Source organism: Salvelinus fontinalis, chromosome 32 (genome assembly GCF_029448725.1).
Source record: "Salvelinus fontinalis isolate EN_2023a chromosome 32, ASM2944872v1, whole genome shotgun sequence".
Taxonomy (NCBI): Eukaryota; Metazoa; Chordata; class Actinopteri; order Salmoniformes; family Salmonidae; genus Salvelinus; species Salvelinus fontinalis.
The window spans coordinates 34,507,528-34,630,277 of NC_074696.1; the positions used below are offsets into that span (position 1 = coordinate 34,507,528).

Below are 122,750 nucleotides of genomic sequence, written 5' to 3' on the forward strand. Positions count from 1 at the left end.
CAGAGGGAAGTGAAAGAGTGACAGAAAGACTGAGAAGCTGTGTGTTTGAGGGACAGAAACCTACTGAAAAAAAACCCATCTTAGTTTAAAGCTAAGATGTAAAACTGCTGCATCATTATTGTCATATCAGTCTGGTGATTGATTGACAGCTCCCCTCTCTCTAACTTCCCACCTGTCTGCTAGGTGACGTTCGTCCCACCATGACGGTCCTGCCCCCCTCCAGTGTGGAGCTGCAGCAGGGGAAGGCCACTCTCATGTGTCTGGCAAACAAGGGCTTCCCCACAGACTGGAAGCTGAGCTGGAAGGTGGATGGGAGCAGTAGCAGCACCTGGGAGGTGACCGGGAGCCCTGGGGTCCTGGAGAAGGACGGCCATTACAGCTGGAGCAGCACCCTGACCCTCCCTGTCGACCAGTGGAGGAAGGTGGGCTCTGTGACCTGTGAGGCCACCCAGGGCTCCCAGACTCCACTCTCGGAGACACTGAGGAGAGACCAGTGTTCTGATTAATGAGCTCCTCCTCTGACTGCACTGTTTTTATTCTGTTCTACACTTTTTACTCTGTCCTCGCCGTCTTACTGATCCAGCACTACTAGCAGCAGAGGAGGTTGGTGGCACCTTAAATAGGGAGGACGGGCTCATAGTTATGGCTGAAATGGAATACATGGAATGGTATCGAACTCATCAAACACATGGTTTCTATGTGATCCACACCATTCCATTCACTCCATTCCAGAAATTATTATGAGCCGTCCTCCCCTCAGCAGCCTCCTGTGACTAGCACACTTCTGCTGGGCTAGACCCTGTATGGGAATCCATATCTCTCTGATTCCGATGTCATAGATCTGCTTGGCTTTCTTTATCACGTGTGTGATGCCCTTTATTGCTGTAATGCTGTTGGTTCTAACATGTTGAGATAATAAAGACATTCAGTCTTTAAAATTGTTTGCCTGGATATCATTATTTAATGAGTTTTAACATTAGACTTTGAGATCTTTGTGATTTGTTTAGTTTCATGAGGAATGGAGAGCTGTGCCAAGAAAAAGGATTTTACTATTACATTTCAGTTAAATAGCTTCGCTCAATGAATGCTTGGCTGATTGGGCCAAAGTTGGTACCAGTCAAAGGGATATCTACAGCACAGGAGGTTGGTGGCACCTTAATTTGGGAGGACTGGCTCATAGTGACGACTGGAATGGAATAAATGGAATAGTATTGAACTCATCAAACATATGGTTTCTATGTGTTTGATACCCTTCCATTCAATCCATTTCAGCCATTATTATGAGCCGTCCTCCCCTCAGCAGCCTCCTGTGATCTACAGTGATACTAATACTGAAACCATGTACAATAAACTCACTGGTCTTCATGATATTACTAGTACTGAATCCATTAGCTATAAACTCACTGGTCGTCATGATATTTCTAATACTGAATCCATTAGCTATAAACTCACTGGTCTTCATGATATTACTAGTACTGAATCCATTAGCTATAAACTCACTGGTCGTCATGATATTACTAGTACTGAATCCATTAGCTATAAACTCACTGGTCGTCATGATATTTCTAATACTGAAGCCATGTGCTCTAAAATCACTGAAACTCTCTGGGGACAGGTGAACATCTGGCTATGGTGCTGCTCTATTCTGGGAGCATGGCAGTTCCCTGCCCTTGCAAATCTGAGTTTCAACCCCACCACAGCTCACAATCTCTCAACCTCAATCTTCTGGGACTGGGGCAGCTGTGTGTTTGACTAGAGAACTGAACATGGGCTGGGGAAGCAGATATTACACTGGACTTTGCATAATGTTCAAATAGGGGACTTCAATCTTAGATCTTTCATGAACTTGTATATTTAAACCAAATGTATTTGTGACAGATATGTATAATCGTGATATCAAAGTAGTACTTCTTGAATGGAATCAATATGACTGTATTCACTCTTTTGGGGTTGGAGGGGTATAGAAGTTGAGTAGGTGATGAATAGTTGGGAAGTTGGATTTGGACAGGGTCAATATTCATGCATTTGTACTGAAATGGGTGATTTTCATAATATGAAGTTAAATCAAAACTTTCAACAAACATCTTGACATTTTCTGAATGTTGTTCAACATTTCCTGTAAAATCAATCATTTCTTACATCTCTGTTTCCTTAGTGGTCCCAGTGTGTTCACACAAATTTCAACTTTTGCAGAATACATTGAGAGATATGTACAGTAACATAGTCCATAGACAAGTCTAACCAATTCCATTGTCGTATTGTAGTGTCATATTTTGATGAAATGGTGTTTTGAATACTTTAGAATACAGGAGACTCCGTAGCTCTGCAGCTGTCTAGTCAGAGCAGTTCCTCTATAGCTGAGGGAGGTTTTTGTACGATGCTCTGACACAGTGAAACCCGTTGTACATCTGCTGACAGTAGTAATCTCCAGCATCTTCAGCCTGGACTCCACTGACAGTCAGAGTGTAGTGAGAAGCAGATACACTCCCACTGAAACTCTGTCGCCCTCCTCTGACCACAGTGTGTTATGACAGTTTGGGTGATAAAGTGGGTGTTTCACTTTATGGTGTTTTTCAATCATGTATTTGGTACAGTTTCACAAATCTAAGCATAAAAACCAAAACAGATCATCAAAATGGCTCATGTTTCAAAACTCTAAGCACATTTCCAACTGACTGAGTACAACAAACAAAGTCACATATCACTTTTTCAATTTGGATGCATATCTAATCGAATTATCTTTTCTTTTTTTTTATTTCACCTCTATTTAACCAGCTAAGCTAGTTGAGAACACGTTCTCATTTACAACTGCGACCTGGCCAAGATAAAGCAAAGCAGTGCGGCACAAACAACAACACAGAGTTACACATGGAATAAACAAGCGCACAGTCAATAACACAATAGAAAAAAAGAACGTCTATATACAGTGTGTGCAAATGGCGTGAAGAGGTAAGGCAATAAATAGGCCATAGTAGCAAAGTAATTACAATTTAGCAGATTAACACTGGAGTGATAGATGAGCAGATGATGATGTGCAAGTAGTGAAACTGGTGTGCAAAAGAGCAGAAAAGTGAATAAAAACAATATGGGGATGAGGTAGGTAGATTGGGTGGGCTATTTACAGATGGACTATGTACAGCTGCAGTGATCGGTTAGATGCTCTGATGATAGCTGATGTTTAAAGTTAGTGAGGGAAATGTAAGTCTCCAACTTCAGCGATTTTTGCAATTCGTTCCAGTCACTGGCAGAAGAGAACTGGAAGGAAAGGCAGCTAAAGTAGGTTTTGGCTTTGGGGATGACCAGTGAGATATACCTGCTGGAGCACGTGCTACGGGTGGGTGTTGTTATTGTGACCAGTGAGCTGAGATAAGGAGCTTTACCTAGCATAGACTTATAGATGACCTGGAGCCAGTGGGTCTGGCTACGAATATGTAGCGAGGGCCAGCCGATTAGAGCATACAGGTCACAATGGTGGGTGGTATAAGGGGCTTTGGTAACAAAACGGGTGGCACTGTGATAGACTGCATCCAGTTTGCTGAGTATAGTATTGTAAGCTATTTTGTAGATGACAGCGCCGAAGTCGAAGATCAGTAGGATAGTCAGTTTTACTAGGGTAAGTTTGGCGACGTGAGTGAAGGAGGTATTGTTACGAAATAGAAAGCCGATTCTAGATTTGATTTTGGATTGGAGATGTTTGATATGAGTCTGGAAGGAGAGTTTACAGTCTAGCCAGACACCTAGGTATTTGTAGTTGTCCACGTTTTCTAGGTCAGAACCGTCCAGAGTAGTGATGCTAGTCGTGCGGGCGGATGCGGGCAGCGAACAGTTTAAAAGCATGCATTTGGTTTTACTAGCTTTTAAGAGCAATTGGAGGCCATGGAAGGAGTGTTGTATGGCATTGAAGCTCGTTTGGAGGTTAGTTAACACAGTGTCCTAAGAAGGGCCAGATGTATACAGAATGATGTCGTCTGCGTAGAGGTGGATCAGGGAATCACCCGCAGAAAGAGCGACATCGTTGATATATACAGAGAAAAGAATTGGCCCGAGAATTGAACCCTGTGGTACCCCCATAGAGACTGCCAGAGGTCCGGACAACAGGCCCTCTGATTTGACACACTGAACTCTGACTGCGAAGTAGTTGGTGAACCAGGCGAGGCAGTCATTTGAGAAACCAAGGCGATTGAGTCTGTCGATAAGAATACGGTGATTGACAGAGTCGAAAGCCTTGGCCAGGTCGATGAAGACGGCTGCAGAGTACTGTCTTTTATCGATGGCGGTTATGATATCGTTTAGCACCTTGAGAATGGCTGGGGTGCACCCATGACCAGCTCGGAAATCGGATTGTACAACGGAGAAGGTACGGTGGGATTCTAAATGGTTGGTGATCTGTTTGTTAACTTCTGCTTTCGAAGTCTATAGAAAGGCAGTGCAGGATGGATATAGGTCTATAACAGTTTGGGTCTAGAGTGTCATCTCCTTTGATGAGGGGGATGACCGCGGCAGCATTCCAATCTTTAGGGATCTCGGACGATACGAAAGAGAGGTTGAACAGACTGGTAATAGCGGTTGCAACAATTGCGGCGGATAATTTTAAAAAGAGAGGGTCCAGATTGTCTAGCCCAGCTGATTTGTATCTGCTGTTCAAAATGAAATATTCACTACTTCTTATATGATTTCCTTGTAATTTGCTAACAATGCAATTAACTATCACTTAATTAATCAAACTGCTCAAAAATGATAACTACCGAACCAAAATAATGTAGTGCCTGGTTAACGTATAACTGCTAAACACTGTACATTTCTATATTTTTACCTCGTAAATGTAGAAATTTGACATCAATTTATGTCGGAAGGTAAAACCAAACTATATATGAATGTGGCTGTAAATACTACATAATTATTCTACATCAACCATTTTCATTTGCTCAAATTACGTTGGTAACCAGTGTATAATAGCAACCTTGGGGGGTTGTGGTATATGGCCAATATACCACGGCTAAGGGCTGTATCCGGGCACTCCGAGTTGCGTCGTGCTTACGAACAGCCCTTAGCCGTGGTATATTGGCCATATACCACACACCCTCGTGCCTTATTGCTTAATTATAGTGTACAATGTACTGTTGAAATACCTGGGTTATATATAACAATATATTCCAGTCATCAGCTGAATTTCATTGATACATTGCAAGCTGATGAATTTCAAGCAGAGAGACAGGCGATACTGTATCAGTAGAGAAGCTGATTTTGCACAATGTTGCATGGGGCAGAAATGGCATACAACATGACTCTGTAAAAAGACCACTATTGTGAACCACTAATCTAACTTTGGGTTGGGGAAGTCCTGTGGTTCGGGGGTGGAACGGGAACTGTTTGTCTTGTTCGGTCTCATCACTTGTTTTTCTGTCCATGTGTATCTGTTTTGTGTACCTCATTAAAAAGATACAACCATTTGATCACCAAAATATAATAAATGGTATTCAACACCGTGCTACAGTTTTAAAGTAGCCAACTGCTTTACAATACTCCTACGTACAGTATGTACTGTATAAGGATAATAAAACTATAAGACTGACATACAGTGCCTTCAGAAAGTATTCATACCCCTTGAATTATGCCACATTATGTTGTGTTACAGCCTGAATTCAAAATGCATTTAAAAATAGTTTCCTCACCGATCTACACACAATACCCCATAATGACCAAGTGAAAACATGTTTTGGAAAACTTTGGCAATGTATTGAAAATGAAATATAGAAACAGCTCATTTACATAAGTTTGCCCACCCATGAGTCAATACTTTGTAGAACCACCTTTGCCAGTGATTACAGCTGTGTGTCTTTCTGGGTAAGTCTCTAAGAGCTGTCCACACTTGGATTGTGCAACATTTCCCCATTACTCTTTTGAAAATTCTTCAAGCTCTGTCAAATTGGTTGTTGATCATTGATAAATAAAAATGTTTAGGTTTTGCCATAGATTTTTTAAGTCAAAACTGTACCTCTGCCACTCCGGAACATTTACTGTCCTCTTGGTAAGCAACTCCAGTGTAGATTTGCCTCATTTTAGGTTATAGTCCTGCTGAAAGGTGAATATGTTTCCCACTGTCTGGTGGAAAGCAGACTGAACCAGGTTTTCCTATAGGATTTTACCTGTGCTTGGCTCCATTCCATTTATTTTTTATCCTGAAAAACTCCCAGGTCCATAACGATTACAAGCATACCCATAACATGAAGCAGTTACCACTATGTTTGAAAATGTGGAGAGTGGTACTCAGTAATGTGTTGTATTGGATTTGCCCCGAACATAACACTTCGTATTCAGGACAAAGAATTAATTGCAATTTTTTTGAAGTATTATTTTTGTGCCTTGTTGCAAACAGGATGCATGTTTTGAAATATTTGTATTCTGTACAGGCTTCCTTCTTTTTACTTTGTCAATTAGATTAGTATTGTGGAGTAACTACAATGTTGTTGATCCATTCTCCGATTTCTCCTATCACAGCCATTAAACTCTGTAACTGTTTTAAAGTCCCCATTGGCCTCATGGTGAAATTCCTTCCTCTCCGGCAACTGAGTTAGGAAGGACGCTTGTATCTTTGTAGTGACTGGGTGTATTGATGCACCATCCAAAGGGTAACTAAATAAATTCAATAGCTACATTTTGTATCCTGAACTTATTTAGGATTGCCATAACAAAAGGGTTGAATACTTATTGACTCAAGACAATTCAGCTTTCCCTTTTTATTAATTTGTAAACATTTCTTAGAACATTATTTGACTTTGACATTAAGGGAGATTGTGCGTAGGCCAGTGACACAAAATCTTATTTCATCTATTTTAAATTCAGGCTGGAAAAAAACTGTGGAAAATGTCAAGGGGTGTGAACACTTTCTGAAGGCACTGTATTTCTGAACATGCTCACAACCTGCCATTGGATTCAAATGATTTAAAACATTGTGCATGTCAAGTTATGGTCAAATACTCTGTGGAAAATTATATTTACCCTCTACTATAATTTGAAATGATATTTACCATCTACTCTTCTTTCCATTCAGCACCTCAAAAAGAATAGCAAGTTAGATTTGATTTTGCTTGAATGACTCAAGAGTGAAAGGCCTGTGAAACCCCAATGAATGCACAATCAAAGTTCTGAACATAAGATAGAGGGCATTACAAGTGTTATGAATTTCGAGATTTGTACTTAGAGTTTTGAAAATATACCACTTACATCTGAAAATGTGCAAGTTCCCCAGAACCGTATAAAAAGAAAGTTACACTCTATATACCCATTAAGTTGTTGGGAGCATTTGCAGGGTGTATGAGGCATATCTATGTAGAGTGTACTACTTTCTCTCTTACTATTTATACAGTTAGTCAGCACCTCTACATTAAATGCTGGGTGTTCGTCAGCTCATGATTTATACCACCTGATCATAACCCCCAAAAAACTGTTTATACTTTCATAATATGTTTTAAACTACAGTATGTCAATCTCAAGCTTTTTTTCTCATTTTGAACCTCAAGATATGTTCCTTTGGGTGCAGATAAAGTTGTTTGTCCGTGTACCAAATGTGTTGTTACATCTAACATATGGTAAGTTCTATCTTCATTTGGTTCAGAATACATTTTTCCGCGGTTTTGGCAAGTTGGCTCACTTCTTGTTGCGGGTTAGACTGAAACTAAAATGGTTGAACCCATATTGGGCATCAGAGTGGTGTAAGGTTTGAAATGCATGCTTTAATTGATCAATTTAGGTAGAAATGTTGTTGCATAGATCTAGTGTTTTTCCATTGTGCCTCACTGCTCAAATACCTGATTTTGACATACAATGAGGCAACTTCACATGTTTGACGAAATATTCCAACACACTAAGTTGGAGCTCCTCTGAACCAAAGCAGAAGTACATGTACTGTAAGAGAAACTTATTCATGGTAACCAAATATATGTATTTATTCATGGGAAAACTGACAGAAGCAATACAATTTAGGCTTTGACCAATGGAGGTCAAGCTTGAAGGGCGTTAGATCACCGAAATAACAAATCTAGGCTAACCTATGGAAACCTAGAAGTACAGCCTATACAGTCAGCAACCCAAAACGTAGGTTTTGTTGAGGACAAAATAGCAGGTGCAATGGGACTCTAATTTGGCTGCTCTAAAAACCAAGTCAAGAACGCCTAAAAAAAGCTATTTATTTTTTTAGAGTACCCTGATTTGTTAAGGTTAGGGGGGTTGATTATGGGTAGGCTGAGGGTTAGAATTATGGGTTGGCCTTTAGTCACACCAGCAGAGCACAGCTTCAGACATCAGATATTTGTGACCTGCATCCTGCTGTCGCCCCTCGACGACGACTTGGGCTGCTCACGGATCCTCCGCGAGGCGAAGGCGTACAGGAAGGGGTCCAGGCAGCTGTTAAGAAACGTAAAGCTCCGGACGACACGCGCTGCTGTGCTTCTGTGGCTCAGCAGCGCTGCCGACGCCTCTGGCCAGGAAGTCTGCAGCACAATGCCGGCGATGTCCACCACATTGACAATGTGCACAGGAATCCAGAAGATGAAAAAGGTGACCACCACACTGGTGACCAGCCGCGTCAACTTTGCACTGCTGAACAGCGCAGTCTGGTTTACCCGCCGGTGGAGGCAGCAGTAGGACGTGACCAGCACAGAGAACGGAACCACAAACCCCCAAATGGTCTCCAATACGAGGACAGCAACTCTTTCAGCATCGGAGCCCGTGTGTCGCTGGCACTTGAGCTCGCCATCGCGCACATCGCGAGTGGCAACGGCGGGAGCAGTCAGAGCACAGGCGAGCCCCCACAGGGCCAGGAGCAGCACCGCCTCCCCCTTGCGCCCCAGCCTGTTCCACATCTGCGGGTATAGCACCTGGAGGTAGCGCTGGACACCGAGTAGAGTGACCGTTAGCACGTTAGCATACAGGCTGAGATAGAGCAGGAACGTGGCTAACTTGCATGCAGCACGGCCCAGAGTCCAGCTGTGCAGGAGAGTATAGATCCACACGGGCACCGTGGCCAGGCACAGGATGTCGGAGGAAGCCAGGTTCAGCATGAGGCACAGGGTGAAGTTGTGGCGTCGGGACGAGCGGCGCAGGATGACCACCAGGACAGCTATGTTACCAGGGAGGCCCAGCGCACAGCACAACCCCAGGACGGTACTCGAAATCAGGCGGCCCGAATCCGGGGAGGTGGAGTCCAAGATAGAGTTGCTGGAGGAGTTCATGTTCACCATTGTCCGTGAAAGAATAAGAGCTATCTTGAAGACAGTAGAATTTAGACATCTAATTCTTTAGTTTCTCGTTCTTAAAATCCTCACAAGTTTGTTATCTTCTCTTGTCATAGAGTAGTAATGAGGAAACTGATGTGGGTTAACTGCCTCTGGCCAGCTTCCTCCTGACAAAGCTGTGTGTGTGTGTGTGTGTGTGTGTGTGTGTGTGTGTGTGTGTGTGTGTGTGTGTGTGTGTGTGTGTGTGTGATAGAGATTCTGAGTCAGAGAGAGAGATATTTGTGTTTGTGGTTAACAATTAGATACTTCCAATTTTGTCATTAAGGCTTCACTCAACCTGATTCTCATAATTAGTCACATGACACTGAGAATATAGTTTTAAGCTATAGGCAAAACATATAAAGTAGATTTTAGCTGTGTCTAGGGGCAAGCCACACAGTTTTTATATATTTTTCCCCCATTAAATAAATCGTTTTTTTGATGTGATTTTATCATGTGCAAAAAGTTTTAATGATTTGAACTTTTGACAGATAAATGGATGTGTAATGCATTTAATCCATCTCTGTGTTGTTGGCTCTCTTTGAATGTATGACCAAAGTTGAATGCTTCCATTTAGTGTCAAAATAAGGCTAGAAAAACTACAATTCTTCCCTCCAACAGATTCTAGCATGAATCTACCATGACCATTATCTTAATTTGGGAAGCTATTGACAACAACTGGACATTTGTATAAAGCACATTTACTTGGAGATACAAATATACTTCCATTATCGTGTTTCTTTACCTCACATCGTGGATTATGAGCATTTAAAAAAATATATTATATTTTCTATATTATTATATATATTATTATTAATATTAGTATTATCATCAGCAGGTGAATCAAAACCAAGACTGAAGGCAATATACTGGTTCTCACAAACACGCTAGGAAAAGGCTTAGTAGAGTCTAAGCAAACAATACCTCAAAAAGTCACAAACAGAATGAACTGAACTAAATAAGGAGCTGATGAGACCAGGTGAGTAACTAACACAGGTGAAATCAATGAACAAAAATGAAAGACAGGGCTACGTTCAAGAACACAAAGAACCAGGCTACGTTCAAGAACACAACTAAACAGAACACAAGTCTGACTAAAATAATAAGTACGGAACCTTACATCAGGAATGAGTTAGTTTCATTGTCCAACTATTATCTTTTGTCAGTTAAAACCTCAACCTTTTACCAGAACCGTTTTCTGTCACCATCTCAAACAGCCAGTCCATTCATTCCAACCACAATACACAATCCTTATCAAGAGTCACGGAGTCCGAAAGCGATCAGATCCAATGTGGACTAGGTGGGTCTGTCAATACCATTCGAGGTCAATCGAGACCCATCAATTCAGATGGGATGGAGTGCATAGAATCATTATGGACTAACAGCGCGGAAGACAGGAAAGAAAATGACTCTTGCGGTTCAGCGGTTGTCAGTGAATCAAACATCACTGTCAAACATAGTCGTCCTCTTCTGAGGAGGAGAGCATCATGCCGCCGCTGTCGTCACTGTAACAGCGGGCCAGGAGGTGGAGTTGCTCCAGGGACTCCTGGAAGTCGGGCAGCTCAGGCCCCTGGGAGAGGAAGCTGGGGGCGATGCGGCGGGGGTCCAGGGCGCTTGCACCGCGCTGCAGCTCCGACGGGCCCAGGGCCGGAGACGACTGCGGGGAGAAGAGCACGGGAACGGAGGGGACCGCGCTGTGGAAGAGAGGATAGGGATAGGGAGATAAGGTTAGAGGGATGGACCTGACAATAACAAGCGAGACTGTTGGATACAAGCATAGTGAGACATGTCTTTAGATGTGACATAAGGTTAGAGAGGTGGGCTTGGCAATATTGAAAGTGACAATTAAATACAGACATAGGCATATATGTGGAAGAGAAAATTGAATAGACTTATTTACGGATAGATATCATAACTCTTCCGAGGAGGAGCGTATCGTGCCGGTGCTGTCATCGCGGTAACAGAAGGACCAGGAAGCGGAGTTGTACCAGTGACTCCTGAACGTAAGCCAGCTCAGGCCCCTGGGAGAGGAAGCTGGGGGCTCCGTGGTGGGGGTGTAGTGTGCTTCCACAAGAAAAGTGGGTGAGAGTCACAGGTGTGACTAGTTTCCTCATTAACCCAGCGAGAGCTTCCATTGGATAATAATCTCATGTGATTTGAGATGTGCCCATTTAAACCCTCCTGTTTATCTGTTCCAAACGGCCGCCCAAGGGAGGTGATGCAGTCCAGAGGTATGGAGGTTTACTGGAGCATGTGGGAAATAGAGTCTTGTGAGTTTGAGGCAAACAAGATGGACAGCTGCCTCCTGGGCTGCACCACCTCCTGTGGCTTTTTGTTTCTTTGATTGTTTGTTAGTTTTATTTTGCACTAGCAGTAACCCTGATAGATATATTGTCACGTTTTCTGATGTATATAAAAAATGCCGATACTACTGTGTACAGGTCAGAGATTCAAAGGTTTGTCATTTGGTGTGATGAGCACCATCTCATCCTTAATGTAAAGATAACGGAGGATATGGTGTTTGACCCCAAATCTGTCGGTGACCACGTGTCTGTGGTTGTCCACAATGCCAACATAGCACAGGTTAGTTCATATAAGTACCTGGGTGTACACTTGGACAAGGAGTCCAACAACGCCTCTATTTCCTACCTAGACTAAGGGATTTTGGAGTTGACCAGAAAAAAATGCTCCTATTCTACCATGCGGTCATAGAGAGAATCCTGAGATACGGCATCACAGTCTGGATTAGCAATTTATCAAACTGCCGTGATGGTCATGGGTGTGAGGTAACATCACTCCCTGCAGACTATATTTGAATAGACCGTCATCAGACAAGCTCAGAAAATTATTTCAGATCCCTCCCATGTCCTTTATTAGGGTTCCTCCTCCCCTCAGACAGACACTATAGGTTCCCTCCTCCCCTCAGACAGACGCTATAGGTTCCCTCCTCCCCTCAGACAGACGCTATAGGGTCCCTCCTCTCCTCAGACAGACGCTATAGGGTCCCTCCTCTCCTCAGACAGACGCTATAGGGTCCCTCCTCCCCTCAGGAAGACGCTCTAGGGTCCCTCCTACCCTCAGACAGACACGATAGTGTCCCTCCTCCCCTCAGACAGACTCTATAGGGTCCCTCCTCCCCTCAGACAGACTCTATCCCGTCCCTCCTCCCCTCAGACAGATGCTATAGGGTCCCTCCTCCCCTTCAGACAGACTCTATTGGGTCCCTCCTCCCCTCAGACAGACTATAGGGTCCCTCCTCCCCTCAGACAGACTCTATAGGGTCCCTCCTCCCCTCAGACAGACTCTATAGGGTCCCTCCTCTCCTCAGCCAGACTCTATAGGGTCCCTCCTCCCCTCAGACAGACTCTATTGGGTCCCTCCCCTCAGACAGGTCCCTCCTATAACGTTTGTGTTTGGTCTCTACCTTACTCTGCGTGTTCAACTCAGATCCAAAAGGACCTTTGAAACACACAAGACTGTAAGTCGCTTTACATAGATGTGTCTGCTAAATGGCATATATTATATATATATACATTTGACGTCGGAAGTTTACATACACTTAGGTTGGAGTCATTAAAACTCGTTTTTCAACCACTCCACAAATTTCTTGTTAACAAACTATAGCTTTGGCAAGTCGGTTAGGACATCTACTTTGTGCATGACACAAGTCATTTTCCAACAATTGTTTACAGACAGATTATTTCACATATAATTCACTGTATCACAATTCCACTGTGCCTTTAAACAACTTGGAAAATTACAGAAAATTATGTAATGGCTTTAGAAGCTTCTGATAGGCTAATTGACATCATTTGAGTCATTTGCAGGTGTACCTGTGGATATATTTCAAGGCCTACCTTCAAACTCAGTGCCTCTTTGCTTGACATCATGGGAAAATCAAAATAAATCAGCCAAAATTGTAGACCTCCACAAGTCTGGTTCATCCTTGGGAGCAATTTCCAAACGCCTGAAGGTACCATGTTCATCTGTACATTCAATAGCACGCAAGTATAAACACCATGGGACCATGCAGCCGTCATACCGCTCAGGAAGGAGACGCGTTCTGTCTCCTAGAGATGAACGTACTGTACTTTGGTGCGAAATGTGCAAATCAATTCCAGAACAACAGCAAGGGACCTTGTGAAGATGCTGGAGGAAACAGGTACAAAGTATCTATATTCACAGTAAAAAGCGTCCTATATCAACTTAACCTGAAAGGCCGCTCAGCAAGGAAGAAGTCACTGCTCCAAAACCGCCATAAAAAGCCACACTACGGTTTGCAACTGCACATGGGGACAAAGATAGTTGTCACGACTTCCGCCGAAGTCGGTTCCTCTCCTTGTTCGGGCGGCGCTCGGCGGTCGACATCGCCGGTTTTCTAGCTATCGCCGATCCACTTTTCATTTTCCATTGTTTTTGTCTTTGTTTCGCACACACCTGGTTTCATTTCCCAATTACTAGTCTTGTATTTAACCCTCTGTTTCCCCCATGTCTTTGTGTGTGATTGTTTATTGTTCAGGTCGGTACGTTTCCGGCTGTTTTTTTCCGGGTGCTGTTTTCACCCGTGTTTTGTGGTAACCGTTATTGTTCGCACATTGGTATGTTTACTTTGTGCTATTTATTCAGTATAGTGCATTGTTCACTCATCTCTGCTCTCCTGCGCCTGACTTCATGCACCAGCTACACCCACCGCCTGACATTAGTACTTTTTGGAGAAATGTCCTCTGGTCTGATGAAACAAAAATAGAACTGTTTGGCCATAATGACCATCGTTATGTTTGGAGGAAAAAGGGGCAGGCTTGCAAGCCAAAGATTACCATCTCAGCCGTGAAGCACGGGAGTGGCAGCATCATGTTGTGGGGGTTCTTTGCTGCAGGAGGGACGGGTGCACTTCACAAAATAGATGGCATCATGAGGGTGGGAAAATTATGTGGATATATTGAAGCAACATCTCAAGACATCAGTCAGGAAGTTGAAGCTTGGTTGCAAATGGGTCTTCCAACTGGACAATGACCCCAGGATACATCCAAAGTTGTGGCAAAATGGCTTAAGGACAACAAAGTCAAGGTACTGGATGTCACGAACTATCACAAGGATGACGCTGGAGAGACGAAGCAGGTACGGGGAGTAACATTTAATAAATCACGGACATGGAACGAGACATAAACAGCTTAGCAAACAGAAAAACAATCATTGCAGAAGCAGGGAACAGAGCTGGGGAACTGACACATATAGGGGAGGAAATTAACAGGTAATAAGAGAGTCCAGGTGAGTCCAATAACGCTGATGCGCGTGACAAGGAAAGGCAGGTGTACGTGATGGATGGCAGGAGTGAGTGATGCAAGGCATTCTGGCGCCCTCAAGCGCCAGGGGGAGGGAAGAGCAGGAGCAGACGTGACAGTACCCCCCCACTAGGGGCGCCACCCGGCGTCCCACCTGGGCAAACCGGCCGAGACATGGGCGCTGGGCAAGCCGGTTGAGGCGTGGAAGCCCGACGAACCGGCTGGAGCGTGAGAGCCTGGCGAGCCGGCTGAGGCATGGGAGCCTGACGATCCGGCTGAGTCCAGACGCCTGTCGATCCCGCTAAGGAAACCCGATGATCCGGTGGATTGTGACGTGGGATGGGAAGCCACCGAGCCAACCGAGGCAATGAAACCTCTCGAGCCAGCCAGGGCATGAAAGCTCGACGGGCTGGCTTAGGCACCCCCGGTTCCATCGGCGGCAGAATCCACCCCCGACGTCACCGACAAAACAAACAACAAACAAACAAAAAACTCCTGGACAGGCTGAGCAGACAAGAACTGACGATCCAGCTGAGGCCCGACGTGGGATGGGCGCCATCCGAGCCAACTGGGGCAAGGAAACCTCTCGAGCCTGCTAGGGCGTGGAAGCCCGACGAGCAGGCTAGGCACCCCCGGTTCCATCGGTGGTGACCCAGAGCCGATGCCACTATACCAACCAGAACGCCAGTACTCCCCGATGCTTCGTGTGATGGCTTCTGCATTCTGTCACGAACTATCACAAGGATGACGCTGGAGAGACGAAGCAGGTACGGGGAGTAACATTTAATAAATCACGGACATGGAACGAGACATAAACAGCTTAGCAAACAGAAAAACAATCATTGCAGAAGCAGGGAACAGAGCTGGGGAACTGACACATATAGGGGAGGAAATGAACAGGTAATAAGAGAGTCCAGGTGAGTCCAATAACGCTGATGCGCGTGACAAGGAAAGGCAGGTGTACGTGATGGATGGCAGGAGTGAGTGATGCAAGGCATTCTGGCGCCCTCAAGCGCCAGGGGGAGGGAAGAGCAGGAGCAGACGTGACACTGGAGTGGCCAACACAAAGCCCTGACCTCAGTCCCATAGAACATTTGTGGGCAGAACTGAAAAAGCATGTGCGAGCAAGGAGGTGTCACGATCGTCGTAATGTGGAAGAGAGGAGGACCAAGGCGCAGCGTGAAGTGAATACATACTTCTATTTATTTAAGAAGAACACTTAACCAAACTAATACAAAACAACAAAACGAACGTGACGCTATATATAATAGTGCAGACACAAGCAACTAACACATAGATAATAACCCACAACCCACAATACAAAACAGGCTACCTAAATATGGTTCCCAATCAGAGACAACGCAAAACACCTGTCTCTGATTGAGAAACATATCAGGCCAAACACATAGAAATCGACAAACCAGACATACAACATAGAATGCCCATTCAGATCACACCCTGACCAAACAAAACATAAAACATACAAAGCAAACTATGGTCAGGGCGTGACAGGAGGCCTACAAACCTGACTCAGCTACACCAGCTCTGTCAGGAGGAATGGGCCAAAATTCACTCAACTTATTGTGGGAAGCTTGTGGAAGGATTCCCGAAGCGTTTGACCCAAGTTATACAATTTAAAGGCAATGCTACCAAATACTAATTGAGTGTTTGGAAACGTCTGACCCACTGGGAATGTGAATAAAAGCTCAAATAAATAATTCTCTCTACTATTACTCTGACATTTCACATTCTTAAAATAAAGTGGTGATCCCAACTGACCGAAGACAGGGAATTTTTACTAGGATTAAATATCAGGAATTGTGAAAAACTGAGTTTAAATGTATTTGGCTAAGGTTTATGTAAACTTCAACTGTATGTATTGCTGTTCCAGTAGCAGCTGGAGGAGAGCAGCAGCAGCAGCACAGACTGAAGAGAGACGTGTTATTGACATGTTATTGCTAGTGTTTCCCAGCATCACCAGAGCGGGCCCTCCTCCACAGAGGAACACTATTGTCTCCATGACCATCACCACCAAGAGATGACGTCATTCTCTATGGACTTAACATCATCTCTGACTCAACATTCTCAGGTTCATCATTTGAACGAGAAAGAACATTTATAGTGAAGCTAAATGTTAGTTGTATTTGGTGTAAGGGGGTTCTTGCAGGTTTGCTGCAGATCAATAGATATCATGTAATACTGACTACTAATGGCCCATCGTGTTTAGATGACTGTGTGTGAGGAGGCTTGAGTTTATAATGGGAGCACTAGTTGCACTGTCTGTCTATAGTCTTTTCACTGTATATTTACTGTACAAGATGGAGACCACAGTTGTGCTGTATCATACTATAGTGGGGCAATATCTGATACAATACTCCTGTGGTCACAGTGTATAATGAATTGTAGCTTCACACTGGGCACAGACAACAGTTCAACGTCTAGTTTTGATTTAGATTTGGTTCAGTTGTCAACTAACCGTGAATTCAACGTGAAATCAACAACAAATGTTACCATGTCATTGTATTTAGGTTAAAAGTTGGGTAAAAAAAGACATAATGCCCTCACGCCGATGACTTTTTGCAAATCCAATTGGTTTTCCATGTTGATTCAACTTCATCACAAAGATTTGTTTGGTTTAATTGATGTGGAAACAGCGTTGATTCAACCAGTTTCTGCCCAGTGGGTTGAGTGTTTGTACAGTAGAACTCAGTGACGCATGTCATTGTCTTCGCCCTCAGCACCTGCAGTAAGTCCCAGCTACAGCAGTGGACTCTGACTGAGGGAGGTTTTTGTGCGGCTCTAAATCACTGTGTGAACACAGGACCACTGTGGCGACTCTGACAGTAGTAAACTCCTGTATCCTCAGCCTGGACTTTACTGATGGTCAGAGTGAAGTCAACACCATTTCCTCTCCCACTGCCACTGAACCTGGTGGAAACTCCTGTGAACCTGTCTGATGTGAGATAGATCAGGAGTTTAGGAGCTTCTCCAGACGTCTGATGGTACCAGGCCAGGTAATACTGTGAGCCAGAGTACTGAGTAACTTTACTACTGGCGCTACAGTCAATAGAGACAGTTTGACCCGGCTGGACTGATTGAGCTGCAGACTGGGTCAATACATACTGGCCCCAAGACCCTGCAGAGAGAAAGAAGGAAAATATCACATTTAGGAAGGTCAAATATTTGGAAGATTATAACCGTAATTCCTCATTTACAACATGATGCTTGCATTCTGAAAATGTTCAAAATCTCTCCCACCTTGTGCGTAACAGACCAGAGTCCAGATGAAGATGGTGATGAAAGTCATGGTTGCCGTGGGTTCTGTTCAAATGAAATACAGCTCTCACATGAAGTGTTCAACTCACAGGGCTATAAACACTGCCAGAGCACTGAAGCATGTGATGCCAATGCAAAGTGTCTCTCTATGGAAATGTTCCTCCTGGCAAATCACTGCACTGTCATTGAGAAAAGTTCTGAAATCCTCCTCCATGTGTTGTCTGAAAGTCATTACAAAAAAGTATTTTTACTGACACATTCCATCATTGATGTATCAAGCTCTTTTCATGATTACTTGTTACAATATGATTAAATATTATCAACATAGTGCACAGCAGTTTTCATACTGTTGAAGTTTATTGGGGAACGGGGAACGTGAATGTGTCCAATCTCCTGGAGTTCCAGACTGTACCAGTAGGGGGCATCAGTGGCAAAGTAAGATTCATTGATCAGGTCCATGTTGTGTTAAAATCGTTCCCCTCTGTGTCTGTCTGGAGGTTTTTGTACTGCGAGTCAATCAGACTCTATCACTGTGGTTGACTTTTGGTGGAGGGACCAAACTGAGTGTTGGTAGTAAGTATTCCATTTTCGATCTTGCCCTCTATCAAAATCCCAATTCATTTTCTTAACACTTACAACTACCTTAAATTGAAAGTGGAAATATGTATTTATTTTTGAAGAATTTGTGTTGTATTTATTAACCTTAGAAGAAAATTTAGTTAAATTAAAATACCATTTCAAGATGATATATAAAACAAGGTGCTTATAAAGTGTTTATTAGTTTCGAACAATAGTGGTATTGTTGAAATCTGAGAGTGGTTTGGATAAATGTAGGTTTACAAAGAGCGAGAGCCGTGTCTCTATAGTTTCAAAGGTTTTTGTATGGCCGTTGCATGAGTTTGTATCACTGTGGTACACTTTTGGTGGAGGCACTAGACTGGATGTTGGAAGTAAGTTCATCTACATCTAATTTCTTTTTCCCCCTTAGTTGTACTATCTATTTGCTATATTGCTATCTTATTTGACATTTTATTTGATGTTTGCTATCTTTTGCAAAGTGCTGTTATCTTACAAAGTTCTGCTGTTCATAATAATATACTTTTGGTTACACCAGGGCTCACCAACCATGTTCCTGGAGAGCTACCCTCCTGTAAGTTTTCACTCCAACCCAAGTTGTAATTAACCTGATTCAGCTTATCAACCAGGTAATTATTAGAATCAGGTGAACTATATTAGGGTTGGAGTGAAAACCTACAGGACAGTAGCTCTACCGGAACAGGGTTGGAGTGAAAACCTACAGGACAGTAGCTCTACAGGAACAGGGTTGGAGTGAAAATCTACAGGACAGTAGCTCTACAGGAACAGGGTTGGAGTGAAAACCTACAGGACAGTAGCTCTACAGGAACAGGGTTGGAGATCCATGCTCTTACACTATGCTTGCTTGTTTTGTCACATAAACTGAAGCTAGGTGAACTATTAGAATTTTAGCAACCAGGAAATGGTGGAGTGATTTCTGCATAATGCATCTTTAAATGTAATACTATTTTGCCATGGTTACGGTCAACTGGAATTTACTTCCTCAGCATTATTTTAGACATCATCATTTAAGAATTGGTCATACGTTCTGTGGAATTTTCTTTAAAATAATAATAATAATGAATAATGAAATGCAGTTTGATTCCTAGTATTTTATCCCATTACAAAAAGGGAGAGGAGTGCTGAAATATTTTCATTTTAAAAAAAGTTTAAGTTTTGAAGATAATTTAATGTATTTTCAGTAATCTCATATAGTTATAATATGCTTCAGTAGCTACTCAGAGGGAAGTGAAAGAGTGACAGAAAGACTGAGAAGCTGTGTGTTTGAGGGACAGAAACCTACTGAAAAAAAAACCATCTTATTTTAAAGCTAAGATGTAAAACTGCTGCATCATTATTGTCATATCAGTCTGGTGATTGATTGACAGCTCCCCTCTCTCTAACTTCCCACCTGTTTGCTAGGTGACGTTCGTCCCACCATGACAGTCCTGCCCCCCTCCAGTGTGGAGCTGCAGCAGGGGAAGGCCACTCTCATGTGCCTGGCAAACAAGGGCTTCCCCACAGACTGGAAGCTGAGCTGGAAGGTGGATGGGAGCAGTAGCAGCACCTGGGAGGTGACCGGGAGCCCTGGGGTCCTGGAGAAGGACGGCCACTACAGCTGGAGCAGCACCCTGACCCTCCCTGTCGACCAGTGGAGGAAGGTGGGCTCTGTGACCTGTGAGGCCACCCAGGGCTCCCAGACTCCACTCTCGGAGACACTGAGGAGAGACCAGTGTTCTGATTAATGAGCTCCTCCTCTGACTCCACTGTTTTTATTCTGTTCTACACTTTTTACTCTGTCCTCGCCGTCTTACTGATCCAGCACTACTAGCGCCACAGGAGGTTGGTGGCACCTTAAATAGGGAGGACGGGCTCATAGTTATGGCTGAAATGGAATACATGGAATGGTATCGAACTCATCAAACACATGGTTTCTATGTGATCCATACCATTCCATTCACTCCATTCCAGACATTATTATGAGCCGTCCTCCCCTCAGCAGCCTCCTGTGACTAGCACACTTCTGCTGGGCTAGACCCTGTATGGGAATCCATATCTCTCTGATTCCGATGTCATAGATCTGCTTGGCTTTCTTTATCACGTGTGTGATGCCCTTTATTGCTGTAATGCTGTTGGTTCTAACATGTTGAGATAATAAAGACATTCAGTCTTTAAAATTGTTTGCCTGGATATCATTATTTAATGAGTTTTAACATTAGACTTTGAGATCTTTGTGATTTGTTTAGTTTCATGAGGAATGGAGAGCTCTGCCAAGAAAAAGGATTTTACTATTACATTTCAGTTAAATAGCTTCGCTCAATGAATGCTTGGCTGATTGGGCCAAAGTTGGTACCAGTCAAAGGGATATCTACAGCACAGGAGGTTGGTGGCACCTTAATTTGGGAGGACTGGCTCATAGTGACGACTGGAATGGAATAAATGGAATAGTATTGAACTCACCAAACATATGGTTTCTATGTGTTTGATACCCTTCCTTTCACTCCATTTCAGCCATTATTATGAGCCGTCCTCCCCTCAGCAGCCTCCTGTGATCTACAGTGATACTAATACTGAAACCATGTACAATAAACTCACTGGTCTTCATGATATTACTAGTACTGAATCCATTAGCTATAAACTCACTGGTCTTCATGATATTACTAGTACTGAATCCATTAGCTATAAACTCACTGGTCGTCATGATATTTCTAATACTGAATCCATTAGCTATAAACTCACTGGTCTTCATGATATTACTAGTACTGAATCCATTAGCTATAAACTCACTGGTCGTCATGATATTACTAGTACTGAATCCATTAGCTATAAACTCACTGGTCGTCATGATATTTCTAATACTGAAGCCATGTGCTCTAAAATCACTGAAACTCTCTGGGGACAGGTGAACATCTGGCTATGGTGCTGCTCTATTCTGGGAGCATGGCAGTTCCCTGCCCATGCAAATCTGAGTTTCAACCCCACCACAGCTCACAATCTCTCAGCCTCAATCTTCTGGGACTGGGGCAGCTGTGTGTTTGACTAGAGAACTGAACATGGGCTGGGGAAGCAGATATTACACTGGACTTTGCATAATGTTCAAATAGGGGACTTCAATCTTAGATCTTTCATGAACTTGTATATTTAAACCAAATGTATTTGTGACAGATATGTATAATCGTGATATCAAAGTAGTACTTCTTGAATGGAATCAATATGACTGTATTCACTCTTTTGGGGTTGGAGGGGTATAGAAGTTGAGTAGGTGATGAATAGTTGGGAAGTTGGATTTGGACAGGGTCAATATTCATGCATTTGTACTGAAATGGGTGATTTTCATAATATGAAGTTAAATCAAAACTTTCAACAAACATCTTGACATTTTCTGAATGTTGTTCAACATTTCCTGTAAAATCAATCATTTCTTACATCTCTGTTTCCTTAGTGGTCCCAGTGTGTTCACACAAATTTCAACTTTTGCAGAATACATTGAGAGATATGTACAGTAACATAGTCCATAGACAAGTCTAACCAATTCCATTGTCGTATTGTAGTGTCATATTTTGATGAAATGGTGTTTTGAATACTTTAGAATACAGGAGACTCCGTAGCTCTGCAGCTGTCTAGTCAGAGCAGTTCCTCTATAGCTGAGGGAGGATTTTGTACGATGCTCTGACACAGTGAAACCCGTTGTACATCTGCTGACAGTAGTAATCTCCAGCATCTTCAGCCTGGACTCCACTGACAGTCAGAGTGTAGTGAGAAGCAGATACACTCCCACTGAAACTCTGTCGCCCTCCTCTGACCACAGTGTGTTATGACAGTTTGGGTGATAAAGTGGGTGTTTCACTTTATGGTGTTTTTCAATCATGTATTTGGTACAGTTTCACAAATCTAAGCATAAAAACCAAAACAGATCATCAAAATGGCTCATGTTTCAAAACTCTAAGCACATTTCCAACTGACTGAGTACAACAAACAAAGTCACATATCACTTTTTCAATTTGGATGCATATCTAATCGAATTATCTTTTCTTTTTTTTATTTCACCTCTATTTAACCAGCTAAGCTAGTTGAGAACACGTTCTCATTTACAACTGCGACCTGGCCAAGATAAAGCAAAGCAGTGCGACAAAAACAACAACACAGGGTTACACATGGAATAAACAAGCGCACAGTCAATAACACAATAGAAAAAAAGAACGTCTATATACAGTGTGTGCAAATGGCGTGAAGAGGTAAGGCAATAAATAGGCCATAGTAGCAAAGTAATTACAATTTAGCAGATTAACACTGGAGTGATAGATGAGCAGATGATGATGTGCAAGTAGTGAAACTGGTGTGCAAAAGAGCAGAAAAGTGAATAAAAACAATATGGGGATGAGGTAGGTAGATTGGGTGGGCTATTTACAGATGGACTATGTACAGCTGCAGTGATCGGTTAGATGCTCTGATGATAGCTGATGTTTAAAGTTAGTGAGGGAAATGTAAGTCTCCAACTTCAGCGATTTTTGCAATTCGTTCCAGTCACTGGCAGAAGAGAACTGGAAGGAAAGGCAGCTAAAGTAGGTGTTGGCTTTGGGGATGACCAGTGAGATATACCTGCTGGAGCACGTGCTACGGGTGGGTGTTGTTATCGTGACCAGTGAGCTGAGATAAGGAGCTTTACCTAGCATAGACTTATAGATGACCTGGAGCCAGTGGGTCTGGCTACGAATATGTAGCGAGGGCCAGCCGATTAGAGCATACAGGTCACAATGGTGGGTGGTATAAGGGGCTTTGGTAACAAAACGGGTGGCACTGTGATAGACTGCATCCAGTTTGCTGAGTATAGTATTGTAAGCTATTTTGTAGATGACAGCGCCGAAGTCGAAGATCAGTAGGATAGTCAGTTTTACTAGGGTAAGTTTGGCGACGTGAGTGAAGGAGGTATTGTTACGAAATAGAAAGCCGATTCTAGATTTGATTTTGGATTGGAGATGTTTGATATGAGTCTGGAAGGAGAGTTTACAGTCTAGCCAGACACCTAGGTATTTGTAGTTGTCCACGTTTTCTAGGTCAGAACCGTCCAGAGTAGTGATGCTAGTCGTGCGGGCGGATGCGGGCAGCGAACAGTTTAAAAGCATGCATTTGGTTTTACTAGCTTTAAAGAGCAATTGGAGGCCATGGAAGGAGTGTTGTATGGCATTGAAGCTCGTTTGGAGGTTAGTTAACACAGTGTCCTAAGAAGGGCCAGATGTATACAGAATGATGTCGTCTGCGTAGAGGTGGATCAGGGAATCACCCGCAGAAAGAGCGACATCGTTGATATATACAGAGAAAAGAATTGGCCCGAGAATTGAACCCTGTGGTACCCCCATAGAGACTGCCAGAGGTCCGGACAACAGGCCCTCTGATTTGACACACTGAACTCTGACTGCGAAGTAGTTGGTGAACCAGGCGAGGCAGTCATTTGAGAAACCAAGGCGATTGAGTCTGCCGATAAGAATACGGTGATTGACAGAGTCGAAAGCCTTGGCCAGGTCGATGAAGACGGCTGCAGAGTACTGTCTTTTATCGATGGCGGTTATGATATCGTTTAGCACCTTGAGAATGGCTGGGGTGCACCCATGACCAGCTCGGAAATCGGATTGTACAACGGAGAAGGTACGGTGGGATTCTAAATGGTTGGTGATCTGTTTGTTAACTTCTGCTTTCGAAGTCTATAGAAAGGCAGTGCAGGATGGATATAGGTCTATAACAGTTTGGGTCTAGAGTGTCATCCCCTTTGATGAGGGGGATGACCGCGGCAGCATTCCAATCTTTAGGGATCTCGGACGATACGAAAGAGAGGTTGAACAGACTGGTAATAGCGGTTGCAACAATTGCTGCGGATAATTTTAAAAAGAGAGGGTCCAGATTGTCTAGCCCAGCTGATTTGTATCTGCTGTTCAAAATGAAATATTCACTTACTTCTGATATGATTTCCTTGTAATTTGCTAACAATGCAATTAACTATCACTTAATTAATCAAACTGCTCAAAAATGATAACTACCAAACCAAAATAATGTAGTGCCTGGTTAACGTATAACTGCTAAACACTGTACATTTCTATATTTTTACCTCGTAAATGTAGAAATTTGACATCAATTTATGTCGGAAGGTAAAACCAAACTATATATGAATGTGGCTGTAAATACTACATAATTATTCTACATCAACCATTTTCATTTGCTCAAATTACGTTGGTAACCAGTGTATAATAGCAACCTTGGGGGGTTGTGGTATATGGCCAATATACCACGGCTAAGGGCTGTATCCGGGCACTCCGAGTTGCGTCGTGCTTACGAACAGCCCTTAGCCGTGGTATATTGGCCATATACCACACACCCTCGTGCCTTATTGCTTAATTATAGTGTACAATGTACTGTTGAAATACCTGGGTTGTATATAACAATATATTCCAGTCATCAGCTGAATTTCATTGATACATTGCAAGCTGATGAATTTCAAGCAGAGAGACAGGCGATACTGTATCAGTAGAGAAGCTGATTTTGCACAATGTTGCATGGGGCAGAAATGGCATACAACATGACTCTGTAAAAAGACCACTATTGTGAACCACTAATCTAACTTTGGGTTGGGGAAGTCCTGTGGTTCGGGGGTGGAACGGGAACTGTTTGTCTTGTTCGGTCTCATCACTTGTTTTTCTGTCCATGTGTATCTGTTTTGTGTACCTCATTAAAAAGATACAACCATTTGATCACCAAAATATAATAAATGGTATTCAACGCCGTGCTACAGTTTTAAAGTAGCCAACTGCTTTACAATACTCCTACGTACAGTATGTACTGTATAAGGATAATAAAACTATAAGACTGACATACAGTGCCTTCAGGAAGTATTCATACCCCTTGAATTATGCCACATTATGTTGTGTTACAGCCTGAATTCAAAATGCATTTAAAAATAGTTTCCTCACTGACCTACACACAATACCCCATAATGACCAAGTGAAAACATGTTTTGGAAAACTTTGGCAATGTATTGAAAATGAAATATAGAAACAGCTCATTTACATAAGTTTGCCCACCCATGAGTCAATACTTTGTAGAACCACCTTTGCCAGTGATTACAGCTGTGTGTCTTTCTGGGTAAGTCTCTAAGAGCTGTCCACACTTGGATTGTGCAACATTTCCCCATTACTCTTTTGAAAATTCTTCAAGCTCTGTCAAATTGGTTGTTGATCATTGATAAATAAAAATGTTTAGGTTTTGCCATAGATTTTTTAAGTCAAAACTGTACCTCTGCCACTCCGGAACATTTACTGTCCTCTTGGTAAGCAACTCCAGTGTAGATTTGCCTCATTTTAGGTTATAGTACTGCTGAAAGGTGAATATGTTTCCCACTGTCTGGTGGAAAGCAGACTGAACCAGGTTTTCCTATAGGATTTTACCTGTGCTTGGCTCCATTCCATTTATTTTTTATCCTGAAAAACTCCCAGGTCCATAACGATTACATGCATACCCATAACATGAAGCAGTTACCACTATGTTTGAAAATGTGGAGAGTGGTACTCAGTAATGTGTTGTATTGGATTTGCCCCGAACATAACACTTCGTATTCAGGACAAAGAATTAATTGCAATTTTTTTGAAGTATTATTTTTGTGCCTTGTTGCAAACAGGATGCATGTTTTGAAATATTTGTATTCTGTACAGGCTTCCTTCTTTTTACTTTGTCAATTAGATTAGTATTGTGGAGTAACTACAATGTTGTTGATCCATTCTCCGATTTCTCCTATCACAGCCATTAAACTCTGTAACTGTTTTAAAGTCCCCATTGGCCTCATGGTGAAATTCCTTCCTCTCCGGCAACTGAGTTAGGAAGGACGCTTGTATCTTTGTAGTGACTGGGTGTATTGATGCACCATCCAAAGGGTAACTAAATAAATTCAATAGCTACATTTTGTATCCTGAACTTATTTAGGATTGCCATAACAAAAGGGTTGAATACTTATTGACTCAAGACAATTCAGCTTTCCCTTTTTATTAATTTGTAAACATTTCTTAGAACATTATTTGACTTTGACATTAAGGGAGATTGTGCGTAGGCCAGTGACACAAAATCTTATTTCATCTATTTTAAATTCAGGCTGGAAAAAAACTGTGGAAAATGTCAAGGGGTGTGAACACTTTCTGAAGGCACTGTATTTCTGAACATGCTCACAACCTGCCATTGGATTCAAATGATTTAAAACATTGTGCATGTCAAGTTATGGTCAAATACTCTGTGGAAAATTATATTTACCCTCTACTATAATTTGAAATGATATTTACCATCTACTCTTCTTTCCATTCAGCACCTCAAAAAGAATAGCAAGTTAGATTTGATTTTGCTTGAATGACTCAAGAGTGAAAGGCCTGTGAAACCCCAATGAATGCACAATCAAAGTTCTGAACATAAGATAGAGGGCATTACAAGTGTTATGAATTTCGAGATTTGTACTTAGAGTTTTGAAAATATACCACTTACATCTGAAAATGTGCAAGTTCCCCAGAACCGTATAAAAAGAAAGTTACACTCTATATACCCATTAAGTTGTTGGGAGCATTTGCAGGGTGTGTGACGCATATCTACATTTACATTTAAGTCATTTAGCAGACGCTCTTATCCAGAGCGACTTACAAGTACATACATTCATACTTTTTTTGTACTGGCCCCCCGTGGGAATCGAACACACAACCCTGGCGTTGCAAGCGCCATGCTCTACCAACTGAGCCACACGGGGCCACTAGATCTATGTAGAGTGTACTACTTTCTCTCTTTCTATTTATACAGTTAGTCAGCACCTCTACATTAAATGCTGGGTGTTCGTCAGCTCATGATTTATACCACCTGATCATAACCCCCAAAAAACTGTTTATACTTTCATAATATGTTTTAAACTACAGTATGTCAATCTCAAGCTTTTTTTCTCATTTTGAACCTCAAGGTATGTTCCTTTGGGTGCAGATAAAGTTGTTTGTCCGTGTACCAAATGTGTTGTTACATCTGACATATGGTAAGTTCTATCTTCATTTGGTTCAGAATAATTTTTTTCCGCAGTTTTGGCAAATTGGCTCACTACTTGTTGCGTCTTAGACTGAAACTGAAATGGTTGAACCCATATTGGGCATCCGAGTGGTGTAAGGTTTGGAATGCATGCTTTAATTGATCAATTTAGGTAGAAATGTTGTTGCATAGATCTAGTGTGTTTTTCCATTGTGCCTCACTGCTCAAATACCTAATTTTGACATACAATGAGGCAACTTCACAAGTATGACGAAATATTCCAAGACACTAAGCTTGGAGCTTCTCTGAACCAAAGCAGAAGTACATGTACTATAAGAGAAACTTATTCATGGTAACCAAATATATGTATTTATTCATGGGAAAACTGACAGAAGCAATACAATTTAGGCTTTGACCAATGGAGGTCAAGCTTGAAGGGCGTTAGATCACCGAAATAACAAATCTAGGCTAACCTATGGATACCTAGAAGTACAGCCTATACAGTCAGCAACCCAAAACGTAGGTTTTGTTGAGGACAAAATAGCAGGTGCAATGGGACTCTAATTTGGCTGCTCTAAAAACCAAGTCAAGAACGCCTAAAAAAAGCTATTTATTTTTTTAGAGTACCCTGATTTGTTAAGGTTAGGGTTAGGGGGGTTGATTATGGGTAGGCTGAGGGTTAGAATTAGGGGTTGGCCTTTAGTCACACCAGCAGAGCACAGCTTCAGACATCAGATATTTGTGACCTGCATCCTGCTGTCGCCCCTCGACGACGACTTGGGCTGCTCACGGATTCTCCTCGAGGCGAAGGCGTACAGGAAGGGGTCCAGGCAGCTGTTAAAAAACGTAAAGCTCCGGACGACACGCGCTGCTGCGCTTCTGTGGCTCAGCAGCGCTGCCGACGCCTCTGGCCAGGAAGTCTGCAGCACAATGCCGGCGATGTCCACCACATTGACAATGTGCACAGGGATCCAGAGGATGAAAAAGGCGACCACCACACTGGTGACCAGCCGCGTCAACTTTGCACTGCTGAACAGCGCAGTCTGGTTCACCCGCCGGTGGAGGCAGCAGTAGGACGTGACCAGCACAGAGAACGGAATCACGAACCCTAAAAGGGTCTCCAAGACGAGGACAGCAACTCTTTCAGCATCGGAACCCGTGTGTCGCTGGCACTTGAGCTCGCCATTGCGCACATCGCGAGTGGCAACGGCGGGAGCAGTCAGAGCACAGGCGAGCCCCCACAGGGCCAGGAGCAGCACCACCTCCCCCTTGCGCCCCAGCCTGTTCCACATCTGCGGGTATAGCACCTGGAGGTAGCGCTGGACACCGAGTAGAGTGACAGTTAGCACGTTAGCATACAGGCTGAGATAGAGCAGGAACGTGGCTAACTTGCATGCAGCACGGCCCAGAGTCCAGCCGTGCAGGAGAGTATAGATCCACACGGGCACCGTGGCCAGGCACAGGATGTCGGAGGAAGCCAGGTTCAGCATGAGGCACAGGGTGAAGTTGGGGCGTCGGGACGAGCGGCGCAGGATGACCACCAGGACAGCTATGTTACCAGGGAGGCCAAGCGCACAGCACAACCCCAGGACGGTACTCGAAATCAGGCGGCCCGAATCCGGGGAGGTGGAGTCCAAGCTAGAGTTGCTGGAGGAGTTCATGTTCACCATTGTCCGTGAAAGAATAAGAGCTATCTTGAAGACAGTAGACTTTAGACATCTAATTCTTTAGTTTCTCGTTCTTGAAATCCTCACAAGTTTGTTATCTTCTCTTGTCATAGAGTAGTAATGAGGAAACTGATGTGGGTTAACTGCCTCTGGCCAGCTTCCTCCTGACAAAGCTGTGTGTGTGTGTGATAGAGATTGAGTCAGAGAGAGAGATATTTGTGTTTGTGGTTAACAATTAGATACTTCCAATTTTGTCATTAAGGCTTCACTCAACCTGATTCTCATAAATAGTCACATGACACTGAGAAGATAGTTTTAAGCTATAGGCAAAACATATAAAGTAGATTTTAGCTGTGTCTAGGGGCAAGCCACACAGTTTTTATATATTTTTTCCCCATTAAATAATTCATTTTTTTAATGTGATTTTTTCATGTGCAAAAAGTTTTAATGATTTGAACTTTTGACAGATAAATGGATGTGTAATGCATTTAATCCATCTCTGTGTTGTTGGCTCTCTTTGAATGTATGACCAAAGTTTAATGCTTCCATTTAGTGTCAAAATAAGGCTAGGAAAACTACAATTCTTCCCTGCAACAGATTCTAGCATGAATCTACCATGACTGCTATCTTCTGTTATCTTAATTTCGGAAGCTATTGACAACAACTGGACATTTGTATAAAGCACATTTACTTGGAGATACACATATACTTCCATTATCGTGTTTCTTTACCTCACATCGTCGATTATGAGCATTTTTTTTTTATATTATATTTTCTATATTATCATATATATTATTATTAATATTAGTATTATCATCAGCAGGTGAATCAAAACCAAGACTGAAGGCAATATACTGGTTCTCACAAACACGCTAGGAAAAGGCTTAGTAGAGTCTAAACAAACAATACCTCACAAAGTCACAAACAGAATGAACTGAACTAAATAAGGAGCTGATGAGACCAGGTGAGTAACTAACACAGGTGAAATCAATGAACAAAAATGAAAGACAGGGCAACGTTCAAGAACACAAAGAAACAGGCTACGTTCAAGAACACAACTAAACAGAACACAAGTCTGACTAAAATAATAAGTACGGAACCTTACATCAGGAATGAGTTAGTTTCATTGTCCAACTATTATCTTTTGTCAGTTAAAACCTCAACCTTTTACCAGAACCGTTTTCTGTCACCATCTCAAACAGCCAGTCCATTCATTCCAACCACAATACACAATCCTTATCAAGAGTCATGGAGTCCGAAAGCGATCAGATCCAATGTGGACTAGGTGGGTCTGTCAATACCAGTCGAGGTCAATCGAGACCCATCAATTCAGATGGGATGGAGTGCATAGAATCATTATGGACTAACAGCGCGGAAGACAGGAAAGAAAATGACTATTGCGGTTCAGCGGTTGTCAGTGAATCAAACATCACTGTCAAACATAGTCGTCCTCTTCTGAGGAGGAGAGCATCATGCCGCCGCTGTCGTCACTGTAACAGCGGGCCAGGAGGTGGAGTTGCTCCAGGGACTCCTGGAAGTCGGGCAGCTCAGGCCCCTGGGAGAGGAAGCTGGGGGCGATGCGACGGGGGTCCAGGGCGCTTGCACCGCGCTGCAGCTCCGACGGGCCCAGGGCCGGAGACGACTGCGGGGAGAAGAGCACGGGAACGGAGGGGACCGCGCTGTGGAAGAGAGGATAGGGATAGGGAGATAAGGTTAGAGGGATGGACCTGACAATAACAAGCGAGACTGTTGGATACAAGCATAGTGAGACATGTCTTTAGATGTGACATAAGGTTAGAGAGGTGGGCTTGGCAATATTGAAAGTGACAATTAAATACAGACATAGGCATATATGTGGAAGAGAAAATTGAATAGACTTATTTACGGATAGATATCATAACTCTTCCGAGGAGGAGCGCATCGGGCCGGTGCTGTCATCGCGGTAACAGAAGGACCAGGAGGCGGAGTTGTACCAGTGACTCCTGAACGTAAGCCAGCTCAGGCCACTGGGAGAGGAAGCTGGGGGCTCCGTGGTGGGTGTGTAGTGTGCTTCCACAAGAAAAGTGGGTGAGAGTCACAGGTGTGACTAGTTTCCTCATTAACCCAGCGAGAGCTTCCATTGGATAATAATCTCATGTGATTTGAGATCTGCCCATTTAAACCCTCCTGTTTATCTGTTCCAAACGGCCGCCCAAGGGAGGTGATGCAGTCCAGAGGTATGGAGGTTTACTGGAGCATGTGGGAAATGGAGTCTTGTGAGTTTGAGGCAAACAAGATGGACAGCTGCCTCCTGGAATGCACCACCTCCTGTGGCTTTTTGTTTCTTTGATTGTTTGTTAGTTTTATTTTGCACTAGCAGTAACCCTGACAGATATATTGTCACGTTTTCTGATGTATATACAAATGCCGATACTACTGTGTACAGGTCAGAGATTCAAAGGTTTGTCATTTGGTGTGATGAGCACCATCTCATCCTTAATGTAAAGATAACGGAGGAGACGGTGTTTGACCCCAAATCTGTCGGTGACCACGTGTCTGTGGTTGTCCACAATGCCAACATAGCACAGGTTAGTTCATATAAGTACCTGGGTGTACACTTGGACAAGGAGTCCAACAACGCCTCTATTTCCTACCTAGACTAAGGGATTTTGGAGTTGACCAGAAAAAAATGCTCCTATTCTACCATGCGGTCATAGAGAGAATCCTGAGATACGGCATCACAGTCTGGATTGGCAATTTATCAAACTGCCCTGAGGGTCATGGGTGTGAGGTAACATCACTCCCTGCAGACTATTTTTGAATAGACCGTCATCAGACAAGCTCAGAAAATTATTTCAGATCCCTCCCATGTCCTTTATTAGGGTTCCTCCTCCCCTCAGACAGACACGATAGTGTCCCTCCTCCCCTCAGACAGACTCTATAGGGTCCCTTCTCCCCTCAGACAGACTCTATAGGGTCCCTCCTCCCCTCAGACAGACTCTATCCCGTCCCTCCTCCCCTCAGACAGACACTATAGGGTCCCTCCTCCCCTCAGACAGACTCTATAGGGTCCCTCCTCCCCTCAGTCAAGACTCTATAGGGTCCCTCCTCCCCTCAGACAGAATCTATCCCGTCCCTCCTCCCCTCAGACAGACTCTATAGGGTCCCTCCTCCCCTCAGACAGACTCTATAGGGTCCCTCCTCCCCTCAGACAGACTCTATAGGGTCCCTCCTCCCCTCAGACAGACACTATTGGGTCCCTCCTCCCCTCAGACAGACACTATTGGGTCCCTCCTCCCCTCAGACAGACTCTATAGGGTCCCTCCTCCCCTCAGACAGACTCTATAGGGTCCCTCCTCCGCTCAGACAGACACTATAGGGTCCCTCCTCACCTCAGACAGACTCTATAGGGTCCCTCCTCCCCTCAGTCAAGACTCTATAGGGTCCCTCCTCCCATCAGACAGACTCTATAGGGTCCCTCCTCCCCTCAGACAGACTCTATCCCGTCCCTCCTCCCCTCAGACAGACTCTATAGGGTCCCTCCTCCCCTCAGACAGACTCTATAGGGTCCCTCCTCCCCTCAGACAGACTCTATAGGGTCCCTTCTCCCCTCAGACAAACTCTATAGGGTCCCTCCTCCCCTCAGACAGACTCTATAGGGTCCCTTCTCCCCTCAGACAGACTCTATAGGGTCCCTCCTCCCCTCAGACAGACTCTATAGGGTCCCTCCTCCCCTCCGACAGACTCTATCCCGTCCCTCCTCCCCTCAGACAGACTCTATAGGGTCCCTTCTCCCCTCAGACAGACTCTATAGGGTCCCTCCTCCCCTCAGACAGACTCTATAGGGTCCCTCCTCCCCTCAGACAGACTCTATAGGGTCCCTCCTCCCCTCAGACAGACTCTATAGGGTCCCTTCTCCACTCAGACAGACTCTATAGGGTCCCTCCTCCCCTCAGACAGACTCTATAGGGTCCCTCCTCCCCTCAGACAGACTCTATAGGGTCCCTCCTCCCCTCAGACAGACTCTATAGGGTCCCTCCTCCCCTCAGACAGACTCTATAGGGTCCCTCCTCCCCTCAGACAGACTCTATAGGGTCCCTCCTCCCCTCAGACAGACACTATTGGGTCCCTCCTCCCCTCAGACAGACACTATTGGGTCCCTCCTCCCCTCAGACAGACTCTATAGGGTCCCTCCTCCCCTCAGACAGACTCTATAGGGTCCCTCCTCCCCTCAGACAGACTCTATAGGGTCCCTCCTCCCCTCAGACAGACACTATTGGGTCCCTCCTCCCCTCAGACAGACACTATAGGGTCCCTCCTCCCCTCAGACAGACTCTATAGGGTCCCTCCTCCCCTCAGTCAAGACTCTATAGGGTCCCTCCTCCCCTCAGACAGACTCTATAGGGTCCCTCCTCCCCTCAGTCAAGACTCTATAGGGTCCCTCCTCCCCTCAGTCAAGACTCTATAGGGTCCCTCCTCCCCTCAGACAGACTCTATCCCGTCCCTCCTCCCCTCAGACAGACTCTAAAGGGTCCCTCCTCCCCTCAGACAGACTCTATAGGGTCCCTCCTCCCCTCAGACAGACTCTATAGGGTCCCTTCTCCCCTCAGACAGACTCTATAGGGTCCCTCCTCCCCTCAGACAGACTCTATAGGGTCCTTTCCCCCCTCAGACAGACTCTATAGGGTCCCTCCTCCCCTCAGACAGACTCTATAGGGTCCCTCCTCCCCTCAGACAGACTCTATCCCGTCCCTCCTCCCCTCAGACAGACTCTATAGGGTCCCTTCTCCCCTCAGACAGACTCTATAGGGTCCCTCCTCTCCTCAGACAGACTCTATAGGGTCCCTTCTACACTCAGACAGACTCTATAGGGTCCCTCCTCCCCTCAGACAGACTCTATAGGGTCCCTTCTCCACTCAGACAGACTCTATAGGGTCCCTCCTCCCCTCAGACAGACTCTATAGGGTCCCTTCTCCACTCAGACAGACTCTATAGGGTCCCTCCTCCCCTCAGACAGACTCTATAGGGTCCCTTCTCCACTCAGACAGACTCTATAGGGTCCCTCCTCCCCTCAGACAGACTCTATAGGGTCCCTCCTCCCCTCAGACAGACTCTATAGGGTCCCTCCTCCCCTCAGACAGACTCTATAGGGTCCCTCCTCCCCTCAGACAGACTCTATAGGGTCCCTCCTCCCCTCAGACAGACACTATTGGGTCCCTCCTCCCCTCAGACAGACACTATTGGGTCCCTCCTCCCCTCAGACAGACTCTATAGGGTCCCTCCTCCCCTCAGACAGACTCTATAGGGTCCCTCCTCCCCTCAGACAGACTCTATAGGGTCCCTCCTCCCCTCAGACAGACACTATTGGGTCCCTCCTCCCCTCAGACAGACACTATAGGGTCCCTCCTCCCCTCAGACAGACTCTATAGGGTCCCTCCTCCCCTCAGTCAAGACTCTATAGGGTCCCTCCTCCCCTCAAACAGACTCTATAGGGTCCCTCCTCCCCTCAGACAGACTCTATAGGGTCCCTCCTCCCCTCAGTCAAGACTCTATAGGGTCCCTCCTCCCCTCAGACAGACTCTATAGGGACCCTCCTCCCCTCAGACAGACTCTATAGGGTCCCTCCTCCCCTCAGACAGACTCTATAGGGTCCCTCCTCCCCTCAGACAGACTCTATAGGGTCCCTTCTCCCCTCAGACAGACTCTATAGGGTCCCTCCTCCCCTCAGACAGACTCTATAGGGTCCCTCCTCCCCTCAGACAGACTCTTTCCCGTCCCTCCTCCCCTCAGACAGACTCTATAGGGTCCCTTCTCCCCTCAGACAGACTCTATAGGGTCCCTCCTCTCCTCAGACAGACTCTATAGGGTCCCTTCTACACTCAGACAGACTCTATAGGGTCCCTCCTCCCCTCAGACAGACTCTTTCCCGTCCCTCCTCCCCTCAGACAGACTCTATAGGGTCCCTTCTCCCCTCAGACAGACTCTATAGGGTCCCTCCTCTCCTCAGACAGACTCTATAGGGTCCCTTCTACACTCAGACAGACTCTATAGGGTCCCTCCTCCCCTCAGACAGACTCTATAGGGTCCCTTCTCCACTCAGACAGACTCTATAGGGTCCCTCCTCCCCTCAGACAGACTCTATAGGGTCCCTCCTCCCCTCAGACAGACTCTATAGGGTCCCTCCTCCCCTCAGACAGACTCTATCCCGTCCCTCCTCCCCTCAGACAGACGCTATTGGGTCCCTCCTCCCCTCAGACAGACTCTATAGGGTCCCTTCTCCCCTCAGACAGACTCTATAGGTTCCCTCCTCCACTCAGACAGACTCTATAGGGTCCCTCCTCCCCTCAGACAGACTCTATAGGGTCCCTCCTCCCCTCAGACAGACTATATCCCGTCCCTCCTCCCCTCAGACAGACTCTATAGGGTCCCTCCTCCCCTCAGACAGACTCTATAGGGTCCCTCCTCCCCTCAGACAGACACGATAGTGTCCCTCCTCCCCTCAGACAGACTCTATAGGGTCCCTCCTCCCAAAATTGTAGACCTCCACAAGTCTGGTTCATCCTTGGGAGCAATTTCCAAACGCCTGAAGGTACCATGTTCATCTGTACATTCAATAGCACGCAAGTATAAACACCATGGGACCATGCAGCCGTCATACCGCTCAGGAAGGAGACACGTTCTGTCTACTAGAGTTGAACGTACTTTGGTGCGAAATGTGCAAATCAATCTCAGAACAACAGCAAAGGACCTTGTGAAGATGCTGGAGGAAACAGGTATCTATATCCACAGTAAAACGAGTCCTATATCAACTTAACCTGAAAGGCCACTCAGCAAGGAAGAAGTCACTGTTCCAAAACCGCCATAAAAAGCCAGACTACGGTTTGCAACTGCACATGGGGACAAAGATAGTTGTCACGACTTCCGCCGAAGTCGGTTCCTCTCCTTGTTCGGGCGGCGCTCGGCAGTCGACATCACCGGTCTTCTAGCTATCGCCGATCCACTTTTCATTTTCCATTGTTTTTGTCTTTGTTTCGCACACACCTGGTTTTCATTTCCCATTATTGTTCAGGTCGGTACGTTTCCGGCTGTTTTTTTCCGGGTGCTGTTTTCACCCGTGTTTTGTGGTAACCGTCATTGTTCGCACATTGGTATGTTTACTTTGTGCTATTTATTCAGTATAGTGCGTTGTTCACTCATCTCTGCTCTCCTGCGCCTGACTTCATGCACCAGCTACACCCACCGCCTGACATTAGTACTTTTTGGGGAAATGTCCTCTGGTCTGATGAAACAAAAATAGAACTGTTTGGCCATAATGACCATCGTTATGGTTGGAGGAAAAAGGGGCAGGCTTGCAAGCCAAAGATTACCATCCCAGCCGTGAAGCACGGGGGTGGCAGCATCATGTTGTGGGGGTTCTTTGCTGCAGGAGGGACGGGTGCACTTCACAAAATAGATGGCATCATGAGGGAGGAAATGATGTGGATATATTGAAGCAACATCTCAAGGCATCAGTCAGGAAGTTGAAGCTTGGTTGCAAATGGGTCTTCCAAATGGACAATGACCCCAGCATACGTCCAAAGTTGTGGCAAAATGGCTTAAGGACTACAAAGTCAAGGTACTGGAGTGGCCATCACAAAGCCCTGACCTCAGTCCCATAAAAAAAATTGTGGGCAGAACTGAAAAAGCATGTGCGAGCAAGGAGGCCTACAAACCTGACTCAGCTACACCAGCTCTGTCAGGAGGAATGGGCCAAAATTCACTCAACTTATTGTGGGAAGCTTGTGGAAGGCTTCCCGAAGCGTTTGACCCAAGTTATACAATTTAAAGGCAATGCTACCAAATACTAATTGAGTGTTTGGAAACGTCTGACCCACTGGGAATGTGAATAAAAGCTCAAATAAATAATTCTCTCTACTATTACTCTGACATTTCACATTCTTAAAATAAAGTGGTGATCCTAACTGACCGAAGACAGGGAATTTTTACTAGGATTAAATATCAGGCATTGTGAAAAACTGAGTTTAAATGTATTTGGCTAAGGTGTATGTAAACTTCAACTGTATGTATTGCTGTTCCAGCAGCAGCTGGAGGAGAACAGCAGCAGCACAGACTGAAGAGAGACGTGTTATTGACATGTTATTGCTAGTGTTTCCCAGCATCAACAGAGCGGGTCCTCCTCCACAGAGGAACACTATTGTCTCCATGACCATCACCACCAAGAGATGACGTCATTCTCTATGGACTTAACATCATCTCTGACTCAACATTCTCAGCTTCATTTGAACGAGAGAGAACATTTATAGTGAAGCTAACTGTTAGTTGTATTTGGTGGAAGGGGTTTCTTGCAGGTTTGCTGCAGATCTATAGATATCATGTAATACTGACTACTAATGGCCCATGGTGTTCAGATGACTGTGTGTGAGGAGGCTTGAGTTTATAATTGGAGCACTAGTTGCACTGTCTGTCTATAGTCTTTTCACTGTATATTTACTGTACAAGATGGAGACCACAGTGGTGCTGTATCATACTATAGTGGGGCAATATCTGATACAATACTCCTGTGATCACAGTGTATAATGAATTGTAGCTTCACACTGGGCACAGACAACAGTTCGAAGTCTAGTTTTGATTTACATTTGGTTGAGTTGTCAACTAACCGTGAATTCAACGTGAAATCAACAACAAATGTTACCATGTCATTGTATTTAGGTTAAAAGTTGGGTAAAAAAATACATAATGCCCTCACGCCGATGACTTTTTGCAAATCCAATTGGTTTTCCATGTTGATTCAACTTCATCACAAAGATTTGTTTGATTTAATTGATGTGGAAACAGCGTTGATTCAACCAGTTTCTGCCCAGTGAGTTGAGTGTTTGTACAGTGGAACTCAGTGACGCATGTCATTGTCTTCGCCCTCAGCACCTGCAGTAAGTCCCAGCTGCAGTAAGTCCCAGCTGCAGCAGTGGACTCTGACTGAGGAAGGTTTTTGTGCGGCTCTAAATCACTGTGTGAACACAGGACCACTGTGGTGACTCTGACAGTAGTAAACTCCTGTATCCTCAGCCTGGACTTTACTGATGGTCAGAGTGAAGTCAACACCATTTCCTCTCCCACTGCCACTGAACCTGGTGGAAACTCCAGTGAACCTGTCTGATGTGAAATAGATCAGGAGTTTAGGAGCTTCTCCAGACGTCTGATGGTACCAGGCCAGGTAATACTGTGAGCCAGAGAACTGAGTAACTTTACTACTGGCGCTACAGTCAATAGACACCGTTTGACCCGGCTGGACTGATTGAGCTGCAGACTGAGTCAGTACATACTGGCCCCAAGACCCTGCAGAGAGAAAGAAGGAAAATATCACATATAGGAAGGTCAAATATTTGGAAGATTATAACCGTAATTCCTCATTTACAACATGATGCTTGCATTCTGAAAATGTTCAAAATGTCTCTCACCTTGTGCGTAACAGACCAGAGTCCAGATGAAGATGGTGATGAAAGTCATGGTTGCCGTGGGTTCTGTTCAAATGAAATACAGCTCTCACAGGAAGTGTTCAACTCACAGGGCTATAAACACTCCCAGAGCACTGAAGCATGTGATGCCAATGCAAAGTGTCTCTTTATGGAAATGTTCCTCCTGACAAATCACTGCACTGTCATTAAAAGATAAAAGATTTAGATGCACTGTTGTAAAGTGGCTGTTCCACTGGATGTCATAAGGTGAATGCACCAATTTGTAAGTCGCTCTGGATAAGAGCGTCTGCTAAATGACTTAAATGTAAATGTAATTAAGAAAAGTTCTGAAATCCTCCTCCATGTGTTGTCTGAAAGTCATTACACAAACGTATTTATACTGACACATTCCATCATTGATGTATCAAGCTCTTTTTTTGAATACTTGATACAATATGATTAAATATTATCAACATAGTGCACAGCAGTTTTCATACTGTTGAAAGTTTATTGGGGAACGGGGAACGTGAATGTGTCTAATCTCCTGGAGTTCCAGACTATACCAGTAGGGGGCATCAGTGACAAAGTAAGATTCATTGATCAGGTCCATGTTGTGTTAAAAACGTTCCCCTCTGTGTCTGTCTGGAGGTTTTTGTACTGCGAGTCAATCAGACTCTATCACTGTGGTTGACTTTTGGTGGAGGGACCAAACTGAGTGTTGGTAGTAAGTATTCCATTTTCGATCTTGACCTCTATCAAAATCCCAATTCATAGTCCCGTGTGGCTCAGTTGGTAGAGCATGGCGCTTGCAACGCCAGGGTTGTGGGTTTGATTCCCACGGGGGACCAGTACAAAAAAATATGAATGTATGTACTTGTAAGTCGCTCTGGATAAGAGCGTCTGCTAAATGACTTAAATGTAAATGTACCTTAAATTGAAAGTGGAAATATGTATTTATTTTTGAAGAATTTGTGTTGTATTTATTAACCTTAGAAGAAAATTGAGTTAAATTAAAATGCCATTTCAAGATGATATATAAAACAAGGTGCTTATAAAGTGTGTATTAGTTTCGAACAATAGTGGTATTGTTGAAATCTGAGAGTGGTTTGGATAAATGTAGGTTTACAAAGAGCGAGAGCTGTGTCTCTATAGTTTCAAAGGTTTTTGTTTGGCCGTTGCATGAGTTTGTATCACTGTGGTACACTTTTGGTGGAGGCACTAGACTGGATGTTGGAAGTAAGTTCATCTACATCTAATAAAAAAAATTCCCCTTAGTTTTACTATCTATTTGCTATATTGCTATCTTATTTGAAATTTTATTTGATGTTTGCTCTCTTTTGCAAAGTGCTGTTATCTTACAAAGTTCTGCTGTTCATAATAATATACTTTTGGTTACACCAGGGCTCACCAACCATGTTCCTGGAGAGCTACCCTCCTGTAAGTTTTCACTCCAACCCAAGTTGTAATTAACCTGATTCAGCTTATCAACCAGGTAATAATTAGAATCAGGTGAACTATATTAGGGTTGGAGTGAAAACCTACAGGACAGTAGCTCTACCGGGAACAGGGTTGGAGTGAAAACCTACAGGACAGTAGCTCTACAGGAACTATATTAGGGTTGGAGTGAAAACCTACAGGACAGTAGCTCTACAGGAACAGGGTTGGAGTGAAAATCTACAGGACAGTAGCTCTACAGGAATGTAGCTCTACAGGAACAGGGTTGGAGTGAAAACCTACAGGACAGTAGCTCTACAGGAACAGGGTTGGAGTGAAAATCTACAGGACAGTAGCTCTACAGGAACAGGGTTGGAGATCCATGCTCTTACACTATGCTTGCTTGTTTTGTCACATAAACTGAAGTTAGGTGAACTATTAGAATTTTAGCAACCAGGAAATGGTGGAGTGATTTCTGCATAATGCATCTTTAAATGTAATACTATTTTGACATGGTTACGGTCAACTGGAATTTACTTCCTCAGCATTATTTTAAACATCATCATTTAAGAATTGGTCATACGTTCTGTGGAATTTTCTTTAAAATAATAATAATAATGAATAATGAAATGCAGTTTGATTCCTAGTATTTTATCCCATTACAAAAAGGGAGGAGTGCTGAAATATTTTCATTTAAAAAAAGTTGAAGTTTGAAGATAGTTGAATGTATTTTCAGTAATCTCATATAGTTATAATATGCTTCAGTAGCTACTCAGAGGGAAGTGAAAGAGTGACAGAAAGACTGAGAAGCTGTGTGTTTGAGGGACAGAAACCTACTGAAAAAAAACCCAACTTAGTTTAAAGCTAAGCTGTAAAACTGCTGTATCATTATTGTCATATCAGTCTGGTGATTGATTGACAGCTCCCCTCTCTCTAACTTCCCACCTGTCTGCTAGGTGACGTTCGTCCCACCATGACGGTCCTGCCCCCCTCCAGTGTGGAGCTGCAGCAGGGGAAGGCCACTCTCATGTGCCTGGCAAACAAGGGCTTCCCCACAGACTGGAAGCTGAGCTGGAAGGTGGATGGGAGCAGTAGCAGCACCTGGGAGGTGACCGGGAGCCCTGGGGTCCTGGAGAAGGACGGCCACTACAGCTGGAGCAGCACCCTGACCCTCCCTGCCGACCAGTGGAGGAAGGTGGGCTCTGTGACCTGTGAGGCCACCCAGGGCTACCAGACTCCACTCTCGGAGACACTGAGGAGAGACCAGTGTTCTGATTAATGAGCTCCTCCTCTGACTCCACTGTTTTTATTCTGTTCTACACTTTTTACTCTGTCCTCGCCGTCTTACTGATCCAGCACTACTAGCAGCACAGGAGGTTGGTGGCACCTTAAATAGGGAGGACGGGCTCATGGTTATGGCTGAAATGGAATACATGGAATGTTATCGAACTCATCAAACACATGGTTTCTATGTGATCCATACCATTCCATTCACTCCATTCCAGACATTATTATGAGCCGTCCTCCCTTCAGCAGCCTCCTGTGACTAGCACACTTGTGCTGGGCTAGACCCTGTATGGGAATCCATATCTCTCTGATTCCGATGTCATAGATCTGCTTGGCTTTCTTAATCAAGTGTGTGATGCCCTTTATTGCTGTAATGCTGTTGGTTCTAACATGTTGAGATAATAAAGACATTCAATCTTTAAAATTGTTTGCCTGGATATCATTATTTAATGAGTTTCACCGTTAGACATTGAGATCTTTGTGATTTGTTTAGTTTCATGAGGAATGGAGAGCTCTTCCATGAAAAAGGATTTTACTATTACATTTCAGTTAAATAGCTTCGCTCAATGAATGCTTGGCTGATTGGGCCAAAGTTGGTACCAGTCAAAGGGATATCTACAGCACAGGAGGTTGGTGGCACCTTAATTTGGGAGGACTGGCTCATAGTGACGACTGGAATGGAATAAATGGAATAGTATTGAACTCATCAAACATATGGTTTCTATGTGTTTGATACCCTTCCATTCACTCCATTTCAGCCATTATTATGAGCCGTCCTCCCCTCAGCAGCCTCCTGTGATCTACAGTGATACTAATACTGAAACCATGTACAATAAACTCACTGGTCTTCATGATATTACTAGTACTGAATCCATTAGCTATAAACTCACTGGTCGTCATGATATTTCTAATACTGAATCCATTAGCTATAAACTCACTGGTCTTCATGATATTACTAGTACTGAATCCATTAGCTATAAACTCACTGGTCGTCATGATATTACTAGTACTGAATCCATTAGCTATAAACTCACTGGTCGTCATGATATTTCTAATACTGAAGCCATGTGCTCTAAAATCACTGAAACTCTCTGGGGACAGGTGAACATCTGGCTATGGTGCTGCTCTATTCTGGGAGCATGGCAGTTCCCTGCCCATGCAAATCTGAGTTTCAACCCCACCACAGCTCACAATCTCTCAGCCTCAATCTTCTGGGACTGGGGCAGCTGTGTGTTTGACTAGAGAACTGAACATGGGCTGGGGAAGCAGATATTACACTGGACTTTGCATAATGTTCAAATAGGGGACTTCAATCTAAGATCTTTCATGAACTTGTATATGTAAACCAAATGTATTTGTGACAGATATGTATAATTGTGATATCAAAGTAGTACTTCTTGAATGGAATCAATATGACTGTATTCACTCTTTTGGGGTTGGAGGGGTATAGAAGTTGAGTAGGTGATGAATAGTTGGGAAGTTGGGTTTGGACTGGGTCAATATTCATGCATTTTGTACTGAAATGGGTGATTTTCATAATATGAAGTTAAATCAAAACGTTCAACAAACATCTTGACTTTTTCTGAATGTTGTTCAACATTTCCTGTAAAATCAATCATTTCTTACATCTCTGTTTCCTTAGTGGTCCCAGTGTGTTTACACAAATTTCAACTTTTGCAGAATACATTGAGAGATATGTACAGTAACATAGTCCATAGACAAGTCTAACCAATTCCATTGTCGTATTGTAGTGTCATATTTTGATGAAATGGTGTTTAGAATACTTTAGAATACAGGAGACTCCGTAGCTCTGCAGCTGTCTAGTCAGAGCAGTTCCTCTATAGCTGAGGGAGGTTTTTGTACGATGCTCTGACACAGTGAAACCCGTTGTACATCTGCTGACAGTAGTAATCTCCAGCATCTTCAGCCTGGACTCCACTGACAGTCAGAGTGTAGTGAGAAGCAGACACACTCCCACTGAAACTCTGTCGCCCTCCTCTGACCACAGTGTGTTTTGACAGTTTGGGTGATAAAGTGGGTGTTTCACTTTATGGTGTTTTTCAATCATGTATTTGGTACAGTTTCACAAATCTAAGCATAAAAACCAAAACAGATCATCAAAATGGCTCATGTTTCAAAACTCTAAGCACATTTCCAACTGACTGAGTACAACAAACAAAGTCACATATCACTCTTTCAATTTGGATGCATATCTAATCGAATTATCTTTTCTTTTTTTTATTTCACCTCTATTTAACCAGCTAAGCTAGTTGAGAACAAGTTCTCATTTACAACTGCGACCTGGCCAAGATAAAGCAAAGCAGTGCGGCACAAACAACAACACAGAGTTACACATGGAATAAACAAGCGCACAGTCAATAACACAATAGAAAAAAAGAAAGTCTATATACAGTGTGTGTAAATGGCGTGAAGAGGTAAGGCAATAAATAGACCATAGTAGCAAAGTAATTACAATTTAGCAGATTAACACTGGAGTGATAGATGAGCAGATGATGATGTGCAAGTAGTGAAACTGGTGTGCAAAAGAGCAGAAAAGTGAATAAAAAACAATATGGGGATGAGGTAGGTAGATTGTGTGGGCAATTTACAGATGGACTATGTACAGCTGCAGTGATCGGTTAGATGCTCAGATAGCTGATGTTTAAAGTTAGTGAGGGAAATGTCTCCAGCTTCAGCGATTTTTGCAATTCGTTCCAGTCACTGGCAGCAGAGAACTGGAAGGAACGGCGGCCAAAGGAGGTTTTGGCTTTGAGGATGACCAGTGAGATATACCTGCTGGAGCATGTGCTACGGGTGGGTGTTGTTAACGTGACCAGTGAGCTGAGATAAGGAGGAGCTTTACCTAGCATAGACTTATAGATGACCTGGAGCCAGTGGGTCTGGCGACAAATATGTAGCGAGGGCCAGCCGACTAGAGCATACAGGTCGCAGTGGTGGGTGGTATAAGGGGCTTTGGTAACAAAGCGGGTTGCACTGTGATAGACTCCATCCAGTTTGCTGAGTAGAGTATTGGAAGCTATTTTGTAGATGACAGCGCCGAAGTCGAGGATCGGTAGGATAGTCAGTTTTACTAGGGTAAGTTTGGCAGCATGAGTGAAGGAGGCTTTTTTGTGAATTAGAAAGCCGATTCTAGATTTGATTTTGGATTGGAGATGTTTGATATGAGTCTGGAAGGAGAGTTTACAGTCTAGCCAGACACCTAGGTATTTCTAGTTGTCCACGTACTCTAGGTCAGAACCGTCCAGAGTAGTGATGCTAGTCGGGCAGGCGGGTGCGGGCAGCGAACGGTTGAAAAGCATGCATTTGGTTTTACTAGCGTTTAAGAGCAGTTGGAGGCCACGGAAGGAGTGTTGTATGGCATTGAAGCTCGTTTGGAGGTTAGTTAACACAGTGTCCAAAGAAGGGCCAGATGTATACAGAATGATGTCGTCTGCGTAGAGGTGGATCAGGGAATCACCCGCAGAAAGAGCGACATCGTTGATATATACAGAGAAAAGAGTCGGCCCGAGAATTGAACCCTGTGGTACCCCCATAGAGACTGCCAGAGGTCCGGACAACAGGCCCTCCGATTTGACACACTGAACTCTGTCTGTGAAGTAATTGGTGAAGGCAATCATTTGAGAAACCAAGGCGATTGAGTCTGCCGATAAGAATACGGTGATTGACAGAGTCGAAAGCCTTGGCCAGGTCGATGAAGACGGCTGCACAGTACTGTCTTTTATCGATGGCGGTTATGATATCGTTTAGTACCTTGAGCGTGGCTGAGGTGCACCAATGACCAGCTCGGAAACCAGATTGCACAGCGGAGAAGGTACGGTGGGATTCGAAATGGTTGGTGATCTGTTTGTTAACTTGGCTTTCGAATACTTTAGAAAGGCAGGGCAGGATGGATATAGGTCTATAACAGTTTGGGTCTAGTGTCACCCCCTTTGAAGAGGGGCATGACCGCGGCAGCTTTCCAATCTTTAGGGATCTTGGACGATATGAAAGAGAGGCTGAACAGACTGGTAATAGGGGTTTCAGCAATGGCGGCGGATAATTTTACAAAGAGAGGGTCCAGATTGTCTAGCCCAGCTGTTTGTATCTGCTGTTCAAAATGAAATATTCACTTACTTCTGATATGATTTCCTTGTAAATTGTTAACAATGCAATTAACTATCACTTAATTAATCAAACTGCTCAACAATGATAACTACCGAACCAAAATAATGTAGTGCCTGGTTAACGTATAACTGCTAAACACTGTACATTTCTTTATTTTTACCTCGTAAATGTAGAAATTTGACATCAATTTATGTTGGAAGGTAAAACCAAACTATATATGAATGTGACTGTAAATACTACATCATCATTCTACATCAACCATTTTAATTTGCTCAAATTACGTTGGTAACCAGTTTATAATAGCAACATCGGGGGTGTGTGGTATATGGCCAATATACCACGGCTAAGGGCTGTATCCGGGCACTCCGATTTGCGTCGTGCATACGAACAGCCCTTAGCCGAGACAGGCGATACTGTATCAGTAGAGAAGCTGATTTTGCACAATGTTGCATGGGGCAGAAATGGCATACAACACGACTCTGTAAAAAGACCACTATTGTGAACCACTAATCTAACTTTGGGTTGGGGAAGTCCTGTGGTTCGGGGGTGGAACGGGAACTGTTTATCTTGTTCGGTCTCATCACTTGTTTTTCTGTCCATGTGTACCTGTTTTGTGTACCTCATTAAAAAGATAACCATTTGATCACCAATAAATAATAAATGGTATATGGACCTACGTACACTATGTACTGTATAAGGATAATAAAACTATAAGACTGACATACAGTGCCTTCAGAAAGTATTCATACCCCTTGAATTATGCCACATTTTGTTGTGTTACAGCCTGAATTCAAAATGCATTAAAAATATTGCATCCTTACTCATCTACACACAATACCCCATAATGACCAAGTGAAAACATGTTTGGGAAAACTTTTGCAAATGTATTGAAAATGAAATATAGAAATAGCTCATTTACATAAGTATTCACACCCATGAATACTTTGTAGAACCACCTTTGGCAGCTGTGAGTCTTTCTGAGTAAGTCTCTAAGAGCGTTCCACACTTGGATTGTCCAACATTTCCCCATTACTCTTTTGAAAATTCTTCAAGCTCTGTCAAATTGGTTGTTGATCATTGCTAAATAAAAATGTTTAGTCAAAGTTAGAGTTAAAAAAAGTAAGTAAAAATGTTACTCGGCCACTCCGGAACATTCACTATCTTCTTGGTAAGCAACTCCAGTGTAGATTAGCCTCATTATAGGTTATAGTCCTGCTGAAAGGTGAATTTGTTTCCCAATGTCTGGTGGAAAGCAGACTGGAAAAGGTTTTCCTATAGGATTTTGCCTGTGCTTGGCTCCATTCCATTTATTTTTTATCCTGAAAAACTCCCCAGTCCATAATGATTACACGCATACCCATAACATGAAGCAGTTACCACTATGTTTGAAAATATGGAATGGTACTCAGTAATGTGTTGTATTGGATTTGCCCCAAACATAATACTTAATATTCAAGACCAAAAATGAATTGCCTCATCTTTTGCAGTATTATTTTGGTGCCTTGTTGCAAACAGGATACATGTTTTGAAATATTTGTATTCTGTACAGGCTTCCTCTTTTCACTCTGTCAATTAGATTAGTATTGTGAAGTAACTACAATGTTGTTGATCCATCCTCCGATTTCTCATATCACAGCCATTAAACTCTGTAACTGTTTTAAAGTCCCCATTGGCCTCATGGTGGAATCCCTAAACGGTTTCCTTCCTGTCTAGCAACTGAGTTAGGAAGGATGCTTTGCCACAACTTTGGAAGTATGCTTGGGGTCATTGTCCATTTGAAAGATCCATTTGCAACCAAGCTTTAAATTCCTGACTGATGTCTTGAGATGTTGCTTCAATATATCCACATCATTTTCCTATCTCACACACCACCTACATCACACACTTATTTTGTGAAGTGCACCAGTCCCACAAAGCACCCCCACAACATGATGCTCCCACCCCCGTGCTTCCCAGTTGGGATGGTGTTTTTCGGCTTGCAAGCCTCCCCCTTTTTCCTCCAAACATAACGATGGTCATTATGGCCAAACAGTTATATTTTTGTTTCATCAGACCAGAGGACATTTCTCCAAAAGTACAATCTTTGCAAACCGTAGTGTGGCTTTATTATGGCGGTTTTGGAGCAGTGGCTTCTTCCTTGCTGAACGGCCTTTCAGGTTATGTCGATATAGGACTTGTTTTACTGTGGATATAGATACATTTGTACCTGTTTCCACCAGCATCTTCACAAGGTCCTTTGCTGTTGTTCTGGGATTGATTTGCACTTTTCACACCAAAGTACGTTAATCTCTAGGAGACAGAACGCGTCTCCTTCCTGAGTGGTATGACGGCTGCATGTTCCCATGGTGTTTATACTTGCGTACTATTGTTTGTACAGATGAACGTGGTACCTTCAGGCATTTGGAAATTGCTCCCAAGGATGAACCAGACTTGTGGAGGTCTACAGATTTTTTCTGAGGTCTTGGCTGATTTCTTTAGATTTTCCCATGATGTCAAGCAAAGATGCACTGAGTTTGAAGGTATGCCTTGAAATACATCCACAGGTACACCTCCAATTGACTTACATGATGTAAATTACCATATCAGAAGCTTCTAAAGCCATGACATAATTTTCTGGAATTTTCCAAGCTGTTTAAAGGCACAGTCAATTTAGTGTATGTAAACTTCAGACCCACTGGAATTGTGATACCGTGAATTATAAGTCAAATAATCTCTGTCTGTAAACAACTCTTGGAAAAATGACTTGTGTCGTGCACAAAGTAGATGTCCTAACTGACTTGCAAAAACTATAGTTTGTTAACAAGAAAATACACTCCAACCTAAGTGTATGTAAACTTCCGACTTCAACTGTATAAGTACTGTATAGCGGTAACCTATAGTGTTGAATACATGGTTTACAGTGTCAATATATGTTTAAGATTCAGCCTTTTTGTAATTTATGTTCCTTTAGGTGGGGATAAAGTTGTTTGTCCGTGTGCCAAATGTGTTGTTGCATCTGACATATGGTAAGTTCTACCTTCATTTGGTTCAGAACGATTTTGTTTGGCAGTGTTAGCAAGTTGACTCACTTCTTGTTGCGTCTTAGACTGAAACTGAAATGGTTGAACCCATATTGGACATCAAAGTGGTGCAAGGTTTGCTGCATAGATCTCGTGTTTTTCCGTCGTGCTCACTGCTCAAATACCTGTCCAGATTTTGACATACATTGGGGCAACTTCACAAGTATTACGAAATAGTACAAAACATTATGGTTCAACCAAAGCAGAAGTACATGTATTTTAAGAGAAACAACAAAGATGTATTCATGGAAACAAAATATATTTATTTATGCATGGGAAAGCTGACAGAAGCAATACAATTTAAGTTTTGACCAATAGAGGTCAAGCTTGAAAGGATATAGATCACCAAAATAACAAATCTAGGCTACCCTACGGATACCTAGGAAGTACAGACTATAGAGACCCAGAGTCAGCAACCAAAAACATAGGGTTTGTTGAGGAGAAGAAAAAGCAGGGGTGATGGGACTCCTATTTCACTGCTCTAAAAACCAAGTCAAAAACACATAAAAAAGTTATTTCTTATTGAGAGTAGCCTAATTTGTTACAGTTTGGGGGTTTGACTATGTGTAAGCTGAGGGTTAGATTTAGAGGTTGTGTAAAGGGCTTAATACAGTTGTATTCCAGCCACTAGGGGGTACTCTGGTGAAGCCCATGGGAAATAAAGAAATATAGTTTAAGTGAATTGGGGAGAGTAAGAATGCAAAACATAAAGACTGTAAACGGCTGTTACCTGTGCTGACATGATTAAAAGTGAAGTAAACCATACTTTTCGCGTTGTAGTTTATATGATAAGCTCATTGGAAGGGTAACAGTTGCATGCCAGTCACATGCCTTTAGTCGCACCAGCAGAGCACAGCTCCAGACATCAGATCTTCGTGGCCTGCATCACGCTGTCGCCCCTCGACGACGACGTGGGCTGTTCCCGGATCCTCCGCGAGGCGAAGGCGTACAGGAAGGGGTCCAGGCCGCTGTTAAAAAACGTAAAGCTCCGGACGACACGCGCTGCTGCGCTTCTGTGGCTCAGCGGCGCTGCCAAGGCCTCTGGCCAGGAAGTCTGCAGCACAATGCCGGTGATGTCCACCACATTGACAATGTGCACAGGGATCCAGACGATGAAGAAGGTGACCACCACACTGGTAACCAGCCGCGTCAACTTTGCACTGCTGAACAGCGCAGTCTGGTTCACCCGCCGGTGGAGGCAGCAGTAGGACGTGACCAGCACAGAGAACGGAACCACAAACCATGAAAGGGTCTCCAAGACGAGGACAGCAACTCTTTCAGCATCAGAGCCCGTGTGTCGCTGGCACTTGTTGGGGATTACCCAGGGGGTCAAGTGTGGGGCTACACTAATGCCATGATTACTGTATATATGTGATAACCTTTGTATGCTTGCAATGCGCAATGATGGAAAAGTACTGGGTAAATGGAGATGTTCTAGTTCTCAGGCTGAGAATTGTCTGCTCCTGCTGATAGTCACACAGGCTCAAGGCCCGATATAGTAGAGTGAGAAACCACAGTCTAGACATGTTTTTCTCATCGTAGATACTTTGTATCTAATCCAATGCAACAATGTTAAGATATGATTGACAGTAGGTTGTATATAGAGTGTGGTTTCCTGTTTCGCCACACAGATCTGTACTATAGACTACTGAGGTATTCTGAATGCGAATCTCTGTCTGAGTGTTATAGCAAGGTTCCTGTGTCTGTGTCATCTATCTGGAAGACTGATTGTTAAAGGAAACTTACATCACCTCATGCAAAGGACCAGCCAACATTTGGCGAGCTCACCAGGAGTGAGTGACCACCGCGTCTGGATGATCTTCGTCCCACTGTGCAGCGCATCAAATTATAAGGTAAGCAGACGCCTGTTAAACCTAAAGTCTGAAATGAGAAAAAGCACTGTGTGGTTGATGACTCATTCCAGAATGTACAGTAAGAGGCACCTCACTCATGGGGTTGATAATTACAGGAACAGTCGATACCTAAATGTATGTACAAGCCCGGCTGTATGTATATGTGATGAATGACCCAGAACCCCAGGTGTAATAGTTAGACATTCCTGAGGGTCTAATGAAAACTTGTGTGCGGAACTTGGTTATAGATTAGGATGAACCAAGTCAGTACTGAGGTACTGGGTGACAAGTGATTGAAAGTGTTTTATTCACATGGTGTCCTTACCTGAGGGAAGACATTGGTTTTATGTATGGTGTTCTTACCTGAGGGAAGACATTGGTTTTATGTATGGTGTTCTTACCTGAGGGAAGACACTGGTTTTATGTATGGTGTTCTTACCTGAGGGAAGACACTGGTTTTATGTATGGTGTTCTTACCTGAGGGAGACACTGGTTTTATGTATGGTGTTCTTACCTGAGGGAAGGCACAGGTTTTATGTATGGTGTCCTTACCTGAGGGAAGACACTGGTTTTATGTATGGTGTTCTTACCTGAGGGGAGACACTGGTTTTATGTATGGTGTCCTTACCTGAGGGAAGACATTGGTTTTATGTATGGTGTTCTTACCTGAGGGAAGACACTGGTTTTATGTATGGTGTTCTTACCTGAGGGGAGACACTGGTTTTATGTATGGTGTTCTTACCTGAGGGAGACACTGGTTTTATGTATGGTGTTCTTACCTGAAGGAGACACTGGTTTTATGTATGGTGTTCTTACCTGAAGGAGACACTGGTTTTATGTATGGTGTTCTTACCTGAGGGAAGGCATTGGTTTTGTTTTGATATATGTATAATTGGTGGGGTTATAGATTTGGTATGGGACAATTGTTGTATGAGTTGAGTGCATTTGATAACAGTGAATGGATATATGCTAGTCAATATCAATAATTTCTATGTACTGAAATAAATCTAGACTGGTATTGATAACAGAGAGATTAAAGTAGATGTCACACGTCAAAATTTGATGGATGACCCTATGTGAGCCTATGTGACCGCTATGTGAACCTAAGGGGCTGCCTGTCAGGACATTCTGATGGTTAGGTGGGGGTCTTTGGGTAAGGGTCCAGTTGTCAGGTCAACCGGTAATGATTTATGACCCAAGCCTGATTTATGACCCTATGTAATGATTTATGACCCTATGTCCTGTTGTAGCAGGCATGCCCATATTTGGGCTTCCGGTCAGGACATCCTGGCCGGGGTGGGGGTCTTTGGGGTAAGTGTCAAGCTGTCAATGTCGTAAATCAAAAAAAGATCATGATTTATGACCCTATGTAGTGATTGATGCCCCAATGGTTTGTAGAAAGGGGGGCATGCCCATATTTGGGCTTCCGGTCAGGACATCCTGATCCTGGGGTTTTTGGGGTAAGTAAGTGACCAGGTGTCATGTCAAACTGTTCCTGGATGTCTAGTGTTGGGGGTTGTTAATGAACATTTCAAAGAGGCTGGCTTTGCAGAAGCCTTATAAAGCCCCAAAACAATGCATGTTTAAGATTGTACAAGATAAACCCCCTGAATATTAAACAAAAATGACACATATGTCAATTTATGGTATGTTATGCTCGGCTTGTCATGAACCCAGTGAACAAAGCATTGAGGAAGTTCTGTGTGAAGCTCCAGAATGTTTTAAAGGATTTTTGGGTACGAGTGAGGGCCATATGTCTTACATATTCCAGCCGGAGGATTCTACGGTAAAGATCTTCAACGCCAGTGGCCCCAAACCCGTTTATCCGGCAAAACCTGGGAGTTTTTCTCCTGCTCTGGGCATGAGAGAATGGCTAAACATCAGGCTGGCTCTTTGTAAAATTGAACAGGTCCTGAGTGGCACAGCTGTGCCTGGCTATGCGTTGGAAGAACAGGTCCTCGGCCGCAGTGATCTCAAGGCTCTAAGAATTGCTTCAATGGACTATAACCCTGACAACAAAGTGACAATTTTAGCCTGTGAAGTTTATGATGCGGGTAATGCTACAAAGTCGGTCAATTCTCCAGTAGCATCCAGAGCATGCAAAGATGTCAACTTTTTTATTCCTGTGTTTAGTTTTAAATGGGTGGATTATCCAATTTTCATAACACTTATGAATAAGCTGGACATTCTCTTCAAAAATCGCGAACAGTTAAGGCGCTGGCCTCGACTTTTCTTGAGACATAACCAGGACCAAAAGTTCCGACGTAGGATGTACCCCTGGAGTGAAAACTTACCAAGTGTTGATGAGCCTGGCAAGAGATCCCGGCATTTTGATGACCAACTGGACACTGACAATGGGGGGTGGTTGCATCAGATCCCTGGATCTGTAAGAAAGGCTTCGTAAAATACCTTAAGAATGTAACGCTATAAAATGTATGTACTAAATATTTTGAATGAAATAAATGGTTTTAAAAGCAGAATCTCACCACGTTATGAACTCTCGCGTTTGTTCACTCTTAGCGCAGTCTGTCCCTGAGAAAAAAAACTTGCGCAATGTGCGCGCGTATGTGCTTGCGTATGATGTAGTGGCTGTGTGTGTGTGTGTGTGTGTGTGTTTCAAAAACAGAAAAAGGGGGCGAGGTGTTTGTTAAAAAAATACCCTTGCATCTGCGCTCAAGGCTCTCTATGCATGGGGGTCGTTTGAAACCAAGGTTTACACTATCTGGCAAAACAGATGCCTAAAAGTCATTCAGCCCAGCGATGTCGAGACCTCCCCACCCCAGCATCTAGATGCTAGCCCCCGGAGATTTTAGAATATCAAAAAAGATACCTAATGTTTAGACACCCCCCAATACCCTATGTTTGAACCAAATGGCTGGTGTTTGAACCACATGCCTTAGGCTTCAAAGATAACTTTGAGGCGGTTTTAGCGCGAAAAAATACGACACCACTAGAGTCCGACGGCTACAAAAGCTAAGCAAAACAGGTCCCCTGTTAGCTTCGTTTTAGCGCATTTACCCTACAGCATTCCCCCAGGAATAGTTATCGGACGGACCCCGTTAAAAAAGATCATCTGGGAAAAACCTCCTCATGGATATTTCTCAAGGTTAGTTCTTGAAATAAATATTTACATATGCTATATATTAGATTTGTTTGTTCTTGGGAATTGTTTGAAAACGTTGTATGTTATAGAAATATTAAACAGGCCTTAGGGCCTGGATTCTTAACGTATAAAATGTCAATATTAGCTAAAATGATTAGAGCTTTAATATTATCTAATGTTTTTTTAGATTCTCAAACCTTCACTCAGATTCTCCGAGATATAACTGAACTCGAACCGGCCGTAGGGTCTCCGGAACAAATTGCTTACATCCCAACGCCGACCCTGAATTGTAGTAAGTAAGATCCAAGAATTCCGTAAGAATATTTATACCTTAAAAACAAAAAGTGTCGGCATCTTATATTAAAAGTTATTTTATGTGTTTACAGCGGAAATACATCCTAGAACGGGTGCCATAGGGAGTCTACACGGTTTCTGTGAAGGATATGCCTACGAGACAATTGTGCCCTACTCCCAGGATGTATTTACACACAAGCCGCAAACAGAGACTTTAAACGGCCTGTCAACTCCCCTGACCCAGGACCGTTGGACGCCCCCTATTAAACACCAACGGACAATCAGGGCCCAGATCCACAGGTCCGCTTCACCCGAACAATACTACTGGGAGGGTATTCACGAGACAGCGTTACAAGGACAAGGTATGAATCAATTATCATTTATATATATATTTTATTTTTATGCCTGAATATGTTTAAACATGGACTAATGGTGTTTTTTTTTTTTTTTTAATTTCAGGCTCACAAGCTACAGACCAGGCAGATGCTATAATTAGGGTTGCCCAAAGACATGTTCCCGAGTTCTCAGAGCTTCTTCAGAACAGCCCTCTTCAAAAAAGCCGAGGTATTTAATTAATGTATTGTTAATATATAGGCTTATATCTGAAATGTATTTTACATTTTTATCAAACATATTTTAGGGTTAAGACTAGTACAAGAGGGGATACATTTGTGAATTGCGTATTGGGAAAGACATGTTGTGAATTTAATCTTCCATTACATCCACAAGAGAGGAGACAGGGAGACCCCTGTACTGAAGTTAAAAAACAATTGAAACCAATTGTGGTTATTTACCATACATGTGGAACCATTTACAGTGGCGTGGTTAGTGAATAAATGTAGTGAAACTAAAGAAGAAGAGGGGTTAGAGAAAATAGAACTGCGTTGGGTATATCATCCTATGTTAAGTTCTACTACCCGTATACAGGGATAGAACTGGGGTTTTCTACACTACCATACAGATAAGTCACTCAGTCCACATTACATAGAACCTGATTAAAACAAAGTCACGGGGCACCATGACAGGTTCAACCAAAGGCAGTGCAGAGAAAGTGGGTCCCACACCAATGAAACATACTAGTCCTAAACAATATTTACAGGACAAATATCCCTACTTGAAAACCGACCTGGACTGGGTGTTTTGTAAATGGAATAAATGGACAAACAAAGAAGAAAATGAACATTTGATAAGACTAAGTGTGATGTGATAATTGACATAGTCAAGGGAAGGCAAGGCAGTAAGAAGATGGGTAATAAGAAGGTTACCATACTGTCAGACACTATATTGGGACTCATTCGGACTGAAGGACAGACGTTTTATGCTCAAAGTCAGTTGAAACAGTTGAAGAGTCAATGGATGGCAGAACAAGGGAAAAAGAGAGACCCAGGATGTGGGCCCCTTCAACCTACAGCTCCCCCATCGTATGAAGATAAAGAAGGAGGTGTGGAAGTGAGAGAAGGTTTATACCCTTTAATAGCTACTGGTACAAAGGTCATTATTAAGGGGGAACTGAAAGAAGGAGAATAGGACGAGAGTCTACAAACGGGGGAAAAAAGAATAGAGCGAGACGGAGAAAATAGTTTCAGTAATTGGCGAATTGCGGAATTAGGGTCCCCCGGGTCCTCGTCAACCCCTCTAGGAAACCCAGGCAAAGACAAAGACAGGAAGATTCCGCATATGGCCAGCAGTTCATATAAGGGCAGTAGTGTACCCTTTTTTTTTTTTTTTTTTTTTGGGCTTGTCACCAAAAGCACTCACAAACTTCTACAGATGCACAATCGAGAGCATCCTGTCGGGCTATATCACCGCCTGGTACGGCAACTGCTCCGCCCACAACCGTAAGGCTCTCCAGAGGGTAGTGAGGTCTGCACAACGCATCACCGGGGGCAAACTACCTGCCCTCCAGGACACCTACACCACCCGATGTCACAGGAAGGCCATAAAGATCATCAAGGACAACAACCACCCGAGCCACTGCCTGTTCACCCCGCTATCATCCAGAAGGCGAGGTCAGTACAGGTGCATCAAAGCAGGGACCGAGAGACTGAAAAACAGCTTCTATCTCAAGGCCATCAGATTGTTAAACAGCCACCACTAACATTTAGCGGCCGCTGCCAACATACTGACTCAACTCCAGCCACTTTAATAATGGGAATTGATGGAAATTATGTAAAAATGTACCACTAGCCACTTTAAACAATGCCACTTAATATAATGTTTACATACCCTACATTACTCATCTCATATGTATATGTATATACTGTACTCTATATCATCTACTGCATCTTGCCATCTTTATGTAATACATGTATCACTAGCCACTTTAAACTATGCCACTTTATGTTTACATACCCTACATTACTCATCTCATATGTATATACTGTACTCTATACCATCTACTGCATCTTGCCTATGCCGTTCTGTACCATCACTCATTCATATATCTTTATGTACATATTCTTTATCCCTTTACACTTGTGTGTATAAGGTAGTAGTTGTGGAATTGTTAGATTACTTGTTGGTTATTACTGCATTGTCGGAACTAGAAGCACAAGCATTTCGCTACACTCGCATTAACATCTGCTAACCATGTGTATGTGACAAATAAAATTTGATTTGATTTGATTTGGATCCGGAGAAGGACTGGGAAACAGGCAGTACGAAAGGGATCTCACACAAACCAGTGAGAACTGCCAGACATATGATGGAAGAACAACGTTTGGAACAAGTAAAAGAATACTGTGTTTTCGAAGAACAATGGAAAGACTTGAGGCGTAAAGTCCACGAACACCGAAAACAACTGAGGGAACTACAGGATGACAATTCTGAGGAAAACAGGAGACAATATGATGAACTAAGAGAACAACTCACGGAAGAGGACAGAATGGAAGGTGATATAGAAGAGAAAATGGAAAGAATGAAACTGGAAGAGGGAAAATATAGAGGATATAGAGCAAGAAGTTTGGATGATGATCCAAAGGGCGTGTTCCCTCTAGTGTACAAACAAGGCCAGGGGGGGGCAAATGTATGCTGAATACAAGCCCTGGAGTTTTAGAGATATTGCAAATTGCTGCTAAATCCCTACCAAGAATGTCGAAAGGAGCTGAAGTCTGGATAAGAGAATTTGAAACAAGACACGGCCACCAGACCCTTTGCCTTGAAGATATGAAGGCAATTTTATCCCGGGCACTCACCCATGGACAGTTAGTTCACTGACGTAATGATCCATTGTGGGTTAATGGCTCAACCCGCTGAGCTGGAGTTAAGCCAGTACACACAACAGCTATGGGACTGCTTGAGAGATATGTTCCCTACCATGCGAGACATGAGTAGACTATTTGACTATAAATTTGGACCCGACTCAGATTTCGGAGATTGGATAGATAGCCTGAAACAGAAATGGCTTGAGGAATTGGGAGAGCGCCGTGACCATTCTGAAGCAACCGAGAACCTGTTTTATGACAGAGCCTGCCGCAACCTTCCAGAAAAAGTACAGACGCAACTGAGAGATGTCGTGGGCTGGGATAGAAAGGCGGGTGGGGAATGTGAGGATTATATGAGACACCACTGCCAGAACTGTCTTTGTGATGAACACGCAGAGAAATCAAGACAACAGGGGCTTGATGGTGCAGTAAAAAAGCTCCTACAGCGCCCCCAAGTGGACCTGCGCCTCAACCACAGCCCATTGTGCCTTTTGTACAATTTCCCCCTCGGACCTATAGGAACCCACAACCATGGGGCTCACCATCACCCAGAATGCCACCTATGCAATGCTGGGGGTGTGGACAATTTGGACACATGAGGAACCAATGTCCACAAAATCCTCAATATCAAGGATGGGCTACAACACCTGGAGTGAACCGAAGAGGGAGAGGAAATTTCAGAGGAGGATATCAACAAGAAGGTGGATATCAGCAGCAACCCCAAACCTAGGACCTCCCCAGCAGGCACAAGGAGGTTACCAGCCTGGTCCTGGCCACCAAAGAGGACGCGGAAGAAATCAACCACAGAAAGGGGGAAGAGGAGGTGTCTGGTCACAAGGAAATCAGAACACTAACAGTTCCTATTTTCCTGACGATCAGCAATGAAGAGAACCAGACCCTTTCCTCCAGTGTCCCCAGTACATATTCGAAGATAGGAAAAAGGACCCAATAATCAAACTTCACAGATTGAACTTGACTCTAAGGCTGAGCCTGACCTCTCTGACACTAGCCTGACCTCTCTGACACTGGCCTGACCTCTCTGACACTGCCCTGACTGATGCTGACTTGGAGATGTTCGTTGCCGGTTCTGCATATATAGATCAAACTACAGGGAAGAAACATGCAGTGTTTGGTATTGTGACAATTGATAGAACCACTCACATACAACAACCATTACCAGATACTTTCTCAGCTCATCAGGCTGAACTTTTGGCGCTAACCACTGCCTGTAAAATGAGAGAAGGGAAAAGGGTTACAATTTTCTCTGATTCTACTTATGCAATAGGGATTTGTCTCTCCTGGTGTGGTGTCTGGAGGAGTAGGGGTTTTCACAATGATTGTGGAAGTCCTATTTGTAATAGAACTATGGTTTTAGATCTCTTGGCTATGATGCTGCCCTCTGCTTTGGCTATTGTGAAGGTTGCTGCTCACACGGGGGGGGGAAGACTTTGTGAGTATGGGTAACGCCATGGCAGACGAGGCTGCTAAATTGGCTGCCTCAAAGTGTCATTGCCACTCCATGTTCTTCTCTGCTACTGTTGGGAAAGACACTGATGATTTGGCATCTAAACAGGCTTGGAATGTTGGTTCTTATTTGGTATGGCAACAGCGGGGTTGTAAACTTGACCCGGTTTCTAAAATTTAGAGACAGACTCCGTTTGGCAGACCGTGTCTGCCAACTTGTCTTATTGCCTTTGTCTGCCAAGTGGCCCATGGTACGGCCCATTTGTCAAGGGGGGAAATGAAAGAGGTAATTTCTTTGGATTGGTTTTGTCCAAATTTGACTCAGCTTGTGAAACAGTTTCTGTTGCCAAAGGAACACCTCTGAAACCAGGTAATTTCCCTACACCAAGAGAACAATTTATCCATCATGCCATTTGTCCATCTTGCCAAATAGGACTTCTATAGTTCTATTACAAATAGGATTTTATAGATCTTGCAGAAGAAAAAAAAAAGGAAAAGGTACTGTTTAGTCCTTAGTGACAGGTTCACCAGGTGGGTGGAGCCATTTCCCACCACACACTGTGATGCTAAAACAGTAGCAAAGCTACAAGTGTGTGAGATAATACCCAGATTTGGTGTTCCGGAGGTTTTATCTGCAGACAATGGTACACACTTAATAACTGGTGATGTAATGAAGCAGGTAACCATAATGATGGGAGTGGACCAGAAGTTTGTGTCCATCTACCACCCCCAGAGTAATGGGGTTACAGAGAGACTTAACCAATCCATTAAACAAGGGTTAGCTAAGGCATGTCACTCCAACAAGAAATCTTGGGTGGATTGTTTACCACTGGTGTTAATGAAAATGCGCAGTAGTGTTAATAAAGGCCTGGGGTGTACACCACATGAAATGTTGACAGGAAGACCCATGAATGTTCCCGCACACAGACCCATGACTGACAGACAAATAGACCTCACTCTAGCTGAAGTAGAACATGACAGACCTAACTACTACTGTCAGATCTCTCCACTCTCACACTAGGAAAGCTCAGCAGGAGCTACCAGGTGAGGACCCTGACTACCTGTCTGTGGCGGTTGGAGACTGGGTCAAAATCCGGGTCCACAAGAGAAAATGGAACCAGCCAAGATGGATGGGGCCATTCAAGGTAGCCATGGCAACACCGACGGCGGTCAGAGTTCAGGAAAAGTCTGGCTGGCACCTCCTGTCCCACTGCCAGAAGGTGTTCAGCCCACAGGAGATGACAGAGCCAGACAGCCTGAAACAAGAGGCAGAAGCAGATGTGAGTCGAGACCAAAGACTTGAAAAAGATGAAGGGCAAGACCAAAGCCCTGAAGAACCAACTGTTTTACATGATCAGCAAGGTTATGTTGTAAATAAACAAACCCTTTTTTTCCCACCTTTATTTAAACAGGTAGGCCAGTTGAGAACAAGTTCTCATTTACAACTGCGACCTGGCCAAGATATAGCAAAGCAGTGTGACAAAAACAACAACACAGAGTTACACATGGGAAAAACAAATGTACAGTCAATAACACAATAGAAAAATCTGTATACAGTGTGTGCAAATGAAGTAAGGTGGTAAGGCAATAAATAGGCCATAGTGACGAAGTAATTACAATTTAGCAATTAACATGGAGTGATAGATGTGCAGATGAGGATGTGCTGGTAGGAATACTGGTGTGCAAAAGAGCAGAAAAACAAAAACAAATATGGGGATGAGGTAGGTAGTTGGATGGGCTATTTACAGATGGGCTGTGTACAGCTGCAGCAATCAGTCAGCTGCTCTGACAGCTGACACTTAAAGTTAGTGAGGGAGATATATGTCTCCAACTTCAGTGATTTTTGCAATTCGTTTCAGCCTTATTAGGGGGTATAAGAGAGGGAAGATGACAGCATGTGGTCGTTGGTGGTTGACTGTGTTGGCTCTGTCCACGCTACTTGTTTGTGTGGGTGAAGCCGGCCCTGTCAACACGTGGGTAAAGTTTGCTTGAGACTTGGACCCAAATCCATGAGGGAGTTGTTTGGTTCAATGAGTAGACCAATGGCAGAGACAGATCAGGTCTGTGGAATGTTGTATTTTATGAGGAGGGCAAAATACAAGCAGAGCCAACGTAATTGTACCCTAGGACTCTTTTATGGACATGAGCTAATTGATCAGGGTAATAAGAAAGTATCGAAAGGAACTGGGGGATACAATATATGGGGAGGGTGTTTGACAAATGGGAATCCAGAAGCTGAGGATAAAATAGGGACTGTAACTCGTGGGTTTTGGCCACGGCATAATCCCCGGGATGATGATAATTGGAAGATAGTTAGGAAAAGGTTTATGTGTACTCACCCAACGTATGGTTGGAGTGAAAACATGTGGACCACTGTGGCTGAACCAATTTTAGAGAATTTGAAGTAAGAACGTGTTCCGCCATTATGTATCTGTAACAATGGCTCTTTGGCTGTGGGTGTAACAGTGCATTGTAGATCTTTTGCAGGCTACCTCCCTGAAGAAGAAGAGCGCAGGCAACATTTTAGTACACCCTATGACTGGCATTTAGTGGATGTCTCATATTTAATTACTAGAGTGACCTATCTTGCTCTAAACGATGGTATGGGATCACCCTGGGGGTTATGTGGATTTGCGGAAGTAGAGGTTATCTGGTAATTCAAAATAACTGACCCAGGTGTTGTTTCCTCTGTGAAACTATTTTATCAATGCTCTCAGTCCCCGCCTCTGCTATACTAACTAACCGTTCCACTGATCCCATTTCCCCACATATAAAAAGGTTGATTCCAATTAACAATGAGGCGTATGGCCATGTCCTTAAACCAGCTGAGATATTCGGTATCTGCATTATTCCTAACATTGGTGTATCCATTTTAGGTAAATGGATGAAAAATTTGACTTACGCACTACAAGCTCATATTAATTTGACCTACAAGGGTTTTAGCCAGCTCTCCCTGGATGTCCAGAATCTTAAGGCAGTTACAGCTAGGCACAGTTTGGCTTTGAATTACCTGCTGGTGTAACAGTTTAGCTTCCATCCCTCTCCTCGCCCCTACCTGGGCTTGAACCAGGGACTCTCTGCACACATCCACAACTGACACCCTCGAAGCATCGTTACCTTTCGCTCCACAAAAGCCGCTAACTAGCTAGCCATTTCACACCGGTTACACTGGCAGCACAGGGAGGCGAGTGTAAGGCCCTGGGACTGGACCTCGATGGCGAATGCGTAATTTTACTTCCTGACTCCTCCGATAACATGACCAGAATCCTGCTTGATATGTCTAAGCTCTCTAATACTCTCAGCCCTAGTGACGATGATGTTCTGAAAAGGATGGGTAAATGGTTCACTGGGAAACTTGGAAATGTTATGGGCCAGATTTTAATGGGTATATTATCATTTGTAGTTCCTGTTTTAGGTAGGCTTTTGCTGTGTTTAGATTTTTTGTTGTCTTGGTAAATGGGCAGTAAAGAAGACCATGCCTGGTTTAATGGTTTACCTGCCCCATATGATGAATACTATGATGCCACTGGTGTTGACCCCAACTATGACCCTCTCGCTGCCCAACTGACCGAGAGGATGATTCCTATACTACCTATATGTGATGGTTAAAAGTTCCAGATGTCTAACGCCTTGGGGGTTACCCAGGGGGTCACGTGTGGGGCTACACCAGTGCCATGATTACATATGTGATAACCTTTATGCTTGCAATGCGCAATGATGGAAAAGTACTGGGTAAATGGAGATGTACTGTTCTAGTTCTCAGGCTGAGAATTGTCTGCTCCTGCTGATAGTCACACAGGCTCAAGGCCGATATAGTAGAGTGAGAAACCCCAGTCTAGACATGTTTTTCTCATCGTAGATACTTTGTATCTAATCCAATGCAACAATGTTAAGAAATGATTGACGGTAGGTTGTATATAGAGTGTGGTCTCCTGTTTCGCCACACAGATCTTTACTATAGACTACTGAGGTATTCTGTATGTGAATCTCTTGAGTTTTATATCAAGGTTCCTGTGTCATCTATCTGGAAGACTGATTGTTAAACTTTTTTATATTGAACCTTTATTTAACTAGGCAAGTCAGTTAAGAACAAATACTTGATGGCCTAGGAACAGTGGGTTAACTGCCATGTTCAGGGGCAGAACGACAGATTTTTACCTTGTCAGCTCTGGGATTCGATCTAGCAACCTTTTGGTTACTGGCCCAACGCTCTAACCACTAGGCAACCTGCCGCCCAACTTACATCACCCCATGCAATGGACCACCCAACACACTTGAGCTCGCCATCGCGCACATCGCGAGTGGCAACGGCGGGAGCAGTCAGAGCACAGGCGAGCCCCCACAGGGCCAGGAGCAGCACCACCTCCCCCTTGCGTCCCAGCCTGTTCCACATCTGCGGGTATAGCACCTGGAGGTAGCGCTGGACACCGAGTAGAGTGACCGTTAGCACGTTAGCATACAGGCTGAGATAGAGCAGGAACGTGGCTAACTTGCATGCAGCACGGCCCAGAGTCCAGCCGTGCAGGAGAGTATAGATCCACACGGGCACCGTGGCCAGGCACAGGATGTCGGAGGAAGCCAGGTTCAGCATGAGGCACAGGGTGAAGTTGGGGCGTCGGGACGAGCGGCGCAGGATGACCACCAGGACAACTATGTTACCAGGGAGGCCCAGCGTACAGCACAGCCCCAGGACGGTGCTCGAAATCAGGCGGCCCGAATTCGGGGAGATGGAGTCCAAGCTAGAGGTGCTGGAGGAGGTCAGGTTCTCCAATGTCCGTGAAATAAGATATCTAAGAGCTATCTGGAAAAAGGCAGACTTCAGACATCTAACCTCAAGTTTGTTAACTTCTTTTGACTTCTTGTCAGGGTGATAGGGAAAATTGTGGGTTAACTGCCTCTGGTCAGCTTCCTCTTAATGAGCTGTGGGTGTGTGCGGGAGATGTTGGCATAATTCTGTATTTGTCAAAGGCTACAGCCAACCTGATTCTCATGAATAGGCACACTACACTGAGATAGTTAGTTTCAAGCTATAGGCAAAGCATCTACCATATGTGCCTAGGGGCCAGACATGCAATTTTTGTATATTTTATCATTTTTCAGTGATTTTAACTTGTGTAAAAAGTTTAAATGATTTGAACTTTTGACAGAAATGGATGCGTAATGTAATCCATCTCCTTGTTGCAAGGGCTTGATAAATATAACCACTTTATCTTAGCGTTCCACTTTTTTTTTGCCATAGCTTCAATGTTGCCATCTAAAGGCAAGGACAGAAAAACTATATAAAAGATTACTGCACATTTAATTTCCTCCCTGCCACAGATTCTAGCAGAAATCTACTATGACTTATGTTAATTTGGGAAACTATTGACAATAACTGGACAGTTGTATAAAGCACATTTATTTGCAGATACACATATATACAGTACTTGCATTCTCGCCTTTCTTTAACTCGCATTGTAGTTCTTGTGTTTAAAAAAAAAAAATCTATTATTATCATCACTGCATTGTTGTCAAATAGCTCGCAAGGTAAGAACTGGAAAGGACTGTTTTACACCTTTTGTATCCTGTGCATGTGGCGAATTAACTTCACTATCAGTTCCAATATATAGCCTACCAACATTCACCCTTCATTGACCTTTCCTTCTTCTATCCTCTTATTTTGTCTCTCCTTTATTTAATGACTGAGTTTCACAGTCCAAATATCTTTTGTCAGTTAAAACCTCAATCTTTTACCATAACCGTTCTCTGTCACCATCTCAGTTGTAAATGAGAACTTATTCTCAACTGGCCTACCTGGTTGAATAAAAGGTGAAAAAAATAAATAAACAGCCAGTCCATTCTTTCCAACCAGAATTCACAATCCTTATCAAGTCTCACTGAGTCTTTATGAATGAGATCCACATACAAAAATATACAATGTGGATGGGTGGGTCTGTCAATACTAGTCAATGTCAATTGAGACCCATCTATTCAGATGGTATGGAGTGCGCAGAATCATTCTGGGCTAACAATGCAGAAAACAGAAAATGACTCTTGCGGTTCAGCGGTTGTCAGTCAATCAATCATCGTCGTCCTCTTCCGAGGAGGAGCGCATCATGCCTCCGCTATCGTTGCGGTAACAGCGGGCCAGGAGGCGGAGTTGCTCCAGGGACTCCTGGAAGTCGGTCAGCTCAGGCCCCTGGGAGAGGAAGCTGGGGGCGATGCGGCGGGGGTCCAGGGTGCTGGCACCGCGGTGCAGCTCTGACAGCCACGGGCCCAGGGCCGGAGAAGACTGCAGGGAGGTGAGCACGGGGAGGGAGGAGACCACACAGGACCGCTCTGTGTGGAAGAGAGGATAGGAAGAGGGAGATAAGGTTAGAGATATAGACCTGACAATAATGGGAGAGACTGTTGGATACAAGCATAGTGAGGCATGAAAATAGAATAGACTTATTTAGGGATTGTGAGGCAGAGATCTGAAGTGAAGTGACTGACAGGGAGTGAGCGGGGAAGGGTAGAATATGCATATACAATCACCTGTGTAGCCAGATAAAATGGCTTTTACTATTACTATTTATTAATACTGCACAATTTAAAAACACTTGCCCCCTAATCCCCCCCCTTCCCAGATACATGTGTAAATATTGCACTAAAAATCATGCCTTCCTATATTATACTTCTGCAAAAATTATATATTCTACTGAGCCATTTACTTTATGTTTGTATTCTTGTTGTTGCATTGCAGAGAAGGAACCTACAAGTAAGCATTTCATTGGATGGTGTATACCATGTGTATCCTGAACATACGACTAATAAAACTTGATAACAGAAACATAGACCGAGTCAGAGAGAGACAAACATTGAAAATAACTTCACAGTGAGAAAGCGCAGTTAGATAAATGGACCAGAAATGTCAGAGAAACATTAGGATTAGATTTACTCACTGTTTGGGGGAGGGGCTTGACTCTGCAGAAAACCCTGTGGACCCAAGGATTGGCTGAATATCTGTGGGAAGGGCGGGGTCAGCTTACTGGGGCTGGATACAAGCTGGACTGAACTGCACAGGGAGAATGAGGAAATGGTCAATTGTGATTTTCATGGTTTAAACAGCAGGATTGGTTTGGTCTATCAAACTACTACCGTTGTGTGTGTGTTGAATCCGTCCATGTGGCCATGTCTCTAAGCCTGCCTATGTGAGTGTGTGACATAGTCAGAGTGGAAGTGTGTGTGTGTGTGTGTGTGTGTGTGTGTGTGTGTGTGTGTGTGTGTGTGTGTGTGTGTGTGTGTGTGAAAACGGGTGCTATTTAGTATGCAAGAATGACACTCACAAAGGCGTAGCGGGGTAGTGAGCATTGATGTAGGAGGCTAGCACCTCTTCCCCACAGTCAAGGCTATGCAGCTGGGTGGGCGGCTGCATCCCTGGTCTCAGCTGGCTGCAGATGGGACCGCAACGTTACAGCAATGCACATTAACACCAGAGCAACGTTTCCACACACCTTCAGAACCATTAAAAACATCTGCAAATTTGTCAACTCAACCTTTGACTAACGCTGACAAGATAACTTATCTGATATACATGCGGAGTGATATTGGAAACCCTATGAGTTGGAATACCCAGATGTACACATAGGCCTACATGCCCCAAAAACACACTTGCAGTTGACAGAGTAACATAACAGCCATGTTTTGTCTCACCTGACCAGACTCTGCCCCTCTAAACCCTTGAGGGTCACTGATTGGCCAAAGCAGTGGCCATCGCCCAGCTCGGGGCAAGCCGATAGGGGTTTCCACGGCAACACATCGGCGCAGTCACCCAGGGCGTCGGGGAGAGAGCTGCCCTGCGTCATCGGAAAGGGGAGGGCTCCGTACGCAGCCACCACCTGAGGAAAAACATCTCGGCCATGTTCATTAAATCAAAAATCAAACCATGCTTTGTCACATGCGCCGAATACAGCAATAGCTTACTGTGAAATGCTTACTTACAAGCCCTCAACCAACAGTGCAGTTCAAGAAGAGTTAAGAAAATACTTACCAAATAGACTAAAGTAAAAAATAATAATTGGGCAGGCCCGTCATTAGGCATCAAACGGAAGAAAACAGACTGAAACAGGGAGGAACTACACGGACTTGGCCAACAAGAAATTATTTTTTGTTGTGTGCCCACTAATCAATATGACCCTGGTCTCACACACTGTAAATCTGTTAAATGTCTAGTAGGCTGTGGGGAAGACATAATGATTATCTTGTGCCCTGGACATTCCCTTCTAAATGTTATTTGTGGGGGATAACTGAAGCCAACCAGAGCTGCAGTCTAGCTTGAGCTGTTATTTTAGTCATACCTGTCTAAACCTTTCAGACCTTTCACAGGTTATTTAACCAGGTTAGTGTCATTGGGAAGAAGGGGAAAAAATTCTGACATAAGAGATAGCAGTAGGGTTAGCATTGTAAATAGCTTGATTTTAAACTAATGCATTCAATGCATTCAAAGAAAGCACCCAGCTCTCACCTTTCTCCCGGACACTGCCAGTGCGTCTGCAAACTCCCACATGGGGGTGCTGTTGTTCCTCAGCCTATAAGGGACAGTAAGGGAGTCCAGGGCCAGAGCAAGCACAGAGCTGGAGTGGTACCACAGTGAGGGCTGGAGACCGAAAAGACAGTGAGTGATGGGAATAGACAGAGAAACACACACATATTTCTGGGGTTGTAGGACATCGATGCTAACAGTGCTAAAAATAACTGTTAGCATCCTCTCAAGCAACGGTGGGGGAGAGCGATGTCAATCATTTGCACTACAGCTCAATCAAGTCTATATATTTTCAGCGACAGAACGAATAAATGAGCACCAAAATGTGGGAATAGACAGATGATAGATGGGAAAAGAGGGTGGCGTCTGTCTGACTCACGTCGTAGTTGAGGTGGGGGAAGGAGGGGGCTTGGGCGGGCCGTCTGCCCAGCCCGCCCTTCAGGGTCAAAGGGCAGAAGAACGAGCTGTTATTGGCCATGTGGACCATGCCTAAGGAGTAGTTCAACAGGTGGTAGAGCTCCTTCATCGGGGTCTGAGGAAAGCAACAGAAGAACAATGTCATAGGACTTTATTCACAACACAATAGTTGTGCATGAAACACAATTACTATGATATGGACAAAACCAGATTATAGTCATTAAATCAGTAGCAAATTGTGAAATAAAAACAAAATCACAGATCTCAGCTGAACTCTGCATTACATTTCTATCTACAATTTACAGCGAATAAAACCCATGGCATTACATTACATGGCAAAGAACACCTGGGTCATGTTCATTAGGCACCAAACGGAAGAAAACTGACAAACAGGGAGGGACTACCTGGACTTGGCCAATAAGAAATGCTAATTGTCCATTGAGTGCCCTAATGAACATGACACTGTTGAAGAAAACAGTGCTTACTGATGAACTGCCTGAAAACACACTGCCAAAAACCTCCCTCTTGTCACTCACTGTGTCTGGGTGACTAACAGGTGCGAGCCCCCAGGTAAGGATGCCCCGTCCCCCATAGGAGTCCTGCAGCATCTCAGTGACCTTTGAACCCAGGCCAGAGAAGCCATCAGCCAGGTCACAGAGCACCTGGAACCCCTGGGAGGGATAGGGATGGCAGAAGGAAGAGCGGGAGAAAGGAGAGATGACAAACAGATTCAATCAGCCATTCGAGGAGTGATTGTACCGAATGGGGCGTTTAGAATGAACAAAGTATGTTTGGATGGATATGGATATTTTTGGTATTCGAGACATGTAATTTTCCAGGACCAGGGTTTGTGATAACCCCTATTGGAGAGTCATGGTAAAGGATCACCAGTCAGTTACCTGTAGGTAGTCACATTCCTCTATGAAGAAGTGTAGTCTGTCCTCCAGATCCTCCAGCACTGAGCCCTGAAGCAGAGCCTCCCCCTGGCCAAACGTTTCCAGGCGGTGGGCCTCCCTGTAGAACACAATGCCAAAACAAAGTCATTTTCCTGAGAAATCCAAGATAGTTCTGCTGTAGCGTATGGGAAAAGCACTCCGTGTGAAATAATTGGAGTAGACCTAGCCACATAATAGGACTGGATGTACACTAAGAAAGGCACTGCGAGTAATGTACTGTTGTGTGTGACCGTAATCATTTTTCAGGTTCATATCTGTTCAACAACTCATCAACCAAACTTTGGAACTGGTAGGGACAGCTCAGGGCTTCATGCCCTCTTTTATCCCACTTTTCAGTTTCCAGTTGAGGTTTTGGGTTGGGCAAGGGTGCATCATTGTTAACCTTTTCTTGTCATCTTCAACTTGACTTTTATTAAAACAAACTATTTGGTTTAAAATATGTAAAGAATAAAAAAGACAGTCAAATAAAGAGGGGGTGGGGTTGGATATAAGATACGAACCCGGTAAAGGTTTCATTTTTTGGGTTGGGAATGAGATACGGAGAACTGCATCTTTGGCTGTTACTATTTGACTGTATGTGCCTATGGTAATGCTCTCACCCGTCATGGTTGTACTCGTGGATGACAGAGATTGTGCGGGGGTGCAGGTGGATCCTCAAGAAGTCCGACCATACCCTCACACTGCCCTCCAGTCGATAGCCCCTCTGAGCGCGCTCCAAGCGGCTGTTCACCGTCTCCATGGCTAAAGCCCCTACTCAGGAAACACGGATCGATGAAAAGGAAGTGTGTGTGAGTGACCGAGCGGCTTGTTTCTCGGTCTGATCCTCTTTTAGCCCATTCTGGACATACAGGTTCACACACAATAGTTTGCTAACATATAAATCATATTAAATATTGATTAAATGTCATCTTGGAAATGATACTTTAAAAAGCAAGACCTTACCTGAACAGTGAGGCACTAGAGTTGGGTCAAAATCAACCTTAGCCAATATCTCCCCCTTCTGGACATAAAAATAACTGTCATAACAAGACACTTGAATGAGAGCCTTTTCGAACACGAGTTATGCCTGGTCCAAGAACAACTCCAATTTCCCTGCCCTGGGCCCAAACCCTTTGGTGATTGAATAACTGCAAGTATTGGGCAGGTGTAAGTAATATGGTGACGGCTCTACCTAGCCTTTCAACAGGCTTCAGCGAGTTTCGGCAATATTGCTTACACCTATCTGGTTCCTTCAGACATGCAATCGGGCTAATGCCGGGTGTACACCACACAACTTTCAAAATCCTAACGTCGCTGAGCCTCTCACATTAAATTACCGTATTTCTTGTATTTTTTTGTCTTGCCAACGTAGTGGTGCGCACGCTCAACGATCTGGCACAGACGGGTTGTCACACACTACAAGATTCTTCACTTGGTCATGAAGATTCTCCATACCACCATGCTGTCTTGCGAAAAAACAATGATGTGATTAGATTGTGTAGCTAGAATGAGCTGTGGCTCAAAGCAGCCTCAGTTTTCAGTCAGATATTCACGCTTGCCATACAGAGTTGACATTTCTAGCAAACATGTTGAATTGAGAGCTGTAACGATTTGGCACTTTTGCTTTGGTTAAAGCCAAGTACAAAGGCATACTAGTAGTATTCATTGCTCCTGCACGAGTCTACACATTCTGGGTGATGCAAAATAACGTTGCCATTTCACTGGCGAGCTCTCATTGGCTATTGCTGCTCACCGTTCTCAAAACTTGACGTTGCACATCTTACATTACAAGAGAATTCCCGATTTTTGTGCTGATAAAATTAAACTGGAAAATATCACGACGTTTGGGACTGCTCACAGACGGGATTAGTAGCGTCTCTGACACGCTCACATTAAATGAGCGTCGGTGATGGCCGTGCACTCCAAATAGGCAACATGGGGATTTTGTCTCCGATCTCAAAAACTTGTATGGGACAGCCAAATCGGGGACAAAATCGATAAGTGTACACCCGGCTTAAAGGTTTAAAGGCAAGGAGTTGTTTTTGGACTATCCTGTTTAAAAAGCCTTCAGTCTTTGGGTTTAAAGGGAGAGAAGTAGTATACTTGGTGTTTGTGTCATACTCACGTCTAGCTTGTCCAGGTCTAGGAGAAAGGAGTTCTTTGTTGGCAGGCTCTCTTTGTGCACCATTACATTGCCCTCCCTGCAAAGAGAAGTAATTTACTTCATACACATAAACAAGGTTTGAGGGAAACACACACACAGACAAATGCACGCACACACACTTACCAGGTAATAGCAGTGGGATCCTTCCCAGTCTCATAGAGGCTCCCCTCCTGTCTCAGTGTCTGAAGGCTACCTATATAATGGCAATGGACACAGAGGATGTTGATTCAGTATTTAAATGTAGCCAACCTTGTTGTTCAATCTATATCTACCACTGTAGCCACAGTAGCTATCCTTACTCCAATGACATGCATTGTCCATTTGTCACCGTCAAACCTAAAGATGTACACTGTAATTGTGGCAAACTTTGAAAAACCTTCAACATGACATGTTTACTCAATCTGTGAACTCTAAGTGACATTCAGCAAACCATTTGTGTGAAATTTCAAGGAAGCGGTTAAGTGCTTCAGAACATTTCGGCAACATGGTGCCCTTATGAATGATGCACTGCAAGTTACCAAGGGTTGGTTACCTTTAAGGTCCATGGCGATCAGGCGGGGGGTGTAGGTAATATGACCCCCAAAGGTTTGCCCCTCTCTGAAGAGAACATCATTCTGGAGCTCACCTGGGGGTGCATCTGGGTCATAGGTCAGCGAGGCATCCTGATGCAATACAAACAGGGAGAGAAGGGAGAGAAGAAAATGTATCAGAATAGTGGCATAAGATGCAGTCAAGATGTACATACATAATATATGATTTGCCTTAAAATATTTGCTATGTATACTGTGTCAACTCATACAAAGACAAATGGTAATTCAATGTGTCACCTTCCATGGTGCAAAGGGAGGTGCACTGAGCACCAATTGACAATGTTTATGAAGACAGACAACAAAGAGCCCACACTTCAACAGCAGGTCCCGACACCATAAACAAACCATCTCTGCCTACACCCTCACAGCAAAGACATAGTTAGCAGGCTAGCTATCTCGAACGTTAAAGCACGCCTTTTTTTCCTGAGATTTAAAAATTACTCCTGGGTTTTTTCCTCGTTACCTAGCTAGCTACAGTACATGGATTATTTTATCTAGTTACTTTTGCTCTAGCGGTATAACGTTAGATGGCTGTGCACTTTCTGTCGATGGTTGTTGCAGTAAAATGTGGGCCACACCCTCGCCTCGCTCCCTTTTGCTGCACTTTTCACCCTCTGTGCACCAAAACACCACTCTTCGCCGCATTGTTAGCCTGGCTATTTCAGTTTGAATGTACGATAACTAGGGTCATGCTAGCTAACTACAGTAACTAGTTATTTCAGAATAGTAGTGGCTAGCTAACCAGCTAACTTAGCCACATACTGCAACAGTTAACTAAAATAGTAGCTAGATAGCTAGCTTGCCAACTACAACTTTTAAAACACATGCATGTTATATGCAGAAACCGCTAACTTTAGCGCGTATCAACCTGCAAATTCCACCAATGTGTGCCAACGAAGTTTGAATAGTGCCCGAGTTGAAGAGTGACGATTTCTCTACACAGGCTACCCATCGTGACGTCTATAAATTAATACAAAAAATATCACAATTGCATAAATCTGTTAATTTCAGAATATTCTTTTAGAAGAAGAAATATGACGCTCCATCATGGCAGGAAAACATGACAACAGAGTTATGGTTCACTCTAACAGTGTGTGCATCGTTCAGAGGGAGCCCACCCTTGATGAAGGCCTTAGCGTCTACTATTGGTTAATAAGAAGTACACGAACGAATATGATTGGCTCTTTAAAACGTTTTTCAAAAAGTGGATAGGGTTCGGTTTCACTGCGCCGAGGAGGCACACGTGCAGCGCACAGCGCTCTGATAGGAGCGCGGTGAGAAAGCAGCCTCTTTATTGGCCTGTTGATTGTAGACAAAGACCCTGTTCAGTAGACTGTCTAATGTTGGCCTACCTGCGATTTATGAAAATAAAATATGATGGGTAGCCTATATTTACCACGAGAGGATGCATCTTCTCCGATTAAAATGAAAAAAATAATTTCTAAAGATTACCAGATGGGTTTAACATGGTATATAGACAAAAATGTGTTTAACAAACTCTCTCTATCAATGTTATATCTGTGGTTTTGAGCTCGCCAGATTGTAGTCCTAAAACCCGGAAATAAATTACTTCTGGTTGGTTCAGCCATACCTATGGGAAAACAATCGGGTTTTGAGATAAACGTCGAAAATAAGGTCTGAGGTTAACACAGGCTTAGGAGATCGTATACGTTTTGTTCTATGATATAATATCAGCCAGTTAATATGACCATTAACTTAATAATTATGAAACCTTTATATGTTTTAAAAATATAAATGCCTCAAAATTCACAAAACGTGACGTTATCTGATAAAGATTATCTCATGGAACAAAACGTATAGAAACCCCTAACCCTGTGTTTAACACACACCCTATTTTCGTTGTTTATCCCAAAACCTTAGCAAAACGCCATTCATTTCCCCATAAGCGTTACCATGTTAAACCATGGCAGAGTTAGTGCATACAAAAAACGCCATTACTACAATTAGGCTACAGGGTTCAAAGTTCCTTATGTCTTGATGTTTTCACAATGGATTTGGTCCAGTATCGTTAGACCAGACTCGCAAAGCAAGTTTTTACAACAACATTCCTTCTCTGTAGCGCTCTCTGTTTCTGCACTGCATTACAAATTGATATAAAGTAGGCTAATACTTCTTTCTTTACCTTTACCAACTGTATCTAACAATATAAAACAATATATCTCTTTCTGAGTGCAGTGGGCATAAGGATGTTGCTAATTCCCACTTTGCACAGGAAAAGTTAACTTCCTTCCATTTAAAAGATTAAAGTTCAATACTCACTGACTCACAGCTTATCAAATAGATTGATTTGTAGTCACACAGTAATACATAAACAGTTTTATTGCTCTTGCCTTTCAGGTGAATCAGTGGGATTTGCCCTTATGAGAATGTTTTGTACCAACTTGTTTTATGGAATATCATTTGAAATGTTGAAACACAATGGTAAATAGTCACTTTGCAGACAGACGGGCCAATAATTGCACTCACAACACATAGCCCCTAGACATGAATATCATACAGACTGAGACAGGCAGAGAAACAGTGATGTCAGAGCACCTGACTTTAAACCCAGAGCCAGATGAAGAACGAGCTGGAGGGCCTTCTACAACCAGTAGGTCTGCTGCTACAGGACCTCAAACACCTGGATTGGAACAACAGGGCCTAGATCACAGGAGGATGGAAGGAGAAAAGGGGGAAGAGGATGAGAAGGAGGAGGAGGCAACCAGCTCAGCTACCTTTGAGCCTAGCACTTTGCTATGGCTGGGAGACGAAGAGATGGTGTGAGAGGGAGAGAAAGGAAGTGTAGCGTCTGAGAGCAAGGGAACTGAAGGGGAGGAGAGGGAGATAGGGAGCCAAGAGCTTCTGGAGGGACAGGAGAGACAGCAGGAGAGTGAGCGAAAGGCAAAATGGAGAGAAAGTATGCCAGAGGAAGAGAGATGGATGGATGAGGAGGTGGAGGGAGGCCAAGATGAGGAAAGGGATGGTTCGCTTGCAGATGATGAAGACGAGGAGGAAGGCCAAGTCAATTGGATGCCAGAAAAGGCTATGCAGGTCTTCACTCTGACAGTGATAGTGCGTCCATCTAGCAAATGGGAGGAGTTCCCACCCGAAAATAACTACTATGAGGAAATGGACACTGAGAAGAGTTCTTTCTTAGAGCCCCAGACACATACAGGCCCACCAGTATACTACTACCCACAATGGACAGAGGAGCGGGACAACTACACACGTATGTACCAGTGCCGGACCAAAACCATTTATGTCAATTGGGGTCAGTTCCATTTCAATTCTAATCAGTTCAGGGATTGAAGTGCATTACTATGAAACAAATATTTGTCATTATGTTGATTTTTAAAAAATACAAATAATTTATGGTATATTTCTTTTTTATCTGATCCGTTCCCCCTGAAGCTAGGACAGCAGATTCCCTGTTCCCTGCCCATCTTCTGAAAACATCTGAAACCCTACCTCAAAGAGTGTTTAAAATAATCCCACAGCGCAACCCTTTTTCTTCTTTTAAGTCTTAATTTGTTTTTATTATAATACTACTTTTTTTTTTTTTTTAAACAATTTTCTCCTATTTGTCTCTAATTAATTGAACCCAGATTCCTCTGTTATTTAGATATGTGTTGCGGTGATGTTCTGAAACTTGGCCTGGGCATTGGTGCTGCAGCTGTTCTATTCCCTCTACTCGTGTGGGGCGGCTATGCCCTCTTGCCCTTTGATGCCCCGCCACTGGACAGCGCCCCTCTCAGGCTGGTGTACACACTGCGCTGCTCCTTTTTTGCTGTCATACCCATCATTCTAGGTAAGACTGGACTATTAGGGTAGGGCTGCGATATGATGTTGTTCCCTATCAGCCATTTAATAGACTCATAACATGTGTTACTTCTTGCTCTTGGCAATGCTAATGTTTTAATAAAGAAAATTGAACTCGCATGTATGCATTGCTTTGCTGTTCCTCACTTTTTTTGTCTTATTCAACCTCTGGGAGGGAAACAATCGTCCTCTCCCCCTACCTCTATCCCCATCCCTTGCACTGTCCCCCTTCCCTCCTCTCCCCTCCCAGGTGTGCTGGTGCAGGGGGTGGCGCGGCTGCACTACGGCGCCTTAACGCCCCTCTACGAGGGCAAGGTGGGGGAGGAGAGCCGGGAGATGGAGGTGCACCGGCACTACGTGGTTGACTCGCTCTCCCTCTTCCTGCTCTACTTCCTGCAACTGGGCGTTATGGCCACCTACATCAGCCAGAACCTGCTCAAGATGGTGCCCCTGCTCACCATCGTCTTTGCCTTCGGCAGGTGTATGAAATATATGTTCATCCCCGATGTGGCATCACTAGATAATCAGCCGTTCTTGAGATTGGGCATACGTCTGGAGTGTAGTCAGCCTAAAACGTGGCCATTGTTCCCCTTTCTCAACAAGGGCCATGGCTTTTGTGGAGGGATAGGTAATACTGCTTCGTGGATGCAGAATGGGTTGTGTTCGTGCAGATGGGTAGTAGCATTCCCTTATCACTGATCCATACTTTCAGTCAACATTGTTATCCTTATATTTTCTAACCTTTTTATATCATGTTTATTAACTCTTGATACGTTCTCTGTATATTATCTCCATGTTCTCTGACACAGAATTATCTGGTATTCGTGTCGCCTTTTGGAGATTTGAATTAGTCTCGGCAGACTGGAATTTTGATGTTTTCTGTTAGCAGGAAGTATCTTCAAATTACTATGTAGTCTACCTTAAGTTTAGACTGGGGCAATATGACAGCGGTTACTAACATTCACTGAATATGGGCGAGTTTGTTTTAACATGGCCGGTGCCCTGGGTGGGCAGAGTTTTAGACCATTCCATTGGTTCTTAAGTGAAATCTCCACCCACCCGGGCCATGCAAAATGTCTCTTCTTCTATAGACTGAACTACTGGGTTCGTGTGACCCAATTGGCTGATCTTGTTGTGATCTCTCACCCTACAGGCTGATCTACTGGGTGTGTGTGACCCTAGGCAGCAGTGTGAGGGGTTTGGGCTTTGGCCTCTCCTTCCTGCCCATACTGGTCATGCTGGGCGCCAACCTCTACTTTGTGTGCTCGTCACTCAGTGAAGGGGCTGTCTTTGATGTGGCCCCGCCCACCACTGCTCCACCTCCCCGGCAGAGTTGGTGGGGCTAAGGAGGAAGAGGAGTAGATATGCCCAATCCTGAATCCTAGATGGGCACCCAGTCCCTAGACACTTGTGTAGATCTGATAAGGATAAATCACATGGGAATATGTCCACTTTGCTTTCTGATAGACCAGGGGCATGCTCAGTAGGCAAACATTGTGCAACCTTGTAGATAGAAATGTATTCCTTACTCTATATGTCAGAGTTGCAAGTGTGTTCACAATATAACACACATTCCCCAATGTTTTGCCCTACTGAGGTTTGTTTGAAATGTTGTTGGTAACCATTCAGCTCTATACAACTGTCATGGTGTTGATTTGGAAGGAGAGAGGGGGGGAAGAATCAATCAAGTTCGTCAGCTTGGATTTCACCTTCATCTGAAACATTGGATTGCATTTGCAGTGGTTGATGGTGAAATACAATGACTTGAGGCTAGCAACCCCATAGAAGTTGCTTGTAATTGAAGGATCGTGTGCCATACGCCCTATGGGACTCCCAATCACGGGTGTCTTCCAAGTTTACATTTATGAAGACTTGAATGCAACTTTGCTGGAGTATAAACCTAGTGCAGAGTTGACCATTTTTAAAGAAAGAGTGTCAAACAGGCTGGAAGCCCATAACAAGGAATAACAAAATATATTTAACTGAAGTAACCAAATACAATTACCAATGGTGTGAGTGGTTGCGTGCATAGATGTGATAATGAGGGGTGTTGAATGGTATCCAAACAAAATGGCCACAAAAATGCTACAACCAAAATCCAACAGTGTTGTCTGCATGGAGTCTCCTCAATGAATGGGGAAGAGGTGTGTCCCATTTCGCTGACAACCCTCCCGGCTTTGCCCACCAACATCCTAATAAGGAAAACGAGAAAGAATACGGCTGGGAGGGTTGTCACAGTGGATATAATTGTTTCAACTGTGCAATGTTTACATTTAATTTCCAAATTTGTACAGCATTTAATACTCCCAATGGATGGGAATGAAGTGTAATTTAATGACTACATGCAATATGTGCCTTGTCAGTACAGTACCATAAAAGCAATGAACAATCAGTACATTGTTTGTATATGGCAGCCAGCTGATATTGTTGTATTCCTTTTGGACATTGTCGTTCAATATGTTTACACTCATAATGGAATGATGTTTCTCATCCAATTTGTAAGTCGCTCTGGATAAGAGCATCTGCTAAATGACTTAAATGTAAATAATAAAGCACCTAATATTCCTGAGTTGTGTCATGACATCATGAAGCCAAGGGATGAAATGAGGATTGACAGCCAGCTCAAAAGACGACAAGATCCCTTCACTCAATTTGTCTATTTAATATATAAAATACGGTAAAACATACGCAAAAAGGTTAAGGGACTTGGATACTTTGGTACAACAAACACTTTTGTAAAAGCGGTATAGAATTTTAATAACATCAGTGCATACATTGTTTATGAAAATATACACAAAATGTATATCGTTCTCAAAAACAAAAATAACCTTTACAACGAAAACCCAAAGCAGACTAACCGAGCACAATATATTAGCTATCATTTGTTTTTCTTACGCTACATTTTTTACGAGGTTTTCTTACTCATTTGTGATGCATTGTGATTTTTAAAAAATGTAACGAGCATTTATTTGTTTTGTATAATCCCACGCATTTACATTTTCAAATTCGGTTAATTGCTAATTTCAGTTCCCCCCCCCCCCCACATAAATAAATGTTCATATCTTAATCAATATTGCAGCATTTAACTGGTATTTTCCTTCATTGCATTTGCTATGTCACAATAACTGATTGTGCAATTTTAGCCAGTTTCAAGAAAGGAAGCCAGTTTCACTTATGTATATAAGGTCGATTAAATAAAAGGTTGAATATCCTACACAAAATACCCAAAAAATATAAGCTCCATAATAATAGAATATTAATAATAAAAGACAATGGAACTGTCACCAGCACAAATAAACACTTGAAAAATAGTAAGATCTAGAAAACATTTTACACAAGAAAAAAAAAGGGTGCATGTTTTTCATTTAACATTATAGATTGTCTTCAGACTACATTGCTAGATTGGACAGAGAACCTTTTGTACATGAGTGGCCTGCAAGTGTCAGGGTATTAAAACCAAATCAGTGTGGTGTCAAATGTCTCAAACCAGAGGGACCTCTCCCTCAGACTGAGGTGGGCCTGACTACACAAAAGTTCAGATAGAAATGTAGCGTGTAGAAAAGAAAACCCTTTGTCATAAAGAAAATTGGGCATGGGTGTCCGTTCTAGACATTACATTTCTATCTGCAACGTTGCACCCCACTAGAAAGGTCACTGGTGCCAGCCATACGCACTGAACCCTGGGATACTCTGAGCAGGCAATGAAATTAAATCTGTGTTGCATAATGTACAGTAGATACATTTATAGAAATCAACACCGCCTTCTTACATTGTGTTAAATAGGACAACTCCATTAGACGTAGCTCACGGCAGAGTGTGAAGCATTTGGAAACATGATTTCATATGAATGATTAAAATGTGATTTCAAAAATTGGCAAATTACTTTAAATAAAGTAGCATTCGTTTTCGCTCAGCCTCACAGTGTATACTGTAGTTTACGAAGTCTGATCCTTTTAAGACAAAATACCATGATTCAATGCAATTGTACTAGTTTAATAGTACAATCCATTTTATTTCTATAATTTGTTATAGTGGTCTATCACTTGACTTTGATTATTGGGGATTGGGTTCAGAGCGTGAGGCCAAAGGACATGTTGACGCCGCAGCCAAGCAGGCCTCAAGAGTGAGACAGAAAGTGCACACCATCAACACTAGCATTATATAGGTTACTGAAACAAACTTCTCGGCTACTGCGGCAGGACTCCTGCATCGTAGCTCGAAACATATCACAATCACACTCATATGCAAACAGATCCACTGAGAATGAACACATTGCTTGTTTTAGGGATACCTAGCGAAGTCTATGCAAATATATTCATATGTACACACACCTGTATTGAAAAGCCTACTGCTTTGCTGCCAACTGAAGCTATAGAAATATAGAATATGTATTTTTCCATTCTGCTGAAACAGCTCTTTTGAAACATTGCAAAGAGCTGCAGAAAGCTAAGGGAACATCAAAACGCTTTTGTATAATGGGTGATTGTATACAAAGTCTTACTCTTAATTCCCCAAAACTACAGTTCAACAGTTTTAACCTTTATGAATGTGTCCAAAATGCCAAGACCAAATACTTCCTTAAAAGAGAGCAACCAGAAGTCCAAAAACAAACTTTAAATATGCATTGCATTGGGGTCTTCTACTAGTAGAATGAGCCTTTAGAAGTCCTGTGACACGCATCTCAGAATCTAGCCTAAATTCTGGTGCAACAAAGATTGCAACAATTCCTTCAAAATCAGAAAGGAAACACAGGTGACGACACAAAATACATCTGAGCATAGAGATATTGAGAGCAGAATCAAAGTCAGTGTTTTCTTTACTGTTTCATGGAGGTGGTCAGTCATAATAACTGAACAATATTCTTCAGTGTCCCTGTACTGCGTCTGAGGCATTTGGCATTTAGGAAAAGAGGTTGATATCGGCACTCTGGCAAGATGCTCGATTTGGCCTTGGCTGACAGTGCCAGTTGACCACAGAGTGCCACCTGAGGCTTTGGCTGGGGTGTTGGAAATTGGTGGCAGCGGCGGGATCCATTCCTGTGTATCCCTGACCGACCGGACATCCTGTTTGCCCGTCTGGGGTCTCTTCGCTCAGTGCCACTGATGAAGCTGAGCCAGCAATCTTTGCAAGCAGCGCTCGTCAAAACAGTCATTCCCAAAGTGCATTTTGAAGGGGTGCTTTCTGAAGCAGACAGTGCTAATTATATCTAACAACAGAACTGAAGAGTCAACAGGGCAGAAAGTCCCACGGTGAAAACTAGCACTTGTGTCAAGCAAACACAGCAAAAGCCTTCCGTCGTACTGTTAACGATAGTCGTGCTCAAATTAAAATACGTGACGTGTCGACTAACGTCTCTAGATTCACTTTTACGTCTTGTATAAACAGCAATGAGCAGTCAAAACATTTAGGAGAATATGTTCTATTTTAAATCCATCCATTATCTTATCATCCTGATAGCGCAAGTGTTAATTCCAACAAAACACACAAACTCAATTTGAGCGGGACAGCATCGAGATTCTTTGAGCCCCCATATTCACTGCGCGGCCCAATACAAAATCCAACAGCACACTATAGCATCCTCCCCTCAGGTGGAGCACAAGCCCATACATTTCTGTCTCTGCTTTGAGTCCTGGGGAGCTGGGTAGGTGGAGGTAAATTCTTTGGATGGAGGCAGGGAAGAGGGGGTTGTGTGGGGGTGGCAAATGGCAGGTGGCGGCGGGGGGGTGTTCTGTGTTTGTGGTGCTTCAGGGGTCGATGATGTTGGCGCCATGGCCTCTATGTGACCCACGCGTCGAGTCTCATGCGTTTTATGTTGGCTCCCTCCTGCTCCGCCTCATTCTGGGCCCGCAGGAGCTCCACCGAGGGGCTGAATTCGGGGGGCAGGGAACGGCGAGGGTTGCCCATGTTGCCCGCTGCACTTCCGCCGATGCCTCCTCCGCCGCCTGCCGCAGGGTCGTCGCGGTCGTTGCCCTCGTAGGAGCTGCCGTTGCTGCTGAGGCTGTCGGCGGGGGAACGGCCGGTTGGGGGCTCCAGGCACAGCAGGGAACCAGGGTATTGTGGCGGGGGTGCGGCCGTCTGGACGCCCCCCCCGGAGGAGGATGGCGGGGGGCACGGGGAGCGGCGGTCTCGGCCAGGCGAGATGGGCTCAGACTTGATGCTCATGTTGGAGTTGGTGTTGACAGTCAGCATGGTGCCCTGAGGTATGTGCCCCACCGGCCTGAGCGTCAGAGAGAGGGAGTGATAAGTACAGGAGAGGGGAGGGGAAAGATGGACAAAGATTAAGCACAGAGATGGAAATTAAGAGAAAGAGAAGGAAAACAGGACGGGTGAGTTTCACTTGACAATTACAATATATTGCAATACAAGCATAGTGACAGGTTTCTGATGTGAAGTTTTGGAGGGAACCCCTAATCACAAGACAGAGCACCAACAAGGCATAGTAGTAGCAACACCATTTGAATTGATGATCAAATCCATTCCAAGCAATTGACAAGTAAAAGTAACCCTCAAGCTCCCAAAACCCATACAAAACAGGCCAACAGCATTAGAAAAGCATGAAATTGTCTGTGTATGAAGGAGTGATTTGGCAAGAGATCATGGCGGCGAAGGAAAAACAATCCAGAAACTGGGTTTTTCAAAAATCCCAGTTGGAGGATTCCCGGTTCCGGAATTTCTGAAAAACCTGGGAACTTTGGTAAGGTGTAAATCACCACCACAGAATTGACATGCCGGGGCAGCCAAAAGCGCACAGACATGACATAGTACGGAGAAATACAGTACCGGCCCAACCACTCATCTCTACCCAAGAGGAGGTTGGACTGCGAGGCGCTGTGGGGAGAAAGAAACATTGGAGCACTTGCAAAAGAAAATGACAAGAGTATGTAGCTATGTATGTGAAAGGTGTAAATTAAGGGGTATATTAGTACTCATCAATCTACCGATCCATCCATACAGCAATGCAAACAAAAATAGATGGATATAATAATACATTAATGGAAATATGTATATGTTAAGAATAGATAGATCATAAATAGATTGAAGTTGTGCCCAATCCCATTTCTTCAAATATAGAAGCATTAAAAAAAAGAGCTGTGACCATCACATTTTCAGGAGCGGTAAATAATATTTCATGGTTTTCATAAGTGGTCTCTGGACAGTCCGTCGCCTGATTCAATCGATTCAATGTTAGTGCAAGCCTTTGTGTCCCCCTGTGGTTAATGCTAATATGTCACCATCTGGAAAAGACACCTCTCTCCCTTTATAATAAAATACTTTGCTTACGTTTGTAAATGTATTTGGCATTGTCCTAAATAAAATTGTTCTGAAAAAGGGTCTGTGTTCTTAAGGAAGGAAAACATGGAATAGAGAACAGTCCCCATCCACCCAAAGGTACACGTGACACCTCAGCAAAGACATTCACCTCAGATTGGCTGCCAGACTGGAGATCTGGCTAGACAGGTCCCCGCTCTGTTTGTCCATGCCCCACATGCTGTGGACAAGAGGAGAGAACACACTCAGTCACACAGGCTACTGAGGCTGAGTGTGTGTGCATGGTGGCCATTTTGACCTCTACTACTTGGGTCAATTGACCACCGGAGGATTTGGCTGGGCTGGGGGGAGGTATTGGTGCTAGCAGTGGGATCCATTTTGACCTCTCCTGTTCAGGACAAAACAGTGACTTTTCTCCTTCAGGCCTTGAAGACCCGCCTGTTAGCAGCTTTGGAGGTTCTAAGCAACTACGCTATCCTGTGTGCTGCCATCATAAAGCTGAGTGTGGAGCCACAACGCAGCATAACACGACTGTCCTTATTGGTGCCCTGTGTGAGGAAAATAATACCTGGCATCTGACCTAAGATAATGAGGTATTTTATCAGTATATAAACTTTAAAAAATCCTGTATTAAGTCGCATCCCTAAAAAAACGATGGTGCTTCAAGAAGAAAAGGATCTGGGGTGGCATCTGTCGGTGACATCAATTCACAGACCCCATCTAAAGAATGTGAATTGCTTGCAGCTACAAATGACATGGGGACACTATGCTACATGACAGGAATGGCCAGTCTCATAGTGTTTTGATGGACAGGTCGACAGTCATCAATTGGTTTGTAGAGAATGGAGGAGGGCTTCATGGTTGCTTTGTGACGTGACAATGCAAGGATGGACTTACACCAAGTTGCTAAGCGATGCCAGACTAAGTTGTTGCTGTTGTTGCTGCTGTTGCTGCTGGGATAAAGAGGGTTGCTGTTGCCACGACACGTTGCCTTGCAGCAGGCCGCCTGGTGACGCCAGGGCGTGGAGAGCGGTGATGTCAGCGCTCGTCAGCTGGTATTCTGAGGGAGGCAAAAGAGAGGGAAAATGGTTAATCCACATTCATTTCCTTTTATGTGCTGTAATGTTGAAATGAATCAATCTATATAGGAACTCTGTACACACTACTGCAGCTATGGTGCATTTTGCAGCTGTTTGTTACTCACTGTTTGTTACTCTGCCACTCTGAAACTACTGATTTTGGTGTGAGGGAGAAATGAAAACCAGAAGGACTGCAGAACTCGAAGGCCAGAGTTGTGCAATCCTGAACTAGTGTCTGTGCAATATATACACAATGCAAGCATGTCTATTGGACAAGAATATGAAAACGCAACATACAACAATTTCAGAGATTTTACAGTTCAGTTCATATAAAGGATCAGTCAATATAAATAAATTATTAGGCCCTACCATATGGATTTTACATGACTGGGAATACTGATATGCATCAGTTGGTCACAGATAACTTTTTTAAAAAGGTAGGGCCGTGGATCAGAAAACCAGTCAGTATCTGGTGTGACCACCATTTGCCTCATGCAGCATGACATCTCCTTTGCATAGAGTTGATCAGGCTGTAGATTGTGGCCTGTGGAATGTTGTCCCACTCTTTAATGGCTGTGCGAAGTTGCTGGACATTAGCGGAAACTCGAACACTGTCGTACACGTTGATCCAGAGCATCCCAAACATGCTCAATGGGTGACATGTCTGGTAAGTATGCAGGCCATGGAAGAACTGGGACATTTTCAGCTTCCAGAATTTGTGTATAGATCCTTCCGACATGGGGATGTGCATTATCACGCTGAAACATGAGGTGATGGCAGAGGATGAATGGCATGACAATGGGCCTCAGGTTCTCGTCACGGTATCTCTGTGCATTCAAATTGCCATCGATAACATGCTATTGTGTTCTTTGTCCAGATGCCTGCCCGTACCATAACCCCACCATGAAGCACCCTGTTCACAACGATGACATCAGCAAACCGCTCGCCCACACGACGCCATATGGCGTGGTATGCCGGTTGAACATACTGCCAAATTCTCTAAAACAACTTGAGGCGGCTTATGGTAGAGAAATTAAGATTGAATTATCTGGCAACAGCTCTGGTGGACATTCCTGCAGTCAGCATACCAAATGCACACTCCCTCAAAACTTGAGACATCTGTGGCATTGTGCTGTGTGACAAAACTGCACATTTTAGAGTGGCCTTTTATTGCCCCAAGCACAAGGTGCACCTGTGTAATGATCATGTTGTTTAATCATCTTCTTAATATGCCACACCTGTAAGGTGGATGGATTATCTTGGCAAAAGAGAAATGCTCACTAACAGGGATGTAAAAAACATTTGAGAAATAATATTTTTGTGCGTATGAAACATTTCTGGGATCTTTTATTTCAGCTCATGAAACATGGGACTAACACTTTACATGTTGCGCTTATATTTTTGTTCAGTATATAAGCTTTTGTGGCAATCTGCTCATGCTTCAGGTAACCTGTGTTGTAAGCTGTTGGCATGGCGGAGAAGGGCAGCCCCTGCGCCAGGAGGCTGGGCGTTGTCACGGAGACCACCGGCGTGGTGAGCGCCTGGGCCATTTGTGCGCCGGCCAAACGCTGGGCATTCTGGGAAGAAAGGAAATTATGGAAAATGTTAGACCAAATAAACAGAATTTAAACCTTGGTGTTTGACAGAAATGAGCAACATGTTTAAAACCTGTGTATTCAATGAATGAAACTTCTGACATGATCGAATGTCAATTGTTGATACGGTTGGATTCATGACAAGCTAAGCCTTTCAAAATGTATCTCGTATTAGGTGGAGGTGTTGTCGGGAGACATCTTGTGATATCATGCATCACACACACAATAGTGGTGGTGGTATTGCCAGGTGAATGTGAGCGAGCCTTAAAAGGTATAGTTCACATTTTAAAATGAATAACTTACTTCAAAAAGTGAATTATCACTTTAAATGCATGCCATTCATTGTTTGGGTAACCCCATGCAGTTTCCAGATGGACAGGGAATGTGCTGCAAGTTGGTGGTGGCAACAAACTGCCAAGTGAAATGACACCCATCATGCTGCCCAACAGTGTCAGCGTTGATGGAAGAAAATGGGCCGACAAACGATGAAAATGATCCAAGCGGAGTATGTGGCAAACGTTGCCCAAAGTTGCTGCTAACATTCCCACTGATAGATGCTAGCGTAGCTTGAAAGAATCTTTATTTTTCACCTTAAATACAGCATCTGATCATAGTTGTAGGACTATATGCAGTCATGCTGGAGTCACACAACTACAACCCTAAAATCACATGCAGTCCAGTGGCGACTATAAACTCATGACCATACCACCACATGCCATTGGACCATAGCCAAAGAGACTATCTATACTTTGCCCTTAAATGACACACTCATGAGCGTTGCATTGCACACTTGTGACCATGTGAATGTAAGGGGAAGGTCAACAGTCATCGACACATGCGAGTGACAGGAGAGAGAAATATATTAAAGAAATTCACCTCGTTCACCATCTCCAGCTCATCATCTGTCTGCAAAGGGGCGGGAGCGGAAATAATTACGCCACTGACCTTTCTCTGAACCCAAACACATGAATCTCTAGTCTCGACCGACCGTTGAATAAAGGTCATGCTGGACAGAAGACCGTGAACAGAGAGGAGAAGGTCCTGTTTGTCAACGATACTACACTGAGTGTACAAAACATAGGAACACCTGCTCTTTCCATGACAGACTGACCAGGTGAAAGTTATGATCCCTTATCAATGTCACCTGTTAAATCCACTTCAATCAGTGTCGATGAAGGGGAGGAGACAGGTTAAAGAAGGATTTTTAAGCTTTAAAACAATTGAGACATGGATCGTGTAATGTGTGCCATTCAGAGGGTGAATGGGCAAGACAAAAGATTTAAGTGCCGAGGTATGGTAGTGGGTGGCAGGCACACCGGTTTGAGTGTGTCAAGAATTGCAACGCTGCTGATGTTTTCACGCTTAACAGTTTCCCATGTGTATCAAGAATGGTCCACCACCCAAAGGACATCCAGCCAACTTGACTCAACAGTGGGAATCATTGAAGTCAACATGGGCCAGCATCCCTGTGGAACGCTTGACACCTTGTAGAGTCCTTGCCCCGATGAATTGAGGCTGTTCTGAGGGCAGAAGGTGGTGCAACTCAATATTAGGAAGGTGTCCCTAATGTTTTGTACAATTAGTGTATATTACTGATATTATAGTGTATGATATAATTTTTTTTTTTAGAACCTTTGCTTACTCTAGATGGCACAGGTTGTTTTTCGGCAATCTGGTGGTTTTGGTGGAGGCACAAATCTAAAATAAAAATCTTTAACTAGAAAAAAAACAACTCCAAAGTCCATACTAGATTTCACTCTTGCTACGAAACTGAGATGACCATGTGCATAATAAGTGTCAACGAGTTTGTGGAAGGGGAATAGTCACAACCCGCATCAATTATTATTTTGATGCATATAAAGTCAACAAAACACAGACATGTCCCCTTTAGTCTGGTAAAGCCTGGTTGACCCCAGTTAGACCTGGTATGGCCTGGTTCTGATTGAACTTGGTTAGTGGTTGAGCTCACCATCTGCATCAGGCTCTTCCCACCCTGAGAGGTGATTACCCGGAGGTCTGGCTTGCGGCTGTTGACCATCTGTGGGCTCTGAGGCGGGGGCGGGGACTTGGCCGGAACTACTTTCCCCAGGCTGTTGCCATTGGAGACAGAGAGGAGGCCCGGGGAGGCTCTGGCACTGACGTATCCGTTAGCTGGAGGGGGAAAGGAATGAAGCGAGATAAATGACAAAACCCATGCAGGTAAATCAACACCTAGGCACAGCAGTAATTGCTTAGTGTATTTAGAAGACGAAACCTCAGAGGCTAATAGTCCTTTTATTTCATCATCACTGATCTGAAAGGAGCTTATGTGACATACAGCACAGAGCCATGTTTTAATCTATCCTTCAACTATATGTGGTCACAGAGGAAATTATATGAGGGAGGGGGCTGCCTTCTTGGGACAGGTCTTTCTTCGTGCAATGCGATAATCGGAACAATGCAGAATTTTTTAAGATTTAGTGTTGGCATACACCAAGAAAACGCCAGGGGAAAATGTATTTCTTTCTTCCACAATTATAAAAATGTCTCCACTATGACAGAGAAAATGTTCATGGGGCAGGGTTGTAGTGCTGCCAGAAGACTCTCCAAAGGGTTGCTAAAATGTCTGTCCTCAAAACGGTTTGTGGACATAGGGCTCAGGTAGGCTACGACGCAATTAACTAACTCGCCCTACTGTCCAAGAGTATGTCTTGCAAGATCACATACGCCTAATGATTAATTAGTATTTTACATAGTAAAACCAAATATAATAGCATAGTAAGCCTACATTACACCAAAAACACTTAATCATATTTTATGAGCTTTTAGGAAGGTTAGCTCACTGAATCTGAATAGTCCCCCCAAAAATTCTAATGCGCCCAAAACTGAACAGCGCACGCCACTAGGTAGGATATAGTCTATGCTTTAATTGAAACAAAATACAAGAAAGGCTTATAGTTTGTGAACACCATCTACTCCAATTCTTTCACGAAACAGTCATTCAAGAAGATCAAATGCATATTCCCATGAAACTGATTAAAATCAAATGATTGGCATGCAGATGCAGTTTGGACATTTCACCGGTAAAACGTGAATAATTATCGTTTATGATTGACAGGGATGATTTCCTATTTGTATTAAAAATAGAACATTTCAATCCAGGCTGTATCACAACCAGCCGTGATCGGGAGACCCACAGGGCGGCGCACAATTGGCACAGCGTCGTCCGGGTTAGGGGAGGTTTGGCCGGGGGGGGCTTTACTTGGCTCATGCGGCTGGGTGTTAAGAAGAGTGGTTTGGCGGGTCATGTTTCAGAGTACCCATGACTCAACCTTCGCCTCCCGAGTCTGTTGGGAGTTGCAGCGATGAGACAAGATCAAAATTGGGGAGGGGGAAAAAAAATGGGGTAAAACACAACAACAAAAAAATCTTCAGACAATAGGCATAGGCAGACATTGCAATTGGAGTATACATTTTCTGCATATTCTATAATGATATTCAATAGGCTACATCTGTCAGTACAAACATTGAGAAATTATACAGTCATACTTTTTGCTCCCACACCTACAAAAAAAATATATACACTACCAACTGCACTACACCGCTGGTTGTGGGACAACAGACACCCCTGATGTGCTCCCAACACGCAACTCAATGACAATGTTTTGAATGAAGAAAAAAAACAGCCCGTAGTCAGCTTGCATTGCTCGTGAGCTGTGAGAAAATGTGTACATTCCACAGCAAAAAGTACACACAGAGTACACAGAAAAACATGTTGTCGTGTCACACGATGACATATGACAAATTGTCTTTACACCATAATCTCTGGATTGCGTGCTTCAAGCCTTCTTAACACCAGGCCTCCCCTCTCGCCAAAAGCCTGAGGCTAGATTTGATTTCTCCCCAAGGGAGGGTTGACACCTGAACCTTCTGGGTCTCCCTCTCCGCCTGGCTCCCACATTGATCTGGTGTCTATCCAGGCAAGTGCTAAGGACACCAGCTGACGTCAATGGAGACATTCCAAGATGATCCGGGGCAGTCTCAGTAATAAATGGACAGTAATGGCAGAGAAGATAGAGGAAGAGATGGAGAAGAACTACTAAGGACTGGACCCTGGATGGAGTAAATGATTGCTCTTGGCAATGTGACAATAAAAAAATACTTTCACATTCTTTCAGCAGGCCCTTTTCTTGAAAAAAGCAACGTCCACATCTCTAATATGCTGATATTTATTGAGACATTTGGAAAAGTTCTGTCATTTCAGCGTCTCAAATCTCTGTGCGAGCAAATCATAGTGCAGACATTTTTCTGTCTAGCACCTAAAATATTGGATTAAATTTGCCCTTTTTCAATGAGTACATCCATTTCTTAACAAATTGACTGTCAATGAGCGTAGTATTGTCAGTAGAAGTGGTATTGTAGAGTAGTCCGTCATAAGGTTACTCACGGACTGGACTTGGGCATCCTCCATTTGAATTGTTCAGGTCTCCCCCGAGCATAGCACCTGTTGAAATGATAAACACTGGCTTAGCAAGGAAAATATGAACACTCCTAGCAGGACACTGAATTAAAATATTTTTCAATTACTTTAACATACATTATAAGTATTCAGATGTATATTGTTTGAAAATACAAGTAGTATAATATTGGAATGTATTTGGAAATACACTTGGAAAGCATTGGCATGCATTTGAAAATACTCAAATAAAAAATATATATTCCCATGCATTTGAACCCAGGTCCTAGGAGTGTTTGAAATAATATATTTGGAAAAAAGAATTTGAAAATATTTTTTAATACTAGGCTATTTATAAAATGTCAAAATAGTTTCAAATTATTCCAATAGAAATAGATGATTTTGGCCACATTATTAGAAAATACTCAAATACTCAGAAAGTAAATATTTAAATAATCAAATACACGTGTGTTTGATCCCAGGTCGTCTGGATTCATTGCTTCAAAACAACATTGATTTGAAACAGGTTTCCAATTCATTGAATTGGAGTTTGTGTGGAGAGGAAAGATGACCTCATTTCCCACAGCCACAGTAGAAGGCCGTCCCGCTCTTTCGCTCACCTGCACTGGCCGGTCGCTGTGGCAACCCAGGAGACACTGTGTTTCTCTGGAGCGCCGGTTGCTGGGGCGACAGGTGGTGGTTGTCAGACAGCGATGGCGACGTCACGTAGGAGGTGGTCACCATGGCGTTGCCAGGGTTACTGAATTGCAATGTGTTCTGATTAGAAGCCTGGACGGTGACGGGCATGGAAAATGTGGGGGGCGGGACCGCGGACTGAAAGAAAATTGATAGTTAGCACTTTTCAACATTGGTTCAGGTCTCTTGACTTGATAAGCAGAATATGGAAGAATAGCAGCATCAAACTGCTCTAGGTGAAGTGGAGCTTCCACCATATAGTTCAGTGTTTCTCAAACCTCTGAGTACCACCATTCAGTGCACTTATTTGACCTATCCCAGTGCTATCACCCATACTAGGGGATAGTGGCTAGCTAAGGGCAAGGTGTTTTAGATTGGGGGAGATGGTGAGGAAAAGGGGAGATGCTTACACTGACACCGTAGCGCTTGAAGAGGATGTCTAGGTCTTCGGTGGTCTTGCGGTATTTGTCGTCGTTCAGGGGGCTCTGGTCTATGGAGTCCTCTCCGTCCGGCTCGGGACTTTCACAACCATTGAAGCCTTTCTTTCGCAACGTCTGTGAAGACAGGATGAAAAAAAGAGTGGTGGGAGATGAGAACAAAGGATGGGAGCTGAAGGTCCGTCTGGCTGAATAGGAACAAGTACAGTCGAGTTGTATTGTTGAATTATGCGTCTGAGGGAGGACAATTTCAAGGTACATGTGCGATAGCCTGGTTCCAGATCGGTTGTGCTGTATAGCCAACTTTATATGATCATTGTCATTGCTAAATGACAATAGGAGTTGGGTATACAGTACAAAACGAACGGTGACAAAACTAAGCATCCGATGCACTTCCTAAAAAATGCCCACCAAACAGATGAGTTTCAGAACACCAGGCTTGGCAAGAAGACACACAGATCAGATCAGTTCTGAGACAACCTTCCCATTCCCTCTCTAGCTGCTATTTGTATTCTACAACACTGGAGGCTACAAAGAAGCGACGACACTTTGGCTGCAATAAGGTTCATTGTTCTGTGCAGACCTGGGCTCAAACAGTTAACTGTGCGTGATTGAGCTTGGCTGACGCAGTGGAAACAATCGAAAAGTCACAAAAGTGCAAACCCTGCCCACCTGGCATTCCAGGCAGTCTCAAGCTAAAGTGGTACGGTCAGAGGCTGATGGCCCTTTCTGTTTGCTTTACCTCAATGATGTCGGCGTTGGTCCGGCTCTCGTGGGGTTCATTGTACTCGGTGTACTTGAGCAGCACCTTGTCCATGTCGGTGCTGGCGTACTGGAACAGCTTGTTGGAGTGGTTGAAGATGATGAGGGCGATCTCACAGTCACACAGCACACTCAGCTCGTACGCCTTCTTCATCAGGCCAAACTTTCTCTTGGTGAACGTCACCTGCATTGGGAGGGGATAGAGAATGAATGAATTAGATTTATTTATACAAGCACTTTTTTCCCCCATCAGCATTGTCACAAAGGGATTTACAAAACATAATGGGAGGTGGGAAGAGATCGCAGAGGTTGAGGAAAGTGAAAATGAGTTTGAGTTGGTGTCTGTAGAAAGTGTCAATTTAGGTCATTAACGAGTGCCAACAGTGTTAAAAATCTGAGTGAACCGGCAGTGTGAGTTTCCTTTATCTGCAATGGAGTGAATTGGTGCCAGTCTGGTTCTTCAGCAACATTTTCATTAGGGCACACTGTCGCAAAATGCTTCAAAACATTGTGCCACAAAAAACGTCTCCTTCCATTTCAGTGTTTTATTCAGTTTTGTGACTAACGAACATGACCCACATGCAACTAACCCCATTCTCTTCAGCTTCCATCTCTTTACCCTTCTCTCTTTCCCAACTCTCCTTCCCCCTGTTGCTCAGATCCCTGAACATGCAAATGAGATGCTTTGATGAGAAAACTGATAAGGGACATCAATATCCTTCCTTCAGAATACCCCCCCCCACCCCAGATATAGAGAATCTTCCCAATTTTACATCAAAAACACACATGCAAGTGCGCACACGGAAGAGCAATGGAGGACAAGGAAGGGTGTAACATCTACCGGGGTTATGCTTTTGTCATATGCTATTATGAAATGCTACTGTGGTGATACGTAACCTTTGGTCAGCAATTATGGATTTGATTTCAATGTCTCCTGCATGTTGTGTGTACAATTCGGAATGACCTGAGGCAATCACAGTTGTTATTGTAGTAGGAATAGTGAATGAGGTACATTGTCACGGAATAGTCAACATCATAAACCGACCATAGCATTGTACCTTAAGTGCAATGCTAATATGTTTTGTATGTACCCTCTGTGTATTGTGGGTATTTTCTGCGTTTTGCAATGTATAACCAGGAAGATTATTTTAATATTTAACCATTCATGACTAATAAATTAATCTAATAAAATCGCAACATCAGTCAAATAGGAGGGTGGTGAGTGAACAAGAAGCGGACAGTAACAGATTTCCCAAGACCGTAGCACAGACACAATCCCGCTCCCACACTTTTACCCTTTCAAACATACACGTATGCAAACACTCACCTTTCTCAACACACACCTACCCCCACACACACATTCACCCTTTGAAAACACACACGCGCACAGATCAGTAACTTCTGTCCCTGATATGACTGTGTCCACTGGCCTGCAGCTGCTGTGGACAGACTGATTTATCTGGAGCAGCTGTCCGCAGGGCTGTGTGTGACCTGATTGACTCCATGTCGGTTTGAACTCTGTGCCTACTCGGCCTGAAACACTATGCACTCTCAGAGAGCTCCAGTCAAGTCAAACGCACACCTTCAAACAAACTAAAAGATACACTCTGCACACACTATACTGTACAAACCCAGAAAACAGTAACATTACAACACTGATACGATGTTCATTAAAATGGGCAGTGACACTAACACATTAACACAGGGAAAGATATACATTTGCACCTGTTATTTTTAGGAGGGAAAAAAAAGCTAAAACTGTAAACCATTAGCTGAAGAGAAGGAAGAAAAGCTTAAAGTTATGTTTGGGTACATTTTTTGGGTACATTTATTTCAACAGGTGTGTAGTTTGCACCGGTACAAACATTCAGTGAATCTGGCCCATGGTGTCAAATGGGCCTTGGAGGTCTAACACATACAGTTGAAGTCAGAAGTTTACATACACCTTAGCCAAATACATTTAAACTCAGTCTTTCACAATTCCTGACATTTATTCCTAGTAAAAATTCCCTGTCTTAGGTCAGTTAAGATCACCACTCTATTTTAAGAATGTGAAATGTCAGAATAATAGTAGAGAGAATGATTTTTCAACTTTTATTTCTTTCATCACATTCCCAATGGATCAGAAGATTACAGACACCCAATTAGTATTTGGTAGCATTGCCTTTAAAATTGTTTCACTTGGGCCTTCCACAAGCTTCCGACAATAAGAATGTTGTCCCATTCCTCCTGACAGAGCTGGTGTAACTGAGTCAGGTTTGTAGGCCTCCATACTAGCACACGCTTTTTCAGTTCTGCCCACAAATTTTCTATAGGATTGAGGTCAGGGCTTTGTGATGGCCACTCCAATACCTTGACTTTGTTGTCCTTAAGCCATTTTGCCACAACTTTGGAAGTATGCTTGGGGTCATTGTCCTTTTGGAAGACCAATTTGCGACCAAGCTTTAACTTCCTGACTGATATCTTGAGATGTTGCTTCAATATATCCACTTAATTTTTTCTTCCTCATGATGCCATCTATTTTGTGAAGTGCACCAGTCCCTCCAGCAGCAAAGCATCCCCACAACATGATGCTGCCACCCCCGTGCTTCACGGTTGGGATGGTGTTCTTCGGCTTGCAAGCCTCCCCCTTTTCCCTCCAAACATAACGATGGTCATTATGGCCAAACAGTTCTATTTTTGTTTCATCAGACCAGAGGACATTAAGCCAAAAAGTACAATCTTTGTCCCCATGTGCAGTTGCAAACCGTAGTCTGGCTTTATGGCGGTTTTGGAGCAGTGGCTTCTTCCTTGCTGAGCGGCCTTTCAGGTTATGTCGATATAGGACTCGTTTTACTGTGGATATAGATATTTTTGTACCGGTTTCCTCCAGCATCTTCACAAGGTCCTTTGCTGTTGTTCTGGGATTGATTTACACTTTTCGCACCAAAGTACGTTCATCTCTAGGAGACAGAACGAGTCTCTTTCCTGAGCGGTATGACGGCTGCGTGGTCCCATGGTGTTTGTGTACTATTGTTTGTACAGACTAACATGGTACTTTCAGGCATTTGGAAATTGCTCCCAAGGAGGTCTACCATTTTTTTTTCTGAGGTTTTGGCTGATTTATTTTGATTTTCCCATGTCACGCAAAGAGGCACTGAGTTTGAAGGTATGCCTTGAAATACATCCACAGGTACACCTCCAATTGACTCAAATGATGTCAATTAGCCTATCAGAAGCTTCCAAAGCCATGACATCATTTTCTGGATTTTTCCAAGCCGTTTAAAGGCACAGTCAACTTAGTGTATGTAAACTTCTGACCCACTGGAATTATGATAGTGAATTATAAGTGAAATAATCTGTCTGTAAACAATTGTTGGAAAATGACTTGTGTCATGCACAAAGTAGATGTCCTAACTGACTATACTATACTAAAACTATAGTTTGTTAACAAGAAATTTGTGGAGTGGTTGAAAAACGAGTTTTAATGACTCCAACCTAAGTGTATGTAAACTTCCGACTTCAACTGTCCATCGACCCGCCTGGATTGGGAGGAAGGATGCCTTTTTTTCAGTATTCAAAGAGACAAGGCCACACATCTCTCGCCCATCTTATAAGAAGTCGACTATATTCAAGGCCCTTGAATAAGACCCTGGTCCAGACTATGAAGACACGGCCACACATCAGTCTCACCTGTCTGTTCCTCTCGTCGGTGATCCGTTGGATCTGAATCTTTTTCCTCCCCATGCTTCCTGTTGGTTGGTTGGGGTCAGTCAATCAGGGTCAAGGGTCAGAGGTGCCTCCTCTCAGACGAGGAGAGAGGGAGTGTAGCCTGTTAGCTCTTTCTAGAGTACGGGCAGACTCATAAACAAACACCACGTGCAGTTGCGCACACACACACTCCTCTGCCCAGGTCTGGGGTGACGGGGCAGAGGGTCTGCCGTTGGTAGAGCTGGTGGAGAGTTGCCCTCAGTTCATTGTTCGCTCAGGCCAAAGGTCACCAGTTTCTCGACCGTTGCTGTGGTGAGGACGATGTCACTCCTTGAAGGGAGAGAGAGAGAGAGAGTTACGTCTACATTCCTCATGTACACACAGCCATTATAATGTGTTTTCATAGTCAACAACATAGTCTCTTCTATGTAACCAGAATCTGTCGCCTACGCTACACTGGGAGGGGAAAAAAAAACAAACCCCCAGCTATTAATGTATTAATTGGATTTATTCAGCAAAGAAGATTTGCTCTGAATACTGCAACTTTATTGTGAACATATCCGTAAGTACTGTGGACAGAGTTATGCGAGGGGAAAACACGTTATTGTTCAAAACATGTGGCTCAAGGACAATAGCCCAGGTAACACTGTCTGACCTGTCTGAGTACACACACCCCTTCACACCGTGCCAACAGCTATTACGCTTCTCCATCAGACAGTGTAAACACACACACCCCCCGCAGCTCAACGACAGAAAGGCTCTGACGTCACCCTGCTATTGTCATTCCTCCCTGGTCAGATGTGATCCCACACTGAGGAAAGGCATGCTAACCGCCGCTGGCGCTTCCAACCGATTAGCGAAAGCCCTCACCTATTCATAGAGGCTAGTCTATGACAACAGGGTGGCGTGCTAAGCGCTAGCTGCCCAGGAGGGGGAATTCCCATGCACAAGGACATCAGAGGGAGAGACGGAAGGATTACGACAGGCATCTAAAAATACCGGTGTTCACACAAGACGGGGGGGGGGGGGGGGGGTTGTTTACTTCAAGGTGAGCGTGTTAGAGGAGAAGTATGTGGCTAGGGCTAGCATGTAGCATATTAGCGTGTGGCATGATGTTTCATAGGCTGAAGTTAGTTGACAAGATAAGGAGCAACATGGGCAATTTCCTTCTTTGGAGTCATCTCAAACCTTGTTCCTTGGGGCCTAAGATTGGTGGGTGAAGCAATATCACAGCGGTAGTGGACACATTCACAGTTTCATAACATTCTGAAGTGATTTCAGAGTTGGATACTGTACATGGGACTGAATGACTAATAGATATCAGAAGCGCCTTTATTCGCCAAGTGAATTTAATCAGGCCCGGAATTAGCCATGTCCTCGAACATCAGCCACTTCCTGACAAAGCAATTGGTCCTATTTTTTCACCATAGTCCACACAATATGCTGACTAATTCAGCAGGGTTTCATTTCCGTTCAGCATACATTTTCATTACACGCATGAAGAGGCCACAAAAATGAATTATATCCTCATATTCCTCTCATAGGACTTTCCTGGAAATGAGACAATGGTGTAAGTAGTCCCACATCTCAAGAGGGCCTTAAAAGCTCTTTATAAAACTGTGTTCAAAAACTTGTTTGTACCAACCACACATTTTTGGAGTTTTGGCTTATATGAATTCATGAGTGGTCTTGATACAAACCCAGGCTATAGCCTACTGCCCTCCCTAAGTTGGGATCAGAAGCATAAGGGAAAGCATCTCTATTCCAATCTCATTCCATGTGTTGTACAGTATTGCAGCTTCACTAGATGCTAAGTGCATTGATTACAATTAATACTCAGCTGGAGGGAAATCCTGCATACACAAGGGGTCACCAGTATCAATGTGGAGGTAAATTGCACTATAACAAAAAGGAAACCAGGTAAATTCGTGCAGACCATAGTAACCCCTGCCTCAGTCAGAACCCACCTGTGTCCTTAAGTACATTTGTGTCTGTGCCGTCCACCTCCATATTCACAAGTTCACATGCTGGAGCAGGTGTTAGCACACTTTCTGTTCAGACTGAACCAGGTTGTCGTCTAGAATTTTGCCTGTGCTTAGTTCTATTCTGTTTTGTTTTTTTGTTTCATCCTAAAAAAAAAAAAAATAACTCAGTAGTCCTTGCCGATGACAAGCATGCCCATAGCATGATGCAGCCACCACCATGCTAGAAAATATGAAGAGTGGTACTCCGAGGTGTGTTTGCCCCAAACATAACGCTTTCTATTCAGGACATCAAGTTAATTGTTGCAGTTTTACCTTTGTGCCTAGTTGCAAACAGGATGCATGTTTTGGAATATTTTTCTTCTCACGGTCATTTAGGTTAGTATTGTGGAGTAACTTCAATGTTGATCCATCCTCAGTTTTTTCCTATCACTGATTTAATGTCACCATTGGCCTCATGGCGAAATCCCTGTATCATCCAAAAGAGTAATTCAATAACTTCACCATGCTCAAAAAGGTTATTCAATGTCTGCTTTTTAAATGTTTTACCCATCTACCAATAGGTGCCCTTCTTTGTAAGGCATTGGAAAACCTCTCTGGTTTTGTGGTTGAATCGGTGTTCGCCATCTTCCTTTTAAAACAGGGAGTACATTTGTTTTCAGCACTTTCATTTCCAAAACTTGGTTTCTCATTGCTCGCTCTTGTCCGTCTGTAGCAGACATATGGTAAGCACAATATGTTTGGAAGATCAAATCGCATTTCGGCACCAAATTATCGTGATAATATCGTATTGTGAGGTCCCTGGCAATTTCCAGCCCTACATTAGCAGAAAGCCCAGTCTGGAAATATATTTGTTCCAAACAATGTCTTAAAAATTTACTAAATCAAAAATGGTAGTTTTGAGATGTGAACATGTGTATTTCAAAATCAAGACATACTCCATATTTCAGAGCACACTATAAAAGGAGTATAATGACACCAAGATGTCTGGATCATGTACAGTTCTTAGATCAGGGTCTTACAGGAGTAATGTATAGGTCTAAAAAGAGCCTAAAATGGCCACTGTCATCATGATTTAAAACAAATTGTGATACAAATGTAAAAAGCATGTCAAACATTCTTCCTCCTAATGACGTTTCCATGTTAGAATTGCCAGAACAATCTGAGATCCCTAAAAATATTTTGGGGCTTGGAAATCGCACAAGCAGGCTCGCAAACGATTGCCATTTCAAGAGTTCATGCAAAAGTTCCATGCGTAAGCAATACAGGCACATAGCCTTGAGTTGTAAATACAGGGCAAAATACATTCATGTGAACACAACAAATTAACGGTGAATTAAACAATTAATTCGCCCAAACCGCATATCAGAAATGACAAAGCCACCAAAGCTCTCCATTCCAATATCACGACTGAAAACAAACGTAAATCGTATCGTACAGTCTACCATGGGAGAAAATCAACAAAAAATATATATATATATTTTAAAAAAAGAGTCAACTACAGAAGTTTGGAACCCAAATTCCCCCACACAAAAATATTCTCCATCCAATTGTACAAAATCAAGACCATGCCAAATTGTAGCTGGTTGAGAGAGAAAAAAATGATTTGCCTGCGCTATAGGTAGGGTTGCACATTTTGGGGAATATTCAGAGGGGGAACCTTTCCGTGGGAATTAAAGAGAATAAATGCTAATTAATACCATTTAAAATAGATGTTTTTTGCATTTGATATATTTACCATATTATATGGAGACAGAACCATAAACATTTTACCTTATCATAAGTAGACAATTGCAAATTATTAAATTATTCCAATGGAAATTTAAAAAAATGTTTAAAATGTAGTTACGAATTTAACATTAGATGAGTTCACTCTTCACATGGGATGATTTCACTGACCAACAAAAGGGAATATTGAATGATCCATCGCATCTCCCAAAAACTTTTTCAACATACATAAAATGATAGTCGAGAAACTAAAGCTTTGGTTGTCTTCCTCTCAGTCTTCCATGTCTTCTCCCTGGACCTCCTCAATGTCCACCTCTTGAACATCAGATTCTGAAGCGTCATCTTTACTGTCACTTTCCAACCTTGAGGACGGCTCGTTGTCAGGCTCAAAAAGTCTCAAATTTGCCCAGATGGCCATCAATTTTTCAACCCTTGTATTGATCAGCCTGTTGCGTACTTTGGTGTGTGTTCCCAAACAAGGACCAGTTGCGCTCTGAGGCAGCTAATGTTGGTGGGATTTGGAGGATGATGGAGGCAACAGGGGAAAGAGCCTCAGATCCACAAAGTCCCTTCCACCAGGTGGCTGATGAGATATGTTGGCACGACTGCCATATTGCATCTCCATCCCAAAGCCCTTGCTTGGAAGTGTACTCGCCAGACTGCCAAGAACCTTGCCCTCATCCAAGCCAAGGTGGTGAGACACGGTAGTGATGACACCATAGGCCTTGTTGATCTCTGCACCAGACAGGATGCGCTTGCCAGCATACTTGGGGTACAACATGTACACTGAGGCGTATATGGGCTTCAGGCAGCCATCTTCAAGCTTTTTGATGTATTTCAGAACTGCAGTTTCCTCTGCTTGGAGCAACAGTGAAGTGGGCAGGGCAGTATGGATTTCTTCTCTTACATCTGCAAGCAGTCTGAACATCAGACAGGATGGCATTGTCTCCCTCAATCCGTGCAATGGCTATTGCTATAGGTTTCAGGAGTTTCAGGCTGCTTACCGCTCTCTCCCAAAATACATAATCCAGGAGGATCCTCTTCATGGGGCTGTCCATATCGGCAGACTGATATGGCAAATTTCTTGGAGAGGCTCCTTCCCTTCCAGGAGACTGGTGTCATCATGCATGACACCACCCCAAAGGGTGTTGCTGGGCAGCTTCAATGTGGTGCTCTATTTCTTCTCACTTTGCTTGGTGAGGTAGATTGTGGCTATAGGACCTAGATGACCCTTAACATACCTAACCATTTCCTTGGCTCTCTTGTAGAGTGTATCCATTGTTTCTAGTGCCATGATGTCCTTGAGGAGAAGATTCAATGCATGTGCAGCACAGCCAATGGGTGTGATGTGAGGGTAGGACTCCTCCACTTTAGACCAAGCAGCCTTCATGTTCTCAGCATTGTCTGTCACCAGTGCAAATATATTCTGTGGTCCAAGGTCCTTGATGACTGCCTTCAGCTCATCTGCAATGTAGAGACCGGTGTGTCTGTGCTCTTGTAGAATACTGGTTGAGGGATGGAGATTATGTAGTTAATTATTCCTTGCCCACGAACATTCGACCACCCTTCAGAGATGATTGCAATACAGTCTGCTTTCTCTATGATTTGCTTTCACTTTAACTCTGTTGAACCCTGCATCTAGCAAATGAGTAGATAAAGCATATCTGGTTGGAGGGGTGTATGCTGGGCGAAGAACATTCAGAAATCTCTTCCAATACACATTGCCTGTGATCATCAGAGGTGAACCAGTTGCATACACAGCTCATGCAAGACATTAAATCAGCATTTCTTTGACAACGTTCCTCCATTGAATCAAAAAAACGTCTGACCTCAAATAGAAGTTGAGGGACTTTTGTCGGGGGTTGCTTGTTGTGAGCGCTGAGGGAACTTTATGCACTTGGCCAGATTATTCTGCATCTTTGTTGCATTCTTCACATATGATTTGGCACAGAATTTCTAAATGTACACAGCTTTTCATTCTACATTAGCTGCAGTGGAATGTCTCCACACATAAAGAGAGTACCCATGGTATTTTCCTGTAAAGATTAGGGGGGAAATGGTTAAATAAAAACCGAATACAATTCCATGTACAGATAAATAGTTACCGTAATTTCCGGACTATAAGCCGCTACTTTTTTCCCACGCTATGAACCTTGCGCTTTATACAATGACGCGGCTAATTTATGGATTTTTCCCGCTTTCACAAATTCATGCCGCCAAAAAACTGAGCACCGTCACATAATGTGACGTAAATCGAGCGCGCTCAAACTTTCCATCATTCTGATTACGGTAGTCATTTTGTCACCCTCATCATGGCAAAGACACGGAGAAATGCATATGATGCAGCTTTCAATTTGAAGGCGATCGATCTGGCTGTTGGAAAAGGAAATAGTGCTGCTGCACGGGAGCCTTAATGAGTCGATGATAAGACGTTGGAAACAGCAGCGTGAGAAACTGACTTAGTGCAAAAAGACAACAAAAGTTTTCAGAGGAAAGAAAAGCAGATGGCCCGAACTAGAAAATGAGGCTTGGATGAGTTTGCCTCCGGATGAAAGTGAGGAGAGCGCAATGAAAACGATCCAACATCGGATGAAGCAATTCTGAGGCTATTCAACTCCGACACCAAAGGAGATGACTTCAGTGGTTTCAGTGCACAGGAGGAAGATAGTGACCAAGGACTTTCTTGGTAGGCTATTGTTTACTGCTATTTAAAAAAAAAAAAAGTTACAAGCCTGTTTCGTTAAAGCCTATTTATTTTTGTTACAAGCCGTGTTTCGTTAAAGCCTATTTATTTTTGTTACAAGCCGTGTTTCGTTTAAAGGCTGTGTAAAGTTCATTTGTTTCAATGTACCGGTAGGCACCTGCGGCTTATAGACAAGTGCGGCTTATTTATGTACAAAAAAAAAAAAAAAAAAAATTATTCAGTGGGTGCGGCTTATATTCAGGTGCGATTAATAGTCCAGCAATTACGGTAAGCAGTTACATAAAACAACTCCTTTGTAAGATAAATGTTTTAAAATTAAACATGTATGCAGACAGGTGAATTAACAACCCTCACTTAGTCTCAAGCAAGCTAAAACCCACATGGTAGCAAAAACTAACTAGCAGAAATGTTAACAAGTTAGAAATGATTTTAACACACTTTGCTGTATGTGGCAATGGCAACCTAACAATTTCTTGACTTTGCTGACATATTTGATTAGCCGTAGAATGAACTACAACAAGGATTGTGGCCAGCCCTATTCTCCCCGTGCGGCACTCGGCATGGCTACCCCCTCTCATTACTGTAATTGACATGTCCATCCTCCCTCTCCCTCCCCCCGAAGGCGCTGATGGCTCAATTAGGAGCTGGCTGGAGGACTGATTAGATGCCAAGATAATGAGGCTGCCGCTCGACTCACACCGAGCCAGAAAAGAACCAGCTCACTCTGTCAGTGACATTACAGGAACCCCAAAGAGCTAAAGGAGAGACGTAGCTTTCAACTAAAGCCCAGACTCGGACACTTTGGACAGGCTCAGGCAGGCTGGTCTGAAATAGACTGCTCCGGATTGCTGAGACCTTAGAGGCCGCCTCATTATCTGTCGAGGGCAGGCCTTCCGTCACCTTGGTTCAATCGACCTGCCTGGATGTCTCCTTGAAACGTCAACTGGGTGCTTTCGCACCCTGTGAAAATGTCCTCTGATTAAGAGAGAGTGCACAATCAAGCCAGGCTAGGCATCTGTCGGTTTTGGAGTGGTGTACAGTAATTAGTGGCAGTGACCTTTTAGCAGATTACACATTGGTCAATGAAATGTGGGCAAAGTCCTAGAATGAAGGCCAGGGCCATCATGCCTTGAAAAGGAGGGGGGGGGGGGGGGGGGGCTTATAATTCTCATCGGTTACCTGACTCCAGCTAATGGAGGAGGGATTCCTCATTGTTTCACAACGGAGGACATGTTGAGTAAATCTCAGTTCTGTCATTTTTCTTGAGTCTAGGTTCAGTGGTTTGCAAAGACTTTGCTGGGTTCCATGCAGAGAGCTGCTCAAAAGGTAGAGGCCTGATGGTCAGTATTCTTCGATACAGTTAAACCCCTTCTTGATCACTCACACTTATCCCACCTAGGCCTGTTGGTTTTTCCTCTGTAACCAGATTCATTTCATTATGGCTCTCTTGAATCTCTGAATTTTTCTTGTCACCTCCCTCTCCTTTGACCTTTTCTATTGATGGAGATGATCTCCTCATGCGGCAGAAATCCCACACTCCAAGGCTACATGGAGTCTCTTTACAATGAATCACCATTTGAGTCCTGTCATATTGGCTTCATATTGCAAACTCTTGCTGAGGAAAGAGCGTTCACAGGTCCTGTCATGCTGACATGGTGCAGCCAGGTTTACTGCTACTAAGAGCAGTCAGGTCTAACACAATAGTTGAACATGGCAGGTGTGAATTAAATTGTGTCAAAAGTGAGTTCCTGGTGTGTCAACGAGTGACCATAAGAGTACATGGTAAACAGTTTTACACAGGGATTTGTCTAACATTGAAATCCTTGGGCGGGTCCAAACAGTGTAAAAAACATTTTATAACTTTTTTGGGATGGAAAAACCTTCAGTGTAAACGACTAAACCAGATATAAAGTAAGTAGAAAAGATAATGACCCTATATATTTTTTTTATAACAATCTTTGAGAACTAGCAAATCACCCAAATAAAAGCTACAGTCATGGAACATTTTAAATGTATTTAACAGTATGTTCTGTTATGTTAGAGCAAAAGAACAAACAATAAGCCATGGCAGAATGCATAGAGTTGCAGGAAAATATTTTAAACTGCAAAATGTTCTCTCAGCTCCATGGCAGAACATGTAGAATCACAGGAAGTGCTTTAAAAACAGCAACATTGTCTCTCAGCTGCATGGCAAAATGTGTAGAATCTGCCTTCTTAACCATACAAGATCCAACAAAGTTTTTAGTGGTGTAGCATCCGTTGTTCCCAGCAGCTTTCCCCAAAATACTCATCTTCTTCCTGATGCATAAGGACAAATATCCTCAGAGGCCCTGTACCTCCAGTTCAACCAGACAAATTCAAGAAGAAGAACTGTTTTACTACTGTGGCCAACTTTAAAATGCAAACAAGCCAGGCCAGCCAGCCTTTATCTCAAATCAGTAGTGTAACTTGTGGGAGCTACTGTTCCTGCTCCTGTTGAATATGTGGTGAAGAGAAATACAATGTTTCCAGAGGAAATCAACATTTTGACCAACATGGTGACATTTTTGGGGCCAAAAAAAAGTGAATTGATATAGGTTGGTGGGGAGGTGTTTAACGTATGTAAAAATACAATGAACAAAAATATAAAGGCAACAATTTCAAAAATGTTAGTGAGTAGTTTATATAAGGTAAATCAGGCGATTGAAATGAATTCATTCAGCTTTAATCTATGGATTTCACATGCCTGGTAATACAGATATGCGTCAGTTGGTCACAGATACCTTTTTAAAAAAGGTAGGGGCGTGGATCAGAAAACCTGTCAGTATCTGGTGTGACCACCATTTGCCTCATGCAGCATGACATCTCCTTTGCATAGAGTTGATCAGGCTGTAGATTGTGGCTTGTTGTCCCACTCCTCTTCAATGTCTGTGCGAAGTTGCTGGATATTGGCGGAAACTGGAACACGGCGTCATACTCGTTGATCCAGAGCACCCTAAACATGCTCAATGGGTGGCATGTCTGGTGAGTATGCAGGCCATGAATGAACTGGAACATTTTCAGGTTCCAGGAATTGTCTACAGATCCTTGCGACATCGGGCCGTGCATTATCATGCTGAAACATGCAGTGAAGGCGGTGGATAAATGGCACAATAATGAGCCTCAGGATCTCGTCACGGTATCTTGGTGCATTCAAATTGCCATTGAGAAAATGCCTTTGTGTTAGATGTCCATAGCTTATGCTTGCCCATACCATAACCCCACCATGGGGCACTCTGTTCACAACATTGACGTCAGCAAACTGCTCGCCCACACAACACCATACGCGCTGCCTGCCATCTGCCCAGTACAGTTGAAACTGGGATTCATCCATGAAGAACACACTTCTCCAGCATGCCAGTGGTGAGCATTTGACCACTGAAGTCAGTTACAACACCTAACTGCAGTCAGGTCAAGCCCCTGTAGAGGATGACGAGCACACAGATGAGCTTCCCTGAGATAGTTTGTGCAGAAATTCTTCGGTTGTGCAAACCCACAGTTTCATCAGCTGTCCGGGTGGCTCATCTCAGACGATCCTGCAGGTGAAGAAGCCATATTTGGAGGTCACGGACTGGCACGGTTACACGTGGTCTGCAGTTGTGAGGCCGGTTGGACGTACTGCCAATTTCTCTAAAACGACGTTGGAGGCTAGAGAAATGAACATTAAATTCTCTGGCAAAAGCTCTGGTAGACATTCCTGCAGTGGGCATGCAATTTGCACACTCCCTCAAAACATCGGTGGCATTGTGCTGTGTGACAAAATTGCACATTTTAGAGTGGCCTTTAATTGTCCCCAGTACAAGGTGCACCTGTGTAAACAGCATGATCATTAATCAGCTTCTTGATATGCCACATCTGTCAAGTGGATTGATTATCTTGGCAAAGGAGAAATGCTCACTAACAGGGATGTAAACAAATTTGAGAGAAATAAGCATTTTTTTCAGTTCATGAAATATGGGACCAACACTTTACATGTTGCCTTTATATTTTTGTTCAGTATACTTGACTAGCGAAGTGGCCGTCTAACAGCACGTTCTCTAATAGGCTTGGGCGGTATACCTTACATCAGGGTATTTGGAAATAACCAAGGGATGGTTTTACAATACCATAAATATTACTTCTTTGATGTTTTTCTATACATTTTAATATTTGTAGCTATTTTTTTAAGTAAGCATAAATACCTGCAGTCAACTTGTTCAATGCGTTAGGAGATAAAGCAGATTGCGTTCTTATTTCACCTGTCACATTATGAAGTTCACTTAGTTCCCCAAAACAGTTGAGCCAGTCAATTGTTTGTTTGTAAATGGAACAGGAGAAACCGGAAGGTGACTCCAGCTGTGCATTGACAGGGGTTGTGTTTTATATTGAAAGTCAGTGATTTTTTGCTTCAATAGAGTGATAAGGGACATGCAACTATAATTTTCTATTTCCTACACAGAAAATACATTAGTGCAACACATTTGGCAGAAAATAGCTTATTTTCATCAGATGACAGAAGTCCAACGCTATTTGGCTGGCAGCCACACAAGGGAGCTTACAATGAATAAGGAAGATATTTTTTGCAAAAACGATGCATGGCCAACATATTCCTAATGTTTAGGCCCATCAAAGAAAGAATGTAGCCAGCTACATTTCCTAATGTTTTGCTTTAAGTTCATCTTGAATTTTTACCAATAGATACCCATCTGTCAGAGTAGTGTCTGCTGAACGCCCGTTCGTGAATTCTCAGAGTTTAGAAGAGCAACTGAAGCACACACTTAATGTTATGCCGAGCAGAAATTTCAGTAAGAAGCATTTTACATCTGCGTTTACAAAAACAGCAAGAATATTTTTTTCCTGCGTGAAAAACTTTGAATTATGCATTAACACTGGGCTTGGGCAGTATACCATATACAGTGCATTCGGAAAGTATTCAGACCCCTTGACTTATTCTACATTGTTAGTCTTATTCTAAAAAGGGATTAAATATTCAAATTCAGTCTACACACACACACAACCCTATAATGACCAAGTGAAAACAAGTTATACATTATTGTAAATGTATTAAGAATAAAAAATAAATACCTTATTTACATAAGTATTCAGACCCTTTGCTATGATACTCAACATTGAGCTCAGGTGCATCCTGTTTCCATTGATCATCCTTGAAATGTTTCTACAACTTGGAGTCCACCTGTGGTAAATTCAATTGATTGGACATGATTTGGAAAGGCACACACCTGTCTATATAAGGTCCCACAGTTGACAGTGCATGTCAGAGCAAAAACCTAGCCATGAGGTCGGAAGAATTGTCCGTAGAGCGCCGAGACAGGATTGTGTCGAGGCACATATCTGGGGAAGGGTACGAAAACATTTCTGCAGCATTGAAGGTCTCCAGAAACACAGTGGCCTCCATCATTCTTAAAAGAAAGACATTTGAAACTAACAAAGACTCTTCCTAAAGCTGGCCACCCGTCCAAACGGAGCAATCGGGGGAGAAGGGCCTTGGTCAAGGAGGTGACCAAGAACCCGATGGTCACTGACAGAGCTCCAGAGTTCCTCTGTGGAGATGGGAGAACCTTCCAGAAGGACAACCATCTTTGCAGCACTCAACCAAATCAGGCTTTTATGGTAGAGTGGCTAGACGGAAGTCACTCCTCAGTAAAAGGCACAACAGCCCGCTAGGAGGTTGCCAAAAGAAACCTAAAGGACTCTTAGACCATGAGAAAAAAAATATTCTCTGGTCTGATGAAACCAAGATTGAACTCTTTGGCCTGAATGCCAAGTGTCACAACTGGAAGAAACCTGGCACCCTCCCTACGATGAAGCATGGTGGTGACAGCATCATGCTGTGGGGATGTTTTTCAGTGGCAGGGACTGGGAGACTAGTCAGGATTGAGAGAAAGATGAACAGAGAAAAGAACAGAGAGATCCTTGATGAAAACCTGCTCCAGAGCGCTCAGGACCTCAGACTAGGGCGAAGGTTCACCTTCCAACAGGACAATGACCCTAAGCACACAACCAACGCAGGAGAGGCTTCGGGACAAGTCTCTGAATGTCCTTGAGTGGCCCAGCTAGAACCCAGAGTTGAACCTCATTGAATATCTCTGGAGAAACCTGAGAATAACTGTACAGCAACATTTCCCATCCAACCTGACAGAGCTTGAGAGGATCTGCATAGAAGAATGCGAGAAACTAACCAAATACAGATGTGACAAGCTTGTAGTGTCATACCCAAGAAGACTCAAGGCTGTAATTGCTGCCAAAGGTGCTTAAACATAGAACTGAGGAAAGGGTCTGAATAATTATGTAAATGTAATTTGTTTTTACTAAATTTGCAAACATTTCTAAAAAACTATTTTTGCTTTGTCATTATGGTGTATAGTGTGTAGATTGCTGAGGGGAAAAAAAACTGATTAATTTTAGAATAATCCTGTAACGTAACAAAATGTGAAAAAAGTCCAGGGTTCTGAAAACTTTCCGAATGCACTGTATATACCATATACCGGGGTATTTGGAAAAAGCCATGGGATGGTTTCTCAATACTGTTGAACTATTTCTTTGTAGATTTTTTTCCAAAGTAACTACAAAAAAAACATTGTATAAGTAAATACCTGCAGTCAACTTGTGCAATAAGGTTAGGAGATAAGGAACACGGCGTTCTTAATTTCACCCTGTCACAATTTTTCATTATCAAGCTTACCGGTAGTCCCCAGTCACGTAGTGTTTGTTGACAAGCACACAACGACGAGAGACGGGAGCCTTGTGAGTCACTCACTGTTGTGCAGCATGCGCCAGGTGATCTAATTACAGTATGGAATCCACAACTAAATGTTTGCCAGCTACATATCTTATAACTTCTAAGTTAATTGTATAAAATGTGCTAAATGTTCTGCAGTCTCGTCTGATCTCGAAAGCTAAGCAGGGTCAGTTGGGTTTGAAAACTGTGCCCCTTGTGTGCAGTGACAGTATTACTGAATATCTCAGTATGCCAGTCTGGATACCACCCAAGCCTAGCTAAGAAGACCCCTAACTTAATTTACTAAGTGGTTCAATTAATAAGGTGACAACGCATCATATTGGGTTAGCTTTTTGTCGTGTTTTGTTCACTTGCACAATGTCTCTCATTCGCTTGTAAATGTCCAAACTCACCAAAAATGACATTCGATAGTTCCTACCTGTTTAACTTCATGAGCTGGATTGCCTGTCTTTGCAATTTGTTCATTTTCCCTTTGCGTACGTTAGCATAGTTAGCTAGCAAACGACATGGAAATTCTCTATTACTTGTGCAATTTTTTGGGGGGGCATTCTGGTAGACACCCAATAGGCTTTTTTGCGGGTTATTTGGCACCCCTTTGTGTACTAAGCCAGTAATACCGTAAATACTGGGGTGAGAGAAGTACAGTAGGGGTGCCAAGGCATTCATACTTCTTGTGCATCGCCGAGCAGCGCAGAACTGTTGTGAAGGAAGTTGTCAAGTAAGTAAGTTTGTGTTTATACATGACCTCCCGCCCTCACCTACCGTCAACCAATCATGTCAATGCAGAGCTATACGGAGCCCTCAGAATTGTTACAAAATTTGAGAGGAATGCGGCAAGGAGCTCCAATTGGCCACTGTGTCCCTCCGGAGGTTCGCAATTGTGTCACACCATCCTTCCCGCGCCTCTGACCATATTTTTTGATCAAGCATAAATTGTCTCTTAGAATGGCATGTGATGTGTTCAGAAGGTTGGAAGTTCATTCGTTTCTGATAACAACTTGAATGTGTACTCCATTGTTTATATTTATTTATTTATTTCCCATGAATTCAACAAAATCAAAAGTTGGTTTAAGTCTGGGTGATGTTTTGTGTAACAAACTATGCCATACTGTAAGTAAGGCTTACAATAACTTGGGTTATACGAGTTTATTTTCAAGCATTGATAAAATGACTATCGGAGTCTACATGATTGTGTCCTTCAGACTGGCCCCAAAGCACAAGGCTGTGTCTGGCCTACTTCTACCCGAGCAGCAGCATTAGAATCAGAGTAAGAATCGGATCCCTTGGGACCCTCCACACAACATAGCTGCCAATTTCCAGGTCACATGACATTAAAATGATTAACGTTCCACTACCAATCTAAATCAAGGCCCGGAATCTAATATTAATGTCTGCTGATGCATCAAGAGGTTATGCATAAGCTAAAGGTTAAGTACAGTATTTAGGTGGACAAACAGCTAGGGAATCCATACCCTCTGTTCTATGGCACTGCTCACTTGGCTACAGAGATCTGAGCAAATTTTCCACATGAGATAACATCTGTTATATCTGAACAGTGGTCAAGGCCTTCAAAATACTTTGAAAGACCATTTCTGCATAAGAAGCTTTATATAATACAGTTTCCCTTCAAATTTAATTGGATTTATTAAAGGTATGCTGTGTGAAGGTATACAAATCTAAATGTGTAGGCCCCTATGTGCAGTACAGCATGCACATGGTATTAGTTGATCTCCAATCCCCAGCGTCACAGATTAATGATTTGTTGTTTGTTTTAATAATCACATGCAAAGCCAGTACATCAAGGTGCAATACTTACATGAGAAAGATTTGAGAGGTATAATGATTTTAAAATGCAGAGAGAGATTTGAAGTATAGTGATTATAAAATGCAAATATAAAAAAAGGCTTGAAAGTTTTATCAGCGTGCTCTGACATGTGTTTTTGCCTTTGATAGCTAGCCTACCTGAGTATTTCGTCACTAACAGCTAAATTACATTGAATATGAAAGTATGACTGTTAATCCAGGGGAAATATATGGTCTACTGTGTGCAGCCTGAAGTGCAGCCTATAATTTTCTATTAAAAAGAATTGTCTATAAAAAATTGTAACAGCAAGCCAGCCAACTCTAGGCACAGACTGACAGACAAGTCAAAGACGGACAGACATTCTGATGGCGCTTTCAAGCCAACTGGGAACACGGGGGGGCGAGGTCAAATCATGACGTCAGTGATCTTCAGGTCGGAAAGTTGATGTTCTAGAAAGATGCCCGAGTTGTCAACTTGGAATTCCGAGTTGGAGAACCGTTCAAAACGATTTTCGTTTTTCCCCGTTTTCATAAAAGCACTGAAGTCGGAGATTTCCGAGTTCCAAGTTATTTTGAACGTGGCAAAAGACTGACAGTCAGACAACAAATCCGCTGTGACAGCTCGCTCTAGCTCTATTGTTTTTGTTGTGGCCCTGTTGTCAACATGCGCGCACCTCCACCGTTATAAACCGAGAGCTTTCACCGTTCAAACCATAATGGAGGGTTCATATGTCGTCTAGCGAAGGTGCTCTTTTAGGCCATTTCACAATCTCTGGCGAAGCCGACCGACAGCCATTAGTCTACCTTGCTTCCCAGCCTCAACTCTTCCGAAAAATACAACCCAACCATCAAGTGCCATGACTGCGACAACTGAGCTCACCAATTATAATAATAATTTTTTATAACAATTTAGGGGGTGAATAATGTTGTCAATACAAATTAGCCTATTAGGCTACCCTCTGTCTAGAACGGTTTGATTAAAACAATACAAACACTCTTGTTCTTACGAGGGGGAAAAAACGAAAACGCAGGAAGCAAATGTATAATTCCACTTACCCTGAAATATTACATCCACAATCGTGTGAAAAGATAGAGGAATGGTTTAAAATAGAGGTATAATAAAAAGACGATGCGCTATAATCATGATCGACGTCTCAATTTAGATAAATCCACTCTCCCCTTCTCCGTAAAATGTAACTATTCCGTTCAGCCAAACGATACAATGTAGCTAGTGCACAACCTACGTCATTGAAACCGTTCATGAGTGACTTGTAAGAAGCCAATAGAAAGCTGACACTCCAGCATCAAAGCCAATCACAGTATAAATTACTGTAAATAGGAAGGGCATGAAGGAGACGGGATGACCGCCATGTTCTATAAGGGTTTTTGTATCCCTCCGCTTCTGTATTTACCTTTTGCATGATTTTGCATGTGGGTAAAATGTCACTGTGTGTATAGTCGAATGGCCTACCTCCCCGTGTTCATGTAGAAGACCCGTTAGCTGTTTTACAAATATGTGGTTTACAGTTAGGACTTTAGTATACATACAGAATGTTGGGAGAATCTCAATTGTATACTCATCACGTCCTCTCTCCTTCTCAAAACCCATTGGATGAGAAAGCCAGAGGTCCCTCCCCCCTGACCTTCTCCTCCAATTAATTTTGAAAGGGAGGCAGGAGAGAGGACTCAAGGAGTATGCAATTGAGATTTTCCCCTAGTCTTTGAGTTGACAGCAAAGAAAGTGGATATGTGGACACTGTAAAAAACCTCTGTGAAGTCTCCTCCATGATCAGAAGAGGGTGCCACTTCAACAGTATAGGCATGTATAGGCCTATTATTTAGGCAGCAGGTAGTGTGTTCTAATTATCTTGATTAATCAATTGCTTTCACCTCCTAAATCGATTGTTATTGCACAGAACATAATTTCCAAAGACCTTGTGTAAAGAAGGTCATGCTTAGTGAGTAGCCTACCTTCCCGCTTATTGAACTCAGGACCAACAGTATGGGTGTGTTCAAGCGGGTCACTTTTGTCAAGTCGTCACCACCTTTCAAAATGTGTTGCATTCTGGGGATAAAAATTGTCCGACTTGTGCGTACATGTCAACTGCATGAACTTTACAACAACCATGTGATCAAAGGTCAGGAAGATTCTCAGTTGCATAATCCTTGCGTCCTCTCTCCTTGCATAATCCTTGCGTCCTCTCTCCTTGCCTCCTTCTTAAAACTCATTGGATGAGAAAGCCAGAGGTCCCGCCCCTCTGACCTTCTCCTCCAATGGGTTTTAAGAAGGAGGAGAGGAGCGAAGTCATGAGGAGTATGCAATTGAGAATCTCCCAACATTTCTGCAGTTGCTCTTCACAACCTTAATCCTGCAGCATTTCTCAGTCTCAAATTTGTCTTGGGCCTAACAACACCCATGCCAATATATCCTCCAAACACTGGCTTCTCGGGCATTATCACTTATATAGAGCCTCCCACAATGCAGGCGATAGCTGCAGTAAGTAAATAGGCATTTTAACATCATAGATTTCGCTGGTGGTAATTTGTGGAAAAGACACAGGCTGGAATGTCCTTTTAACCAGTCAGCATTCAGGATTAGACCCACCGGTTGTATAATGTCTGCATTGGGGTGTTTTTGTTTGACCCACGCGAACGTGGCCAAAGACAAGACTGAAACAGGAACTAATTTGCCTGGATGTATGTGTACCGTGGATATACATATAGCCTACAAATCAGTGTGATATTTGTGGCTCTCTCACTCTGTCAATTGATTGTAGGCTCCAATGTACACACATGATTTCAGGGATTGTGAGTGTATGATTTGAGTGTTGGAGATGTTTATTTCGGCATTATAAAGACAAACTTTTACAAACATGGCAACTCTGCCATGTTGATTTGAGCCTTGCTGTTGAAAAAACACATTTGTGTCCGACTTTCAGCTGTCGCAGATGCACCTCCCCCGACTTCACTCATGGACTTTGGTCTACTACAGTCTGTTCCTTTAAAAGGTAAATTCACACACTATGGTGACTGACCATACGGAGCATAGCGCAGTGTTGCAATGTTGTTTTCCGTCACAAAAGGGGCGGCTCCTTAATATTCAACATACTTTTGTACAACCTGAAAATTGAGACGCGCAATACGGGTAGTGTTGTTGCTTGGTTCCCTGATCTAATCTATAGGCTATTCATCAAAGTAACCTATTTTGCATTGATAAACAACCAAATATAATCTCAGTGACTTTTCAAAAAGTAAACCTAACAGGAATATAACGAAAAAGGTATTTTGTTTAAAAGTAATAACTGGTGATTCCAGGCTATTGTGAAATGGTAGAACCTTCTGTAGCCAACTAGCTATGTGCTTTTTTTCTCCATGACCAAAACATGATGGTATTCTATTTTTAGCTGATATAGGAATGATTATTTCACATGGAGATGTGGGAAGCTAAAAAGGCTAGCTAGTTTGCTATGTTTTTAGCCAGGTTAAAGCCAGCAGCCAGGTTAGGCTGCCAGCTAGCTAATACTAGCAAGAGAAGGTGAAATTAAATGAAAAACTTTGCTATCACCCCCCAGTGAGCGTATCGTGTTACCAAAAGGTGTTCCCTGCTCCAAAAATCCCACTTTGAACACATATGCACATAGATCAATGGAGTGAAGCTTGTAGTAACCTTAAAGGCCAACACACCCACTTTTCAACCTAATTTTCAATATCTCCAGTGTCAACATATCTGAAAACGGCAAATTTCTAAGTTTAGTAGAATAAATAAAAAAATACGGTAAAAAAGTTATAGCCGATGACGTCAAAAGTTAAAACATTTTAAAAACAGTGATTTTCAAACAATATGAGCTTCACGGTGACGTGGGGAGCAAGAAAATACCCTCCCTTGGGCGAGAAACTTGTTGCAGGTTTTGAAAATCACTGTTTTTTAATCTTACCCTGTGTCACACAGAAGCTTTCTTCTTATATTTTTAACCACAGATCACAGAAATACTCTGTTTTCACATATGTAGACACCAGTGGCGGCTGGTGGGAAGAGCTATAGGAGGATGGGCTAATTGTGATGGCTGGAATGGAATATATGGAATGGTGTCAAACATATGGAAACCACATTGACGCTGTTCCAGCCATTACAATGAGCCCGTCCTCCTATACCCCTCCCACCAGCCTCCTCTGGTAGACACTGGTTTGGTGCTGGAGATGATGAATATGGGGTTGAAAATTTGCCCTTTAAGCATCAATATCGTTCACGTTGTTTATTCATTCACATTACCATAATCACTCCGTTATGTTGCACCGGATGTCATGCATTTCAATGGGGTCGTCCATAACAGAGTGGAAACGCAGCACCCCCTTGCAGTGGAAGGCTCTGTTGCGAGACTGACACCGCATACTTTGAAAAATGTCAAACTTTGCATCATCTTCAGTCCAGCCAGAGTCCATCGAAGAACAGGATGTTAACAAACCACAGAAGAAGTTGAAAATGTATGGTTTTCGATGATGTCATTATGGGATAGTTAGCAACTTGTAAACAATTACCCATTCTTATAAGTGAGAACAATTCCAATAGTAATGTTAACAATACACATTGCCTGTTAAGCTAATTATACTATATGACTGTTGCCTCCCGTTTAAGTTTATTGTGATGGTAATGACGTTTGTTTTTTATGATAATTATTAGGTGGAGGTGACTAGCCAAAATGGTAACTTCAACCTAGCCAAGCTTTAGCTAGCTAGCCAGCCTTGTCTCATAGACTAGATATAACAGTACACTCAATTACAATGATATGTTACATAAGATGGTTGGTTACTTAAGGCAAAATCACAATCAAAATTGCGAGTTCGAATCTTATCCTGAATTGTACAAATGGTAATTTGTAACATAGCATACGAAAAGGAGTCGCTCGGATTTACATACAGAATAATACAAAATGCTCTGAGACTAGGTTGAGCTAGCCAGCTCTCTGCTCTGCAGTACAAGCTAGCTTGACTTCCTATAAAGTTAGAGAAACAAGTTGATGAAAAAGTAACTAAACATAACATGTTTTATTATCACCTGAAACAATATATATTATCCTGTGTTGAATGAAAATGTCATATTTTGCAATCTCCCAAAATAAATAACATCTCTGACGAGACACAGGGGCTGCCGTCCAAAAAACTTAAGACACACCCCCTCAGCCCTCAAATTAAGTGGACACGTCTGATGACGTATCACGACGTCTGACGAGTATACACTTGCAGGGCAAGGGGCGAGGGAGGAAGAAATAATTTTTTAATTAACCACCTTTCACCGGAAATGTGTCACTCGTTCATCCCGCGATGATTGTGTTTTCAGCCACCGGTGGCTTGTGGGTGCTGTAAATGCTCTACATTCAATTATAAGTGCATGTCTACTTATATTAAATATCATTATTAATATATGCCTACTGTATGATAGCTAGCAAATTAATTAGCTAACTAACGTTAGCCTGCCTAGCTGGAAATTCTATAGAAGGGAAATGTTTTATTTCTACAATTTCCAAAAGATAACCAAACAATAACATATTTACTTTTTACGTAGTAGCAAAATGTCAAACTTATTTGCATTCGTTTTTACTAACACTTGTATGTTGACTTCTCTATTGATGTTGTTTTTAAGTTTTTGCGGACTTTTCGTAGCGTATGTACAATCATCGCGAATTGAATTATGGGGTGTTTCAGGACCCGGAGTGAACATAAGTGTACACTCGCAAAGCCGACCGAAACGAGGGCTGAGGGACTTAAGTTGCAAACTTCCCTTGCTTGGTTAATTATTTGGACCACCCTCCAAGATGGCGACAGGGATTCCCCCAAGGGCATAAGGCATGGGTAAGTGGATGAGGGTGTGTCTTATAAGTGTTTGGACTGCAGCCAGGCTCTCCTCCAACTTGTGTTACAACAAAGATTATGGATACACTGACAAGATACATGTCTCTCCGCCCTAACAATTGTAGTCATTGTCCACAATGCGATACGGCAGGCTATCTAGCTCCCGCCAAGCTTTCATTGGATTTGTGGATGCATCTCATTATTGTAATCGTATTTTTAATATTCGATGAGGGTTGTTGATGTCAAACGCCTGTATTCAATGGAGATGCTATGCTACTAGCTTCAATCTAAGAATATGCATAGCCATCTCGAGACAACTCCGGTATAAAGTGTTTTTTCTCAAAGTTGTCTGTCTAATTATATCAGTACACTTGTAACTACTTAGCTAAGCATTACAAAACTCATTGATCTCCATACAAACTCCTTGCTTGGTGGGTGAAACAGCGGGGTGGGGGGGGGGGGGGGGGGGGGGGGGGCGGCGCCACCTGCTGGAGGGAGACAGGTTTTCCATTGAGTTGGGTGTATCTCTTCCTCTCTGACATTACTGCAAGCTTTAAAGAAATACAAGATTCAGAGTGTAGCACAATGTTGCACTGTCATTTGTCATCACAAAAGGGGATTTCCTTGTTATACGCTCCAGCATTCAGAGTACTTTTGTACTGGGTGAGCTTGAGTGGTCGAAGTGTCAGCATCGCCCGTACCGAGATCCGTAGCTGGGACAAATTGTGTCCCTTGAGAAGGCAAGAACAAGATGCATGTCAAGAGAATTGCAGTGTTATCATAAGGAGATGTATACTTGGAAAACGGAGGAGGAATGCAGGGAAAATGAGAGGCAGAGGAGGTCGAAGAGGGAGGAAGAGGGTGACCTTGAATCGGTTAAAAATGGCAGAAAAAAGGGAGATGGTTCGTTAAAAAAGAATGGTAGAAAGTGTAAGCAGAATGAGCTGAAGACGGGAGGAGAAATGGAAGTGTGTGAGGGCGAACTATCAGAGGGGGCAGGTGTGGTGAAGTTCTCGGAGCCTGAGGCTTGCACCGATGGTCAGGATAAAGATGAGTCTGTGACAGTAGGAGTGACATTTTTGAAAAAGTGGACCCTTGCCTTTTGGCTGATCCATAGGTGGTTTCAGGGTGGGTGAAAACAGAGTTGGGTGCTGTGGAATCGGTGAGGGTAACCAGAAGAGGTCTTGTGATAATTGTTTGTGTTTCTGCTGGTCAGAGGGAGCAGGCGCTCAGTGTTAAATGAATGGAGACGAGATGTGAATTGTTTTGCTCTCAAGAAAAGGGCACCATTGGAAGGAGTGATTACTGGGGTAGCGGTAAATGTGAAAGTTGACCAACTGAAGGGGAAGATTCCCGGTGTTTGTGATGCTCGTCGTTTGCTACGAAGTAGACAGGATGGCGTCAGTGGTGAAACAGAAGATTCGTTCTGTCTTTTGAGTTTTGATGTTGAGTCTTTGCCCAACAAAGTGATGTTGGGATATATAAGTTATCCCGTACAAGCTTTTTTGCTGAATATATTACCTTGTTACAGGTGTCAAGCTTATGGGCATGTGGCAGCAGTGTGTAGGAGGGAGGTTCCTAGGTGTGAGAAGTGTGCAGAAGGGCATGAGACAAAGGAATGTGTAGCCTTGGGGAAAGAAGCAGTACGTGTTAATTATAGGGGTGCACATGGGGCTGGGGATCAGAAATGTCCCATGTGAGAGAGGCAGGTTGAGGTTTCCAGGGTTAGAGTATTGCAGAAGTTGTCATATGCTGAGGCAGTGAAGAAAGTAGAGGAAGATGGGTGAAGGGGGCAGGATCCTGAGAGGAGTGGTGTGAGTAGTAAACTCAGCAAAAAAAGAAACGTTCTCTCACTGTCAACTGTGTTTATTTTCAGAAAACATGTGTAAATATTTGTATGAACAACAATTGAGACAAACTGAACAAGTTCCACAGACATGTGACTAACAGAAATGGAATCATGTGTCCCTGAACAATGGGGGGGTCAAAATCAAAAGTAACAGTCAGTATCTGGTGTGGCCACCAGCTGCATTAAGTACTGCAGTGCATCTCCTCCTCATGGACTGCACCAGATTTGCCAGTTCTTGCTGTGAGATGTTACCCCTCTTCCACCAAGGCACCTGCAAATTCCCAAACATTTCTGGGGGGAATGGCCCTAGCCCTCACCCTCTGATCCAACAGGTCATAGACGTGTTCAATGGGATTGAGATCCGGGCTCTTCGCTGGCCATGGCAGAACACTGACATTCCTGTCTTACAGGAAATCACGCACAGAATGAGCAGTATGGCTGGTGGCATTGTCGTGCTGGAGGGTCATGTCAGGATGAGCCTGCAGGAAGAGTACCACATGAGGGAGGAGGATGTCTTCCCTGTAACGCACAGCGTTGGGATTGCCTGCAATGACAACAAGCTCAGTCCGATGATGCTGTGACACACCGCCCAGACCATGACGGACCCTCCACCTCCAAATCGATCCCACTCCAGAGTACAGGCCTCGGTGTAAAGTTCATTCCTTCAACGATAAACGCGAATCCGACCATCGCCCCTGGTGAGACAACTGTGACTCGTCAGTGAAGAGTACTTTTTGCCAGTCCTGTCTGGTCCAGCGACGGTGGGTTTGTGCCCATAGACGACGTTGTTGCCGGTGATGTCTGGTGAGGACCTGCCTTACAACAGGCCTACAAGCCCTCAGTCCAGCCTCTCTCAGCCTTTTGCGGACAGTCTGAGCACTGATGGAGGGATTGTGCATTCCTGGTGTAACTCGGGCAGTTGTTGTTGCCATCCTGTACCTGTCCCACAGGTGTGATGTTCGGATGTACCGATCCTGTGCAGGTGATGTTACACATGTACTGCCACTGCGAGAACAATCAGCTGTTCATCCTGTCTCCCGGTAGCGCTGTCTTAGTCGTCTCACAGTACGGACATTGCAATTTATTGCCCTGGCCACATCTGCAGTCCTCATGCCTCCTTGCAGCATGCCTAAGACACGTTCACGCAGATAAGCAGGGACCCTGGGCATCTTTCTTTTGGTGTTTTTCAGAGTCCGTAGAAAGGCCTCTTTAGTGTCCTAAGTTTTCATAACTGTGACCTTAATTGCCTACTGTCTGTAAGCTGTTAATGTCTTAACGACCGTTCCACAGGTGCATGTTTATTAATTGTTTATGGTTAATTGAACAAGAATGGGAAACAGTGATTAAACCATTTACAATGAAGATCTGTGAAGTTATTTGGATTTTTACGAATTACAGTTAAAAGACAGGGTCCTGAAAAAGGGACATTTCTTTTTTTTGCTCTTTTTAGATCTGTACCAGTACATAGGGATAGGCCAACAAGTGATATATGCCTCAGTTAGATTGGATTTTTAGCGTTTATAGCAATGGTTATCAGCAGTACTGCAGGGATGGAACGTAGGAACGCAGAAAATTGAGGTTGTGGTGGCAGCTGCAGAGAGGTGTGCAAGACTTGATGACAAAAGAGTTACAGGGTGTATTGAGTGGTGGTGTCCATTCCTTTCAGGCTGATGACCTGAGGTAGGACTAGATGGATTTAAATAGTGGAGTAGAGTGGTGGGTTTTTAGTAAGTGTAGGATATTTTTTATTTCTTTTATTTAAGCAAAGTATAAAGGAGTTATACTTCAGCCTAGTAGGTGGCGGTAATGCAACATTTATTGGATGCCAACCGCCGTTAAACCTCACCGAAGAAATACTTTTGTACTAGCTGAAAATTGAGGTAGCCTTCTGGATAGTGTTGTGGCTTGGTTCCTTGATCTTATCTATAGGCTATTCATCAACGTAGCCTATTTTGCATTGATAACCAAATATAGTCTTAGTGACCGTTCAAAGAGTCAACCGAAACAACAAGAATATACCCAAAAAGGTATTTTGTTTAAAAGTAATAACTGGTGATTCCAGGCTATAGTGAAATGGTAGATCCTGCTGCAGCCAGCTAGCCATGTGCATTTGTCTCCGTGACCAAAACAGGATGTTTTTCTATTTTTAGCTGATATGGGAATGAATACACAAGCAGCATATCAAACTGGGATCATGTTTTAGGTTAGCCTTACCACTCAAATTATCCCCATGCCTCGCAAAAACGTGACCACCCTTCTGAAGCGTCTGTACCTGTCTGAAGAAGCCTGCGCAAGGGGCAACATGTCAGGCTTTTAGCCGTGAATTTCACAGATCCCCATCTGCGACACTTCCATTGATGTCAAGGGAAGAAGCACCTTGAATGTCTGACTCAAAGACGCCACAAGAATTTCCATACTTCTAAATCATACTACAGCTTTGGAAGGTCATAAATAATTCAGTAGAAGGAAACAATTTTTGTTGTATGATGAAAAAGTAGTGAATTCAGAGTGAAAAAGGACCCGTCCACAAAATAACTACTGCACAATTTAGACCCCTTTGGGTCTGTAACTTATAGACCACAATGTTTATTGGTATTTAACCAGGTTTTTAAGAACACATGACAGTGTGTGTATTTGGAGGAGGTTTTATGAAGCATTTGTAAATCAACTTCTGTCAGGATGGATGATCTTGGAAAGACAAATTGCCATCTTTACGAACCATAAACCATTATTGGTTTATGAGCGTTGCCTTTTGTTAATCATCAATAATAACTTAGTAAAACATGTCATGAAAATACAATGGAACAGTGTGAGTGAGGGGGAGAGAGAGAAAAAAAAGTCTGTCGAGGGGAGAATATTGCTGTATGTGTTTTATGTAAGAAGCTTAGGTAGGCTACAGGGGGAAATACATTGCAAACAGATTGGTCCCCATCAGTCAAGATGTAACCCCCAGATTGGACAGAAGTCTTTACACATTCATATTAAACATGGAAATTTGGTACACTTATTACAGGAAAACGATATCATGACTTTATTGGGTGACCAGAAAATTCAACTCCATAACTGAATTGATGAATCAATGGATTTAATAGTGATGATATCCAATCTTATCTTGTTTTAGCGTAATGGAGTTTCAAGGAATATTAACTAAATTCTCAGATAATGCAGGGTGGGGTTGTCATGACGTGTGTGTAGGTGGCAGGGAAGTCAGGCGCAGGAGAATTAAACTTGGTATAATGGAGTAGTTTAATAACTTAAAACAAAAACTCCAAAACCGAAGTCCATAATAAAAATAAATGTGGGTACAAGAACCCGTCGCACACCAATCCATAAAACACGAGCATAACAATAAACGAACAAACCGTGACTACAGCGGTGCTATGTGCACTAACTCAAAACAATCTCCCATAACACACAGGTGGAAAAATGCTACTTAAGTATGATCCCCAATTAGAGACGATAGCCAGCTGCCTCTAATTGGGAATCATACCAAAACACCAACATAGAAAAAACAAACTAGAACCCCACATAGAAAATATAAACTAGACTAAACCCCTAGTCACGCCCTGACCTACTCTACCATCGAAAATAAAGGCTTTCTATGGTCAGGACGTGACAGGGGTGGTGGATTGCCCTTCTTAAATGCTTTTATAAACATTATGTAACATGTAGAATGGATTATTTGTTTCAAATTACCTGTAATATTATTGGTTTATTGACTGGGAACATCATATCATAATGTAAACACAATCTGTGATTTGATCTGTGAAAAAGCTAGAGAGAAAAATGTCTCAATGTGTTGAAAAGCATCGACTGGCTCTTTACCTTTACATTTCACATCAAGTCACCATTTGTATCTACCAAATATACAGTTGCGGACAGATATTGCACCCTTGAACTTCTGAAATAATTCCCTATTTCTTCAAAACTAAGTTACAATTGAAATAACCAATTGGTCTCCACACTTGGTATTGGATTGTCAACATTGCAGAACCAATTTTGTTTATGAAAAATTACATTTATAATGTTAATTAGGAACATTAAATCAAATGGCATGGCCCAAATTATTGGCACCCAGGAGCTTCAGCTGCAAACTACTCCAATTCTTCAATGTTTGAATGGTGCCTTCCACCAACTGCTGTTTTCAGGTCTCGATACAGGTTTTTGACGGGATTCAGATCTAGACTCATCGCTGTTCACTCCAAAATAGTCCAGTGTTTATTCTTAAATTCCTGCCTTGTTCCCTCTTTCCCTCTCTCCTCTGAGGTGTTTGTGTGTAGTACAGCTGAGAGGTGTGTATGTGGGTGGAGAGCCCTTAGTGTGCAGTGACCCGCTGCTCCCAAGGGCCATCGCTTGCTGCCTGGCAACACGCCGTCACCATGGCGACAAAACCAACCAAAGCGGCCACTCGCACACCTGCTCAATCTCTAGCTTACATGGGGATGCGTGCTATGTGTGTGTGTGTGTGACAGGCATATAGACAAATCAGACAGACAGGCAAGCAGACAGAGGAAAAGAGAGCAACAGTAATGGGGGCTTAAAAATTACAGGGCTCAACATAATTTTCGATAGTACTACTAACTACCAGTGGAGGCTGGTGGGAAGAGCTATAGGAGGACCGGCTCACTGTAATGGCTGGAATGGGATAAATGTAACTGTATCAAACACAAACATATGGAAATCACGTTCATTTATTCCATCCCAGACCGTCCTATAGCTCCTTCCACCAGCTTCACTGCTAACTACATAAATGACATGACATAATATTGTAATACAGTAGTTAAGATACTATAGGATGTAGACTGGAGGTATTGGGATAATACTCCAATCCCTTTTTATCCGTCACCTGTTTTGTAAACAACAGGTGTGGACTAATGGTGAAATGCTTACGGGCCCTTCCCAACAATGCAGAGAAAGAAAATAGAGCAGTAAAGAAAAGTAAAACACATAATAATAGATAGCCAAGTTATCATTACTTATTATGTATGTACAAGGGGTACTCGTACCGAGTCGATGTGCAGGGTTCACAAGGTAATTGAGGTAGATACTGTATGTACATATAACTAGGAATAAAGTGACAGATAATACACAGTAGCAGCAGCGTATGTGATGAAACAAAGTTGGTGCAAAAAGGGTCAATGCAGATAGTCTGGGTAGCTATTTGGTTAACGATTTAACTAACTATGGCTTGGGGGTAGAAACTGTTCAGGGTGCTGTTGGTTCCAGACTTCGGTACCACTTGCCGTGAGGAAGCGGGGAGAAGAGTCTAGGACTTAAGTGGCTGGAGTCTTTGACAATGTTTAGAGCCTTTCTCTGACACCGCCTGGAATAGA

The 122,750-nt window shown here is 43.3% G+C and overlaps 7 protein-coding genes and 3 gene segments (V, D, J or C); 4 read left to right on the plus strand and 6 right to left on the minus strand.

Moving 5' to 3' along the window:
* Positions 1 to 941, plus strand: part of LOC129831137 (Ig kappa-b4 chain C region-like) — a 2,154-nt gene extending 1,213 nt beyond the window's left edge. The window contains 1 exon segment of the C gene segment in view: positions 184 to 941. Coding sequence covers positions 201 to 506 — 306 coding nt within the window.
* A 6,987-nt stretch (positions 942 to 7,928) lies between these two features.
* Positions 7,929 to 9,407, minus strand: LOC129831138 (leukotriene B4 receptor 1-like). The gene has a single exon (XM_055894209.1). It carries the CDS (start codon positions 9,237 to 9,239, stop codon positions 8,301 to 8,303), a length of 939 nt encoding a protein of 312 aa, XP_055750184.1. The 5' UTR covers positions 9,240 to 9,407; the 3' UTR covers positions 7,929 to 8,300.
* Positions 9,408 to 17,859: 8,452 nt separating this feature from the next.
* Positions 17,860 to 20,586, plus strand: LOC129830587 (Ig kappa-b4 chain C region-like). The segment is given in 3 exon segments: positions 17,860 to 17,872; positions 18,284 to 18,403; positions 19,829 to 20,586. Coding segments are annotated over 3 exon segments (456 nt in total).
* A 7,203-nt stretch (positions 20,587 to 27,789) lies between these two features.
* Positions 27,790 to 29,231, minus strand: LOC129831139 (leukotriene B4 receptor 1-like). Its single transcript, XM_055894210.1, has one exon. It carries the CDS (start codon positions 29,104 to 29,106, stop codon positions 28,168 to 28,170), a length of 939 nt encoding a protein of 312 aa, XP_055750185.1. The 5' UTR covers positions 29,107 to 29,231; the 3' UTR covers positions 27,790 to 28,167.
* A 240-nt stretch (positions 29,232 to 29,471) lies between these two features.
* LOC129831140 (protein misato homolog 1-like) lies at positions 29,472 to 32,122 on the minus strand. The gene is made up of 2 exons (XM_055894212.1): positions 30,989 to 32,122; positions 29,472 to 30,782 (listed from the first exon to the last, which is right to left on the minus strand). Exons 1-2 carry the CDS (start codon positions 31,039 to 31,041, stop codon positions 30,539 to 30,541), a joined length of 297 nt encoding a protein of 98 aa, XP_055750187.1. The 5' UTR covers positions 31,042 to 32,122; the 3' UTR covers positions 29,472 to 30,538.
* A 5,857-nt stretch (positions 32,123 to 37,979) lies between these two features.
* Positions 37,980 to 41,679, plus strand: LOC129830588 (Ig kappa-b4 chain C region-like). The segment is given in 3 exon segments: positions 37,980 to 38,064; positions 39,139 to 39,258; positions 40,925 to 41,679. Coding segments are annotated over 3 exon segments (528 nt in total).
* A 7,036-nt stretch (positions 41,680 to 48,715) lies between these two features.
* On the minus strand, positions 48,716 to 63,788 carry LOC129830589 (leukotriene B4 receptor 1-like). Its single transcript, XM_055893151.1, has 3 exons — positions 63,783 to 63,788; positions 62,627 to 63,157; positions 48,716 to 49,745 (listed from the first exon to the last, which is right to left on the minus strand). The coding sequence occupies exons 1-3, from the start codon at positions 63,786 to 63,788 to the stop codon at positions 49,305 to 49,307; spliced, it is 978 nt and encodes a 325-aa protein (XP_055749126.1). The 3' UTR covers positions 48,716 to 49,304.
* msto1 (misato mitochondrial distribution and morphology regulator 1) lies at positions 63,739 to 72,054 on the minus strand. Its single transcript, XM_055894213.1, has 14 exons — positions 71,834 to 72,054; positions 70,908 to 71,037; positions 70,499 to 70,568; positions 70,337 to 70,412; positions 69,175 to 69,232; positions 68,832 to 68,982; positions 68,176 to 68,290; positions 67,813 to 67,947; positions 67,239 to 67,391; positions 66,842 to 66,973; positions 66,031 to 66,215; positions 65,664 to 65,768; positions 65,280 to 65,392; positions 63,739 to 64,674 (listed from the first exon to the last, which is right to left on the minus strand). The coding sequence occupies exons 1-14, from the start codon at positions 71,915 to 71,917 to the stop codon at positions 64,415 to 64,417; spliced, it is 1,767 nt and encodes a 588-aa protein (XP_055750188.1). The 5' UTR covers positions 71,918 to 72,054; the 3' UTR covers positions 63,739 to 64,414.
* Positions 72,055 to 72,177: 123 nt separating this feature from the next.
* On the plus strand, positions 72,178 to 77,334 carry tmem79a (transmembrane protein 79a). The gene is given in 4 exon segments (XM_055894219.1): positions 72,178 to 74,194; positions 74,588 to 74,773; positions 75,035 to 75,263; positions 75,938 to 77,334. Coding segments are annotated over 4 exon segments (1,332 nt in total). The 5' UTR covers positions 72,178 to 73,470; the 3' UTR covers positions 76,131 to 77,334.
* A 97-nt stretch (positions 77,335 to 77,431) lies between these two features.
* On the minus strand, positions 77,432 to 110,957 carry LOC129831142 (myocyte-specific enhancer factor 2D homolog). Of its 5 annotated transcripts, XM_055894214.1 has the most exons (13): positions 110,778 to 110,957; positions 94,730 to 95,077; positions 91,038 to 91,241; positions 90,269 to 90,412; positions 89,783 to 89,996; positions 89,154 to 89,210; positions 86,697 to 86,878; positions 85,604 to 85,633; positions 84,583 to 84,709; positions 82,951 to 83,113; positions 82,205 to 82,273; positions 81,565 to 81,612; positions 77,432 to 81,001 (listed from the first exon to the last, which is right to left on the minus strand). In XM_055894214.1, exons 2-13 carry the CDS (start codon positions 94,781 to 94,783, stop codon positions 80,560 to 80,562), a joined length of 1,734 nt encoding a protein of 577 aa, XP_055750189.1. In that variant the 5' UTR covers positions 94,784 to 95,077; positions 110,778 to 110,957; the 3' UTR covers positions 77,432 to 80,559. The 5 variants fall into 5 exon arrangements, with proteins under 5 accessions (XP_055750189.1, XP_055750190.1, XP_055750191.1 ...); XM_055894215.1 differs by lacking the exon at positions 85,604 to 85,633; XM_055894216.1 differs by lacking the exon at positions 81,565 to 81,612.
* Positions 110,958 to 122,750: the final 11,793 nt, after the last annotated feature.

Bases quoted from the DNA above. Each gene is read 5' to 3' on its own strand.
- LOC129831138 (XM_055894209.1), bottom strand. From the start codon at position 9,239: ATGGTGAACATGAACTCCTCCAGCAACTCTATCTTGGACTCCACCTCC.
- LOC129831139 (XM_055894210.1), bottom strand. From the start codon at position 29,106: ATGGTGAACATGAACTCCTCCAGCAACTCTAGCTTGGACTCCACCTCC.
- LOC129831140 (XM_055894212.1), bottom strand. From the start codon at position 31,041: ATGACAGCACCGGCCCGATGCGCTCCTCCTCGGAAGAGTTATGATATC. The intron at 30,783-30,988 runs GTAAATAAGTCT...TCTCTTCCACAG, and splicing joins AAGAGTTATGATATCTATCC to CGCGGTCCCCTCCGTTCCCG.
- LOC129830589 (XM_055893151.1), bottom strand. The intron at 49,746-62,626 runs GTTGGGTGGTCC...ATCCCCAACAAG, and splicing joins GCGATGGCGAGCTCAAGTGT to TGCCAGCGACACACGGGCTC.
- msto1 (XM_055894213.1), bottom strand. From the start codon at position 71,917: ATGGGTAGCCTGTGTAGAGAAATCGTCACTCTTCAACTCGGGCACTAT. The intron at 68,291-68,831 runs GTGAGAGCATTA...TGTGTTCTACAG, and splicing joins CACGAGTACAACCATGACGG to GGAGGCCCACCGCCTGGAAA. The intron at 66,216-66,841 runs GTGAGAGCTGGG...GTTTTTCCTCAG, and splicing joins TGGCAGTGTCCGGGAGAAAG to GTGGTGGCTGCGTACGGAGC.
- LOC129831142 (XM_055894214.1), bottom strand. From the start codon at position 94,783: ATGGGGAGGAAAAAGATTCAGATCCAACGGATCACCGACGAGAGGAAC. The intron at 86,879-89,153 runs GTGAGTAACCTT...TTCCCCCTCCAG, and splicing joins AGGATGCCCAAGTCCAGTCC to CTAACGGATACGTCAGTGCC. The intron at 81,613-82,204 runs GTGAATGTCTTT...TTCTCCCCACAG, and splicing joins AGTCTGGCAGCCAATCTGAG to CGCCTCGCAGTCCAACCTCC.